We start from the raw sequence: 135,527 nt of genomic DNA on the forward strand, positions 1-135,527 counted from the left end.
AGAAAAGGTAAAGGATGTGTCGACCAAATTTTCACTCTTACGTTAATAACTGAGAAGTGCCTTAGTTGTCAAACACCTTTGGTCCTCAGTATTATAGAATATGAGCAAGCGTTCGATTCTGTTTGTAGAATAGCTTTAGCACAGGTCTTATCCTTGTATAGCATACCAGACAAATACAGTACAGTCATTAGTGCTATGTACGAGAATAACACTGCTGCTGCTAAGGTAGGGAATGAGGTAAGCAGCTGGTTTTGTATTAAATCAGGAGTTAAGTAGGGTTGTGTTCTATCTCCCTTTTTATGGACTTGAGACTCATGGAACATGAGACTAATCTTGTTTCTTGTTCATAATCATCAAGCTTTTGCTCAGCAGCTTTCATCCGTCCCTCAATAAATGAGCACTATTTTTTTTTTTTTAATGCTTTAAATAATTCGATAAAACAACGAATTTTGGCTCGAATTCAATAACAAATGCTCTGTAAATTTCACTAAAAATCGCCAAGCCTTGCGTTTTGAGGAGCACAGGAAAGGAAATGGGAGACCACGGAATCCAATGGGGAGGAAAAACTCTCCTGTTCTTAGAATATGCTGATGATTTAAGCATCCTAGATGAAAGGGTAAGCAATATGAATTAACTTTTTGAGATTTTACGAGTTCAGAGTCCTAGAACTCGTAAGTGAATCTGCCCACCCGATCAATCTTTTTGTTAACCAACGTTACCTTTTCGTCTTCACTTTTTCCTAGCCTTAGTGACGTAGTCTTCTTTTAACATTAATTTCAAAACCTGTTCTAGTACCCTGAACTCACAAAACCTCTAAAAGTTCATTCATTTTGCTCACACTTTCATCTGGGAAGCTTAAATCATAAGCATAATCCAAGTCTAGGAGACTTTTTCCTCCCCATTTGATTCCGTGGTCCCCAATTGCCTTTCCTATGCTCCTTAAGACAAAGACCATCGAAATGATCCATATAAAGAGGGATAGAACACAAGCCTTCTTAACTCCTGATTTAATACAAAACCAGCTGCTGACATCATTTCCTACCTTAACCGCAGCAGTATTATTCTCGTACATAGCACAAATCCCTTTAATGTTTTTGTATGATATACCATATAAGGAAAAGACCTTTGCTAAAGCTCTTCTATCAAAAGAATCGAACTCTTGCTCATAATCTATAAAACTGAGGACCAAAGGTGTTTGAAAACGAAGACACTTCTCAATCATTAACCTAAGAGTGCAAATTTGGTCGACACATCCTCAACTTTTTCTAAAACTACACTGTTCTTCTCTTTAAACTTTGTCTAAAGCATCTCTCGGTTTAAATAGTATCATACTACTAACTAATTTGCTACCTAAACACACCAGACCAATGCCTCAATAATTACGACACTCAGTCATGTCACCTTTCTTATACAGTGGTTTAATTAAGGTTTTCCTAAAATCATGAGGTACTTCCCCTTTTTCAAACATCATATTCGGAATCTTCAGTAGCTTATTTCTGACCTTAGAGCCACCATATTTAAGAAACTCATTTACCACACTATCAGCACCCGGAGCCTTATTATTTAGTCCTTTTAGTACTGTTGCTTATTCTTCCTCGCAAAACAGATCTTCCTTCACATCCAAGGTATCACAAACTTTTTCATTTTCATCTATATCTTTCCCTGCAACTCTATCTCGGTTTAGCACACTCTCAAAATGTTCCGCCCATCTCTCTTTAACTCTTTCCTCATTAATAATTATGGCCCCGTTCCTATCTTTAACTGGAAGAAGTCGCATTGGCTACTCCCTCTCAATTTATTAACATGCCAGTACAGTATTTGCTATTATGCCGTCTAGCTGCATCTTCTAGATCCTTGGCAATTTTATCCATGGCCTCCAGTTCACACCTCCTTAGTTCATATTTTAATGCTTTAATTATTCGACACTTATTTAATTCTTGTACAACCCCCTTCTCCTCTCTATTAAACATAAAGCTTTTTAATTAATATTCCTAGCTGCAGCCTTAACTTTCTTCCCTAAGACACCATCGGCAACTTTGCAAATTGTTTTTCTAAAATTATTCCATCCATCTTCCACATTGTCAAATTTTAAACTCTCAAGTTTAGCATTTAACTGCTCCCGAAAAGTTGACCTCAAATTCTTATTCTGGAGTCTATCAACATCCTAACTCTCCGGGAGGTAGTTACCCTTCTGAAATTTGAGTTTTAAATTAACCCTAGACACTACTAGATGGTGATCTTTCCTTCTAACATCAATTGCAGCACTCCTAATATCGTGTATTGATCTTGTCAGTCTTTGGTTTATTATAACATAATCAATAAGGTTTGCTGTCTTTCCATTACGTGAATACCATGTCAACTTATGGGTCATTTTATGACCAAACGCCGTATCGGTTATAACTAGACTGTTAGTCCAACGAAATTTCAAAAGTCTGTACTGTTTTCTTTTCCTACTCCAAATTTACATAGGCTAAGATACCCTCTATCCCTATTTTTACTGAACTGGGGATTAAAATCTTCTAGTAAAAATAGAAACTCCTGATAAGTCCAGTTCGAATCGTCGGAATTTGTCAGTCAAAATTTCGATATGATAGTCATTTTTTAGCGTTGTAACATTTCAAGTTCCAATTTTCATATTCTTAAAATCATTGAAATTGTTTTGCCCTCAGAAAAAGCAATTATCTCGGGTACCAGTGCAGGATGGAGATTAACATATCTTCTCAAGTCTAAGCCGAAGTGCTTAAATCGGCTTAGAACCGGACAGTAAGAGGTCCCTGGGAACTCCAGTATGAATGATGGCTTTGTCCAATCCGGCACTCATCTTGGTCACAACATGTTTTTCAGCACTTGGCGATGCTCTTCTATCAACAATAGTCGAAACCCTGCGCAGACAGTCGCTAGCCTATTACCTCCGACTCATTATATATTCATGCCTTCAAATAGTATGCTACTACGGGGAGGCAGCCTATAGTAGATACATTTCTAGGAAGAGGTGTTTCAGCTCGAAAACGCCCACAAAAACAGACCAATCCCAGAAGAATAATAAATTAATTAGAATCCCGTCCGAATGGTGTGTGGTTTACAAGGCTATAATTTCCTCGTGAGGTGTCACTCCTCAAGTGGGAAGAGTTGTCCGCAAGTTCCCCAGTCTTGCAGGTACCTCTAAGTGCTGCCTATGATAAGGGTGGTGCATAGATCGAAGATGAAATGAATAGACAAAGTACAGGGGTTTTTATGGCACTTGGTATTAACCAAGTGACATATAGCAGTCGCCAATTCTGTCGGTCTGTCGGTCCCGGTTTCGCTACTTTAGGCACTTCCAGGTAAGCTAGGACGATGAAATTTGGCAAGCGTATCAGGGACCGGACCAGATTAAATTAGAAATAGTCGTTTTCCCGATTTGAGTGGGGAGTGGGGGCCCGGTTAATTCGCAAAAAATAGAAAAAATGAAGTATTTTTAACTTATCAGCGGGTGATTGAATCTAAATGAAATTTGACGTTTGGAATGATATTGTGTCTCAGAGCTCTTAATTTAAATTCCGACTGGATCTGATGACATTGGGGGGAGTTGGAGGGGGAAAACCTAAAGTCCCGGTTTTGCTACTTTAGGCACTTCCAGGTAAGCTAGGACGATGAAATTTGGCAAGCGTATCAGGGACCGGACCAGATTAAATTAGAAATAGTCGTTTTCCCGATTTGACCATCTGGGGAGGGGGCAGTAGGGGCCGGTTAATTCGGAAAAAATAGAAAAAATGAAGTATTTTTAACTTATGAGCGGGTGATTGGATCTTAATGAAATTTGATGTTTGGAATGATATTATGTCTCAGAGCTCTTATTTTAAATCCCGACTGGGTCTGATGACATTGGGGGGAGTTGGTGGGGGGGAACCTAAAATCTTGGAAAACACTTACAGAGGAGGGATCGGGATGAAACTTGAAGGGAAAAAAAAGCGCAAGTCCCATATACATGATTGACATAATCGGAACTGATTTGCTCTCTTTGGGGTAGTTGGGGGGGGGAGTAATTCTTAAAAATTAGAAAAATGAGGTATTTTCAACTTACGAACGGGTGATCGGATCTCAATGAAATTTGATGTTTAGAAGGATATCGTGTCTTAGAGCTCTTATTTTAAATCCCGACCGGATCTGGTGAGGCGGGCGGGGAGTTGGGAGGGGGAAACATAAAACTTGGAAAGCACTTAGAGTGGAGGGATCGGGATGAAACATGGTGGGAAAAATAAACACAAGTCCTAGATAGATGATTGACATAAATGGAACGGAACCGCTCTCTTTTGGGTAGTTGGGGGGGGGGGGTATTTCTGAAAAAAAGAGGTATTTTTAACTTACGAACGGGTGATCGGATCTCAATGAAATTTGATATTTAGAAGGATATCGTGGCTCAGAGCTCTTATTTTAAACCCGACCGGACCTGGTGACATTGGGGGGGGGGGGTTGTTGGGAGGGAGAAACCTAAAAATTGGAAAACACTTAGAGTGGAGGGATCGGGATGAAACTTGGTGGAAAAAACACGAGTCCTAGATACATGATTGACATAACCAGAACGCATCCGCTCTCTTTGGGGTAGTTGGGGGGGGGGGGTAATTCTGAACAATTAGAAAAAATGAGGTATTTTTAACTTATGAACAGGTGATTGGATCTCCATGAAATTTGATTTTTAGAAGGATATCGTGTCTCAAAGTTTTTATTTTAAATCCTGGCCGGATCTGGTGACATGGGGGGAAGTTTGGGGTGGGGAAACCTAAAATGATGGGAAACGCATAGATTGGAGGGATTGGGATGAAACTTGGTTGGAAAAATAAGCAGAAGTCTTGCATACGTGATTTACATAATTGGAACGGATCCGCTCAATTGCGGGGGGGGGGATAATTCTGGAAAAATAAGAAAAATGACGTATTTTTAACTTATGAAGGATTGATCGGATCTTCATGAAACTTCATATTTAGAAGGACCTCGTAACTCCGATATCTTATTTTAAATCTCAACCGGATCAAGCTTAATTAGGGGGGAAGTTGGGGGGGGACCGGAAATCTTAGAAAATACTTAAAGCGGTGAGATCAGGCAGAAACTGGATGGGAAGAATAGAAAGCTGTCTAAGATACGTGACTGACATAACTGGACCGGATCTGCTCTCTTTGGTGGAATTGCGGGGGGGGGGGGTAATTTTGAAAAGTGAGGTATTTATAACTTACGAAAGGGTGCCCAGATCTTAATGAAATTTGATATTTAGAAGGATCTTGTGCTTTAAAGTTCTAATTTCAAGTTCTGACCAGATCCTGTGACATTCGGGGGAGTTGGAGGGGGGAACCAGAATTCTTGGAAAATATGAAAATTGGAGTATTTATATCTTACGAATAGATTATCGGATCGTAATGAAATTTGATTTTTAGCAGGAGTTCATGTCTCAGAGCTCTTATTTCAAATCCCGATCAGATCTTTTGACATTGTGGGGATTTGGAGGGGGAAATCTTGGAAAAACACTTGGAGTGTAGGAATCGGGATGAAGCTTGGTGGATAGAATAAACAAATGTCCTTGATACGTGATTGACAGAATTGTACTGGATTCGCTCTCTTTGGGGGAGTTGGGGGGAGGGGTTCAGTGATTTGGCGAGTTCGGTGCTTCTTGACGTGCTAGGGCGATGAAAATTGATAGGCGTGTCACGGAGCTTCACAATTTGACTTGTTAAAGTCGTTTTCCCAGATTCGACCATCTGGGGGCAAAAGGGAGACGGAAAATTAGAAAAAATTAGGTATTTATGACTTACGAGTGGGTGATCGGATCTTAATGAATTTTGATATTTAGAAGGACTTTGTGACTCAGAGCTCTTATTTTAAATCTTGACCAGCATTAAGCCTCTTATTTTCCTTTTTAAATCAATCTATTTTTCATAGAATTTTGTTAGAGCTCATACCATATGATCTCTTGGCTCTTAGCTCTTCTCGCCTCGTCACAAGTGCCATATGAGCTCTTAGCTCTTGTTTTATAGGTCAATAAAGTTTCAAAGAATAAGAAGATACGTCTGCAGACAAAGAGCAGATTGAAATCCCCAGATATGACGGTGTCTGTGACGGAGTCAGTAATGACGGACTGATGATATGTCTTTGAATTTTGATACGGAGTCAGTGATGACGGAGTGATGATATGTCTTTGAAGTTCGGATAAGGAGGAATTATTAAAGCTTTTCATAGAGAACTGTTTAAGGATAGCTTTAAACGCTCGCTTGGCTAACCATATATTACAACAAACTATATGAAAAATATAGTTCGATCCCTCTTTCTAAAAATATCACGAAACAAAAATGAATCCTAAGAAGGCCAATCCGTGCTTTACGGATGGATTATGAAAGATGACATTAGCTGTATTTTTTATCACCGTTCTTGAGGAAGGTATAATCGACCTTTTGCTCAAAATCTGTTTTTGATGGCCGGCACGGTCACCGTTGTGCTTATTTACGTTTTTGCTTGAGAGAAACTCCGACAGGTAATTTTAAACATCAATGGCGATTGGTGACAGAACGAAAATGGACAAGCCCGAGCCAGTCGTCCTAATATACTATACACAGTCCTAAGATACATATTATATGTCCTAAGGTACCTTCAAGATATTATACAGAATGTAAAATACAAGAAAAAAAAGGATTGATCCTTGACTTGTAAGGAGAGTTAAAGGTAGTTGATTGAATAGCCTGTATTCTAAACCTAACCTGTTCTGTAAAATTGATCTAAATTTTAGCACAAAAAGAGCATTAGAACATTGCATAATTAGCTTAATAATACATTCAGTATGCGAAGGTATTAGCTTTCCAATGCATTAAATTTGCGCGCAATAGATTCACTAAATCTCTTAATTAGTTTCTGAGCTCTCTTTGGTTGATTATTGACTCAATTTCTTTTGCTATCACCTTCAAGCGATTTCAATTCTAGGGGCACTGTCACTGGCTGAAATTAAAAAATCTCGTGCTGCTTTAGCTGTCCATACTTAGTTCCTGTTTTCACTGAAGAACGTCGAGTGGCTTCGCTAGCGTTCGCCGTACAAAAAAAAATAAGTATTTGAACGTCCAACGTTATAAATTCAATTGCTATCACTAAACGGCGCTCAAAATGCAACTATTCTTTCAAAGAATATGCTCTTTGGCCATCAAGGGCAAAAAAAAGTATGTTGTCTCTGCTTGGTGTCGGTAGATGTCAAAACATATTAAAGTAAGCTTGAAATTTAAGGGAGAGGTGAAGACTTAGACTTAGGTCCTCCCACGCCTGAGGGCGCATAAGGCAGCAACAGTGGTTCGCCACGACGACCTGTCCTGAGCCTTCGACCAAAGCTCCTCCATCGAAGACCTCGCCAGCTTCGCCTCCTTCTCTAACATCCTGCCAACTGTCATTTTGGGTCTCCCTGACTTGCGGAGGCCGGGAGGTATCCAACACCATATGCCATGAGGCAGCTTTCCATCACCCATTCGCACCATGTGCCCCCAATACATCCATCGTCGCTTTCTAATGGTATCAAGGATGGGGGTATGATTTGTTATGGTATAAATCTCATCATTTCTTATTCTCTCAGTCCAATGTATCTTTAAAATATATCTTAGGCAGTTATTATCGAATGCCCATAGTCGTTTTCCTAGTTGCGCAGTGATACTCCAAGTTTCACAACCATATGTAAGGACGGAGAGGACATTGCTATTATAAATTCTGAGTTTTAGCTTCTGGGAATATTTACTATTTCTCCAAACATTTATGAGACAATTGAAGGCAGAGCCAGCCAATGCTATTCGGCACAAAATTTCTCTTTCAGGATTGGCATCTTGCGTAAGAATGCTGCCTAGATATTTGAACTCTCTCACTACTTCAATTTCCTCATTGTTGACCAAAAGTCCCTCAGCTAAGTCAGGAATGACTGCATTTGATATTGATTTAGTCTTGTTAGCGTTTATGGAGAGTCCAACAGCATTTGCCACACGCTCAAGTTCATTTATATTGTGTTGTATATCTTCTGATTCGTGAGCGAAGAGTGCAAAATCGTCCGCAAAAACACCATACAAAAAAATAAAAACAAATATCGTCCTCATAAATAAAAAAATAAACTTTTGAATAGACATAGTTGGAAACTGAGTCTATGCATTGCATAACTATAATTTTTCAGAGCATTTAGTACTGATAATTAAGCAAAATTTTGTTTAATTACTTGGTACATGAATATTTTTGGAGTACTCGATCAAACATCGTTGGGAGCATGCACAAAATGTTCACCGGAATTTTGTTGACAAAAGGATTATTTTCAGTATATTGTTCTGGGCGGGTTCGATTTTCAATAAGTTCTTCAGATAAAATGTTCATTTTTCGTTCGCAAAATATTTGAATAAAGAAAACGTGACTAAATACTTTAGGCTGTCTGACAAATTTTAAAGTAAGTTAAACAAAATAATTAAAACAACTTGCGTTTTATTCTAAAACATTAAGAACAAATGATAGATTTGGTATAAATGCATGTGAAATCCACCACATAAGGAAAAATGTTGATAAAGCAATTCTTACTTCATGATATGCAAAATAACTCTAATTAACATATAATAATCATAAAAATAATCCAAGTTAACTTTCTTTAATGAACGCAGGGCCAAAAACACACTCTGAAAAGGTATTTCCAAGCTCATGTGTTAACCCTCTTGTGATTTCGTAGTCTTAGAAATTTGCCTATTTAAGGGTTCAGTGGTAGGCAGGAACAATAGTAGGCTGAAAAAGGCAAGACACTTTTATATGCCAAAAAACTTAACTTAGCAAAGCTTGATCTCCTGGTATTATAAATAAGGTAAAATTCTTCTTTAGCTACTTTTGACTACCTTGGAAAGGGGTTAGGTTATGAAAATGATACTTTTAGGAATGGGTCTATAGACTAAAGTAGCCTATGTGCCAAGAAGGTATTTTGAAGTAACTAACTCCACTCCTCCCCCCTCTATATTATGAAAATTATTGCACATTGCTACTTGTTTTTGCTCATATTTCATCCTATATTAGTATTATATGCCTAATCATAAATCAGTGCTTACCTTACACAATTTCAGCTTTTAACCTTGTTTAGGCTATTTAGAGTCTATTCCACATCCCTATTTCCATTTTATAGCCATCCCTTTAACTAATTACTACCTTGCTAATTTACTATCTAATTCAATTAGCCTATGGTATCAAATAAACCTGATTTGTGATGTCATATGAGATGTTCTTGGTCTTTTATTACTGCTTAAGGATAATTTGTTGGAGACACAGATGTCTCATTCTACACTGAAGTCTTTTAGTATAGAGCTTTTAAAAAAAGCTTCTCATTCTAATTAAACAGCCCTGTGTTTCAGCTGTTGCTATTAAAGAATTAGGACAAAAGTCAAAATTTAGCATAAAGAGCAGGATATTGAGGAAAGTAAACCCACCTTATATGCTTAATAATTTCTGTTTGTTTAACTTCTAATGTTGCTCCTTACTTTCAGATGAAAAAAACTTGTTTTATTATTTTTTCTTATTTACTTTCTGGTCATTTTTTAAATAGTGCTTGGAAATATTGGCTTGTGTTCCATGGAAAATTACCATTCCCATCAGAAGTTCCCTCCATAGATAGTTCATCCCACTTACCCCCTCCCCCTCCTGTCTTTGGGAATAATTATTTTTCAAGTAGTTTTATATTTATTGTAACAATTTACTACTGGCTAATACTAAAGAGTGAAGTATAACTTAGTAAGTCCATTTAAGGGCTGAATTTTACCTGAAGTTTACCTAGGTAGCAACTAGCACATTTGGACAGAGCTTCAAAAAGGACTTGGTGAGTTTTGTGTTTGTATTCTACCTATGTTAGCAATCTGGGGTGTATTTTCATCAAAATCATTGGGGGGGGGGAGTTTGAGCCAATTTTCCCAAATCAAGTGAAAATGACAGTAACAATTAAAAAATAAGCCATTTGGTACTATAAAGGTACTATTTAGTAAAACCATTATAGGGGTATTTTGTTGTACTTTAAAGGTACCTATGTACTAAAAAAACTTGTCTGTTTCTCTTGATGCTTGAATTATGCAGGTTTATCTTAGTTTTGATAGGATTTTGGAAGAAAATAAATTTCAGCCTGAGGGGCAAACTGGTGTCTAGGGGAGGGGGCAAATCAAAGTCCATGAGAGGAAGTTGCCCCCCTGCCCTATAGCAAATTATGCCTTTGAAATAAAGGAACCTTTAGGAAAGAAATTCTTAGGGGAAGAATTTAGAAAAGGATTTAGAGCATGAATTACCTCTAGCAAAGAGTTATGTCACAAGAAAAATGTCTTGAATTGCCCACTCCTCTTTCCCATCTCAAAGTATCCAAAGTTCTAGCAAAACTACTTTATATACATCTAAAGTACTTACGAGCTAGGGAAACAAAAACTTCAGAATCACATTAAGAAGAGAAATTATGTCATGGCAGATGTTGTTGAATTCTGCCTTCTCCCCTAACTAAAAAATTTTGAAAATTCTACTTTAGATACTTTTTAAATATTTCCAAAGCACTGAGAGACAGACCAGTAAAAAAAAAAAATCAGAATTGACTTGAAGAGGACAAATTCTGTTACAGGAAGATATTTTTGACTTCCCCCCTCTTCTCCAACTCAAAAATTTCTAAAATTCTAGTTTAGATACTTTAAGTATTTTTCTGAAGTGTTGAGAGATAGACCAGTATAAACATCAGAATCAACTTTAGAGGACAAATTATGTCAAGGGAAGATGTTTTTGAATTTCTCTGTCTCCTCTAACTCAAAAATTTCTAAAATTCTAGTTCAAACACTTTTTATCATGGTTGCAGCAGTAGCTGCAACCTAGTAAAGAGCAAATTTATCTCAAAATTTTGATTTTTGATTAACTGCCCTCCTTCCTTCTGGTTACTTACAAAGGGCAGTAGCAATTTTAATTTCTATTTGAATGAGCCATCAAACATCTGTTTTTGATGCTCTGGCAACCCTTTACCCTGGTACCCATACAAACAAGTGATTTTCCTTGTTGTTCAAGGTGGGAGACTAATTATCCTATGCAAGGTTTCTGACCATGATGATTCAAATGGTGCCATTCTTATTTTGATCTGACACCATTCTCTAGGAGTTTCAGGCTCTTTTTCATAATTAACATAAATTCATTTTTGCAATAGATTTATTTTTAAGACAAAGTGAAATAATAGTTACTATTCCTGAATCAGTGTCTGATGAAAATTTTTTCATTTGGCAATTTTTCTACTTTTGGCTACAATGGGCTGTGGTTTGCTATTTACTAGGTTGCAGCTACTGCTGCAATCCTGATAAAAATCTTTAAACTGGAATATTAGAAATTTTTGAGCTGGGGGACAGGAGAGAATTCAGAAATATCTTCCCATGGCATAATTTATCTTCTTAATTTGTTGCTGAAGTTTTTGTTTTTCTACCTCTGATTGCCCCTGATTGCTAATCTAGGTAGAATACAAACACACAACCCAATGCATCCTTTTTGAAGTTCTATCCAAATGTGCTAATTGCTTTCTAGGTGAATTTCAGGTAAAATTCAGCTTTTAAATGGACTTACTACTATTAAATTTTCTAAACAACTTAAAAAAATGATAAAATACTTACTTAAGTTATATCATTTCTAAAAGCATTTCTCTTTTCTTTACCCTAACCCTCCCCCCCTTATATGCAAGTATTTAGTCCAAATTATATGTTTCCCATGCACTTTTCTTTTTTCTTTTGTTAATGTTGATTCAATTTACAAGCAATAAGTTCAAAAAAGTGATGTATGACATTACATGGGAAATATATAAATTGTGCAATATATATGCCATTAAAGGGTTTTGGGGTTAAAGTAAAGTGAGACACTTTTAAGAATGATATAAGCAATTATTTTAAAGCTATTTTCAGAATTCTATAATGTTTCCTTCTCAACATCCTTGACTATACACTTGTATCAAACGAAGTAAATAGCCCATAATAGCAAAATCTCTCAAACCAGCTGGTAAAATGACTTGTCAGTTGGTAAAATCCATTGTCCCTCCCCCAAACATTTTGGACAGTAGTGCCTCTAAAGGTTGTAATGCAATAATGCTTATATAATATTCTTTATATTCAAAATATGCAATAATGTTCCTAGACTACAGTATTAAGTTTAACTAAAGTCTTTTCTATGACCTCTTTGGATGGAAGTATTATAATAAGAAAAGATTAGTACCCTACAATTCCCAATGCAACACTCTTTCCAAAAGCATAATAGCTGCTATCATGACAACTGTGCCTCCCCCCACTCCAGTAGGACCAGATTCAGTAATAATAAGTATATTTTTCAGTATATTTCAAGTTTTTCTGTTCCTTAACAAGGTGGAGTGTTTATACATCACTTACAATAATGCTCTGTGATGGATAAATATAGAGTCTGCTATAAGTTTTTGTGCTATTTTTTAGAGTAACATAACTCTTTTCTCTCATGAATAGATTAAGTATTTGTTATAAAATAATCAAGAAGAAAAAGTTATTATGTTGATAACTTCAAAGACCACACTGTCTTTCCATGACGAAAGTAAAACAGTTCAAAATAGGGATGAAACCTTTTTTACTGACAGTGAATAGATATAAAATTATTTGACTAGATATTTCGAACACATTTACAGTGTTCATCATCAGCAGTAAAACTAAAAGACATGAATAAAAATAAATACAATTTATACCTAATAAACTAATTAAATATAGTTTATTGCTCTTATTTTTTTCAGTGCAATAGCGGAAGCCAATCTCTTTGACCTTTTTGGTTTCGGTTCATCAGAGTTATTAATCTAATGATTAATAAAAAGCCAATCTCTTTGACCTTTTTGGTTCTGGTTCTTTAGATTTATCAATCTAATGATTAATAAAAAGCCAATTTCTTTGATCTTTTTGGTTCCGGTTCATTAGATTTATTAATCTAATGATTAATAAAAAGCCAGTCTCTTTGACCTTTTTGGTTCCAGTTCATTAGATTTATTAATCTAATGATTAATAAAAAGCCAATCACTTTGACCTTTTTGGTTCTGGTTCATTAGATTTATTAATCTAATGATTAATAAAAAGCCAATCTCTTTGACCTTTTTGGTTCCGGTTCATTAGATTTATTAATCTAATGATTAATAAAAAGCCAATCTCTTTGACCTTTTTGGTTCTGGTTCATTAGATTTATTAATCTAATGATTAATAAAAAGCCAATCTCTTTGACCTTTTTGGTTCCAGCTCATTAGATTTATTAATCTAATGATTAATAAAAAGCCAATCTCTTTGACCTTTTTGGTTCTGGTTCTTTAGATTTATTAATCTAATGATTAATAAAAAGCCAATCTCTTTGACCTTTTTGGTTCCAGCTCATTAGATTTATTAATCTAATGATTAATAAAAAGCCAATCTTTTTGACCTTTTTGGTTCCGGTTCATTAGATTTATTAATCTAATGATTAATAAAAGTCAATCTCTTTTACCTTTTTGGTTCCGGTTCATTAGATTTATTAATCTAATGATTAATAAAAAGCTAATCTCTTTGACCTTTTCGGTTCTGGTTCATTAGATTTATTAATCTAATGAACCGGAACCAAAAAGGTCAAAGAGATTGGCTTCCACTGTTACATTGGAAAAAATAAGAGCAATAAACTAAATGTAATTAGTTTATTAGGTATAAATTTTGTTTATTTTTATTCATGTCTTTTAGTTTTACTGCTGATGATGAACACTATATTTGTTCGAAATATCCAGTTAAATAATTTTATATCTATTCACTGTCAATAAAAAAAAGTTTCATCCCTATTTTTAACTGTTTTACTTTCGCTATTATGTTGGAAAATATAGTCTGTATGTATAGAGTCGAATGTATATTTGTCCATCAGGCAAGGTGGACATTACCCTTTAGGAATGAAATAAGTAAGTATTTGTAAATGTTTTAAGGTAGTTTTCTGAATTTTCCCATCATTTTTTTCTAACTAAGAACAAGGTGTCTTTTTATGTGTCTCTTCAAGAGCTGAAAATAAAATTTGAAGAGTAAGCAAATAGTATGTTTGGGAAGATAAAAGACACTTCAAGAGGTGTGCTCACCTTTTGCCTGGTAACAGAAAAAAAAAATCTGAGTTTACCTGTTAACCTGTTTTTTATTGTTTGAATTGTTACATTTCTTCATTACCCAGGCATTTTATTCTTTATGCACTTTATAGCATCATATTTGTCAATAAACGAGCCCAGTTTGACAAATATGTAGTTCAAACATGTCTATATGTAGTCTGAATGTCTATTCTTTAGACATAGAAACCCAGGTCATCTAGAACAGAAAAGTAAGAATATTACATACTTCCTCTTTTCCAAACTAGCAATCTTGTACAAAAATTAATGAAAATAAATTCCCTTTTAAGCCACAAAAACACACTGCCATAATAAATTAATATATCTCTTTGTGAGGAGGTGCTAGGCTTGCTCCACTGGTTTAACTTTTTTGTTTACCACAAAACACAATGCTATAATAAATTATTATATCTCTTTGTGAAGAGGTGATAGGCTTGCTCCTCTGGTTTACTAATGTTTTTAAAATTCACTTTACTTTGAAGGAGGGGCAAGAATAACTCCTCTAGTTCACTGATTTTCTTTTCACAGGTAAAGCCTCTGGACTAACTTCACAGAGTGGCTGGTACAGGTTGTCATAGAATTCTGTATGGGTCACGCCACTGGTGCTTGGTATGGGTATGGGCGTGTGAAATGCTTGGCTATAAACGTGATTAAGGGGTTGCTAAAGGTTTTCGTCTGGTATTCAAAGTGATGCCCAAAGTAGAATTGAATGGTATAACTCTTTTGCTATTTTAGTATCTCCTTCAGATGAGACAATAGAACAAAACGATGTCCAAAGTTGGCAAAGCAAATGTGCTTTCACTTTTACGCTCTCTGTTGTATGACTATAATTGTTGTGCCCTATATACACAGGGATTTAACCATTTTCAAATGAATTTTTGGGTGATACTCGCTAAACCATGGCCTCTGCTGTACCTGACAGTGGCAGAGGCCATTTTCATTAACCAGGGTTCCAATTCTTGTTTATTGTCGGTTATTTTATTGTTGTTTGTTTGTTGTCATTTTGTAACCAGACAAGCCTATAGATTACTCTGTTTTCTGTTTAAAATGAATAAAAGTAAATTATGTCTACTTTGGGGCAATATATTTTAGTGGTGACATTCAAAGTATAACCTTGATGTAGGTTACATTTTTTAAGTCCCAATTATCAGTCACCATGATCAGTCAAGTCCCAATTCAGTGCAAACAAACAACGAAATTCTAGTTGTGGACTGACTTGGTATTGCAACAAAATAAGTCCTGACGTGATATAAAAACTATCATAGTTCTGATTCAGTGCAAAAAAAAAAATGTGGTTCCGTATAGACACAAGGTTAATTCCTGACTTGTGCAAAATCAGGATAGTTCCAGTCAGCAGAATTTCAATATTGTCGGAGGAATGATCAAAGCCCTGGTTTCGTGTTCAAACAAGCCAGTGTCTGTTCAATCAAAAATGTCATATTTTAGATTTTTCTTCAGTTTCCATTAAACTTATATATAATTGCCTTATGCTTTCTGTCTCTTGTCGAATATTTTCATCTTTTTTTAACATTGGAAAAATCAGCTTTTTTCACACATTATCGCTTCTATATTTCATAAGATTATTGTACAGTTGCATCATGACATTTGTTAAAATTCAGGGTTTTAGAGTGCAAGCAGTAACTTGAATATAGGACTGTCAATGAAAGTCAAGTTTATTTTTAATAGATAGTTTACGGATTCTCGCACAGGAAAACTTTCCAATGCGTATGTTTTTACATTTGCACTGAACGATTATACGACTTACAGAAACTGCCCACTGTGACTATGAATTTGTCACAGAAATAACCCCAAAGGTGTCACTGAATATCCATTCAAAATCTAAAGGATATAAAACTACTGATTCACTTTCTGTAGCCTGTAAAATGATTCCCTGATGATATACAAATCTAAGGGTGTGGTATTTAACGCTTTTTTCAGTGGGTGGAAGGCTTTTCAACGTTTTTTTTCCTATGGAATAAGTGCACTCGTAAGTTGGTCAGAGACCTTAAATGAGTAGGAATCTTTCCATAGGCTACTATTGTTCGTTTTCTTGCCACCTCTATCACTTACTCTTCGTAATTCGATATATTTACGAGGTCAATCTTGACTTTTCTCGACAATTCCGCCATTTCACTAATAAGATTATATTTTAGAGCTGCTTTAACGAATGTCTTCTTTCACTATTTTCTGTACTGACCTTCAAACTTTGATCACCCCTTCGTCTATGGTACTCGCTACCGTCTTTTAAGCTCACTGGTTAGTCAGCTGGGTCCTTGATTCCAAAAATTCTATCATACTGGTCAGAAACGACATACAATTGGCATAGATTTTCTGGGACCTGACTAGAAATCTTCTCATTAACCTTCTTGAAAAATTTGATAATGTTTCATTCCTTGATGAAGTCATAGTCCTTAAAGGTGCCACAAAGTCCAGACTAAACGAAAGCTTCAGACCGAAATCAAAAATTGGCAAAAAGCCAGTGGCAAAGCTAGAATTTAGGCAAGACAACACTTCTGTCAAGTTTATCAGCTCAGACTTTTTTCCAGATTAATCTAAATCTGTCGGATTGAGCTTCAAATAATACAGGAGAATACTGGTGGAGCTCATGCTTAAGTACTTTTTTTTATCATGCCAGTTGTTGACCCTGTATTTTTACCAACATTCAGCAGATCTTTTTTAGCTGCTTTTAGTTCTTATGCAGGTTTGGCAAAAGTACGTTTCGCTTTTTGGGTAGATTTCAAACAACTCTCGATGGTTTGAACCTTGGTCATTAAGAAAGCACTAGAATTGCCTACTAGATTATTATCTACTGCATCCTTTAAGTTGGCGCCTTGCAGGAGCCTTGTCACAGGTAGCGTTGCAAACTTGAAAAAAAAACTGTAAACAAAACTCTTGAGATAGTTTTTTCTGATCTTTCAAGTCATATTTAAGGGTCAAGCCCCCCTCTGAGGTACATATTTCTGGGTATAATTGTAATCAGCGGGTTTGATATGACTAGAAACTGCTTTCAGATTGCATGAAAGGGATGTGTCATGGAGGTGTCTACTGGCGCCTGAAGTACAATATAAAGACAAAAAAAAATTCCCAAAATGTTCAGGAGGTTAATACCTCTTGTTACCGAGCTAACTGCAGTTAAAAAATATACAACAGGGATTCATGCGAATCTGGATTAGGAGATGGGAGAAATATGTTTCGAAAATTTATGAAGGGAGGCACAAAATGTATTTTCAAAATCTAAGGCGTGGGGGGTGGGGTCGAATCTCTTGCTATTTTCAGTTTCTTTGATGAAAATGCAATAAAAGTATTTTCCAATAAAATTTCCCATCAAAAGGTATTTTTCAAAATCAGGGAGGGGTTGGGTGGACGAAAATACCTTTTCCCCTCTCTCTCCTATTTGACGTCACTGATAATGATTATATTATATTTCACATTCCATATATTCCTTTATTCCTGTACCCCTATTGGAATATAACTATATTCCAAAGGTAGTATTTTAGTCCTAGGCATTTCTAAATTAAGATCTGTGTCCCAGGGTTAGACAAAGTGTGTTTATTTTTCTTCTTTTCAGGTTAACCCTAGCCCTAGTCATTTCTCTATAGCCCTAGGATCTTCTTTTAGGCCTAGGCATTTCCAAATTAAAATTTGTGTTCCATTTTCAGGTTCACACAAAGTATGTTTATTTTCTTCTTTTCAGATCAGCCCTAGTCGATTTCAAATTAAAATTTATGTTTTATTGTTTGGTTCAGACAAAGTATGTTAATTTTTCTTCTTTTCAGATGGACACATTCACAAGTTTCTGGCCGTTTGTCATTGGTACCCTTATTGTATGTAATTTGACATTGGTTTGTTGTGAATTTAGCCCCAAGGATGTAGTTTATGCTGTCAACTGCGGTGGGGACTATTTTAAGGATAGTCATGGGATTAATTATCAAAGTGATGAAAGCTCATCAGGAATTGCTTCAGACTTCGGAAAGCAGTTTCTAGTGTTTGGAAGGGTATCACAATCAGACTCAGTTCTGTATCAGACTGAGAAATATGATTCTGATACATTTGGCTATGATGTGCCTCTTGATGGTGATGGGGATTATGTTCTGGTTTTGAAGTTTAGTGAAGTTTATTTCAACTCTCCTGGAGCTAAGGTAAAAAGTAATTTTACTTAATTTTGACATGTTTTCAGCAAGAGTAGCAAGTTATACTTGGCAAGGGGTAAAATTTAAGACAGGGAATAAAGATTCAGGATTGGCACATAATTCCAAATTTTTAGCGGTGATAGAGTGCATGAATAATAAACACTAAAACCATGGTTTGTTTGCATTATATCGAGGGATTTATACGAATTCATACGGATTTATACGATTCATAGTCACACCTGCTGATAAAAAAGTCAAGTTTTATGAATGTCGTCATTTTTGTTGGTTTTAACATTCCACTTATATTTTATAATCGAAAAATCAAAATGAAAAGAAGTATTTTTTGAAAAGCTTTTATAAACAATAATTTCTTTCCAGCTATTCTCTGCTAATACAAGTTATGTACAAGTTTTTGTAGACCTTCTTCATAGAATGCTGTCGCCTTTATTGTCAGCCATGTGATAACGTTTTTTTTTTCAGTTCTTTATTGCCATAAAAGTGATGAGAAGGATGGCGATTCATTTTTATCGTAGATAGTCGAGGGGGATGAAATTTGAATTGCTTGTGATGCAATCGATGGAGCTTTGATGCCGTATGGCTCCATTGCCAAACGGCAATGGAGCCATGCTTTATTTGCAGCAAAAGCCAAACGCAAGCAAATCTTGGCGCCTCAAAGAGTCATGTGTGCAGTGTTTTGGGACATACATTTTACTGACTGACTTTTCTTTCGCAAATGCAAAACGATCAATAAAGAAGTTTTTTGTGAGACGCTTAAAAAGACTGCACCGAATACAGAACAAGGACCAAGGAATGCTCACAAAGAGTATGGGTTTCATTCATGATAATGCCCAGCCCATACTGCAAATGCAACCAAAGGATTCCTACAGCACTTTTGTTTGGACGAGATCTTTGCAAGACAAGATTTTGTTTCTGAAAAATGCCTATTTAAACCCAGAGTGGCCAAATCCGCACTTTAGAGTCAAAAATTACGCACATGACTTACTTTGACTTAGGGCTCCTGTTGCATGATATGTGGTGTAGGAGCGCAGCAACTTTCCTCCTCCAGGTGCACCGCTTCGCAGAAATGAGGGGGGTCTCACCAACAGCAATCTTGGTCTTCCACCTGGTCCGAGGTCTATTATTTGGTTATACATCTTCATCACCTAGAAACGTGGAGTGGTCTCCAAATGACATTGAGTCTTCAGACGACAGAGGTAGCTTTCGCGATTCGGCTGCCTAGTTCCGCGTCCACGGAGAGCCATTTATTTTTGTTTTTTAGTCAATTTATTTTAAGTCTGACTTTTGCAGCTTCTTCCCGCAGGATATTTACAGCATCTATCAGCTGTTGTATGGAATCAGTAGCGGGCGCAAGGTTGTCTGTAAAGTCTAAGTAGGTCAGGACTCGATCTCTAAATTAGAAACCAAAGGGCTATCGATCGGTTGTTCGTGTCATGACGGGCTCTATGACGCAATTAAATAATTCTGGGGTGACAGCGCACCCTTGTCGCACACGAGTTTGATGGTAAATGACGTGCTGCGCTTCCCATTCACTAGGATGCAGCTCACGGTTCCCTTGTATAGCTTTTCAAGGAGTAGACAAAATTTGGCTGGCAATGCGGGGGAGGGGGGCTATAAGCCATAGGGATTTATGGTTGGCCAAAATCAAAGGCAGCCTTAAAGTCCACAAAGGCTATATAAACTTTTCTACGGAATTCTTTTGTCTTTTCCACCAACTGTCACACTGTAAAAATCTGTTCAACAGCATACCTCTTGGGCATAAACCCGGCCTGTTGTAAAAGCGACACACAAAAACAAGCAAATATAACAATAGCCAGGAAAGATTATCAAATGGAAAGGTCCAAAACATTAGTCCAAGTCTCAGTTGCTGGGTCTTTTTTTTTTACAAGAACAAGTAACAACCTTGTCGCCCAAACTTACCGTAATGATGAAATAGTGAATGGCATCAAACAGTTCGTGTAACGAACTGTGGTAAGGAGCGACCCGGCTCAATAGTAACCGAAACTCCAATAGTAGTAACCGAAATAGTCATCAAAAGTTACGAGCCTGTGAAAATTTACCTCATTTTAGAAAATAGGGGGGAAAACCCCCTAAAAGTCATACAATCTCAACAAAAATCACACCATCAGATTCAGCGTATCAGAGAATCTTATTGTAGAAGTTTCAAGCTCCTATCTACAAAATGTGGAATTTCGCATTTTTTGCCAGAAGACAGATCACGGATGCGTGTTTATTTGTTTTTTGTGTTTTTTGTTTTGTTCTTTTTCCCAGGGGTGATCGTATCGACTGAGTGGTCCTAGAATGTTGCGAGAGGGCTCATTCTAACGGAAATTAAAAGTTTTAGTGCCCTTTTTAAGTGACAAAAATTGGAGGGCACCTAGGCCCCCTCCCACGCTCATTGTTTCCAAAACGAAAGTAAAACAGTTCGAAATAGGGATGATACCTTTTTATTGACAGTGAATAGATATAAAATTATTTAACTGGGTATTTCGAACACATATATAGTGTTCATCATCAGCAGTAAAACTAAAAGACATGAATAAAAATAAACAAAATTTATACCTAATAAACTAATTACACATAGTTTATTGCTCTTATTTTTTTCAATGCAACAGCGGAGGCAAATCTCTTTGACCTTTTCGGTTCCGGTTCATTAGAATTATCTGACATATTGCGTGGACAGAGGTCATAGCTCTTAGGTGAGGTGATATTTACTTTATTTGACCTCAGTAAATTATCATAAATTGAGTTCAATCCAAATTCACCTATATCTCTGTTTATGGAATTATTCTTGAATAGACTTTTTTTAATTTCGATTGTTTCCCTGAAAATTTGCCTTAAACCTTGGTCCCTAGAAATCAAAGAAACATTTTCAAACAAAATAAAATGATTTGGAAAATTAAAGATATGTTCCGAGAGGGAAGTTATAAGGTATTGAAAACTAGAAGAAAAACCACCTACAAGTAACTGGACAAGGGCATTGGAGAGGCGTTTTTGCAAAGGCCTAAAGGTCCGAGTCTGTTACTGGCGGGGACTCAAGGCTTGAGTTGCTGAGTAGAGAAAGCCCCATTGTAGTAGTGTTTTTATTGTATGATTTTGGCTAATCAGAATATTTGAGTATGTAATTGCAAGTACTGTGAAAATGATTAAGTATCGGTCGTTTGGATTTTAGGGTACAAGATTGGATTTTAGGGTCTAGAAATACTGAATGGTCTAAAGAATGGGTTTATGGATCTAAATGGGATCCAGTAATTGCTGCAAAGTAGTAAAGAGCAAACCACCGATTACAGGAACCGAATATCAAAGTGCGCGTTTTTGTGAATTTAAAATGTAAACGAACCGCTATTTCACACTGATTCAGGAATGGTGTCGATTATTATTGATAGACTAGTATCGATTATTATATTATAGCATTATAGCATAGTATAGTATCAAACAGTTCGTGGTAACGAACTGTAGTAAGGAGCGACCCGGCTCAATAGTAACCGAAACTCTAAAAAATGGAATTTTGATACCAATAGTTACATCAAAAGAATCGCATTTTAATGCTGATTTTAAATATATAAATTTCATCAAGATTAGTCTTACCCATCAAAAGTTACGAGCCTGAGAAAATTTGCCTCATTTTAGAAAATAGGGGGAACCACCCCTTAAGAGTCATACGATCTTAACGAAAATCACACCATCGGATTCAGCGTATCAGAGAAACCTATCGTAGAAGTTTCAAGCCCTTATCTACAAAAATGTGGAGTTTCGCATTTTTTGCCAGAAGACAAATCACGGATGCGTGTTTATTTGTTTTTTTTTTGTTTTTTTGTTTTTTTTGTTTGTTTTTTTCCCAGGGGTGATCGTATCGAATCAGTGGTCCTAGAATGTCGCGAAAGGGCCCATTCTAACTGAAATTAAAAGTTCTAGTGTCCTTTTTAAGTGACCAAAAAAATTGGAGGGCACCTAGGCCCCCTCCCACGCTCATTTTTTCCCCAAGGTCACCGGATCAAAATTCTGAGATAGCCATTTTATTCACCATAGTCGGAAAACCGAATAACTATGTCTTTGGGGACGACTTACTCCCCCGCAGTCCCCGTGGAAGGGGCTGCAAGTTACGAACTTTGACCTGTGTTTAAATATAGTAATGGTTACTGGGAAGTGTACAGACGTTTTCAGGGGGATTTTTTTTTGGTTTGGGGCGGGGGAGAGTTGAGGGGAGGGGTTACTTGGAAGGATTTTTCCATTGAGGACTTTCATGGGGGAAGAGACTTTCAATGGAGGGGGCGCAGAATTTTCTAGCATTATTAAAAAAAAAACAATGAAAAAATAAATATGAAAGTTTTTTCCTACTGAAAGTGAGGAGCAGCATTAAAACTGAAAACGAACAGGCATTATAACGCATATGAGGGGTTTACCTCCTCGTATTACCTTCGCTCTTTACGCTAAAGTATTTTTAGTAATTACAACTATTTTTTCTACGGCGTTTGTGATTCAGGGGTCATTCTTAAGGAATTGGGACAAAATTTAGGCTTTAGTGTAAAGAGCGAGGTATCGACGAGGGGTGAGCCCCCTCATATACGCAATAAAAACATAGGAATACAGAAATTCGCTACGTAAGTTAATTCGTAAGTTACGTATATTTTTTACTTATGAAAACGTTCGTAAAAAATTAAAAGTTATAGTTGCCTTTTTAAGTAATCAAAAAATTGGAGGGCAACTAGGCCTCCTCCCTCGCTCATTTTTTCTCAAAATCTTCTGATTAAAACTATGAAAAAGCCATTTAGCCAAAAAAAATTAATATGCAAATTCCTTTTAAATCAAAACATGCATTAATTCAAAAACCTCCAGAAATTAAACAAAAAACAAGTTTTTTTAAATGAAAGTAAGGAGCAACATTAAAACTTAAAACGAACATAAATTACTCCGTATATAAAAGGGGCTTTTCCTCCTCAGCGCCCCCCTCTTTACGCTAAAGTTTTTTTTACTGTTTTAAAAAGTAGAGTTAAGAGAAGGAGTCAAACTTTAGCGTAAAGAGCGGGGCGTTGAGGAGAAAAGCCCCTTTCATATACGGAGTAATTTCTGTTCGTTTTAAGTTTCAATATCGGTCCTTACTTTCATTTAAAAAAACTTGTTTTGTTTTGTTTAATATTATATATAGTTGTTTTATATTATATATAGTATTATATATTTAATATTATTATATCGATTGATTATTATTCATATTAAGATTTTACAGACTATCTGGTCTGTAGTAGGAATAAGTGTGAATAAAACTGGGGATATTTGGCTCCAAGAATTGTGTAATTCGCCTCACAAGTCAAATTCCCAGTTCAATAATCTAATTTTTTTCCATATTGCAAATTCTATAATATCAAAACGCAACTATTAAATTTTGCCTTTTTGGATTTAATTTGGTATCACGACAACCAAAGGCTCTCAATAATAAGCCATTAAATTGTTTCGAATCTCTAAAAGTACCACTTTCTGCAAAAGGCTCGTGACTGCAAAACTCTTAATCTGATGTTGTATTATGGGGTCACCTCAGGTTAATTGTATTTGGGTTTTTATGGCACTTGGTATTAACCAAGTGACATATAGCAATCGCCAATTCTGTCGGTTTGTCTGTCTGTCGGTCTGTTGGTCCCGGTTTTGCTACTTTAGGCACTTACATGTAAGCTAGGACGATGAAATTTGGCAAGCATATCAGGGACCAGATTAAATTAGAAATAGTCGTTTTCCCGATTTGACCATCTGGGGGGGGGGGGCTGGTTAATTCGCAATAAATAGAAAAAATGAAGTATTTTTAACTTATGAGCGGGTAATTGGATCTTAATGAAATTTGATTTTTAGAATGATATTGTGTCTCAAAGCTCTTATTTTAAATCCCGACCGGATCTGATGACATTGGGGGGAGTTGGAGGGGGGAAACCTAAAGTCCCGGTTTTGCTACTTTAGGCACTTCCAGGTAAGCTAGGACGATGAAATTTGGCAAGCATATCGGGGACCTGACCAGATTAAATTAGAAATAGTCGTTTTCCCCGATTTGACAATCTGGGGGGAGTGGGGGGCCGGTTAATTCGGAAAAATAGAAAAAAATGAAGTATTTTTAACTTATGAGTGGGTGATTGGATCTTAATGAAATTTGATGTTTGGAATGATATTGTGTCTCAGAGCTCTTATTTTAAATCCCGACCGGATCTGATGACATTAGGGGGAGTTCGAGGGGGAAAACCTAAAATCTTGGAAAACACTTAGAGTGGAGGGATCGGGATGAAACTTGGTGGGAAAAATAAGCACAAGTCCTAGATACGTGATTGACATAACCGCAACGGATCCGTTCTCTTTGGGGGAATTGGGGAGGGTTAAATCTGCACAAATTAGAAAAATGAGGTATTTTTAACTTACGAAGGAGTGATCGGATCTTAATGAAATTTGAAGTTTGGAAGTATATCGTGTCTCAGAGCTCTTATTTTTAATCCTGACTGGATCCGGTGACATTGGGGGGAATTGAGGGGGGACCTAAAATTTTGAAAACGCTTAGAGTGGAGGGATCTGGATGAAACTTGGTGGGAAAAATAAACACAAGTCCTAGATACGTGATTGACATAACCGGGACGGATCCGCTCTCTTTTGGGTAGTTGGGGGAGGGGTTAATTCTGAAAAATTAGAAAAAATGAGGTATTTTTAACTTACGAATGGGTTATCGGATCTCAATGAAATTTGATATTTAGAAGGATATCTTGTCTCAAAGCTCTGGTTTTAAATCCTGACTGGATCTGGTGACGTTGGGGGAAGTTTGGGGTGGGGGAACCTAAAATCACGGAAAACGCTTAGATTGGAGGGATCGGGATGAAACTTGGTGGGAAAAATAAGCAGAAGTCTTACATACGTGATTTATATAATTGGAACGGATCCGATCTATTGGGGGGGGGGGCTTAATTCTGAAAAATAAGAAAAAATGACGTATTTTTAACTTACGAAGGAGTGATCGGATCTTCATGAAACTTCATATTTAGAAGAACCTCGTAACTCACATCTCTTATTTGAAATCTCAACCGGATCAAGCGTAATTGGGGGGGGGGCAGTTGGAGGGGGACCGGAAATCTTAGAAAATACTTAAAGCGGTGAGATCAGGATGAAACTGGATGGGAAGAATAAAAACCTGTCTAAGATACGTGACTGACATAACCGGACCGGATCTGCTCTCTTTGGTGGAATTTGACGGGGGATAATTTTGAAAATTGAGGTATTTGTAACTTATGAAAGGGTGACCAGATCTTAATGAAATTTGATATTTAGAAGGATCTTGTGCTTTAAAGTTCTTATTTAAATTCCAACCAGATCCTGTGACGTTAAGGGGAGTTGGAGGGGGAAACCGGAATTCTTGGAAAACGTGAAAATTGGGATATTTTTATCTTACGAATAGATGATCGGATCTTAATGAAATTTGATTTTTAGAAAGAATTTATGTCTCAGAGCTCTTATTTCAAATCCCGACCAGATCGTTTGACATTGGGGGGAGTTGGAGGGGGAAATCTTGGAAAAACACTTGGAGTGTAGGAATCGGGATGAAGCTTGGTGGATAGAATAAACAAATGTCCTTGATACGTGATTGACAGAATCGTACTGGATTCGCTCTCTCTGGGGGAGTTGGGCGGAGGGGTTCAGTAATTTGGCGAGTTTGGTGCTTCTGGACGTGCTAGGACGATGAAAATTGATAGGCGTGTCAGGGAGCTGCACAACTTGACTTGATAAAGTCGTTTTCCCAGATTCGACCATCTGGGGGGCTAAAGGGAGAGGAAAAATTAGAAAAAATTAGGTATTTATAACTTACGAATGGGTGATCGGATCTTAATGAATTTTGATATTTAGAAGGACATCGTGACTCAGAGCTCTTATTTTAAATCCTGACCGGCATTAAGCCTCTTATTTTCCTTTTTAAATCATCTATTGATTCATAGAATTTTGTTAGAGCTCATACCATATGATCTCTTGGCTCTTAGCTCTCCTCGCCTCGTCACAAGTGCCATATGAGCTCTTAGCTCTTGTTTTCTCTTCAATTTCTTTAATAGGCTTTGAGGCTGCTAGCAAAGTCGCTAAGACGAAGAGGAAAGAACCAAACACTGTTTAGAGAACCAGGCTTCTTATTTTTTTTTCTTTTTTTTTGAGTGTGTAGAATGTGGACTGAGATTTTGCAGAGTTCAAATAGCAAGGAAATTAAATGATCAATAAACAATATAAGAGGCTATGATCAAGCATGTATAAATCTTGAATTTTAGGGGGAAGGAAAAGAACAATACCCAAAGCTTTTCTGCGCACATTCTCTGGTAGTAATTGTCATCTTTAAAAGTTTTTTTTTGCTTGATTGTATTCAAGGAATGTAGACAGAAAGTTTTTAACAACTTTTTGGTATATTTTTGTTTTAATTTCAGTGCAATTTTTTTCGTTTTCTTCTGCTTTGTTCTTGCCATAATGGTCATTTGTGGTCATTTTAAATTGTTGTTTATCATTTCTTATTAACCCTCTGCTTATTTTTGTTGTCCAGGTATTTGGTGTTTTACTCAACGATCGCCATAGAGTTATCTCGGATCTTGATATATATGAGAAGGTTGGCAAAGCAGTAGCCCATGAAGAGTATATACCCTTCAGCGTGCAAAATGGAAAAATGAATTTTAATGGCGAGTCATCTACAGTATATGATTCTTTCAGGTTGGATTTTTTGAAGGTAAAGATAATGGTGTCTTCTTTTAGCTTTAATAAATTACGGGGATTAGACTCCTCGTTTTCCATGGAGTAGAGACTTCCTTAAAAATTATTCAAAAGTTCTACAAGAATATGAAAAGTGAAATAATATCCTAGAATGTACTGCCTTTACATTTACTATTGAAACGAAATGAAAATATAGGAAACAAATTTAGTAAGACAGTGATTTTTTTTTGCAGCAATCATAATAAAAACCGGAATATTTTGGCTTCACATCCAGAAGCATTTATCAACGAGAAACATTTTTTTTTCTGGCGGGGAGGTGATGTAAGATAAGAAAAAATCAATCAGCAGGATAAATTTATTTACTTTGGCAGTATTATTAGTGAGAGGGCGTATGAGGCGATGGTATACGAAGTAGAATAGCCAAGACTCAGGGTTTTTTCACCATTGAAAAACTATTGGAAGAATATAAAGATAAGTCTGCGAATTACAAAATTGAATGCAACAGTAATGACAGCAATGAAGTATGGATCTGAGACGTGGGGGCTTTAAAAGTCTAAGGAATACAATAAGCTACACAGAAAGTATGGATTGTCCCTACTCTCTAGGGCTGTAATGACAGAAAGGTTAAGATAGCTAAGCAATAATTTACAGGTGGAAGATGACAGTAGGCCAAAGATTTGTATTTTGACAGACCATCTGAAACAAAACGAAAAGCAGGTCGTCCCCAAATCGGGCATAGACAAGGCACGAGGACGGATTCCAAGAAAATTGGAACTTCATGGGAGGAGGTAAAGATTGAAGCTTCAAGTAGATTGAAGTGGATATATGCTGTTTTGTTGGCCTCAAGCGTCTTCGTGCTGCAGTGAGATTGGACGGATTCCAAGAAAATTTGACCTTCATGGGAGGAGGTAAAGATTGAAGCTTCAAGTAGATTGAAGTGGATGTATGCTGTTTTGTTGGCCTCAAGCGTCTTCGTGCTGCAGTGAGATTGGACGGATTCCAAGAAAATTGGAACTTAATGGGAGGAGGTAAAGATTGAAGCTTCAAGTAGATTGAAGTGGATGTATGCTGTTTTGTTGGCCTCAAGCGTCTTCGTGCTGCAGTGAGATTGGACGGATTCCAAGAAAATTGGAACTTCATGGGAGGAGGTAAAGATTGAAGCTTCAAGTAGATTGAAGTGGATGTATGCTGTTTTGTTGGCCTCAAGCATCTTCGTGCTGCAGTGAGTTTTTTGTAGCAGTAGTTATCTGAGGCCATTATCTTTGGTTGACGCTCCCTTTCTCTGGCACATATTTCAAGTGTTCCCTCTAGCAGCGTCCGTTATAGGTATGGTAACGTCCAAAACTCCAGGGGCTACACAACTGCTACAAATCAACTCATACCAACTTTTTGGAGGAGGAAAGAAATATATTGTTATCTGTCAGGATTTAGATTTTCACTAGCTCGTAAGGATTTTTCTGGGGGATACTCTAGGGGAGCATTACTCGCTTTTGCCCCTCCTCCCCTTCTGATGCTAACGGGGACCAACAGTTTCTTAGGTAGATAATTTTTTTGAACGAGTTGAACCAAAGCCACTGTGGAGAAAATAGCGTATTTAAAATGCTTAAGCTGGAAATAAATAGTTTTTTCAATACAAATAACTTAGGAGAACAGGCAGAACAAATAAATATAAAGAATGAAAAAATGGTAGATTCATCGTTTACGTATGAGGTTATATCTTCAGAGTTTTGATAGAATTACATGTGCTTAAAAATTTCTACTAGCAGTACTTTCTTAAATAATTGCACTGATTTTCCAAAATATAGAAAACTCGTCGAAATTGAAAGAAAAAACGTGACAAAACGGAAAGCTATTATTTGAGTTTAAGAAAGCTCTAGGAGAATAAAATATTTTAGTTTTTATGACAAAAATTTAATTTGTTCCACATTTTTATTTCTTCCTCAGGATACATTTGGCTCTTTTCATATCGACTGTATAAAAGTCACTTTCTGTTTTAGGGAGAATTGGATAACCCGAAAATCAACGCTTTCTACTTATATAAAGGAGATATTAAAGGTATTGTAATTATTTCTTTGGTTATATTGATAATTGTGTTTGAGAAGGCCTTAGAAAAGCCCTATATAGAAAAATACATCACATAAAATGTTGAAAAGACTGTTATTGGAATTGTCATTGCTTGGGCAGCTCAGATCTTTGGCACTCTCAGGTTGCCTCTGGTAAACTTTCCTTCATATCTTCTTGCCTTGGAATTGTTTTTTCTAGATGATGAATTTCTCTTTTCTTGTTAACCTTCCAACCATCCTTTCCTTGTGAACCATCTGACCTTTTCCTTTTCAATCTTCCAACCATCCAACTTACTTTTTTCTCAACCTTCCTACCATCCGACCTTTCTTTTCTTGTTTACCTTCCAACCATCCACCCTTCCTTTCCTTGTCGATCAAATGACCTTTTTTTGTCAATCTTCCAACCATCCAACCTCCTTTTTTTCTTCCACCTTCCAACCATCTGACCTTCCTTTTCTTGTCTACCGTCCAACCATCCAACCTACTTTTACTCGCCGACCTTCAAACCATCCGACCTTCCTTTTCATGCCAACCTTTCAACCATCCAAGCCTCCTTTTCTTGTCAACTTTCCAACTGACTAGCCTTCCTTTTCTTGTAAACCTTCCAATAATCAGACCTTCTTTTTTTGCCATCTTTCCAACCACCTGACAATCCTTTTTTTGTCTACCTTCCAACCATACTACTTGTTTTATCAGGGCAATTTTCCAACCATCCGTCATTCCTTTCTTGTCAATCTACCAATCATCCAACTTTCCTATACTTCTTAACCTTTCAACCATCCAACTTTACTATTCTTACCATTTTTGCAACCTCCCAAAATTACTTTTCGTGACTGTGTCTTTGGAAAAGAAATAATTTCTTCGCGTCCTGCATCAAATTTCCGCAATTTTCCTTTTTTCCAAGCTTGCTGCTTACCTTGTTGGCTTGCTGTTGACTTCTTTGGCTTGTTGAAATTAAACAAAAAAAAACAAGTTTTTTTAAATGAAAGTAAAGAGCGACATTAAAAGTTAAAACGAACAGAAATTACTCCGTATATGAAAGGGGCTTTTCCTCCTCAGCGCCCCGCTCTTTACGCTAAAGTTTATCTTTCTCTTAACTCCACATTTTAGAACAGTAAAAAACTTTAGCGTAAAGAGCGGGGCGTTGAGGAGGAAAAGCCCCTTTCATATTTCCATGTTTAAGGACTAAAGTTCAAGCCAAGTTTTTGCAATTTAGGATTATGATAAGAAATTTTGATATACTTTCTTACATGCTACACGTGCTAATCGAGTTCAATGTGAGCATATCAACCTGATTAAGTTCCGTTTGATTCATAAAATGTACTAAATCTGCGATGTAGTTCATAAACGAAAATATTACATATATCCTTTTAATGATGCATGAAGGATATATCCTTGAGGGAACGAGATAACTCATAAGTTACTATGCCTAACTCCTTAGCGAGTTAATTTAACTATGGAACCGTTCTGGGAAGACGACTTCCACCAATTCTCCGTTGGGCATGCTCAGTTCATAAAATGGAAGGATGTACAGTCAATACGTTGGTAATCTATTTGGGTAAGGAACTTTTTCAAAAGGTCAAACAAATGTCTCATCAAGCTGATTTTTGCCTTAAGAAAGATTGTTAACTGATGATCTGGATTGTGCAAAGCTTACAGAAAAGATACCGTGCCATGGGGATACAGTAAAAAAAGTTAGTTATAATTGCGAATGAATCGAGTTAATGAGACATATTTTTGTTAATATCTTAGAACGAGGTATTGAGCTCCAAATACTACTCCTTCAGCTAACTAGTCTCTGCACATCTAGGAATCGGGATATTTTTCAGCTCAAATGGCATTATCCTGTCAATTGGCATAATTAAAATCTCAGTTAAATCTCAAAATACATACTATGCTTATCGGTAACGCAACTTCCTCATGAAATAATTTACTGTGGTGAATTTTTTCTTTCGCTGACAATATTTTCGTCTACGCAGACTGGTTAATTAGTTAGTATTTAAAAAATCCACTATTGAGAGGAGACATTGGGCTGGCTTACCAATAAATTTTAACCGTTGGATGCGATATGGTTATAAGGTTGAATTTTCCTTGATTTGATTGGGAGGATAGTTTTGCCGGGCCACCGGAGTCCCCAATTGGTTGAAACCCAGTGGGACGTTCTTCTCTTTTCAATGTTCACAGAAAAAATCCCTTTTAGATCAGTTCTTATTGTGAAAAAGTTGTGCCAGCTTAGTCCGTCAAAGAGACAAGCTTTCTTGAGTTTGTTTTAATTCGGATGGCAGTTCTTTCCTGATTTTAAGGCTAGTCTTAGTTTAATTAGCTTGTCTAAGAGATAAACTATTAAATGTGTTCTAAATTAGAAAAAAATGGCATTTCGTCTCGAAACAAGCAAGGTAGTTAAGTACCTGACAAAACGGAGTTTCAAACTTTGACCGAGCTAGACCTGGCACGCGGCAGGCTTCTATGTATGGTTTCTCATCGTTACTTGTCTTCTAGTTACAGACGTGAGCCTCTTCTCCTCGCGTTTGGATTTAAATTCCCGCACGGATTATGAATCATTCTCTTTAAGACTAATTCTCCTAATCGTTTGAATTTGGAGTTTCAGCTGAAATAAGATCGTCAATTATAATCGGATTATGGATTCGATCCTGTGGACTCATGATCAATAGCTAATGCATATGTGGTAATCCACGTTTTTCAAATTCAATCTTATGCACATATGCTGCTACGTTCCCAAATATCTATCCTTTATCAATATCATTGATTATATTGTCAAATTTTAGTTTTGCAATCCAAGCAATGAGATCTGGACAATCTTGAGGGGACTGTTCTATAATAGAGTTATCGTCAGTTTTAATGCTTGCTTCTTCTTTAAATTTAGGCCAATCAGGATTGCAAGTCACAATAATAAAGAAATCTGGGGGTCCGAGGCGACGAGCAATAGCCAAGGCGTCTTCAAAATGTTCAGTAAAGTAGCGTGTAGATCCGACGAATGATAACGTTAGTAATACTTTTTAACCAACGAATGCATCCTGTTTGGAGGCTTTTCTGGTTAAGTTTTTCTGGTTTGGAGACCTGTTTGGGGGCTTATATATATATATATATATATATATATATATATATATATATATATATATATATATATATATACTACTACTACTACTACTACTAATAACTCACTGCAGCACCAAGCCGCCTGAGGCCAACACAGCTACGCACGCTCCTCCTCCAACCTAATCTATTTAAAGCCTCCCTCTTTACACCCTCCCAGGAAGTTCCCATTTCCTTTAAATCCTTATTTATGACATCCTCCCAACCCAGACAAGGACGACCTGCTTTCCGTGTAGCCCCAGACGGTTGGCCAAAGAGGACAATCTTCGGTAATCTGTCATCCTTCATCCGTAGAACGTGGCCTAGCCATCTCAACCTTTCTTTCATTATAGCCCCAGAAAGCGGGATTGAACCACACTTTTCGTACAACCTACTGTTTGAAATACGGTCAGTCAGCCGGGTACCCAGAACAAGCCGTAGGCAATTTCTCTGGAAAACATCTAGTAAATTTTCATCTGCTTTTCGGAGTGTCCATGCTTCAGAGCCATATTTGACCACTGTCATCACTGTAGCTTCTAATATTCTAATCTTGGTTTGTAGGCTTATCTTTCTATTCTTCCAAACTTTTTTTTAACTGTGAAAAAACACCCTGAGCTTTAGCTATTCTACTTTTAACATCTTCACTGCTCCCACCATCTTTACTAATAATGCTACCAAGGTAACTGAAGCTCCCAACCTGATCAATCTTTTCGTTACCTAAGGTCATCTGTTCATCTTCACTTATTCCTAACCTTAGTGACTTAGTCTTCTTAACATTAATTTTCAAGCCTATTTTAGCACCCTGAACTCGTAAAACCTCTAAAAATTCATTCATTTTGCTCACACTTTCATCTAATATGCTTAAATCATCAGCATAATCTAAGTCCAGGAGCGTTCTTCCTCCCCATTTGATTCCATGGTCTCCAATTGCCTTTCCTGTGCTCCTTAAGACGAAGTCCATCAAAATGATCCATATAAAGGGGGATAGAACACAACCCTGCTTAACTCCTGATTTAATACAAAACCAGTTGCTAACCTCATTTCCTACCTTAACCGCAGCAGTATTATTCTCGTACATAGCGCAAATCACTTTAATGTATTTTTCTGGTATACCATATAACGATAAGACCTTTGTTAACGCTGTTCTATCAACAGAATCGAAAGCTTGCTCATAATCGATAAAACTAAGGACCAAAGGTGTTTGACAACGAAGGGACTTCTCAATTATTAACCTAAGAGTGAAAACATGGTCGACACATCCTCTACCTTTTCTAAAACCGCATTGTTCTTCCCTTAAAACTTTATCTACAGCATGTCTCAGTCTAAAAAGTATCATATTACTCAGTAATTTGCTACCTACAGAGACCAGACTAATGCCTCGATAATTCCGACATTCACTCTTGTCACCTTTCTTATACAGTGGTTTAATTAAGGTTTTCCTAAAATCATTGGGTACTTCCCCTTTTTCAAAAATCATGTTCATAATCTTCAGTAGCTTATTCCTAACCTCAGAGCCACCATATTTAAGGAACTCATTAATCATACTATCAGCACCTGGGGCCTTATTATTTTTTAATCCTTCTAGTACTGTCGCTAATTCTTCCTCACTAAACAAATCTTCCTTCACATCCAAGGTATCACAAACTTTTTCATTTTCATCTATATCTTTTCCTGCAACTGTATCTCGGTTTAGCACATTCTCAAAATGTTCCACCCATCTTTCTTTAACTTTTTCCTTATCACTAATTGTGACCCCAATTCTATCTTTAACTGGGACTAGTCCGGATCGGCTATATATATATATATATATATATATATATATATATATATATATATATATATATATATATATATATATATATATTGATTTTTCTTTGGCCTTCCACATTATTCAAAATCCAGACCGTGTAAGCAAATCCCCACATTCTTTTAGGAAGGCAATTGATATTAAAAAACATCCATAAATGGAGACCTTGCTCTAAATAGAGATACTAGAGATATTCCTATAAACCCAATTTACAATAATTTAAAACTAAAGGATTCAAATAGCATTTTTCTTCAGTTAAAACTAAAATCATCTGACTACACTTTTAATGAAAATTAGGTCAATAGACAAGCCAAGTCAATCACTAAGCAGAGAATTCTTGCCTAATCTAGTTAATGAATAGTCTTCCATTTATTCTGGCTTGGTTTTTTGGTTTGTTTGGTTCAGTCTTTCTTCTGCTTAGTTAGAGCTAAATCACATGATTACTTTTCCTTCTTTTTTTTTAGCATTGAAGACGGCTGGGTGGAAGTCCCTGATGAAATATCTACCTCTATCATTTTCGCTCTTATTTTGTCCGCTGGCTGACATTATCCTGATTTTTCTCAGCTATTTAATTGTACTATTTTCTTTCTTTTTTGTCATAGGTTAATCCTGGTTGTAGCCCTTTCTGTCTTTCACAGTTCACACAAATAATGCAATCTTATTTCAACTAATATTTCACCATTTTAAAATTATAATTACCAGTACTATAATACCCTTTATCGCTGTCATAGCAAGAGGCCTAAATCAGATAGACGTTCTTTTGAACCAGGGGACACAGCCATTCACAAAAACAAAATTATACTCAATCCTTTTTCTGCAAGCCTCTTCGCCCTTTTGTTTTCTAAAAATTGCAGGTTTTCGTAAAATATCTAAGATACCGATAAAATACGTAAAACACCAGTAAAATAGGTAAAATACGTGCATTACGTAATTTATGTAAAATAGAAAAAATACCCATTTTACGGGGGTCTTTAAAATTACGGTTAAGTACGTAATTTGCCCAATTTTACCTTGATCAATTTTTTGTAGAGTTACAACTCTACAAGTGTGTTATATATATTTCAGCATTTTGTTGTAGGAGTTTCCAATCCCCTGTTTATCTATGGCATTAACATTCCAGATGTTCCTCGTTTGCCTCCACTGTCATCAGCGGTCAAATCAGAACAGTTCAACGAAGAACAAGAAGAAGAAGACGAGCCAATTGTCCCTAGAGATAAAATTCTAAGTGGTCCAAAGGCAGAAGATCCATATATAAATGACGAGACATCGCTGGTGTTACCCGTGCTAGTTGCTATTGGTTGCGCGGTCCCAATAACTTTATGCTTATGGAAACTAGGTTAAACCTTATAATTTTAGTGGGACGCTTTTAGACTGCTCCTTGTTTTTTAATTTTGTTTTATCAGAGGTATATAAATGACGACATATATAAATGACGAGACATCGCTGGTGTTGCCCGTGCTAGTTGCTATTGGTTGCGCGGTCCCAATAACTTTATGCTTATGGAAACTAGGTTAAACCTTATAATTTTAGTGGGACGCTTTTAGGCTGCTCCTTGTTTTTTAATTTTGTTTTATCAGAGGTATATAAATGACGAGACATCGCTGGTGTTGCCCGTGCTAGTTGCTATTGGTTGCGCGGTCCCAATAACTTTATGCTTATAAAAACTAGGTTAAACCTTATAATTTTAGTGGGACGCTTTTAGACTGTTCCTTGTTTTTTAATTTTGTTTTATCGGAGATATGGATTAACTATTAAATCGGTATTTCACCTGTTAAAATATTGATGAAAAACATTAATCTTATTATGTTTTGAACGCGCAGAAAAAGTTCAAAATAAAAAACGTGAATTCGACGCTGAGATTTTGTCACAGTAGACTTCAAAGAAGGTAGCGCACACTTGGATCCAAATTCAATGGCAGTACCTTGAATTACTATCTCTGTTTCTGACAAAATGACATTGAGAAACTCAAGATAATTTAGATTCTCCTGGGTAGAATTGTGGATCTTTTTTCTACTATCTTAATCCTAGTGAACTTAAGGTCTATAACTTAAGGTACTTCTAAGAACTGATGTCAATGTTTAAGTCATGGGTCACAAAGAAAAGATGCACAAATAGCACATAGCTTTCTGTATATGATATTCTGAGGTATTTAGTTCCATTTGAGTGGCTATTAAGGTCACTTGAGGTTCAATATTGAGATCTCACTCTTTTACTTTTGACAAACTATTTCTAAGGTAATAACAGTTGAAAGGAATATGAAGACAGGAACGGGAAGTGGTCAAATGGATCTTTCCTTGTTGAAAAAAAGGGAAGAGAAATCGTATGTAGTGTGACAGAATTAACTTCTGTTTGTGAAGTAACTTGTAAGCAAAGCGTTTGTGAAGTAGCGCTAGGCTTTGAAATTGATTGCCAGATTCTAGATTTTTATATTCTAAATACCCTTCTCTTTCATTCTAAGCCCCACTTTTAGAGACTGTTCCACAATTCTTGTACACCATTGTTCCAGATATAATAGATTTTTAAGTAAAATATTTTTAAGTAACCTTAGTTGGTGGAACTTATGCAAAATAGTGTTACAAACTTGTGCATTTAGGCAATCTTGAGTTTTGCTTTAAACCTTAGTATACAGATGCTAAATTTTAGATTCAATGAAAAACATTTCTTTTGTATTAAGATTATCCGTTTGTAGATCATTGTAGATTTTGGCTGTTGAGTTTAATTTCAGACGCCTTAGGAAACCGCTTTTCTGCCCCGCCGTTTTAAGACCTTGTAAATGACCAAAATTTTTGTTTAAATTAGCAAATTATTCAAGTAAAAGGCATTTACTTGAACTCTGGATAATGTTTTGAAATGAGACTTCTGGAAGAGACTAGCCTTAATCAGCTATGTGACTGATCACATTTCCCAACGAAATTATTTTTACTTTGTACTGATTGAATTTCTCAGCGATAAAAGGTTTACTTAATAAACAATAACCTACATTCCGTTTTTGAGATACTGGTGAATTTTGAATGTTTTATATTAATTAACATGAATAAAAGTGAAAATACCGCTTGATCAATCTTCTAGTGCTGTTTCAGGATATACTATCCGCTTTAAGTGCAAACTCCATTTTGAGTCCCCAATGGATAAATACTTGCATATATCAATAACAAAGGGGTATTGCTTCATTTAACTCGTCCCATTTGATGGACACCATTTTTAAGAATAGGACAACTACTTTCTCCCATGGATTTATTAGCATTTGCTCTAAAATAACACCGAACAAAAGTGTCGCGCTATTGAAAAATATAATTTGAATACATAGGCTAGATTTGGTTATGCTTATCTATCAGAGGAAACAGTGGTAAAATGAGGCAATATGCTCTTGAGAATACTACTACTACTAATAACTCACTGCAGCATCAAGCCGCCTGAGGCCAAAACATCTATGCACACTCCTCCTCCATCCTAATCTATTCATGGCCTCCCTCTTAACTCCCTCCCAGGAAGTTCCCATTTTCTTTAAATCCTTATTTATGACATCCTCCCAACCGAGACGAGGACGACCTGCTTTCCGTGTAGCCCCAGACGGTTGGCCAAAAAGGACAAAGGCTCTTAGGAATGAATAGGTAATTATTTATTATCGTGTTTAGGTAGTTTTCAGCATATGTGGTAACACCTCTCTAATAAAGAACACGGCATCACTTTAATATACTAAGTGCACTAAAAATTAAATCTGATTCTTTAAATCGGATAAGTGGAAATTTGACAACCGTATAGTCCTAAAAAAAAATTAGAGAACCTGGGAACTCAAATTTTTATGAACAAGACCTTCTTGTGCAGTTTTACACGATTTTAACACTTAGCGGGCCCTAAGCTTAGAAATAAGCCGTGCGTGTTATAATCAGGAGATAATGACCACAAAAAAAGGAGTCGAGTTTGAAACTAAGCAATGTTTGGGAAAAATCAGCAGAAAATTAGCGAAAGAAATACTCACGGAGCTCTAGAACTGTAACCTCCATGATTGCTGTACAAAAAGACAAACACAGGTATTAAGTGGTAGTAAACTGGGTAAAAAGAAACAGGGAATAAATAATCATAATTGTGTAAAAAGATAACCCTAACATCTTTTATAAATAGGAATTGAAAAGAAATGCATTTCATCTTTGAACATTTAAAAATCTAAGCTCTACACTAATATGTTTATTGGTAAAATTCTCTTAGATCAACACTTTAAATTATTAACTAACTTACCTAGGACGACAGGAACATATTTTTAAGAAAGACTAACTAGGATATTCTGTTTTGTTATATTAATTCATAAGTTTATTCTGGACATGTCATTAGAATCTTGCTTCCTTTTAATTCTGAAATTATCGCTTGTCTTTCTTAATTTTGACATATTTTCACTAGCCTACGTCTGATCAATTGTGAACGGTTGTGACAGCCCATTGATGGCTGTGATTCTCGACTGTAAGTTTTGGGTAAATTGGGCGGTACAGTCTTTCGGCTTTTGTGTAAGACACGAAAGCTTTCTGATTCTTTTTTTCACGATTCCATGTGCAACAAGGAAAAACTTTACACAATGAAAAAAAAATCTTAACAACCAGAAGAAAATTTGTAGAAAATCAGGGTTTCAGGTATGAATAGACCCAATGTAAGATGGAGCCAGGGGAGAAAATTTCCATTCCGAGGTCCTTGGTACTTTAGGGTTCTTTTTAAGCGCTCAAAATAAAACTCCTGCCGTACGTGATTAGTATATTCGGAAAGAGCATGGAAAGACATAACGAATGATGGGTTCACCTTGATTTTTAGCTGAGTAATCTAAAACATTCAAAATAAATCCGCATATTAATTATGGTCTGGAAACGTTTATATTTCTTTAAAAGGTATTGCGAAAGATTTTTAGTCCAGAATCTGAGCGGTGGATTTTGTGTCGCAAGTAAGGTATTATAGAAACTCTTATCGTCTACTTTGAGACAACGTTGTTTCGGAAAACTTTATAGTCTTATTACCATCCCAAATGTCTATCATCCATGATATGTTAATTTATATTTTTTTAGTTTTGAATGTGACGCACAATGAATGAATCGTCGTTCCTGTTGTATTGGTTGACTAGGTTTGAAAAACCACCACAATTGGGCTGTTCAGAAGCCAAAACGGTTGGTCACTATTTACTTTTCTATGTCTAAATTTGGCATTAATCCAGTTTGTTCACTCTTATTTTCCCATTTTAACTCTGAGGAACTTTAGATTGTTCCAGAACTTCAAAATTAACCTGGGAGTTAGGAGTGGAAAATCCTTCGAATCAAGAAAGCTCTTTCGACCTGGTTAGTAAATGGGAGGGATATGAGCGGTAGATCTGACAAGGGTTCGTTGATATGTAACATGTTAAGGAACTTACGTGTATGGAAGGGCATCTCAAGATAGTGAAAAGGAAAGAGAAGCAGTAAAAGTCAATTATTCCCATAAAATGGCTATAAAAATGTCGGATATACAGCTAAAAAAATGTGACAAAATGATTTAAGTACTTATCAGTCTTTTGTATTCTTCTGATCTTGCCATGGATCATTTGCATCTGTCTTCAGCACGGCAATGTTGTCAACACTACTGATAACTAGCAATTAAGTTTAAAATGTTCCAACCAATACTTGATTAGGTAGGTGCTCCTATACTCCTGTTCGAGTTCGGAAAAGTTGTGCAGGATTAAATTAGAAACGCATTCATATGAATTGTGTTTCTGAGGTTTTGCCAGCCTTGAATTGGTTTTACGTCTTTTACGTTTTTCACGTTTGATTTGATTTTACGTCTGTGATTTATTTTGTGTCGGTATTCTGTGTGGATTTAATATTTCTGTTTTTTAAAGCCTTTTAAGTTGATTAATAATTGTTTCTAATGCGTTATAGGCCAAAATTTTGTGGTGTTTTAAGTGTTGTTCCGATTTTGTATTGTTTTGTTCTTATAAATATAAAAAAAGACTCTGGGAGTCTGATGTTTCATTCAAAATTATCTGTTTCAGTTAAAGTGTTAAAAGTCAAGTAACCGACTTTTCCAAACATAATTTTTTATTAACAAACAGGCTCTAGAGTTTTATTGTCGAATAATCAGTGTCAAATGAATGCTGGTAAAAAAAAAATTCAAGTTAAAAATCAAGTTCTAATTCGTTAATCTAATGGTTACTTTTTCTGCTTTCTAATTAATGATTAACAAGGTAAAGAATAGCGGCTTTTCTGAAGTAGACATACTTGAACAAAAAGAGAGACACTTTTAGATTACTAACTTTCTGTGCATCTTATAATTGTGGTCGCGTTTTTGACAATTTATCCCCGACCCCCCTTTAATGATCTCATACAGTGTTAGGCTGTATAAAACAATAACCAAAATAATGATGGAATTCATATTTTATTATATGCAGCAATTATCAATAAACTATATTGCCTTGTTTTTTCCTATTTTACCTGTTTTAAAATTAATTTTCATTAATTATTATGTTGTTTTTTGTTGTTGTTTTTCACATAGCCCAAGGTTATATGAGACCATTATAGGTGAGCAAGGGATGAATTGTCTAAAACGTGGACAAAATCAAAAAAATTTAAATAAAATTAGCAATCTAAAAGTGTCTCTCTTTTTGTTCTAGCATGTCCCTTTCTGAAGAGCTGCTATTCTAGACGATCTTAGACAATGGTAGCTAACAAGTTTCGGTTAGATTGTGGAACGGAAATGTCAGCCAATAATTCTTAGAAATGCACTAATTGAATGGAAAATTAAAAAACAAAATATTCATGGTTAAAAACTGAAATCTTACCTTGAGTTTCATGGTAAAACTAATACATCTAAATTTAAATTTATGCTCAAGCGCATCTAAATAAATAGGAATTAAATGTTCTTCATTTAGCGTGAAATTAGTTTTTCAAGCTAATAGATTCTCTTCTCGCCACCTAACATATCAATACTGAGGGGCTAGACCCAGAAATTCCGATCAAACATATTTTCTCAGCGATTGGATGAAATCCATCAGGTGTCTCGAGCTTGAATTCACATCCAAGGCCATCTATAAAGGGATCTTTTGTTGGGACCCCAGTTTTAGCTTGCAAATGTTGACCCTGTCTCAAAAAGACAAGGATGTAAGCAAGCAGGTATGGTGGTGAGAATCATGGGTGCATACAGGGTCACCACATCACTTAGTAAAACTCATTATTTAATGACAAAGTGCATTTGCACGTCATGGAAAGGCAGTATGGTCTTCGAAAATACCTGTTTCGTAATCTCACCGTACGGGAAAAGTTTACTGTCAACCTTAAATGATAGATGATAGAATAAGCTTCTGCGGAGCTCGCGAGAATTCAAACTAGTAAGAAACGTGCTTGCAAGAGTAAATATTTTGCATATCAGCCTAGTGCCTGAACGAGATTAATTTTCAACCATTAATAAAGTAAAGGTGCACAGACACAGCAAAGCTGAATGAATTGTATACTGGAATGGAAGAAATGATTAGTTTCAGGCTATCCTATCTTGCTTCTTTTGGGGAGTCTCTCTCCCCTTTAAACTCAGTGGCAATTCTTGTCACATTAAAATATAGTGCACTAAACATGTAATAATCATAGCCACAGTCGCCGTCATACAAATTTATACTCAATGAACAAAAACTATTAATTAAAAAACGACACTCGAAATAACATAAACAGAGTTAAACTAACACTCAAATATTTAAACTTTTACCCTTCTGAAGAAAAAATAATAATAAATCATTAGCAAATAGAAAGATTAACAAATTAAAGAAATTCACGGGAGCCATTGGCGCGAAAGGAGGATTTCATGATTCCATGAATGTGTCAAAATATTGACTCCAAACTTAAAACGTGATTCATCTCGGCTTGCCGAACGAGTTGCAAGGGAAAACTATTTTAAAAGAAAGCAATAAAGGACTTTGAGGGACTGAAAAAATTACCATAAGAGCTTAGTATTGGATCCTTTATCGGAAAGTCTTTCTGATCTGAAGTCAGGTCGTAATGCCAAACGGACAAGCATATTCAAGCAGTGGTCGGATAAACGTAAGGGAAATACGCGACAGGAAGGGGGTGTCAGGACACTATGACGAGTAAGGAGCTTTAAAAATAGAATATGTTTCCCCCACTTCAGGTCATCTCTGAGGTATATTCCTCGAAGTTGATGTCCTTGACGGTGCAACCTGAAACATTCTGCGGAGTAAGAGATGAGTTGTCCCTTGGGAACCAAAAAGTTAATACGAGTGATTTTTCGCAACCATTTTGTCCTCCTCCGCTTGGCGTGACAAACCTGACATGATTCTATCTGCCTTGCTTGGAACATTTGTTTCAAACCAGCGCCAACACGATAAATCATCAACGAACTTCAAGCGATACACCTCATCATTGGTCAACTCATTTACCGTAACCAAAATAAGCAAAGAGTATAAAATTGTCCCCTGAGGAGCTCCACAGTAGATTAGCTGGGGGTCAGAACTATTCTTATCAAATATGTATCAAGATTAAAATTTTCCAGTAGCTTGCAGATAAGGGTTATTGAAGATCAAGTTGAATTATCTTGTCAAGTCAATATAAACGAGATTACAAATCTTTTATTTCTTAGTGTAGCCTAGCCTGTTTCCCAGTCCCATTAGGCAGCCCATATGTAACCTTTATTGAATGAGGTAAATGAAAAAACGTGGATAGCTTCTTTTCTCACACTCTGTTACTTGTTCATTACTTTTTTTTGGCAATTCGAAAAATAAAAGGGTTGCTGCAGTCGAAGCAAGGCTTGTCAAATTTCTGGTTGAACATGATCTACTCTATCCACTCTCCGACTTTTTGCTGAAGCTTGTGAAAAGTACGCCAGGTTCAAACATGCTGTGCCGTGTCAGTTCGAGAAGCACAAAAGCAAGCACCATTGCTGAACAGGCATATATTTTCATGAAAAGCTTCGTAACAGCCTGAAAACTGACCCTTTTCCTACTGTATATTGACAAGACAACAGATTCACCTGAAGCAAACAACTCTGGTCGTGTCAGTTTCTGAGATGTCATAATGGATTTACAGGTAGATTTACTTGCACTGGCAAAGGGTAATGATCGATTAGCATCTAGTATTTCAGTCATTTGGTGGGAGTGATGGATGATGTTAAAAAGACGGGTGTTTCCTTACAGAACAAGATCAGAGGGTTGTACATCAATGCTATGATGGGAATAAATCACTTAGTGAAGAAGCTTGTTGAAGAAAACTATCCATGGGTTACATGAGTGAAATTTACCCACCATTTATGCGCCTTTGTTGCAAGTCATATTTGTAAACAAATTCTAAAAGTCTGGGAGTTTATTCAAAAATGACCGCAATCATTCTTGACGAAGCGCAAAATGACAAGATACATGTAGGAAAGAATTTTTAAGCCTTCACTCAGACAGAACAACATAGATTCCTCGCTTTGGCTCCCACCTGTCGGTTTTTATTTGAAAACTGCAAGCTGTATTCTCGAGTGATAGGATACTCATACGTTGAATTGGGAGTTTTTGTTCTTAAAGATCCCTCACATGTTAACATCAACCAAGTTTTAGATTGTTTTCACTTCTGTACTAAGATCTATGACTCCCTCCATTTTCTGTCCCTAAGTTCTAGTTACGAGCCAATAGTCCCAATTCTTCAACAATTATTTGATTACTATGACTCTGATATTTGAAATAAGGTGAAGATGGAGTATGAATGACAGTTGGGACGAGGCATGGCTTGAGTTTATTCGACCACTGACAGAAGACAGAACCCAATGGAAGCATTTGGTCCAGCAGCTTCTTGATGCCGAGTTAGACTGAATAGCCTGTGTCTCTTTTAAGTAGCTAAGGAATGACAATCCATGTAAAGTGTAACTTTATCTGAGTTTTGAGTCTTTAAATACTGAACGTCTTTGACATTGTGGTAGATCGTTTCAATATCTTTAATTTGAAACCTCAAGCTGGCGGAGTAATGTCTCAAAATTCATGCAATACTATTTTCATTGTTAATGTCAAATGTCATTTCTGATCACCTTTTTGTTTTTTAAAGTCAAAACTGACGTGCAATATCATCTTAGTTCAAATTCTTTTGTTGACATTAAAAACGGAACACGGTCTGAAACGTCAGCTATAAGGTAGTTGGAGCCGTGACAAGGGGGAGTTAGACCTGGGATTTGTCCAACATATCCTTAAAATGAAGGCTAAAGCAACCTCAAATGAGTGCATTGCTATAAATCAAAATATTTTGTATAGTAAGGCCAATTTAGGTCTTGACGAGTATGATACACTGTCTGATACCAAGTGACCTTTATCTATCAATATGAATGATTTTCTATTAGCGTTTGTATTACATTTAATGCGATGATTACCATTAAAATTGACTACAAATCCAGTAGATGTACATGGAGTGAGATGCAATGTTTTCAAGCTCTCATGTCTCACGTCTCCAAACAACAATTTTCAACGTTTGTTCTGGATCCGTACATTACTCATTTTAACTGAAGATGTATCGGTCATAGAATTAAGCTTTGGGAAAGGAGGGGTATGCTTCAAGAAAAAAGTTGCATAAATTTATGTCTTGAACACTTGTGAATGTACACAAACGTGTTGCTACCTTCTTTTCTTTGGGGCGATGGAAAGAGTGAAAATATGCTGACAAATCAAAATCTAAAACATGCTGATGATTTTTTTAAAGCAAATAAACAATGTATCTCGAAACAGCGAAATTTGTACAAAGGTATCATTGCAAATTATGGTATTCTATTCATTTACTTTTTTGATAAATATCTTAAGAAAGTAAGTTATGCAAAAGTACTTCTGTGGTGCAAACTAGGATCTAGATTTAAAAAAAAAAATGCGAAAAATCAGTATATGGGTCGGGAACACCATTTGAAAAAAAACTTTTAAATCCAGCATTCTCATCTTTTGGAGTGGGTTAAACAGTATATTTTCTTGAAAAAATGTGGAGGAAAACTGAGAGTGTAAACTGGTACATTTGACCCTCGACCGGTAATTCAGAGGATCAGAAACTAGAAAAATGGAAAAAATAACAACAGTATGCATAGCATTTCTTGATATATGTCGGATTGGACGAGAGTGCCGGAAAAAGCTATTAATTTATGGAGGACTATTTTTCCCTTTCATATAGGGGAGAATATGGGAGATGTTACAATTTCTTGTTCTTATTTGTCTTTCTTTTGCAAATTCCAGTGTAAACCCTTGTTTGTAAGAAAACTTATAAGAAAATTTGATTTAAAAGAGAAAATTCGTTGAAACTAGTGGTTACGTATTAATTTTGACACACTGAGCCTCGATCCACTGTTATTGAATCCAACCCTCCTGATAATAATACATATTAATTTACTACAAATTATACCACGATTTAGTAGAAAGGACACAATATTGCAAAATATCACTTTTTCACTCGACCAATACAACTTTTTGGTACCTTTCAATTGACAACATTGGCTCTAATACATCCATTAAACCTAAAAAGAAGAAGAATGAACCAAAGTCAAATAGAAGAGGCAAATTACCTGTATTTCAGGACACACGCTTCGATTATCTTTAATTGAATTAGATTGAATCTAAAAATGTTTCACTTCAAATCCAAAAATGAAGAAATCTCAGAAATAGATCACCCATTAAGTGACTTGCTTGAAGAACATAAGACTCCAGGTAGAATTTATTCTGGCTCAATAAAAAGGGTAATGGCTTAATATTATAGTAATCTAGGGCTACAGGACAGACTTCACATGGGAAAAAACAGGTACTTATGTGGTTGGCATCTTCTGAATGAAATATGTTAAACAAATAGCCTAAAAGTAGTAGAATAGCCTACTGTTCAATTCCTTACTTCCAAATATCTTGGTTGCTTTTCTGACAATGGACCCTCCCCCTGATGGTCTCAGATATAGTCCTAGGTAGCCTATCTTTAAAAAGAACTGAAAGAAAGCATTGACATCCTGGTAAATATTTTGATGTTCATATCATTGACCTACAAATAAATTGAACATACTAGCCTACTAGACAGTGTTGTGCCAAGTACTTCTTATTTAAGTACAAGTACTAAGTACTCAGATAATTTTTTACTTAAGTACAAGTATTAAGTACTTCTCTAAAAATCTGCTTAGGTAATAAGTTCTTTTGAAAAAGCAGCCTACTTGCAATACTTAAGTTATCAAGTATTTCAATTTTACTTCAGTATTTCAGTACTCAAATACTAATTTTTTACTTACAGTAAATAACATGCAAAACACTTCTTTAAAATCCATATCCTTTCCAAGTAGACAAGATAAGCAAGATTATGACAAGAAATCAGCTACTTTTCAGAAAAACCACAGTTTTCATGAAAAAAAAAAAAATCAACTGGTTTCACAAAAAATCAAATTTTACTTCAGTTAATATAGGCTACAAAAAGAAAAGAATTTACAAAGAACATTCATTACAGCTTCATCATAACATAACTTAATTCCTTATTTGCTCCTTTCAACAGCAGAAGCTTTTCAAACATACCATCTCCAAGCATGTTTCTTTTTGAAGTAAAAATTCCACCACCTACCAAAAAAAGTTGCTCTGCAGGTACAGACAAAGAAATGATACAATTGTACTTCCTGAAAACTTTCATTACCCTTGGGTACACTTTGAGCACAGATAGTTCCTTTCACCTCTCATTCAAATATGACGAAACCTCCACCTTCACAAAATTGGTTTCATGGCCATGGTTGTCAGAATTATCATGAGTAATTTCTTCATTACTAAGATCAAAGTATTCATCTCCAGACAAAAAGCTACCTTTATTAGCCTTGTAAGTAGGCTACTTCTGAAATCTTTGACCTTTTTTGCTTTGTCCACCAAGAGTTCAACTTTTACATCCTTCTGGTTATCAGGCAACCACTTCAATTTGAAGAAAGGATGACACTCCATGGCAATAACATAGTCTCCTGCATGAAGAACTCTCTCATCCAGGATTGTGGAGAATCTTTTTTGAGACCCACAAGCAGAGCATATACCAAAGGCTGGCTGACTTTAACCAAATCTTTTAGCTTTTTGAGCTTCCTTTCAAGCAATTTGATTCTAGGATAAATAGCACCAAAATAGCATTTTTCCTCCCCCTGAAGAATTTCTAATGCCACTGCTACTGGCTCCATAATTTTCATGTATTCTTCAAGAATTTCAACATCATGAGAAGTTAGCCTTGGTTTTTCAAAGCATCACATACATTGCAAGCTTTCCAATTTTGTGACAATCCATCAAACATTTGACACTGTCTTACTTCAAGTTCCACCTGGTTACCACAGGCCATATAAGCTGTTTGTCATATACATCTTTCACAACATCAGCAGCTTTTGAACTCTTATTCATGGCATAGGTACTGCCTCTTATATGCAATATCACTGAGGGCTTTATCTACATCAGTGGATACAAGCACGTTACATGTAGGGCTGACACACCTGAAGTGTGGAGGAAGTTGGAAATACTCAGGGTTCAAGTCATCACTGACTTGAACATCTTCATCAGAAACCATTGGATATAGCCCTGAATGTCTTACTAAAGTTAGAGGCATTATCAGTCAAACACCTCATACCTTTTTATTAACTGCAGTTTTGTACCTGGCAAATGTCCCATTCAGTTGTTCAGCAATTCTGTCATAAATTTGTGAGCCCTTGAACCAGGAACAAGCTAGGGCATAAGATTTCCATTTCAAATCCTTGTTGAGCAAGTGTGCAGTCATTCCAGAGTAGTTTTTGTTGTTGGCAGACCAAATGTCTGTTGTCAACAATATGTAGTTTGTGAGACTCTTTGCTACTTGATTTCTTTTTGTTCTTACTGTTCTTGTTCAGCTCAGCAAACTTCTGGCAAACAGAAGGAGGGGCAAACTCACCTTAAGATGTTTGTGGAAATTTGTTGTTGCATCCATGTGACCCTTCAGAATTTTGTTTGGGCAGTTTTTGCATGTGGCAGATACTGCACCATTCTTCTGAATTTCCCCATTTATAACAAAAAACTTTCCATTCAATACATATGCTAGTTCCACCATAATAGCATCCTTTTTTGAAATTTTTGTGCTGGGCCAGGAGCTGCTGTTCTCAAAGACTAAAATCCATTCATCCATTAATATATAGGCAGTTCAGTTTGTTGCATGGCCCTGCATCATGTCAGTATAATTTTTCTGTGCTATGAAGAAAGTACTTGAGTACTTAAGTACCCTTAAGTACTTCAATTTTACTTAATTATAAGTATTAAGTACTTTAAATTTTTTTACTTAAGCAGAGCACAAGTACTGAAATTTTTTACTCAAGTAATTACTTAAGTACTTTTATTGTTACAGGGTGGTTTGTAAAATAATAAGTTTGGAGTGAGAAGTTTACTTAAGGGGGATTTTACCTTGAGGTGTTTGGGACTTTTCTAAGTCTTAATATCTTAATGCGCAGGTGAGATATGGGAGCTAAATTACTAATAGAATAAGAAGGTTTTGTATATAATCCCTAGTAACCTGGGAGACAGAACCATCTCAATGATGTTTGAGGTCTGCTGAGACGAATATAGATTCCCTTGGGACCGTACCTGAAAACTAGAGGAACTGTACCTGATACCCTAATACATAGACAGAAGATGATTAAATACAATAAGGTTTATTTACTTACAACATACAACTTTGGACAAAATGGCTCCAATGACTTATAGCATGAAAAGGTGCACATGAACACTAGCACTTGACTATTATAAAGCTCTCCTGCAACTGACCACTCGCTCCTTGCATTGGGCTGATATATCCAACGTGATTTCTAAAACCAGATCTCCCCGGACAGGCTTGGTGACCTGTGGTGGTTGACCTCCGCTACTATTGGTATTATCCAATCATGTGATTAGTCCCGCACCCAGAAGTTATTTCCATGGCAAGGATTTCCTTTCTGATTTTGAGTCAAAAGAACCCAGAGTTCAGAATAACCAGTTAGTTAACTTGTTAAGTAACATTTAACTTGTCTAAATGCACGTAGTCCAACTGCATTGGACTACGCAGACTGCTAAATTTAGCAACTGCTAAATTCTAAATGATTTTATTCAAACCTTTTTCTAATTGAAATTTACTAAAGGGGTATGACTGAGAAATTTAGTCCTGAACTTAAGAGTTTCTAGAAGATTATGGATGAGAGATTTGGTCCTATATTTGAGGATTTCTAAGAGGGTGTGAATGAGGGATTTGGCCCTGAATTTTATAGAGGGAGGGGGCTGGTCTATATGTTACAATCTGGTTCAAAATTGAAAGTTTCTAGTGTCCTTTTTAAGATTAAAAAGTGATTGGAGTGCAACCAGCTTCAACCCATGCCATGTTTTTAGATGTCTTCTACTCAAACATACTCAATCAAAATTTTCAGATTGCTATTTAGTTCAAAATAGTCTAGAGTTTAAATATGTATGCCTGTTAGGATGAAATGACCCCTACTGGTCCTGGGGTAAAGGCTGTAAGTTATGCAAGTTTCTTATTGTTTACATGTAGAGTTCATTTTTTAGGAAAGGGGGTTGATCCTGTATCTCCAAAAAGGCTTAGGCTATTAAAGTGAAACTTCTAGGAAATGTTCAGGGGGACGTTGGGCAGAATCAAAGCACAATAGGTGACTGCTGGTTGTCAAAAAGGCATATTAGTAATACCACAGGAATGGCTGAGGGTATTAAGTTAAAGCTTTCAGGGTATATTGAGGGGGGTGTTGAAAAGTAATTATAGGCAACCAGAACCCCCCACTGTCCTTTTTAAAGCCCCTCACCATTAATTTTGATTAAAATTTGACATAGCCATTTTTCAGAATAATCAAATTTCCCAGCAACTATCCTTCTGAGTATTACTTGAACTCCCACAGTCCTGAGGACAAGTATTGTAAATTATACAAGTTGCCAATGTTTACATATAGGGCATATTATTGCACAAGGTGGGAATGTTTGATCCTAGATGGGTCAAAAAAGGCTAAGGATATTGAGGTGAAACTCATGGAATATTAAGGGGTGTGCTGAACTAAATCAAAATGTGCTGTATGCATTGAGGTTGTCAAAATGGTGTATGTAATATTACTAAAATGGCAAGGGTATTGAGTAAAAATTTTCAGGGAATGATGGGGGAATATTGAAATAGTTTAAGAGACAATATTTGTCTCTAGGTTGTCAAAAGGATATATATGAAATACTTCAAGAGCCTAGGGCGCTTTTGTTCAGGACTATAGAATGGCAGTAAACGTTTGTGTTTTTGTTCTAAAACATCAGTTTTTGAGAGCAATGCATTACAATCAGAAAAGGGATATTGTAAAATGGATAGTTGATTTTTCAGAATTGGAATTATGGATCCATTTACTTGAAAAAAAAACAATCAATCTGCTTGCGGAACTTATGTCCCCTGACATAAAACCTTCTTCTGTCCCATGGGCTATGATCTGACAAATTGGTAGACTGACTTGTGTTTCAGTCTTCAGTTATGTAACATTTCATGGGAATACAGCTGACCAATAGGTCTTTAGTATGACAGTGTGTTTGTACTTGATCACATCAGTTTACTGTTTAAACTTCCACAACCATTTTAGAAAAGTCGTTTCCATTAAAAAGGTATTGTGAGCAATCAAACCCCATTTGTTATGCCGAGTTCTGAGATAAGATAAGATAATATTTATTTTCAAAAGACTATCACAAGCTCTATAGAGCTGAATTCGCTTTATATATCAGTAAAGGCTAAGAAAAAAAAATTCAAAACAGTACATTAAGTCAAACAATTACAATTAAAAAGAAATTAAAAAAGCAAAATCATCAAACATAAAGGACAAATCAGTAAACTTAACAATTAAATTACTAAAACATTGCAGTAAATCAATAAAAGAAAAACGGCAATAGAGGAAAAGGGGAATTTGGCAAGTACATAATCACGACTTATTATTAAGGTGTTCCAGAATAAAGGGTATAAAACTTTTACGAAACCCCTCTGTAACAGCATGGATTGGAGAGTAAGTTGGGATTGCTAAGGAGGCTGACCGGGGACTCGGAGTCTAATGGGATTGTGAAAATCAGGGAGTAAGTCCTCAGTACGGGGATTGGAAATGACTGATTTAGCAAAAAGCAGCCAAATTTTTTCCCTCCTTTCTTTTAAGGTGGTAATGCGTGCAGCTTTAAGGAGGAAGGAGTATGGAGTTTTGCCTTCTTTGTAAATGATCCTGAGCGAACGCTTTTGGACTGACTTGATTTTGTCACTAAGTTCATTTGAAAGTTGCGAATGCCAGACCGGACATGCATATTCCAATAACGGCCTGATAAAGGATAAGTAAACATGGAGGGAATGTATCTTAGGACAATTAAATTTGTTTAGCAGCTTAAAAATGGAAAGTTTCCTCTTTATTTTCATCCAGAGGAAACTTTGTTCTACGTCTGTTTGAAGGATGTCAAAAATACAGCTGAAAATCAATGTCTTTATCCAATTACATATCTTCTCTAAGTTGCTTACTCTTACTGCAAGTGTATGGGTACTGTATAAACTTCTCAACATGTTTTATTTAGTTATGGCACACATCTAGCAGGTAAAAAGAATCTGAAACGAAAGTGCCGTAATTAAAACTCTCAGAAAGATTCTGTGACATCATAACTCAGAACCTTAAACACTATGGATTTGTGATGAAGATACTGAATAGGAACAATAGCTGCTACTCTGTTTTTATTTCCTGACCAACAGTAGCTCTGACCATATGGAATAAATTCAGCACTAACTCCCTTGTATATAAATCCTATTTGTTTTGCCTCATAATTTTTAGGTAAAGAAAAAGAAGAAGCTCCATTCCAAGCCAGCTTCAATCAGTCAAAGTTACAAGCAAAATCAAGTAGAAAAATATATTGAGACACAGGGCTTTCTTTATATTGCAATATCATTGGTAGCTCTGACCATATGAAATAAATTCATATGGTGGCCAAATGTCAGATTTAGCCACCATATAATGGCCCTTGCAAAACAATAGTGAAAGCCCCATATATAACATGATCAGAAAAGTTTTGCCACATACAATAGTATGCTGAAAGATCATGCATATTATGTTTTGGTCGCACATAGGTCAATGCAATTAATGCAATGTTCTTCTGATGTCTCCTCATGTCAGTAAAACTAAAGTTTGTGCTTTGGTTGATTTTGTTTATATTGCAAGATCATTGGTAGCTTTCCAGAGGTCATTCTGCATAGCTGTTCTGCAACCATGCCAGGACAAGAAAAGAAAGAATTCTTTTCTTCTACAATCTACAATCTTTCTTCTAAAAGAAAGAATTCCTTCTACAATTGAATCATAGATATATAGAACAGCCTAAGTAAGAGGATGGTGGGATCTACAGTAATCATCAACTTCAAATTAAATCTCAACAAGAACTGGGCAACAAGGCCGTGGCTTACTCAATGGGATGCAGAAGATGTCCCGCATCCCATCATCACTAACTGACATACATTGGATTTATCCTTATTGCTAACAAGTGAAAAAGCTAATTTAAAAGTAATCTTTTATAGCTTTGATTGATTGAAGTTTGCTCAGGGAAAGAGGGCATCAGAAAAATCTTGGGGAGCCCAGGGCCCCCCTCCCTTGATCCGCTGCTGCCTCTTTGGACAAGATTTGCAAGGAACCAATAGTAGCCTAGATGGCTCCACTGGTTCAGTTTGCAATTGCAGAATCGTTGTTGCACCATTTCTTGCTACCTTGTAAGCACACCAGGATTTATATTCCTTAGCTGACAAATAATCTCTTTAAATTTATGTATCCAAAGTTTTGTACTTGCCATTAAAGTCAGCAGATAGAGGCACCATGTAGAAATCTTACTGGGGATGTGGTTTATCAATTGTTGTCAATACCTTCCTCAAATGAGCTGATGGCTCCTAACTGGATGGTTAACACAGAGGGACTGCTCCAAACAGGACAGCATCGGTAGCAAGGAGGTTTGGTAGCTCTTTCTTCTAACATCATTGGAGATCAAGATTCTCGACATTCAGGGATTGAGGGGTAAACATAGGACTCAAAGTGTTGGAGTTGAACAGCCTTTTTCTCATTATCAGATCACCCCTTTTCCTACTATTTATGCAAGTTCCTAACTCCTAAGTTCCTAGCAAGTTCCTGAAAATTATTGGCAGTCTTCATATTGTGTTTTGGAAGACTGGGGCAAACTTAGTAGCACTCTACTGGGCCCTCTAGAGCTTTGTTGTCCATCTTATATTGAAGAAGTGCAGGAGTTATACCAGACTCTAGGTAGAGACAGACCAGGACCCTCTAAAGCATAATTACCACTCACAGTTTTCCTGTTACCAATCTGAAGTTGATAAGCCCAATTGCTTGGTTGAATTTTGAAACAATACCCCAAGTTTGGTTGTGAAGTTCAAGATCTTTGTCAACAATCAACCGGAATTCGGTTTCTTTGCTCACTGCCCCCAGCTATTTGTCTCAAATATAGTGGGATTGATGAGAATTATTGAGTCCCAAGAACAAAATTTTGCATTTGAAGTTAAATTGGTAAGACTGTGTAGCAGATGAATTTGAGAGTTTGTTAAAGCCCATCTGATGTTAGCTACTTCTTCATCTGTGCTAGCAGGTCCCATGAGTTTGCAATTGTCAGCATAAGGTGTGAATGATTAATTTAGTAGAAATGAACAGTCCTTAATGTAGGTGGTGAACAAGGTAAGCTTCACAAGGATACATATGGGACAAACAATACTCTCCCTCTTGTTATTCATCATTACCTGTTGGGAACTTTAAGGGGGCTAACAACTTTCAGAAATGATGTACATCTGGTTATGCATATCAAGCATGGCGTTACTGTGCCAAACACTGTAGTGTCTGTGCCACATGTGGCGAACCTGTACCATTCATGGTTGAACTATGTTATGCATGGCAGAGCTGTTTGGAACAAGGCTCTGAGACATACAGCAGGTGGCAGAAAATGGGCAACCCCTTGGGGAATGTTTTTGCTAAATCACTATAATTTAATCAGTCTCCTGATCACTTATTGGGTAGGATTTTGGTTTGAGTAATAGGAATGAATGATCAACTTTGCAGATAGCTTTAGCCTGATCAAGTACAGTGATGTTAACTGATTTACCCATTTTAAAAGTAGTTGTTATCTGATTATAAGAATGAATAAGGTTGGTATCAATTACTGTGCTTCTAGAGAAAAAAAAAACTGTGTCAGTTATTGCTGAGTTCTTTCTTGTTTCTTACAGATGCTTCAGGATGGCATGATCAGTAATGCTCTCCATAACCCTACAAGTAACTAGACTAGTGCTAATAAGTCTAGAATTTCTGGAGTTAACTCGTTATCTTTTTTTCCAAAAGATGGGTGTGATATTGGCTGTTTTTCAGTGTTCAGGAACAGATTTTTTGTACAGGTATCTGTTGAAAATTTGTCCCATAAGAGAAGATTTTTGTTGGGTAGTTTCTTTATTTCAGGAGCTGAGGGTGAATACTGCCAGTCATAGCAGCTCTATTTGTGTATTACATAAAAAAACTAGTTTTTTTTAACTGAAAGTAAGGAGCAACATTAAAACTTAAAACGAACAGAAATTACTCGGTATATGAAATGGGTTGTCCCCTCCACAATCCCTCGCTCTTTACGCTAAAGTTTGACTCTTCGCCACAATTCTACTTTTTAAAACAATTAAAATAGTCCTAATGATTCCCGAGGATATTTTTCCAAGACAAGGGAGGTTATAGGTATAGTTTTAAAGTTCTGGTCTGTGAAGAGGGATTTTTTTCAATTGTTGTTGTCTGAGAAAAAAAAAATAGAATTATTTTGCCCAAATTTTTCAAAGGGGTTTTAGGGGTTAGGTCTGGAAGCAAGGGGCCCCATTTTTCTCTGTGTACCTATACATTAGTATTTGTATGTGTATTTTTTATTTAACAAATTATTTACTTATGCGAGTAGTTTGACAACAGTGATAGAAATCGAGAAGAAAAACAAAGGTGGGAAGCATTGCATTGGAAAGAAAATACGGCCAAAAAGTCACATGTTTCAATGCATTTGTGCATGTTTGGTCCAATCATTAATGTTTTTTAGTCTAATCTTATGAATATTTTCTTTTTAAAATACATGCTGGATTCAACAAATAAATCATTTCTTTCTCTAGAGCGTGAGTACATGAGTACACTTACTCTGAAATCTCGAGTACTCCCCAGTCCTTCTTAATAAAGATCTGTAATCGTTTTTTTTCAGAGCCTGACTATGAGGATTGGGATTCAGTTGGATCTAGTTCAATTCCAAACTCACCAATAAGGACAAGATTTAGTGACAGGTTTAGAATACGGAAGAAAAGTTCAGATGCTTCAAATGAAAGCCAAGAACAGAAAACTGGACTTCTTGTGGACATAAAAGGAAAGATCGTTAAAAGAGTTGAAGACAAAATTACTGAATATAAATCTGATAAGTGGATTAAAAGTTTATCTTCTAAAAACGTGAGGGACTTACCCGACCTTTCCAGTCATGAGAACTTGTCATCAGAATCAATAGAGCAAATGAGTATTGAAGAAAATCCAGACATTTCTTATCAAGAATCAAATAGTAGCCCTAAGGAATCTTATTTAAGCTCTATAAGAGAAAAAGTGGCTCAGTTACCTAGTTTAGAAGACCTTAAGAAACGTAGATTGAAAATTGGTCCTTCAGCTATTCAAGGACTACTAGCAGACGATCCGGAAACGGATCTACCAGAGGTAGAGACTGGCCTTGAAGCTGATGAAAAAGATGACAAGAAAGAAGAAGTAGAGTTTAAAGATGCAGTGGAGGAGGAAGTTTCTGATGACTGGGTTCAAGTGCCTGGTCACTCAGTGCCAGTTTCAACTCCCCTTAATGTGCCTGAAGAGACTGAAAATGTGGCTTTGCGAAATTTTGTTGGTAAAGTAGCAGAGTATCTCCATACTGTTCATGATGGTTCTAAATCATATTATCTATTTTTTATTGCTGTTTTTAGTTTTATTTTGGTGCTTCCTCCTTTTTTATCTGGTCTAATTGCTGGCTCATTGGTATCAGTGATCATTCTTTTTAATTATGAGCCAAACAGGAGTAAGAATATAAAATTTGAGGCTGTGAAAGAACCATTTACTCCGATTTTAGAATATAGGGAAGAAGAAGGGTGTGAAGATTGGTTTTTTGAACTACGTGGTGAATATGATTCTAGTTTGTTTAGAAGTGGGATGTTGAATCCAGTCTATGTGAAGCTGAGAAATTCTTCCTTAACTCTGCTGGTTCCTAAACCTAGTTTCAAGTTGAAGAGAATACAGGAGTATGGAGAAGATTTAAAGGCTCCTTCCTTTATACAGAGGAGGAGTTTTAATATGAAGGCAAGTATAATATCCATTGCTGTGTTACCCAATAGGCTAGTAAAGACTGCAGTCTTGGAGATTTGGAGGTTTGAAAGCTCCTCTTTGTTTACATAGAACGAGTTTTAATATTTAGGCAAGTATAATGTCCATTGCTGTATTACCCAATAGGCTAGTAAATGCTGGAGTCTTGGAGCTCCCAAGTTTGAGGAGCCTATTAATAATTTCTTAATCCAATGTATTTAATCATGAAGTGGATTAAATGTTAAAATGTTGTGCAGCCTAATAATTGATTTTATTTAAAATAAAGCCCACCTTAAGAAAAAATCACAAGATGGTGTTGGTCCCTGGTTTGATGTTTAGCCTAAAATTTGAGTTCCTTATATATTTTTCCAATATTTGATAGAATTGCCAATAGTCTATCTAAAGGGACCAAAAAATCCATTAGCCTATATGACCCAAATAATAACCTGGTCCTGATGATATATAATTTTTTATGTTTTTAATATTGGTCCTTTTATTAAACATTCCTTTGACAGAGAAATAACCAGAATCCTATAGCGTATATAATTTTTCACTTTTGCATCTTTTTTTATGTTTTTGTCTAATAATGTGTGCAAATAAGTTCAATCATTGGAAGGATAAGGGAGTGTTAGATAATTTTCTTAGGTAGATGCTATAAAACAAAAAGTCTTGTTTCAGGCCACAATTCTTAAGAGGGTTCCTTTGTTTTCAATTTGAACGTAAGATGGAAATTCCAACCCCTTTTGAATTCTTCTTCTCTGAAAAATGTGGCATTTAAATGGATACAAATTTGAATATAAAATTTCTCAGCCATATAAATATTTCTTTGTACACTTACATGAACAGATCTCCTAGGGTCTTTTAAGGTCCTGAAAATGTTTCAACACTTGCATTGTTTGAATGTGTAAAATTGCTCCGAGAAAGGGCCAGCTAATAAATGCCATGAACAGATCTACACTTACATGAACAGATCTCCTAGGGTCTTTTAAGGTCTTGAAAATATTTCAACACCTCTAGTGTTTGCATGTATAAAATTGCTCCGAGAAAACGTCAGCTATTAAATATCATGGCCTTGAGTAGCCATAAAAAATAATCTTACTTTAATGTCGTTTTATATCATATGGTTTTATACCTAAAATTTACCAATCTTTAAATTTAAGAATGTAATAGACCGTTCTTTGATATTTTTTTTTGCCATTAACTCAGTGTTGTAGTTGTCAACCAATCAAAATTTTAAAAAAGGTATTTTTCAAGAAAAATTTCGTCCTAAAAAACGAAAAAAAAACTAAACTGATAACCTACTCCTTAAAGATGGTGTCAAAATACGCTATGTTTTTGAACATCAACATTGTTCTGTATTTCCTGACACCCAGTCAATGTTGCTAGTTTGTAAACATAGGAGATGTAAGGTGCAAGGAGTCATAGATGGGCCATGGTGTACTTTGGTCTTCCAGTGATATAGGTAAAATCTGTGTAACATTCTTGTTCAAACAGAGTGCAGCATGTCTGCCTTTGTGCTGAAGTATTTCTCCATAAGAATTTGGTCCTAAAAAAAGAAGAGAAAGAAGATAACCTGCTCCTTAAAAATGGTCTCAAAATACGCTATGTTCTCAAAACTAACGTTGGTGTCTATTTCAGTCAATCTCTTGGTAGTTTTAAATGTAGGGGATGGGAGGGGCAAGGAGTCATGGGTGCTGTTTGGTCTTCCAGTGACAGATAAAAAAAAGTCTTGTATAATTCTTGTTCAAACAGTGTGCAACATGCCTACCTTTGTGCTGAAGGCTGGTGGTGAGCAGGACGGCAATGGAGGGCCACTCGTCCGCTTTAATTGTCTAATCATACCATTTATAAATCCTTGCCTAAATCCTGTTCGAACTAGGTGCAGCTCGTCTACCTTTTTGGTGGCAAGGGGTTGATGGGAAGTTCAAGTTATTTTGGAGGGTTCGCGACCCCACATTAGTGCCTCCAACTTTATAGACAGAAGATTATTACGAGATTCCCTTTCACCCACTTTAGCTTTCCAATCATTCAGATTCAAAAACCGTGCCTCATCTTTAAAAATAATAAAAGTCTTAAAAAAAAGACATAACATGTCTCCCTCTTTCCCCAAAAGTTGAGACGAAAGGGAACTGATGACGGGGTGTTAATCGTCCTCTTTATGCCTTTAAGCTGTTTTTTGGACAAATCAGGTTGTAGCTCAGATAGTTTCCCAGTTCTTAACAGAGCGGCGGCTAACGCCTTAAATGTTTTTACAGTGGCGTACCCCATGAACGAGGTTTTTAACGAGAGAACTGAAGTGTTAACCATTTTCTCAATGAGTTCCTGATCAAAGTTAAAAGAATATTGTGTCTCTATTAGTTCCAAAGTTTGTATTGCCTTCGGCCAACTTCTTAGTATCATAATTAAGAAAATAGCAAAGAGTCCCAATTCTTTAATCAATGAAACAAATATTTGCGTAGGACGCAAATGTGATACAATTCCTCTTCTTCAATACCAAAAACTGAAAGTAAAACAGCAAATAGAATTGAAAGCTATATTTGACAATGGCTTGAAAAGAAGATGGCATCACGTTCGGACCAGTGAAAAACATTCTTTTTTAGATGTCAATTTTTTTTCTATCTATTTTGCTAAGAAACTATTCTAGCAGTGGGGCCAGGGAACCCATGACCATCTTAAGCTCTTTCATAATGGAATCTTGAGACTAATGAGTTTTGACTTCAAGAAGTGAAAGCTTGGCTGAACAACTTTGAACAGTCCTCTTTGACATGACTTTAACTTATACACTATAGGCTCTGGTTCAAAGACAAGCAAAAATTATAATTTGGCCCTTGTGGAGAATCAGCAACTATTACTATATGCATATCGAAATTAATAATCCGGCTTGGGGTATACAATTACTGTAGGAACTGCAGAAGTTAGACCCTTACCATTTTCTCGAAATAAACTCGAATCGGCTGCATAAAAAAGAAAATCAGCAAAATATCAGAAACAAAAGAGAGAAGAAGTTGCTCTTCTTGCTTGCAGATGATTCAGCAATTAGTTTGAAGGCGGGAAATGAAGAAGGCTTACAACTCTCTCTAGGAACTGTTGCTCCTAGTGCAAGCTCTTGGTTTAGTGTTAGTTGATTAATCCCTAAAGCTGAGGAAGTAAGAATTTATTGTTTTTGCGAGAAGTATTTTTTTTATTTCCTAGATTCGTGAAGACAGGTAAAATGAAATGTCTGACTTGCCGCTAATCTTTTACGTCGCTTCATCACGAAGTTTTAGACGACTATTGAACCTTCCATTGAAGGAGTCGACAGAGAAAGTTCTGGGGATGACGTCCTCAGGAAGATAGTTTCAAATTGAAGTGTATCTTTGAAGAAAGCTGTTCTTCAAGTACTCTGTTCTTGGTGTATCAGCCTTAAGATAAATGGATTGAGTTGTGTGCCTTCGTGTCTGGCTCGTCGGTTGGACATTGGGGTTAAAATACGGGAAACTACTAGAGAAGGAGGTGAATCTATGTACTTGTAGAAATCAGCCATCACCGCTACATAAATCTCTTACTGAAAGACTGAAGAGAGTCATGGGGAACGACTGAACCTTCCCTGTTAGCCCTATTTTGGATCTTTATTTCAAAACGTTGGGACTTCTTCTTTAAAGAGTGGATATTATTAGATGTTTAAGTATGATTACGTTGATTCTGTGTCATTTTCAACGCATAATTATAAACTCAGATCAACAGTGTCCAGGAATCATGGTTGTTTACAATAGTTTAAAAGTTTTAAATTTCCCCATCAAATTGTGGAAATTTATATTTTTCATTAATTGATTGTTATTAAAGCGTTGCCCAAGTGTTTGTATGTTTATTTTCCCTTCAAATCTGCGAGGGCTGTAAATTATCCAGAATAAATTAAATAAGGATTTTAGACCATGTTATAGCTCATCCTAGGAAGACAGAAAAATTGTCTAAAACAAAAACATCTTTTGTATTTCTGGATTTTCTTGATCTAAGACAAATTTTCCATTCTAATGATTAAATAGCGACGAAGACCACACTGCCTTTCCATCACAAACACCAAAAACAAAAAGAACAATAGGGAATTTCTCAAGACAATGAGAAATTTCCTATTATTTTTCTTGTTTTTGGTATTCTAATGATTTAAATTGATTATCCCATTTGCCAAGAATCAGAGAGTGAGATTAAGTAAAAGATATCAATCTGTTCTCATTCCGAATAAATACAAGTTATCTTGGTTAGTTTAGTAAATCACCATCGCTGCTCACTTTAAAAGATTCAAAAAGGTTGTTTTTTCCATTTGCTGCAGTAGCGGGCTGTTCTAAAATTTTGTATGTTTTTGCTGATTGTCATCCCTATCTTATTCCTTTTGTTTTTTTTTTCTTTTTGAGAAGTCAGCTATGGTCAGAACCCCAGGAAAATTTGTACCTTATTTTCATATTTTACGTCACCTTCTCCCCTTGCATGGCCGATTAACGCTACGTTGACAAAGGCGATGCAGAGGCAATCTAACTGCCTATAGGCAATTGGCTCATGCATCCAAAGCGAACTGCTGTTTTGTTTCAAATACGTTATTAGATAAGTTTTACGATGAGATGTTCCGCTTTAAATTTGATGTTTTGGGTGATAACTCGATTAAACGAAATATTTTTGTTTTCACTTTCTGTAGTTGTTATAACGATTTTGATATCTACCATCATTTTGTTGCTCAAAATAATTAACTTCGCTTTGCCAAAGTTCAATAACAAAAATTGTAATTAAAGAGTATTTTGCACAATTTTTTCTCCTAACATTGAATAATATAAAAACAAGCTTTGATGACATAAATGCTTACCATAAAAATTTAGAATTGAAATTACACGGATGCAGCTTCCGGATGAAGAAAAGTAAACTACTGGCTATTTTCAGCTATTCAAAAACAGCGGCATTTCAATGTTTTCCCTTGAGAATCGTTTTTGCCTTTTCGTGATTAAACAAAAAAGCAGGTTTTTTCAACTGAAAGTAAGGATCAGAATTAAAAATTAAACGAACAGAAATTATTACTATATGGGAGGCACCCCTCCATTATAGCTCGCTCTTCACGCTAACGTTATTTGTAATGTTCAAAAAGCTATCTTATTCTAATTTAACGAACCTTGTGTTTCACTTTTATTTGTAAGGGATTGGGATACAAAGTCATACTTTAGCGAAGTATTTAACAGGGGGCATCACCCACATCCCACCACTGAAAATTGCCCCAGAGAAAATTTGCCTCCCGAAAAATGTCTGTTTACTTCCCAAAACAAATGCTATGGGGACGAAATAGGCAATAGGCTTTTTATTTTTGAATTAAATAAAAAAAACAAGTGTTTTAACTGAGAGTAAGGAACGACACAAAGCTTGCTATCCTCAGGATATGAGTTTCTGATACTCCTAATAAGTCCAGTTTGAATCCTCTCAATTCGTCAGTCATAAAGTCGATACGATAGTTATTTTTTAACGTCAAAGAATTCCAACTTCAAATTTTCATGTTCTTTAAATCATTGAAATTATTCTGGCCTCAGGAAAAGCGATGGTCCCGGATACCAATGCTGAACGGGGACCAACACGTCTTTTCAAGTCTACACTAAAGTGCTTAAGCCGGCTTAGAACTGGACGGTAAGAAGTCCCTTGGACCTACAGTATGAAGAGAGGTTTTCCGCAATACTGAGCCTATTCTTTGTTACAACGTGGTTTTTAACACTTGGCGATGCTCTTCTATCAACAAGAGTCAAATCCTGCACCAACAGTCTCAAGCCTATCACCTCTTTTTCATTATTTATCCATGCATACAAATATTATGCTACTACGGGGAGGCAACCCATAGCAGATAAATCAGCTAGGAAGAAATGTTTCAGCCTGAAAACGCCCATCAAAACAGACCAGGCCCTGAAGAACTTTCCATTAATCTGAATTCTGTGTTGATGATGTGTTGTTTATTTCAATATAGTAACCCACTTATTAAATTAAATAGAAAACAAGTTTTTCAGCTAAAAGTAAGGACCTACATGAAAACTTTAAATAAACGAAATTTTTCACTATATGAGGGGGCTTCCCCCTCTTAACCCCTCTCTCTTATGCTATAGTTGACTTTTTTCCAATTCCTTGATAAAAACTTAATAAACGCTACGGCCGTTTAATTAGAATAAAAAGTTTTGTCAAAGCAATAGAGACGTTAGTTTAATGAGCAAGGGACTTAGGAGGGTGCATCCCCACTCATGTATGGGCTAATTTTTTTCTTTTTCAATGTTGATCTGTACTTTAAGTTGAAGAGACTTATTTTTTTAAATTTTAATTTCTGTTTGTTTATCAGATCATGCCGGGAAATCCGGCTCCGTCAAGATGGACTTAGGCAGCATTGCCTCTCCCCACTCTGCAACCACCGACACTCTTTCATAACAGATGATTGCAAATAAAAAAAAAATATTATTTTTATTAAACGTCCATTGTGTTTCAGGAAGATAAAAAAATAACGCTAGTTTTTTCAATAAATAATTCGCGTCAAACGAGGCATGTTCAATACCGATAAAAACCAGGAAAGAACAGAAACGTCTAACAATAAGAAAAAAGGAGTTGTGACTAATCAAGTGAAGAAGAAAAGGTGAAAATCAAAATTGTTCGTCATTAAAACTAACAATAATTAAAATCTAACCTGCATTTGGCTGGACTCTTATTACCTGGATGGGATTGGAGTAGCTTAAATACATTTGGTTTGCTTTTTTTGTGTGGGAGGGGGGTCAATTGTTTTTGATTTTCCTTTTAAGAAATGTTGTTTCTAGTTTTTTTTATATCTTCTTGCATTATTCTTGTTGTTCCATTCTTCTGGTTTCGTATTTCTTTTATTTTTATTCTTTTGTTGTACTAATATAAATGAATAAACAAATCTTAAAACGAGTACAGCTTAAATTGAATATGCAAATCAAGCTTAGAACGGACACAAATATTTTACTATTGTAGCATAAATGAAACCCAAAACGAACAGAAACTAAATAAACAATCATAGCAAACAAACATACAACATGTAATTATATATTTGGATCAATAAACCTTAAAACGAATAAAGCTTTAATTAAATATGCGAATGAAGATTGAAGCAAACAAAAATCAATTCAAAGAAGAATATGGGTACTGCCTCCTTCCCTAACTGTAAAAGTCTAAAACCTACTTGGTCATTGGCGCTTTGCTGAAAATGGTGCTTTATTTCAAACATTTTCTTATTACAACACTATTATTACAACGTATTACAACACTCTTATTACAACGTACTTATTACAACAATGAAAATAAAAAAGGAAATTACAGTAAAATCAAATTTTGATTTGATGGGCTTTTCATCAGTTGATATCATTATATATCAAATATTTAGTTTAACCTTATTTCTTCCCAAGACCATTCACGACAAATTTAGTTTCACTACAAACAAGAACTTAGCCACTGCCTCTTTTCCTAACTTTAAAAATCTAAACCTACTTTGTCATTGGCGCTTCACTGAAAGTAAATTATATTACAAATATTCTATTTTCCAATTATTACAGCATTGAAATGAAGATACTTATTACACTATTTAACTTTTACTTGTTCAATTTTATTTATTATAAAAAAGTTTTTAATTTGTTTTATTCAATTAGAATCAAACCTTTAGCCTCCTTGTAGTATATTAAACGCTGAATGCATATTAAATACGTTCAATACCTTGTGGCAATTAAATGTTTCTCCTTGTACTATAAAAATATTACATTCAGATGCATACTGGTACAGACATATTTTTGTTTTTGTTGTTGCTTGTTTCTTATGTTGAAGAAGACACATCGAGTTTATCTGTCTTCTTTGTTCCAATTTGATTTCTATAAATTCTGCTATGTCAATTCAAATAAAATTCAAGTTCATATTTATCTGATTCTTTTATTTAATTTTATATTCGTTTTTAATGAACCTGACTCTTTCCATGTGAATCTACATTTAACTCTTTCCTTATTACTAATTGTGGTCCCGTTCCTGCTTTAACGGGTTCTAGTCCAGATTGACTGTTTCCTCTCAGACTTTTAATATGCCGGCACAATATTTTATTACTATTCCTTCTGGCTACGTCTTCCAGATCTTCAGTAATTTTATCCATGGCCTCCTCTTCACACCTCCTTAATTCATATTTTAATCCTTTCTCCACTTTCCTTACATTCCTCTTATTTTCATATGCTATCAATCAAATATTTCTTTTCCATTCCCCTCTTCCTCTCTACTAAAATCAAATCATTTTCACTAATATTCCTAGCTACGTTTCTAACTTTCCTCCATCTGCAACTTCCTCAAATTATTCCATCTATCTTTCACATTGTCAAATTTTAGACCCTCAAATTTAGTATTCAACTGCTCCTGGAATGTTTCTCTCAAATTCTTATACTGGAGTGTACCAAGGTCATGGTACATGACCTTCCTGTCACTTACAGGAAGGTAGTCACTCTTCCTAAATTTATGCTTTAGATTTGCCCTAGTCTTTAATAGATGGTGATCTTTATTTTTAACATCAGTAACAGCACTCCTACCCAACCTAGTATCTTGTATCGTCCCTGCCAGCCTTCAATTTATAGTAACATAGTGAATAAGGTTAGCCGTCTTACCATCATGTGAATACCATGCTAACTTATCGGTCATTTTTATCGGTAACATAATGAATAAGGTTAGCCGTCTTACCATCATGCGAATACCATGCTAATTTATCGGCCATTTTTACGTCCAGGCACTACATTGGTTATAATCAGATTGTTATGCCTACAAAATTGCAGCAGTCAATAACCGCTATTATTTTCTTTGCCTATACTGAATTTACCTAGGCTAGGATTCCTGCCATCCCTTTTTCTACTGACCTGGCCATTTAAATCCCATAGTAAAAACACTATAGACTCTTTCTCCCTGGGTCCCTGTCTATATGTTCCTGTAGCTGTAAATACAATTTATCTGAGTCACTACTATCTCCATCAATCGGCTCTAAAGGGACATGTACTACTATGACTGATACCCTGCCCTTTTTAATAGTAAAATGAGCAGCTAGCTTTTTTTTTTATTAATGTCTTCCCAACCTAAAAAATACTTGGCAGATTCCTTTTTCAATATCAGCCCTACTCCCTGCCTATACACCCCATCCTTCATGTCTGAGTATATAAATTGTATATTGCTCGAGTAAATAAATTGTATATCACCCAATTTCATGTTTACTATCGCAGGGACATTTATTTCTGAAACCCCCACTAAGTCCAGTTCAAAGAGTCTGAATTTTGTCAGTCAAAATGTCAGTACGATAGTTGTTTTTTACGTCGTAACATTCCAAATTACAATTTTCATATTATTCAAGTCATTGAAATAATTATTTCAAGTCATCTGAGGAAAATTAATGGTCCCAGAACCAATACAGGGTATAAGGTTATACCATTTACATAAAAAATGATTTTGTTTTTAGTCAGTTTTCTATATTTTTTTAAGGCTGCTTGCAATTTTGATTACAAATTAGAATTTATGGAAAGATGTGTTGAGATTTTGCTTGTTTTCATCAAAATGTACGCAATGTGCTTATTCCTTTCTTCTTTTTCTTCTCTGAAAAATGCCAAACTGACAAACAACTTTGGTCTGGTTTCTTGAAGTAAGGAATCAATTTTAGAATCGAAGTAAAAACAGGCTTTATTTAATCAATCTCACAATTTATCATTTTCTTAATTTCAGGATGCTTACGTTACCTTACTGCCTAAAAACTTGTCAGGTTTGCGAGTATGGAATAAGCGCTATCCTATTAGTATAACTTTTCCTGACCGTCAAACCGAAACACAAACGGAAGTGCAACCAGACCCTGGAGAATTTGAACTGATCGAGCAAGATTGCTGCGAAGAAAAGAATCTTATATTATTTGCCCGGACAGATAGAACTAAAGACCGTTGGTGAGTCTTGGCATCTAAAGTCATTGGTATATAGGGTTGTCACTTATTATATTAGCAAATGATGTTTTGTTCTCATTAAACTGGAATCATCTTTAAAGTTTGTTTTTCCATTTTATTCTATGTGTTGAATATTTGTCATGTATAACAAAGTTATTTGCTTTCAGCTGGCTTGCAGGAACCATATCACATGTTTCCTTGAACCATATTGAGAATCTTTGTTTTTAGTCTAACGATACTAACAGGCATCATACCAAAGTCAGGCCTAACAAAATCAGAATGTCTTCAGAAATTCTTTTATGAATTTGGCTAGAACCATCCTTTTTTTGCATCAAGTTATTATATAATTTATTTTTAATTTTTGTTAAAAATTTTTATTAATTTTTTAGTTTATATTAATAATATAAACAAGTTATAAGTTATTATAGAATTTGGCATCAAGTTATTATATAATCAAATTATCATAAATACCACCAGTTTTAGCGATATTTGGCTATCCATACTAACCAACAAAAAGGAAAAGTTAGAAATACAATTTTAGACTAAAATATAGGCAAGCAAATTAATGATAATTCATTTTGATTGTTGCATATTATTTTATGAGAACATTATTGGTATACCTGGAACACAGTGTATACCTGAATTTAATCTGCATTTAGTGTAGACTTGGTAAAAGCAATATGTCCCTCGTGTATTCTTAATTGTTCTGTTTTTTTCCGGTTTTTGGGGTGGATAAAAATGGAAATTAGGGGAAGCTCATTTGAACACAAACCGAAAGTTCCTTTGCCCTCTTATGGGTCAAAAACCTATCAAAGGATAACCAACTATGCATTGAGCTCACCTTGTGCTCCCGCACGCCCCTGCACTGCCAAATACCTTTTGATCAAAATTTCAGAGGATTTTATAAAAATGTTCAAAAAGCGTTCCTTCGGAAGTGACATTATCTGTGCATCCCATGGGAAAGGTTACACATTATGTAAATAGCCTTATAAAAAGGGGATTCATATATACATTTTAGCAGAAAGGGGATTATAAATTATCTTGTTGATATTAAGCACTTCAAGAATTTTTTACCTATGTAATCAGATGTTCCTGTAGCGTGAGAACCCCCCTCCCAGGCTTACGTCTTCGTATCAGTGCACAAAAAAATAAGGATAAAAGTAAATATGTAACTGAGTTGAATAAAAAAGGCCCATGAACAAATTAGTTTACATATAATATCATATTAGTTAGATTTGTTTAGAAATTAGTTTTAACAGTTTACATATCTGTTTCGATATCCCAAAGATTAATCATTAAAAAAATTAGTTTGGTAAAAATAAATTATACCTAATAAAAATCAGGTATAAAAGTATTATATATCATTAAATACTTAGGTGGATTCCCGTCTGAAATTGATCCATCTAAATACATTATTGGTACATTTTACAAACATTTATCTTGTGGTAACTTTAACCTTTCCTAAATGAGCTGTTGATTTAGAGATAAGATCAATTGCTCATCTAAGTTTGAAGAGTCTTTTTCAACAAAGATAAGTATAGCATTGTGAATTTTATTTGGAATTTTCCATGCTGGAGTAGCCTTCTTTGTCCCTCTCCTGCTCTAAGTTATTAAAGTATAACAGTTCAAAATAGGGATGAAACCTTTTAATTGACAGTGAACAGATATAGAAATTTTTAACCGGATATTTCGAACACATGTACATGTATGTTCATCATCAGCAGTAAAACTTTTTACTGCTTTTTTTTCAGCAGTTTTACTGCCAATGATGAACACTGTATATGTGTTCGAAATATCCAGTTAAAAATTTTTATATCTGTTCACTGTCAATTAAAAGGTTTCATCCCTATTTTGAACTGTTATAAGAGCTCATTTATTAAGAAAATATTTATTAAGGCTAATTAAGGTTTATTAATATTAACTAAGGTTAATAATTTATGTAAAATAATTTTGTAAATATTATGTAATTATGTAACCAATTATGTAAATAATATTAATTAAGGCAAAATAATTTATTAATATTAAATAAGGTTAATATTTATTTAGGTTGCCTTCCATTCGAGCTTAGCTCCCTTTTGGCTCTGTTTGAATATTTTTTTGTGTTTATTTTGTGTGTTAGCCAAAATATTGAATCTTCGTAAAAAGTATTTGAATGGAGCGCGCTTCCTTAAAATGTGTCTAATTTGGATTGTACTTCTTTGTTCCTCAGTGCTACGTACTGCTTCATTGATTTTCTGCTCAGAGGTAAAATGGATTTGCTCAGCGTGTACATTTCACGTAACTGAAATAAATTTGAAAAACAAAATCAAAGGTAGAATTTTCGACATGTGATTTAAAAGTCACATGCATTTATTGCACTGAACTTAACAATACTAAAGCTTTTTAGTTTTTTTCTATTAATTATTACGCTTTATTATTACATTTGTTAACGTAATTTAGTGTTAAAGTTCTTTCTAATTCTAGGCTTCGCCTATTAATTGCGGCAGCCAAAAACCAGAGTTCAATTGATGAATGTGAGGGTGATCAAAAATTGAACTTCACAGAATATATGACGCATATCCTATCTACTAAGGTAGGGTGTTTTTCATTTTATGATTATTCTCCTGAAACTTTTTTTCATTTCAATAACTGTCCTGTGGTCCAATTCCTGTTGGGGGTTCAATACACCCCAGCCGAAAAAATACCCATACGAAAAAATACCTTTATAGGTCCCATTTTCATGGAATGAATTTTTGGACTGACCTTGAGGGATATTTCCCCAAACTCGTTATATTTTGGGCGCGCTTATTGTCATTTTGATATCTATAGACCGGGAGATAAATTTTTAAGGCCTCCAACCCTAGGAGAAATTTTGGGAACAACTCGCTACTTGCATGAAATATTCATCAATTTTCCCAACAAAATGCGCTTTCTAAGCATCAGTATTTAACCTGACGGTGAACTTAACTTTACAAATTCCTGTTAGAACTGTTTAGTATTTAATTTTACGTTACTCCGTACATATTTGGGATGCGTCCAAGTGCGGCTATCTCGATTTCTTGGTAATTTTGCAGCATTTTGTGAACTTATCTGAAAATTCCAGGTGACAATTTTCCATAGTGGAGATAAAGGTGTTATCACAGAATATTCAGACTGGTAAGATTGATAAATAATTTATTACATCGAAAAAAAAATGTATTGCCATCTAGTGATTATGTGTCCTACCATCTAGTGATTATGTCCTGCCTTCTAGTAGTATCTGATGAACATTGTTGCCAATTTGTTGATCATCAAAGAAATGGAATGTGTTTATTTTTTATGGTTGCAGCAAGTCGTAGTGATTGACCCTTGCTCCAATACACCGGAAATTTAAAAGAATGCGTCAACTATTAACCATCTTAAATTTAAAAGCTAAAAACAAATGGATCTTATTCTCGAAAAAGAGCTTTAAAATTCTTGAAAATAGTTGCAGATCGATATAAAAAGTTTAGCGGCATCACCAACTAATATAGTTGGAATCACCATAGCAGAAATCTTTTAACCAAAGGTTATAAGCCCTCTGTCTTCTCGTCAGTGTTAACATGCAACTGAAAAATCGCAGAGAGATAAAAAAGGGCTCTTTTGAAATATAATGCTATCATATTTCTACTTATAAGTTCACTTTAATGTGAAAATTTGGCTATAATTCCATGGGTGAGGTTCAGCTCTATCCATCTACCGAATTAAATTTTGAAATTTGGGCGTACTGTGCTTTCTAAATTAAAAATACGTTGAAATATAGTTGAAAGTCATTGAAAAAGGATAGTTTTCCTATTTTTAAGCAAGTTTAGATCCTTGTCTAAGTTTAAGTGAGGTAATTATTCTGGCTCTTTGAATGAATATATCTGAGACTAATGAATCCATTGATATAAGCATCTTGTCGTTTTGATACAGCTGCAGGCTGGTCGCAAAGTCGCTTGGTTTAGGGTGGACATATACCAAGGCCTTATCCAGGGAAGGAGGTTAGGGGTTCGGAATCCTCCCATCCGTGAAATATATGTCTGACTAGTAATAACGTAACAAACGAACTTTTGATGTGTTTGTTGCATTTTTGTTGTTGTAAACCCCTCCCCCAAAAATCCTTTTGCTACCTCCCCCCCCCGAATAAAAACTGGATATGGTCCTGACATATACCTTAATAGTACTTAAGTAAACTGCAAACTATTCACCACAAAAAAATTTTAATGTTATTTCCGGTCTATATCTGTAAGAAGTACACCATTAGGATCACTATGATTAGGATCATTAGGAACACTACTAAGGTTTAAGGTCTTAAAACCTTAATCGGAGGTTTCGTTTCCCCGATTTCGCAAAAAAAACGGTGCTATGTGACAAAATGTTGCAAGCTTGATGTGCGTCATACTTCATGATTTTATCCTAGTAACTAGTTAATGATTTATCATTACCTAGTCGGAACTATTGTTGCAATAGTTTCAACATAACTACTGCCCTTAGTAGCCAAAAACTAACGAAATGTGTTTTTGGACGAATTTTCATGTGTAAAATGATCGCTGTTTGTCACTAATTCAGTAATAGTAACTAACTACTATTTATGTTAAATGTAGAAGTAAAAAGTAATGATGGTGAAATTAGTAATTAGGTGAAAGTTATTGTTTGGCTGCTCAAAATCTTTACATCAGTGACGACAAGCCAGTAGCCGACGATCTCTCAGCAGCTAAAAAACTGAAAATGGGAAGACCCCTGGTATAGACTGTATTTCAGCGGAAATGATCAAGTCCAGCGGGAGAACTACCTTGGCCATGCTCCCCAAAGAATGGAGGACAGGAACTGTAGGGAAACTATTCAAGAAAGGAGATGTAAAAGAATGTGCAACTACAGAGGCATCAATCTTCTGTCAAACCTGGCGAAGTTCTTCTCAACTATAATACTAGGAAGACTCCAAACTGCCCTTGATCCCCATTTGCTTGGACAACAGCATGGATTCTGGCCAAAACAAGCCTGTTGCGACATGATCTTTACTCTACGCATGATACTGGATGAATCAACGGATGGAGACAATGCTTGTCCAACTCTTCGTCGACTTCAAGAAAATGTTTGATTCAGTAGGTTGTCAAACCTGTGGAGAGTCTTACAGCTCTATAGCGTTCTTGAGAAGCTAGTAATTTTAGTAGTTGCCATGTACAAAGAGACAGAATACTGTTTTAAAAGCTCTAATGACAACACGTGCTACTTTCAAGTCATGAAAGGTGTAAACAGCAAGGCTGCTTCCTGTTATACCTCTTCTCTTGAACGTAGTTCTAGACTACATCTTTAGACAGATAAATGGACATGGGCTCTGAATTGCAGGAAAGCTTCTCCAAGACATCAACTTCGACGACAGCTGACTAGTTAGGGTTACACATCAACGCTCCTAAGACTAAGGCTATGTCAATCAGCAGTTCACCCGTAGGAATCCAACTAGGAGGTGAAGATAACGAACAGATGACTAACTTCAAGCACTAAGGAAGGATAGTAACTTTAATTGGCAACTCTAGAAAAGAACTAAGCACCAGAATAGCTCTAGTTAATGCAGCGTTTCATAGACTTCTAGCAGTCAGGAAATCAACTTTATACTCTAAGAATCCGGAACTCGGGCTGTTTCTGGTCAATTTTTTGTCTATCCTGAGTTACTTTATGGAATACTTAAAGTTAACTGCTGAACACGAGAAACACATTTCTGCCTTTCAGAATAATTGTCTCTGCGGATCCTAAGGATCAGTTGGAGAAATCATTTCCGCAACGGTGAGATTCATACTCGCACAAGATAATCAGACTTCCCCTCTTTTGCGAGAGAACGAAAATCGCAATACCTTGGACGCATCCTCCCTATTGCAGACCATAGACTTTCAAAAGTCTCCTCAACTGGCAACAGGAAGGCACCTATCCCTGAGTACCTATCATCGAACGTGACAGAAAAGCTATCCAGGCCAGTCTTATCCCAGAGTTTGAGGACATTTATGCAGCGGCCTATTTGGGAGATTGGAGGCTACTCATCGACACCTTGTATGTCTCTAAAAGCACTGGATAAACTTAGGTCTAAGGTAAAGTATTATCTGACGGAAGGGTTTTGTTCCTGACAGAAATTTGGCAAAGTGTCTAACTTTCGAAGTTGGTCGTTTAGAAACGAATGTCAACTGTTATCTTAGACATGTCACTTTTGTAGGAGGGATGTCAAGACTAGGGAAAACCCTGGTTTACCCTGGTTTCAGGAAATTATTTTATCTCTAGTACCTGTTTTTTGCCATTGGAGACTTCAGTAGCATAAAATAATTTGAATCAATAACATGGAAAATTTGAAGAGCCCAGGACAGTGAAAATCAAATGTTTAAATTGGTTTAGTGGGAAGTGTAATTTCTTTTTTACTTTCCTTATTTCCTTATTTCTTTTTTCCTTTTCTTTATCGGTAAAGGAGACATAACGAGTTGCCTCTCTTTCTCCCTTGTATAAAATTATACATAGTGTTTTTGTTCAGTAATGTCAAGTTCAAGAAACTTGAACATCGTATACATATTAAACTATATGTAGGAAAAATCGGGATTTTAATTTCTAAGGGAAAAGGCCTCCATGTACATAATGGAGTTTTTGATATTGGTGGGTACTAAATTCAGAAAAAAGAGTGTGGGTGCACAAAACATCAAACAGCTTAAGAAGGAATGTGTTTCCTTTGAAGTTGTAGTTGTCTTTGAGAATCAGTGGATTATTAGGGTTGGAATTTTTATGGAAAAGTGTTATCAAACTTAACTTTTTAGTTTAGCTTATTTATTTAATAGCTCAATGTGAAGAAACTGACAAAAAATTGTCAAAAACTAGGGCTGGCATGTATGAATAGAACTAAAATATGCCGTGGGGGTTAAGTTTTTACTTTGATGTCTTTCGTACTTTAAGTGTACGAAACATTAAACTTGCAGCCATTTATTCTATAACAGTAAGGTGAACGGAAAATTGGTGATCTTAAAGTTCAAATAATCTTTGGTGTATACTTTGAAAATAACGATAAATTTAATGTAACTGTAAAATGCCATCGCAGAACAGGATCCGGAACTTTTTTTAGTATTTTATGGCAATGACATCTGGAATTAGTGTAACTATCATACTGTATTTAATATAGTTTTTACACCTTCCACATCTGTACTTAATGCAATTTCTATACCTAAGGGAGGGAGCAAGTGTCTCTTCACCCTCTCCTTCTCCCTCTCCGCAAATCGTCAATGTGGTCTGATTTATATGACATGCATCTTTTTTACAGAAAGTTCTCTTAAATTTGGCGTTTTATACCAACGATGTCAGATTTCTCACAGTAAATTCCCATTTGTTTAATAATTAAGATGGAAACTTCTTAATGTTCCTAATATGCTAAATCCTTGCCATTGATACTGTCCAAGAAAAAAAAAATGACAAGCACCAAAAGTAGCTAGGCTTTGAAAGTGCTTTTCTGAATGCCCTTTTGTAAGCTAATCACGTACTTTAAGCGTTTATTTCCTTTTCTTTTTCCTCTTTTCCCTCCTCTTCTTTTCTTCCCTTCTTCAAGAATAGTAGGAAATGCAATATTTCACTTTTCACCAGATGACCCATGTTTTTGTTAAAGAAAGTTAAATGTGGTGATTATACATAAAAGTTTGCTGCTTAATTACACCAGTTCATAAAGTTGGAGGCATTAAAATGGGCCCGTGGACTCTTCAACATTCCCAGCTCTTTTCACCGAAAGGTAGGCCTGTTGCACCTATTTCAAACTGGATTTACGCCACGATATACAGAGGGTAGGACTAGCCAATCAAAGTGGGTTAGGGGTCCTCCATTGACGTCCCACCCAGCACCGAGGTACGCTTGTTGCGCTTCGTTTCATTCAAAAACACTCAAGAGCTGTTTTACTGACCAAATTGTGGTTTTGTTAAGGCTGGGATAAAATCGTTGCACTTGATGTCATGATTTTATAGATTCGCTATTTTTTTGTAGTGACTTGTCGAAAGATTGTGATTTTTTTGCCTCCTTGAAAGATGGTGATTGTTAAGATTTTTCGTGGTGAAAAATCGTCCCGCTTTATCTCTTGATTCCACAGGCTTAATTTTTAGTAGTGGCTAATCAAAAGATCGTGATCTTCTTGCCACGCCGAAAGGTTGCGATTTTCCCGTAAAGAAATATTTTTCAAGGGGAAAAATCGTGGTTTTCCATATTGCCATTATGCAGAGTAACGTCTTAGGAATTATCGGTTGAAAGTATTGTGAGCGGGGTGTCCCTCTATATCTTTATCCCACACATCTGACCATAAATAAAGGCTTCCAAAGAAATCCTTTGAAAAATTTACGCTAATTCTCACTGAAAGCCATCCAATTAAATTAATTCACTTGATAAATATCATGTGTGATAAAAGCGAGTTTGCAAAACCAGAATTTATTTGCCTTCCCTTGTGATACTACTACTACTACTACTACTACTAATAACTCACTGCAGCACCAAGCCGCCTGAGGCCAACACAGCTACGCACGCTCCTCCTCCAACCTAATCTATTTAAAGCCTCCCTCTTTACACCCTCCCAGGAAGTTCCCATTTCCTTTAAATCCTTATTTATGACATCCTCCCAACCCAGACAAGGACGACCTGCTTTCCGTGTAGCCCCAGACGGTTGGCCAAAAAGGACAATCTTCGGTAATCTGTCATCCTTCATCCGTAGAACGTGGCCTAGCCATCTCAACCTTTCTTTCATTATAGCCCCAGAAAGCGGGATTGAACCACACTTTTCGTACAACCTACTGTTTGAAATACGGTCAGTCAGCCGGGTACCCAGAACAATCCGTAGGCAATTTCTCTGGAAAACATCTAGTAAATTTTCATCTGCTTTTCGGAGTGTCCATGCTTCAGAGCCATATTTGACCACTGTCATCACTGTAGCTTCCAATATTCTAATCTTGGTTTGTAGGCTTATCTTTCTATTCTTCCAAACTTTTTTTAACTGTGAAGCCTCAGAAATTTTGCTGACCTCAAAGAAAAAGAATAAGTACAACTTTTCAATCTGATAAACTTACTTTTTATGCTTAAGGACGCTCAACTTAAATCAAACGAAGAAATTCCACCGTGGCTATTTTTTTAGTAACATCTTTATATTGTTTTTTCGTGAACTTCGATTTTTTGTGATTTTTGTCTGAATTGTGATAAAAAATGTCTTTTAATCTGGTCTACATTTACTTTTTATGTTTAAGAACGCTCAAGTTAAATCACAAAAACAAGAAATCACACCGTGGCTGATTTTTCGGCAACATCTTTATGGTCTTTTTTTCATGAAATTTGAATTTTTGAATTCTCAAAAAAAGAAATTTAACCGCTTTTCATTTTTCCCTTTGTTCATTCTGTTTATTAACTTAGTGTTTTTTTCGTGAACTTCGATTTTTTGTGATCTTTATCTGAATTTGTGATAGAACATGTCTTTCAAAATTTGATGTTTGGAAGGATATCTTGTCTCAGAGCTCCTATTTTAAATCCCGACCGGATCTGGTGACATTGGGGGGATTTAGGAGGGGGAAAACCTAAAATCTTGGAAAACACTTAGAGTGGAGGGATCGGGATGAAACTTGGTGGGCAAAATAAGCACAAGTCCTAGATACATGATTGACATAACTGGAACAGATCCGCTCTCTTTGGGGTAGTTGGGGGGGGGGGGGTTAATTCTGAAAAATTAGAAAAAATGAGGAATTTTTAACTTACGAACGGGTGATCGAATCTCAATTAAATTTGATATTTAGAAGGATACCGTGTCTCAAAGCTCTTATTTTAAATCCCGACCTGATCTGGTGACATTGTGGGGAGTTTGGGGGGCCTAAAATCATGGAAAACGCTTAGAGTGGAGGAATGGGGATGAAACTTGATGGGAAGAATAAGCACAAGTTCTAGATACATGATTGACATAATTGGAACGAATTCGTTCTCTTTGGAGGAGCTGGGAGGGTGTTAATTTGGAAAAATTAGAAAAATTGAGGTATTTTTAACTTAAGAACGGGTGCCCGGATCTTAATGAAATTTGATATTTAGAAGGAATTTATGTCTCAAAGCTCTTATTTCGAATGCCGAACAGATCTTTTGACATTGGGGGGAGTTGGAGGGGGAAATAGGAAATCTTGGAAAACACTTAGAGTGGAGGAATTGGGATGAAGCTTGGTGGATAGAATAAGCCAATGTCGTAGATACGTGATTGATGTAACCGTATTGGATTCGCTCTCTTTGGGGGAGTTGGGGGGAGGGGTTCAGTGCTTTGGCGAGTTTGGTGCTTCTGGACTTGCTAGGACGATGAAAATTGGTGGGCGTGCCAGGGAGCTGCACAAATTGATTTAATAAAGTCGTTTTTCCAGATTCGACCATCTGGGGGGCTAAAGAGAGAGGAAAAATTAGAAAAAATCGAGGTATTTATAACTTACGAGTGGGTGATTGGATCTTAATGAATTTTGATATTTAGAAGGACATCGTGACTCAGAGCTCTTATTTTAAATCTCGACCGGCATTAAGCCTCTGATTTTCCTTTTAAATTAATCTATTTATTCTTAGAATTTGGTTAGAGCTCATATCATATGAGCTCTTGGCTCTTGGCTCTTTTTGCCTCGTCACAAGTGCCATATGAGCTCTTAGCTCTTGTTATGTTTAAGAACTCTCAAGTTAAATCACAAAAAGAAGAAATTACACCGTGGCTGATTTTTTAACAACATCTTTATGGTATTTTTTTCATGAAATTTGAATTTTCGAATTCGCAAAAAACGGAAGAAATTTAACTGCTTTTCAATTTTCCCTTTGTTCATTCTGTTTAGTAACTTAGTTTTTCGTTTTTTAGGTCAAGGCAGAGGATTTAGAATGCGGACAAGATCCGTTATTATGGTTTAATGCATTCAAAGGAAGAATTCTGTATGATTTTCTTACAACCGAAAGGTGGAAAGAATATGTTAAAAAGAAGATGGAGAAAAAGCTGTTAAGGATAAAGGTAATTAATTCTCTTTGATTTTTGAACAGAACTTGTCGAATGGAAAGAAGCTGTGTGAAGACTTAACCCCAAACCACCCTCCCATTCACCACGAAGATGATGCTAATAATATAGTCTGCGGAAGGTAAATTTCGCAAATTTATGATAATACGTGATATACCTACAAAGTTATTACGGTTTTTTAGTAATTTTTTTTTTAAATCTTAGAGTATATGTAACCATTCATTCAATAGAATTGGATAAAAGTGTAAGTATTTTTCAACCTTTTGGATTTGGATTAGTTGACTATATCTTATTGAAACAAACCTTGGCTATTCATTTATTTTTAGGTTAAAATTATAAATACAAATGTTCACTTATACATACATTTAGGCTCAAATACATTTAAATTTAGGAGCAACAGTAGGTTCATGCAGAAAAAAAAAAGAGTGATAAGGAATATCAAGTAGGCGCTGACTTCCGCCCCCTGATCTACATCTCTAAACGTCAAGCGTGCTGCACAGTGTTGCCGCCCTTAGCGATGTCCCAAAATGTTTAGATAATTTCTTAGACTCCATTGCTTTTCCGTTTAAAATTAAAGAAAAAAATTCTCCCATTGGAAAATTCGTCCAAATTTATGATAATACGCAAAATATCTAAAAAGTTTGTACGGTTTTTTAGTAATATTTTTTTTTATCTTAGAGCTTATATTTTCATTCTAAATAAAATAGATAAAAGTGTGCGTATTTGTCAACCTTTTAGATTTGGATTACTTGACTATATCTGATTGAAAAAAACCTTTTCTTTTCATTTATTTTTGGTTAAAATTAGAATACAAATGTGCATTTATACATACATTTAGGCTCAAATACATTTATATTTAGGAGCAACACCAGGTTCATGCAAAAAAAAAAAAAAAAAAAAATACAGTGATAAGGAATATCAAGGAGGCGCTGACTTTCGCCACCTGATCTGCATCTCTAAACGTCACGTGTGCTGCACAGTGTTGCCACGCTGGGTGGGGTTCAAAAATGCTTAGATAACTTCTTAGACCCCACTGCTTTTCCATTTAAGATTTAAGATAGAAAAGCGTGTTCAATTAATCAAGTAGTGAACAAAACGTACTAAAAACAAAACACAACCTAAAACATTAATTAAAATATTTCTGAATTATTTCAGCTCCACATCCGGGAGTCTTTATCGACAGGAAAAAAAAGAAGAGAAAACAGAAATAAATTCAAATCATAAAGAACAGCAACACAACAAGAAAAAGAGAAAAAAGACAAAACAAATAAATAAAACTCACATTCTAAACAATTCCTGAACTGCAAAAACTGTAATTGTCTGCCTAATCACCGACAACTTTATGTAACTAATGCAACAGATATTTCCTCTCTTTAAAGTCAGATTGGCAAATGAAATCTATTAAGAATAAAAACTAGTTTTTAAGTTATAATAACTATCTGTTATACTAGTGACATATGGTTGTTGGTGATTAGGTAGACAATTACACTTTTTGCAGTTCTGGAATTGTTTAGAGTGTGAGTTCAATTTATTTGTTTTGTCTTTTTTCTTGTTATGGTTTTCTCTAACGATTTAATTTTTTTCTCCCCCCTCCCTGATAAAGACTCCCGGAGGTGAAGTTAAATGGAAAATTTTTAGTTAATGTTTTTGTTGTTTTGTTTTTAGTACGTTTTGTTCACTGCTTGGTTAATTAAACACGTTTTTTTCTCTTAAACTTTAAATGCTTGGCACAGTTCTGCCATGTTTCGTACCCGCTCCCTGGTGTACATGATTTTTAGAGAGAGAGTGACCCCTCGGGAAAAGTCCTTGAATTGTATCAGCAAAGTTAAAGTTGCCATATATGCAGACAAGATTTGCCTAGTTGTTTGATAAAAGTTGAGTTTGCCACCTGTTGTAGATGGTTTTGTAGAGAGGGCGACCTTCCTGGCATTGTGCTTGAATTGTATCACTAAAATTTAAGTTGCCAAATATACAGACAAAATTTGCCTAGTTGCTTAGTAAAAGTTAAGTTTGCCACCTGGTGTAGATGATTTTTTTGAGAGGGCGACTTTCCTGGCAATGTCCTTAAATTGTATCAATAAAGCTATAATTACCAATAATGCAGAAAAGTTGCCGAGTTGCTTGGTAAAGTTAAAGTTTGTCAACCGAATAAATTTCTTGACAAAACAAACAAAGTTGATTTTTTTTTTGCTTAAAATGAGACTGAATCAGTTGCCTAATTTGAGGCTGAATCTCCGTGACAATGGTACCTTGTCACCTTGCCTAGACAAAAGATTTGACCATTTCCTTTGCTTGACTAAATTAGAATACGTGTGTAAGGTTGAAGATAAATAACGGTAAATTCGGACAGAAAATGTAATTTTACTACCGTTGAGCCAGTATCTCTGACTGGTAACGGTAAAAAAAATGATACCCTCAGTTTTATACACAATGTTATTGGTCAAAAGTGGATCTTCGTTGGTGGTTTGTTTCAAGCCTCATTATTTTCAAACTGAGTAATTCTTTCTTGAAATCGATTAAACCGACTTAAAAGATAAGAAAAAATATTTCTTGGAAAGCGGGCAAGGAAGTTTCTGGAAACTTTGTGTTATTGAAAGTTTTATATAAAATCTTATGCCAGGAGCTAATTCTCATATTTTATTTTAGGGGCTATTTTATTTTAGACGTTTTAGGTGGAGATTAAAAAAGAATAATTTAAAAAGATTAAAAATAATTAAATAAAAAAAATAAAGAAGTTAACAGAAATTAATTTAAAAAAGGTTAAAATAAATACCGTAATTTTTACAAGTTTTATTTTACTAGCTTTTATTTGTTTAATTTATTTTTATTGAAACTTATTGAAATTTGAAAATTACATATTTTATTTTGAATTATTTGTTTATTTTATCTATTTATTGATAAACATAACTATATAAATAGTTCTATTTGTGAATATAATTATTTATTTATTTCAATTATTCAAAATTCGAAATTTCATTTTGTTTGAAATTTATTTAGTAAAATGAAATATATTTTAAGTAATAAATTTATTATGTGCTATAATTATTATGTTAACTATTTTATGTCAATTATCTCAATAAAATTTGTACTCTCTACACCCGTACTCTCTGCACCCGTCTGGTTTGGGGGTCCAAGTATGACCTCTGTCAGTTGGAGTTGTGATTACGGTAGGTACAAAAATACAAAAATCTGATGCTAGGAGCTTTGGTCGAGTATTATCAATTTGCACGTTTTATTCTATATTTTATTAATGAACTTTTTAGATTATACTTTATAACTTTATAGATATATTATAGATTATACGATATAACTTTATAGATATATTATATTTAATTTTAGATTGGTATTTTAGAGGCAGATTCAAAATGATTACTGATAGTTTTTGCAAATTTTATTTTACCAGCTTTGATTTATTTGAATTGAAATTTAACGAAGTTTACTGAAATTTGAAGTTGATTTATTTCAGTTCGAAATATTTATTTTATCTTTATCTATTTACAAATAGAATAATTCCATATATTTTCGGGGAAATTAGCAGCCTGGGATATTTTGGCCGAAAAAAACGATCTAGATAGGTCAGAAGTTTGATAAAATTTATTAAAAGTTTTAATTTTACGAAAAAGAATTATGAAAGTGACGTCATTTTTATAATCATCATTATTGCAATGACGTTGTTTGACTTGTCACACTAGGTGGAAAAATTGAAGATTTTCATGTATGGAGAAGTTTATATTCAATTGCTTAAAAAGCAATTGACAAAGAATTACGACAATTTAAATACCTTAAAAAAACAAAAAGTTTGGAGCTTACTAGAAATCATTGTTGGAAATTGGACTTGCTGTAATAATCAAATATCTTTGAATAACTCAGTATGAAAAGACATTAAATTGCGTAAAGAGCAAAAAACTAGTAATTGCAAAAATATTTGTATATATATTCTAACAAGGGATTACAACAACTCAGACCTTAAAAAAAGAAAAACCAAAAGTTTGAAGTTCAGTAGATATCGTTGTTAAAAAAACATCATTACCGAATTTCTTTTCTTTTAAGCATAAGCAATGTCCTAAGACATGAAAAAAAGTTGAAAATTTTTTTTAGTTCAGTTAAGAATCGCTAAAGTTATTATATAAACTGTTAAAATATTTACGGTGCCTGAGCAATAATTTTAATGTTTTAATTCAAACTAAAAATGCCTGAAAATTTTAAAATTATTTTGTTTTTGTTAGCCAAAATCCACTCGCGACGTGAGTAAGCTTACAGGTTTGAACGTAACCAGTTATATAATGTCAGTAGGGAGGCCCAAAAAATTGCAATTTGCAATTATTACAAACGATGATTCGATTTTTTGACAAGAAATTACAACAATTCAAAAACCTTAAAAAAGAAAACCAAAAGTTTGAAAAGAGGGCGAATACCCACGCCGCTGCCGGAGATCGAATTTCGGGGTTGTTACTTGCAACCGTTGGGTAGGCAACATAAAATTTAACAGGACCTTACAAGAAACCAAATTGGTACAAGATTGGTTATGTTATTTTTATAATTTAACACGTATGATTTAGAACAAGAGTTGACAGTTGATCGTGGTATTCTTAGGAATTTCTTTTTTTTATTAATTGAAATTAATTAAAAAATGAATAATATTATTACAATTGAAATTCATTAAAAAATGAGTCAATAAATGAATAATAACTTAATTCCTTTAGATTTAAAGTAGAAACTGAGCATTAAAATGAACTAAAATTGTAGTTTTCAACCACATACGATGTTTTCATATATCTATTTAAAATTAATAACGAATAAGACCTTAAATTTATGAGTACTAAATTTATCAACATTTTTTGTTAGAACCGATCAACTAACGAATTGATATCGACGTAAGAAATAACCCATGCACATTTTAGACTGACATAGTTGGTCAGTTTATTTACTTTTTCTTCACCATCCGTTAAAACAAAATTAATTGTCAAGGCGCCATGGCTTAGTTGGTTAAAGCGCCTGCCTAGTAAGCAGGAGATCATGGGTTCGAATCCCATTGGTGCCTTTTTTTTCTGATGGCTGAATCTAGTCTTTTGTCTGACGGTCCTGAAATTTTTGATTGTTGTTTAAAAAAAAATGATAGTGTGCTTTCTGACTCTTGTGCCCAGATAGAATAGATAGAAGGTGTAAAATGTTTTCATTTTGATGTCAAACGCACAACTTAGAATTCATTTTGGACATCATTAGGACATAATTTTGATGTCCTTCGTAGTTTAAACATACAGCATGGTATTGCGAATTTAAAAGCAGCAGAGAGTAAGCCTTTTAGGAATAAGCGCCAAACAAAAATATTGCTCAATTTTTGATTTAACTCGCTATTCAAAATTTGCAAAAATTAGAATAGAAAATTTCAAAAACGATAGAAATTTTATGTTATTCCAGCATATGATTTGCAGTTTTCCTTAATGCATTTGGTTCTCTGTGTTGATACGCCTTCATCTGTTTCTTAAAATAGTTTTAAAATATCATTTTTTTAAAGATAAATTCTATTGTATCTATCCTTATTTTCTCATTTCGTGTTGTTATTGTTTTCGCAACATGCCCTCGCAGCCTTAGCTTTGTTTGTGCTGATCAAATTTTACTAATTAATTAACTAGTTCTTACTAATTGTTAATTTTTAATAATCTATATTACTGCAATGACTACTACTACTTTCTCTTAACTTTTTTTTTAGTTTCCACAGTTCATGAGTGACGTAAAAGTATCGGACATAAACCTTGGAAAAAATATTCCTGTGATTTTGTCTTGCAGTGATCCAATATTTAATAAAGAAACTGGCATTTGGATTGACTTTGATATCGAATATGAAGGTGGATTTCAAATGGCAATTGAAACCAAATTAAACATGCTTAAAGTAAGTTGTTCATTTCAGCTAATTAAAGTAAGGTAAGTTTAACGTAAGTCCTCTCCTCTGATTTCTGAAGAAATATCCAAAAAATGTAATTATCAGAAAGTAAAATGTAAAAATGAACAAAATGTAAAAATTTTGTATAATACAAAAAATGTATTATAAGACAAAAAAATTGTTAGTTTTTAATTTCAAACCGTCAGTGCCACTTACTGTATCTTAGCTTTGGCATTAACACAACAGGAACCACTACGTTGCTCTGTTTATTTTGTCACCCGTAGAATTATTTTCAGGTGTGGGGAGGGGGCTATTAAAATTTTCGATTAACCTATTTGAAAAAAAGTTTTCAGCTAGTATGCACTTTTGGCCATAATAAGTGTTTCGTGAAGCTGCTTTCTGATCTCGTCAGTAATAGAAAGGTACCTGGAGAAGTACTATTACTACTAATAATTCACTGCAACACCAAGCCGGTTAAGGCCAACATAGCTACGCACGCTCCTCCGGCTCAATCTATTCCAAACTTCTCTCATTACATCATCCCAGGAAGTTCCCCCTTTAATCTTTGTTTACGAAATCCTCCCACCCTATTTGGAGATGACCTATTTTTTTTGGACTTAGACGATTGGCCGATTAGGAAAATTTTTGGCAATCTTTTATCCTTCATCTGCAGAACGTGTCCTTGCCGTCAACCTTTATCTCATTATAGCCGTAGAGAAGGAACAGTCTTGAGTCAATTTTCTTTACGATTAGCGGCAAGAAACAGACATATTGACCACAACATTTTGGTGCAATGAACTCTTTTGTAAGTCTTATGAAAGTTGGCCGAGATTGATGTTAGCAACTTTAAAAATCTCGATGGAGAAGATCACGGAAGTTTTTCAATCTCAATGGAGAAGTTTTTTTTTTTAATTCGAGTCAATTCGAGTGACTTATTGTTATTTGGAAAGAATTTAAGTAAAGCATCTCATTTGCACTGCTCATTATGAAGTCCGAAGATATTTTGCGGGGGGTGCGGTGGGGAGGGGGGTAAGCCTCAAGAAAATTGTCCTTTAAGGTAGCCCGTATTTTGATTAAAAAAAAATACACCGTAATACATCAAAAATAACTTCATACAGCTCGAAAAAGGTATAATAAATAGTAAACCAGCTTCAGAGTTGGTAACCTTGCACCTAACTATTGATGTTTGGGATGCCTCTCCCCAAGATATTTAATTCTTTTAAACAGCTCTTGAAAGCTTAAATTTAAGCTATATCTTCATAACTAAAGAAAAGTGACGGTTTGGCTCTATAAAATCGAACAGTTTTCCCCAGAAATACTCCAAAGCCAATCCTAAAAGAACATTTTTGACTAGCATGTCACATTTTTCTTATCTAAATGAACTGATCGGTAATGCATCGAAGCCTTGTTGCTAAATTTACTTTTTTAAGATCAAGATGTAATTTTTGAATTATAGTCTGGCAGCATGGACCTTATTCATTTAAATATTGAACCATAATTTTTGGTCCGTCGCTCATAACTCCCCCGCCATAAAGGGTTCAACACAGGCAGCAGCTTCCACTGTAGTGCCATCTATGGATCTCACTGTACAATTATATGGAAATCCATTTGATTACTACTTTTTGAATAGTCTTGTTCAAGCCCTTCTCCATTTGATGTTCTCTGTAAATCCACAAGGTCTATTCTTTTAAGCTCATCAGTCGCTTTTGATCAATTTCTAAGAGCGTTGCCAATGATGCAACGTCTTATAGCATTTTTTCTCACAATTTGCTGAACTAGAATGGTAATTCTGGTCTTCAAATCAAAAATTTGGGTTTGTACCAAGAGTTTAACCTGGTCACAAATTTTATTTTTTAATTTATATTATTATTATTTATATTATTATTATTTATATTTATTTTTTAATCGTGGAAAGAGAATTCAATTTGAAGCTTTATTTCTCCTACAAAACTTTTAATTTTACCAACTTACGTAGTACTATGTATGAAAGGTTGAAATGACTAAGGCTATGGCTATTAAAGCCAAGACTACTGCCATCCCAATCCATGAAAGTGCCACAACCTTTAGCTAAAAGCCGCTGAATTATTAAGGACTTATTAAAAAAACAACGGGGAAAAAATCGAAGTGTGTCCGCTTTTGGAAGTCATATGCAGAGGTGGCGCGTGCCAAGCGTGGCGGAAGTGTGTCAGGCGTGGCGGAACTGCACAGTACACGGAACGTTCTGAGATGTATATCAGGTGGCAGAAAGTGGTCGTCGCGAGAAAAACTTAAAGAAGCATTTGGTGAGGAATATGCTCCTTCTCGATAATCCATGAGCAATGTCACCAAGCCCGCGATAAGTTGTATATAGTATGTGGTATGTGATATGTGTGCAACCATTAGTGGCAAATTATTTGGTATGATTGATTCGCAAATATGTATTAACTGCGAGACAAGAGGTTAGCAAAATAAGAAAAAATAGTAATTCAGTTTAGTTCACTTTTATTTGTAACCATAAAAAATATCCAACTAAACTGCCAGTACGTGCCCCGAGAAAGGTGCAAAAAGCACTTGCGATTTGGCCAATATATAACTAACTTACTAACTATTAATCACTAAAGAAAAATCTTTCAAATACTTTTTCAACTTACTTTTAGTTAAGTTTAGATAAGTTGTAACTGGTATGTGGTATGTGATATGTGTGCGATCATTAGTGGCAAATTAGTTGGTATGATTGGTTCGCAAATACATATTAACTGCGAGACAAGAGGTCTGCAAAATAAGAAAAAATGTTAATCCAGTTTAGTTCACTTTTACTTGCAACCAAAAAAAAAGAAATCCAACTAAACTGCCGGTACGTGGCACAAGAAAAGTGCGAAAAGCACTTACGATTGGGCCAATATACAACTAACTTACTAACTATTAATCACTAAAGAAAAATCTTTCAAATACTTGTTCAACTTACTTTTAAACAATCCCACATGCTCACAGCATGAATGCTCTTCAGAATAGAGCTCCACACACTAGGCTCTAAAAATCTAATAGGGAAACCGGTCCTGGCTCCACTTCTATGTGGCGACAAAAGCCCTAGCATGACACGTTTCATAATGTTAAGAAGAGCTATTGTCACTTAAATCATCACGAAAAAATCTCTATACTTGGATGATTTCAGCATTGATATTATTGTATCTTGATATTATTATATCTGACTCCATGAAGTTCTGACTTGATATTATTATATCTGGCTGAACGCATCGTTACTCACTGCGTTTTAAAAGCCTATGCGTGTGGGCGAGTTTTATTTTTCAGAGAAAGGGTGGGGATTCTTAGCAGATTTTAAATTTGTAACTCGTGACTTAACGCTTATTTTTCGATCGACTCCATCCGGGTTACTCCACTATGGAGTCACTTTTATCAACTTCTATAGGTTTCATCTGACCTAGTTTATTGGTCAAAAGTAGAACGTAGGTGAGCCCAAGTCTTGAAGAAATTTCATTTGGCCAGGCCATCAAGTATTATCTTAAATGAGATCTTGTGAGATTAAAAAAGCTTAAAAAAAAGGAAGCTTAAAGAAATTTTTTTTAAAGCTTAAAAAAACACATCCTACATCGGAAAATCTCAAGCTTATATACACTCTATCAACCTTAAATAAGTAAGCGTAAAAAACGCTCTAAATGAGTTTTTGTCATAACAGAAATCTTTGTTCGAAAGCTGGCTTAAAAAACGGCCATATTGAATACACATGACCATTTTCTGCTTAAAAAACGCCAGATGTGTTGGCACATATCGGTGGCCTTAAATAAATTTCGTCTATTCAAAAGCTAAAACCGTATTGACATCATGGTCGTAGCGGTAGCTCCAACTTAGTAAATGAGAGAGAGAGAGGACACTTTTATTATACATATCATCAATATACAAAAAAAAACCACATCAGCCACTTTAGAAAGTCAGAGACTTGTTAGTAGTGGCTGATAAACATTAATGAGCACCAATACCAACAACATTAACAAAAAAAAAAAAAAAAAAAAAAAAAAAAAAAAAAAAAAAAAAAAAAAAAAAAAAAAAAAAAAAAAAAAAAAAAAAAAAAAAAAAAAAAAATGAAACCAAAAAATTGGGAACAAGAAAACAACATGAAAACAAAGAATAAGAAAAAAAAAAAAAAAAAAAAAAAAAAAACAACAACAACACTTAAAAAAACAAATCAATAAGCCATCCAATTTAAATTATTTATTTATTTTAATAAAATAACTTATAATGCAAGGCGTTGACGTATTATGTATAATAGCTATTGACTGGTTTTATTATAATGACCATTGCTATTAACATTTTATGACGTTATTTTACTTTTCATCTTTAGCTATATTCACTTGACTTTGGGAATCGTTATGATGGTCTATAAATACGCTTGTATGTGGAATAGGTTTGGGGGTTAGCAGAATGTTTAGAGTAATACCTGAATATAAATTAAGGTTGCTACTGGCAGTCTTAAATCCAGCAATGTCGGAAGCCCAGAAAAGCCTGGCTGGTCCCAAGGACTCAGTTTAGAGGATATATGACCCAAGGATGTACCTAATGCATCAATGTTGTTGATTGAGACAATGCAACATTGCAACAATGTTGTTGATTGGGAGTTGAAAGGTCCCCACCTATATTTTTTGTCTTCCCCCCTCTAGATTTTGGAAAACACTTCTTTGGCGAATATTTTCAAAGTATTTTCGTTGAAAAAATTTGAAAAATGACAAATTTCCTCTCCTAGATTTGAAAAAATACATATCCCCCCCCCCCCTAAATTTTCACGAGTTTACGCCACTGATTAGCATGGAGAAAATGTTACGCATTTTATTTTATTCTTTCTTGTTTTTGTTAAATTTTTCATTTAGTATCATGTATTTAAGCAACATTTTATACATTTTTTAATTGATATATATAAAAAAATATAGTTAAAATTTTACATTATCATTAATGGCTGGTTACAGCTGATCTCAAGGATTCGGAATAAGAGTTGTCAAGGCTTCTCCATAATCTTTGTTTTTTTTATTCTTCTTCTTCTTTACGAATAAAATGCTATCTGTATAACAGTTTTGCATTCTTTTTTATGTATACTTACTTCTTTAGCTATATTCACCTGACTTTGGGAATCGTTATGATGGTCTATAAATACGCTTGTATATGGAATAGCTTTGGGGGTAAGCAGAATGTTTAGAGTAATAACTGAATATAAATTAAGGTTGCTATTGGCAGTCTTAAATCCGGAACTGTCGGAAGCCCATAAAAGCCTGGCTGGTCCCAAGAATTCAGTTTAGAGGATATATGACCCAAGGATGTACCTAATGCATCAATGTTGTTGATTGGGAGTTGAAAAGTCCCCACCTATATTTTTTGTCTTCCCCCCTCTAGATTTTGGAAAACACTTCTTTGGGGGATATTTTCAAAGTATTTTCGTTGAAAAAATTTTGAAAAATGACAAATTTCCTCTCCTAGATTTAAAAAAATACATATCCCCCCCCCCTAAATTTTCACGAATTTACGCCACTGATTAGCATGGAGAGAATGTTACGCATTTTTAATTTATTCTTTCTTGTTTTCGTTAAATATGTCATTTAGTATCATGTATTTATGCAGCGTTTTATACATTTTCTAATTGTTATAAAAAAAAGTTAACATTTTACATTATACCTAATGGCTTTCACTCTCACTAGACTAAAATATAGGTTACAGCTGATCTCAAGGATTCGGAATAAGAGTTGTCAAGGCTTCTTCATAATTTTTTTTTTTTTTTTGTTCTTCTTCTTCTTTACGAATAAAATGCTTTCTGTGTAACAGTTTTGCACTCTTTTTTATGTATGAATTGATACGTTACATAATATTGTTGTTTCAGATAGCTGAAAATGAATGCGAAATGCTAGAATTGAAAAAGCGGCAATCAAAGGAAATGAAATGAATAAATGTTAAGAAATGAATGTCTCGTTTTTACAGGCAGCTGAAAAAGAATGTGAAATGTCAGAAATGAATAAGCGTCCAGAGTCATTTTCTGATTCTGGATCAGATGATGAAGAGTTTTGTGACTTGGAGGGAGACACTCAACGTATTCTTGAGGCGGCTGGTGAGGACACGAGAACTTCCAAAATTGGTTCTGTATTTGATAAGATTACCCAGTCGCGGTATTTTCAACAGGTAAATAAACTTGCTTAGTTCAGCAGTGGCGTCAGTTTAGGGGGGGATGGGGGTGTTGATGTGTCTTTTGATTTTTTTTTTTTTTTAGAGGATATTTTCATTGAAAAATGTTGTTTTTTTTTAATTGAAAAAATTAAAAAACGACGAGTCTGCCCTTTTCTAGATTTTGAAAAGTATATCCCCCACCCTAAATTTTCATGAATTTATACATGTATCTGTATATACCATATGTGGGTCAGACTAAGAGCTTTTTCAAAAACCTTCGTGTGGCGGGATTGGTTTAGGCTAATGAACTGCAGGAGTGTCAATCCCTGAAAGATATAAAATAAGTACAGAGGACTATTTTTCGGCATACTGCAAGGGTCATCAAGAGCCAGGACTAAGTCCTAGGATTAATTTCATCGTGCATTACTGTTCTCCCTCCATCACGTCCAGATTTGTTATAATATGGTACCAGCGTAGATGATTTGACAGGTCTTGGTACTGGCTCTGTGCATTGTCAGCGAAGTACTTCATGGACCATTTCCCCAGTTCTCTTTTGGAATTAGATTTTCGAGTTAAATAATATATAATAAGATTTCTGCTCCGAATCTCTTTTGATTTTCCTTTTTTCTAATCAGTGTATAAAAAGAGGAATGAAAAATTCTAAAATAGATAATGTTTCCTTTACAAATTAAATAAATATAAAAACTTGTTTTGTAAACTTTATCCCACAAAAGGTTGACAGATGTAATACGTAAGACTATAAATTAACGAACTTTTCAACTACAATTTATGAAAAATACTACTTTTACTTCCGGTAACTTTACGTCAGTGGAAAAAGCCTCTCATTAATTGAAAGTGATTTTATTCGATCATTTTTAACCAATCAATGGCCGTTTCACAATCCTTCTGATTTGAATTTGGCACTTCTGGTACAGTTTCTAGTATTCCCAACGAATGTACATGGGCACTGGCAGAGGCGCCATTTGGGTGAAATCTTGGGGTGGGCATGAACTCCATCTGACCCCCCCCCCCCCCGATCCACTTCGTGTCACGTAAGAAAAAAAGCGGGTTTTGGCAGCACATCGATCGAATATTCTAAGTAAAAACGCATTTCCAGCACCCGTGTGTTGCTTGGAAATGTACTGTAACCGAATGTGGAACTCAGCCACACTGACCTCTAAGATTTATTATAACAACGAAGATTACAATCAGCGAGGTTAAGTGATTTAAACTGAAAGTGGAAAATTCAACCAGACTACAGGCTGGCCTTCCTCAGCGAGAAACTTTCTTATTTAAGTAAACAATACGTCGGTGAAAGTAATCTTCATTGTTATGCTGAGGGTTGTAACCAAAATCTCGGTTTTCCTTCAGCAGAAATCTTTCAGATCGAATATATTTACAAAAAGGAAAAACATAACAAGAGAAAAAAAATATTGCAACACTCAAGGTAACAAGGGGAACCGCCGAGGTTTCATCTTTGCAATATCGTTAACAAGCTGGTCGTAGTCCAAATTTTTATTAAATCCTTCTCTGCAAATATCAAAAGGAGGTGACTGAGACGATCATCTCCTGTTGTGGACCGAAGGTAGTCTTTCACTATTTCTAGGCTAGGAAACAAACGCTCATTGCTTGCTGTTGTCACAGGAAATGCGGCAGCAATACGAAGTACTTTAATTACTTCTGAGTAAGCCACTGGTAAGCAGGGTAATGCCTGAAGATGGTCGATAATGTCTAAGAAGTTGTCCAGCTTTTTCTCTTCACCGAGCAAAAAACGCTTGGCAATACCAGCTTGAGATACGAGAAGATTATCGTCGATATCCAGCTCGTCGTAAAGAGCAGAGAAACGCTTGAGTATCTTTGTCCATAAACTTGGTCGAGCTTGGATCCAAGGCTTCGAGTGTGCTCAGCACTGGCAAGCTATCTGTCAAATTCGGCTTGTAGATGGTCGAAAGTCACGAAGTACGCTCGCTTCATTTCATCCGCCAAAGTTGTAGTCCGATTGCAAGATTCGATGATGTTCTTTCCTAGCGTTGAAGCTGTCACAAATTGTTTCAGAAGCTTAGCGATCTTTTGAGTTATTCGAGGTCGTCCTTTCTGACCAACAGAGGAGAGTCTAGTCACGGCTTCATTCACAGCAGGTACTTCAATTTCGAGCTCTGTCGCAAGCTCTTTAGCCTTCTCGAAAAGTGATACGAATGAAGCATCTGAACGCAGGTCAGTGAGTTCGCTTCTTGTGGCCTGAATCATGGTGCGCGATCGGGAAATAACCAATTCGACGGCATGGAGCTGCTGAGACAGCGAGTTCGTCACTCACATAGTTGTTTCTATGTAGTGCGATTGGAAAATAAAAAGGAACGATTCCATCTTCTTCTGGAGCCCAGCTGCCTCTGCCCGTGCTTCGCCGTCGGCTCCCTTGCTTACAGCAGACAGTACAGCTAAAATGCATTCATATCAGAGTCTAATCTTCGATATAGATCGATACCAGTGAGACCATAATGTGGTAGCACTTCTTTCCAGCTCCCGAACTGGCAGTTTGGCAGCTTTCTGGGCCTCAATAAATAGCTGGTGCCGAGTGTTGCTGTTGAAAATGAATGTGTATAGAGTCTAGACAAATGAGAGAAAAGTACCAACAGTGCCGACAGATTCAACGTAGCTCGCAATGACCAGATTTAGCTTATGTGCATGGCAATGAATGTAGATTGCCTTTGGCGATTTCAACCTCAAAGGAGCTTGAACACCGAAGAATGGTCCGCTCATTACGCTTGCTCCGTCGTAGCACTTGTGCGACACAGTAGTTCCAATCGAGTCCAATTCTTGTCACTGTGTCATGAATGAAATTTGCTAGACTTTCAGCATCCAGGCTGTTCATGTGATAGCATCCGATCGGTCTTTCTTTTACTTTTCCTTCGTCGAAGCACCTAAGAAGAATGGCGAGCTGCTCTTTCTTCGAGTTGTCCTTCGTTTCGTCGACCAGAACAGCAAAGTATTTGGCACTTTTTGATTCTTGCACTATCGTGCGCTGAAGCCTGGAACCAATCACCGAAACAAGATCGTTCTGGTATTCATGGGATGTTTAGTGACCGTACCGTCTCTGCAGCTTGTAGAAGAGCATAGGAGAGTATTCTGCGAGAAGATTGAACGTCTCGACGAAATTTCCCTTGTTTGCCGAGGATTCTGTTTCGCCGTGCCCCCTAAAGGCAGTGCCGAGTTGCCCCAATAGAGCTGTTACTTTTAATTAGGCTTTTACGGGCTCTTTGTTCTCCTTGATTTCCTTGTTTCTGTCTTTCATTAAAACAGACGCGATTGGTTGCATCTCTATGGTTTTTATGGCTTTAAACTTCGTCCATGAAACTGCACTGTCTTTGTGGTGGTCACTTCTAGTATGCTGTTCGAGAAAATTAGTGATGTCTTTCCATCTTGTCACGCCGACGTCTATGGAACGTTTAGACTCGTACCTCTGACCCTTTAAGAGAAGACGTGCCGCCAAAGTGTCTGCAGCAGAAGCAGTAAACAGAATCATCCTGGACGGAGTACTCCAGCCACGGGTGCTTTTCTTAATATGAAGCATTGAATGACAGTTTTGGCTTGCCGTCTGCTGTCACTTGCGCAGGGTATTGTACTAGTTTTGGTTGGGATGGTTGATTGAAAGAGGACGAAGAAATGTCCGTAGGGCCACTGAACTGTCGATGCTCTTCATCTTGAGGCGTATCTCGCCAAAACTGAGGCTCCGACAGACCTCCGACAGGCGTAGTGGCTCCTCGGGGTGTCTTGTTTCCTGTTTGCTTGATCTGAGGGACCGTCACTTCATTCGAAGAAGACGAAATGTCGGCGATGGTTTGTTCATATGCTGAATTGTACACCTGAAAGAAAGTCTGCACATTAGTTTGACTTCTAACCAGTGTAACGCCCCTACTAGTTTAGCCTTCCCTTTTTCAAATCCATTTTCGTGGATTTGTTGTAGCTTTAGTCACGTCCTAATCACGTTATAGGCTTATTTGTGTTCTTGCAGCGGCATTCTAGTATAGCTCGAAGGTTGCTTCTCGACGCTGATTGCTTGATATTCATAATTCAGAAACTGAAAATGTTGCGGAAGCAACTCTTTTCGGATATGTCTATGTGGTGTATTGATAATCTGACCCGCTAAACAAATTCAGAATGTTGGCCCAAGTGGCAAAACGTGTGTCGTGACTACAGCAAGTTGAACCCGGCTCTAATCTAGACTAGAGCAGATACTATCATTAGTCAGGACAATTATCACTACTCAGATAATTCCTTGTTCAAGTCAGAGAAAATCTCTCGTTACTAGTTTAGACCACAAGCCAGCCAACTTAGGCAAATTTGAATCCCAATTTATTGATTTCTGTAACTAATTGCCATCAAACTAGAGCCTCTAGTCTAAAAAATATATATTTGACGTAGTTCTATAATTCTTCATAGGGTGTACTACTCAATGCGGTTTTCTTTGCCACTTATTAGTACAGGATATTCCAATTCGACTCTTTGAACTAAATGGAAGAAGGCAGGAGTTTGCGAACTATGTTGCTCATAAATGACAAAAAAAAAAAAACACGGAAAATCCTTTTCCATGCAAATTCAGTTCTTTCACTCCGCGAAACTGTTAGTGGCACAGAAAACTGAAACCCAAAAGAACAGAAACACAAATTTACACTTACTTGCTGAACTAGCTCACATGATGACGGTTTCTGTTAATCCATTTACTCACAGAAGACTGATTTTCTGCCTCTTTCTACTTCTTCAAGGCTGCCAATTTTCGCTTTTGAGCTCCTGACAAACTCATGATAACAAACAAATAATATGTTGAATCGACAAGATCACAAACAATTCTGTCACTCAAATTCCAATCCTTGCCCGACCCAGTTTGCACTAGGATACTGACTTTATACTAACTAATGCGAATGTATATTAATACCTTAAGGCTTAATGGTTAATAGCAAAGAGCGTAGTTACCCTAAGGGTCGTCACGTAATTACACTCTTTGGTTATTAGATTAATGGTTAGTAGACGTGCAGTAATTTTAAACCAATTGGACAGAATGGATCATGTTGGACATAGTGGATTATTATGGCCGGCAAAGGCCCCTTTGTGGTGAAAGCTTGGGCCCCCTGAAAAATCTGGAATGGACATTTGCCCACCCCTGCCCCCCCCTAAATGGCGCCCCTGGGCACTGGTCCAAAATAGTGATACTTACGGTTTTCATTTGTTTCGATTATGTTTTGGTTTTTAGTTCATTAGCATTCTATCAAAGAGGTTTCTTAGTGAGTAATATTTATGATCACTTTATTATAATAATAAGGATAAACATATGATAATGAAAACAAAGGATTTTGAAGAGTAAAAACATAAAGCGCTTATTTTTTTTACAGCAAGAAATGGAGTATTTTTTTTTATTAATAATTTTTAAAATGATTGATTTTTGTTCAATATATTTTATTTAAATTGATAATTTTGAATAATTCCTGAATTAGCTATAAATAACAATTTTTTTTCGCAAACCAGTTTTTTAAAGCGTTTTTCATTTTTGGTCGCTATGTTCCATAGTAACCAAAAAACATAACCATGATTATGATGACTTTATTAATTTTTACATTAATCTATAGTGAAAGCATCCGTTTTAGCGTAAAATGTTACACTTAATGTATATTTTGGTTTTTAGTTCATCAGCATTCTATCAAAAAGGTTTTTGAGTGATAACATTTATGATCAGTTTATTAAAACGAGTATCAAAAGTTATCATTAGACTGCGTGTCTAAACCTTGTGTCTTTATTTATGCTCCCCCCCCCCCCCTTTTCGCTCAAAACCTACTGATTTTTCTCTCCTGTCAGCTCTTCATTCTCTTTACTCTTAATTTTCAATGCGTTTGGATTTATAGCATCCTATTGCTTTGAATGGGTATTAAATAGAGAATAAGACATATCATCTACTTTTATTTCAGGCTTCTGAGCATAAATATGTCAGAAAAGCGTTAGAGGGCATGTCTGGTTTGCGTCTAATGCTGCAAGTGGAAGTTCTAAGCTTGAAAGGAAAGATGGTGATAAATATACCTCCACCACCGGCTGATAGAATATGGTAAAGTTTTCTTTTTTTCAAACGTAAGGTTTTTTGAGTGAGCTTGGTTTTCTAAGGGTGTGTGAAGTGGAGGTCATGGATAAAATTGGTGAAGATTTGGAAGATCCAGCCATACGCCATAATAGTAAAGTATTGTACTGGCGTCTTAAAAAAATGAGAGGGAATAGACGACTGGCACTTGTCCCAGTTAAAGATAGGAACGGAACGTGGCCACTATTAATGATAAAGAGATAGTTAAAGATAGATGGTTTTCTAAGCTTGAAAGGAAAGATGGTGATACCTCCACCACCGGCTGATAGAATATGGTGAAGCTTTCTTTTTTTTTCAGACACAAGGTTTTTGAGTGAGTAATATTTATGATTAATTTATTAAAACGAGTATGCAAAATTATCATTGGACTGCGTGTCTAAAACATCAGGACGTCCGAAGTTTCAATTTTTTTTTTTATACAATTGACCCTTTCATATGTTAAATTTTTTTTATATAATCTGCCTGTTTTTGCTTTTAATTAAACTTGTGCTTTTGCACCCCCCCCCCCCCTCCCCCCTGTGTTTTTTCGTGTTTTCGAATATATTTCGAAAGAAAATAACCTTACAAAATCCCAAAAGTTCAGATCAGTTCACACATATGAATGTAGGTATATCTCTAATTATTCTGTGAGACGGGTGTGTGTGGTATTTATGCAATAAAATTTCAAAATTAATAACACGCCTTCTTAATTTCAGCATTAGAAATTATTTTTTAATACTTGGGTGTACTTTTATGCTGTAAAAACAATTATCCCTGTTTCTTTCATACCGTAGAATACAAACATTTATTGAATAGGGACGAAGATTTAAAAGAGTATAGTGTAAAAAGAGATAGTAAATAATGTATAGTGTGATAGCGTAATACAGCGTAATACGTATATGTAATAGTGTAATATAGCGTTAATAGTGTAAAAAGAGATAGTATTTCTCCCTTTTAAGCCTTGATAGAAGAAAAGAACTTGAGACTTTTCCATCTTTTACAAACACAAACAATCAAAAGGTGGAAAAATATCAGAATATACAAGGGTAATAGATAAAGCTGATGACTTTTTGCGAATTCAGGCAACATGTATAAATATTTCTTAGACTTGAGCAAAACATGGGTTATTACTTTTGGCTCTATTTTTTTTTTTTTTTTTTTTTTTTTAATAATTCCCGATTTCTGTTGTTTTTTTATGCTTGAAAGTACAGCTTGAAAAACTGCGTTTTGACGTTTCGCACAATTCGTCGTATACAAAGTTTGCGCTTACGGATTGTGATTTAATCCATATTTCACACATAACTTCATATATATTGATCATTGATCAATATATATATGATCAATATATATATATGATCATTGTTGACCGCAAACATTTATGTTTAGATCATTCTTTCTCAACACCCAGTTTTAATTTACAACAGATATGGGCCTATTCATGAGTTAGAAACTTCGCGAGTCGCTGGCTATTATCAGCAAATATCCTCAAAACCTAATTTTATGTATTTTCTTCTTTTATAACTATTTAATTAACACCAGCCTTATACGGGAGAGCCTTTGCGACCTTGTTCCCAAAGAATCTCAAAGTGTTTACAATTACCTAAGTCTAACCATATATTTATACCATTTTACATTTTTCAAATGCTGCCCCCACCCAACCATACAAGTCTTACTTCCATGCTTGGCTGCAGCCTAGACTTTCCAAGGTTGAAATACCTGTTACTGGATTTTTTTTATGAATAGAAAAACAATCTTTTAACACTGATCCACTATGTATTTACATGTTTTTTAAATACATTTGGAACCCTGAAAGTATGGACTTTTTTTTAGTAAGAGGCTATCTTTGTAGCACTGTGCTAGGAATATTAAGTCTTATCTTCATAGGTGGATCAAAGGTCCTATCGTTATAAACTACATCAAATATCTAGTGAAGCATTTGCTTACTTCTTGTGATGCTAAGAAACTATTCATACCAGAGAAGCATGATGCTCATCTTCACCCAAATGTGATTAACTATGCCTAAAAGCTTGGTTTTTTACTGCTGACAATGCCATCCCATGCCAGTCATTGTATGCAACCATTGAATATTTCTGTCTCTGACTAAGCCAACTGTCAGTACAACCAATCCATGGATATGTCAGGGATCGGCCGGAGTCACTTTTTTCACTTGTTGTCACTTTTTTGAGGACGTGTCACTTTTTCACTGAACTTGTCACTAAAGACACTTTTTGTTCATGTCTCAAGATTTTTTTTCAACAATTTAGTGAGCTAACAGGATGTTCAAAATTAAAGTTCCTAGAAAAGGTAAGTTCATTCCTGATAAATAATCCTCCCATATTTGCTTCTAGTACTCCGTTCACTGAGCCTCCACCATAAGCAGCATCAAATTTCCGTTTCGTTTACTCTGTTCTGGCCCTTCCAACGTCTCAGCTACTGTTGATTTCAATAGTTATTACCAACAAATCATCCATACTCTGAAAGTTGCTGAATTGAAAGCGGTTCCTACAAGACGTGCCAAAATTGGGACAGAGAAACAGGTGTGGTCTGAAACCATTGAAATCCAGTCGGTAAAACAACATTAAAAAACGTGGCTGAACATTTGAATTGCTTGCGTTAGACCGCTACGTGGGACTGTTTTCGAGATGAAATGGAGCGCAAAACGCAAATGCAAAGCTGAAATAAAGAGGTGCCAAATTATTGGGTAACAGTTCACTGGAAATAAGAAATCGTGGATAAGTCTAATCAGACCAGACCGTTATCCATCTAGTACTTCTCTGACACTGCATGATCGGTACTCTTACTTTACTTCCATGTATGGAGATGAGAATCTTACTATAACCTATCAGTATGAAACGGAAGTTTCCAGCTGGCTTGCACGTTTCTCAGGACAGCATTTTGTCGTTCCCATTTCCCTTGAGAAGATTATGTTAGCTGTCAGAAAAGATTGGAGAATGGCATCTATGATATTTCCAGAGTTTTTGCAGCTGAGTTTACTTGTTTGCTGTAAATGGGATAAGGCCATTGTATTGCTTTGAGATTATTTTCACATTGATTTATACCCTCTAATGATAGATTTATAGTTAAATTTATTTGAGAGATTTTCTCTAGTCCCTAGAATAGGTCTTTCCCTCTGGTTATTTTTATTAGCACCATCTTTTCTTTCAAGTAGACTGGCTCGTCATCTATATTGCCAAAGTCATATAACGCCATCTTTGTTCCATTTATTAAGGTGCTGATTTTTTCTCTGAACAAGCAGATGAGGGGAAGGAACCCGCCGGAAGTGCCGTACTGTACCCGCCGGTATTCAGTTACCCGTAAATTGCGGGGAATAGATGAGGGGGTCCTTACGTTTCCCTTGTTCCTGGGTGATTTCAGTAACATGAGTATTCATTCAGCCCTCGGCGCGCGCACTTGAAATAGACATTTTTGGATTATTATTAACCTGCCCTAGAGGTAGCGTCTTTTGCTTGCTAGCGAACTCATAGCGGAATAGTCAAACAGCAGTATACACGAGCTTTCTGAGAAATGACTGGTGATCCATGTCCCAGATGTAAGAAAAACGTTACGAGAGCTCAAGGCGGAACTCAATGCCGTACCTGCACGAAGCGGTTCCATTTCTCCTGTGCATCTGTCATCTACGGCAAAGAAGCTACTGAAAAATTACTGGGGAAGTGGCAATGTCTTCGATGCAAAGAAGTAACTTACACACCAAAAGCTGCGACAGTCGGAACTCCAAACAGCCAAAGACAGCACAGTTAAGGCTCCATTGCTGTATCTACTGCTTCAACGCAGTCTTCAGACAACAATGAACCCTCGATCATTGGTGAAAGTCCTTTGGTTCATGAAACCCCTACCATACAATCGCGTAGCGAACCTTGCAGTTATTGTCACACCCAGACTGAAGCCAGCACATCATTTTGCTGTTTCTTCTCTAGTGAGCGGGAGCATGCCCCCTGCCGTGTAATAAACCCTATATTGTCCTCTCGATGAAACTTCATGACCCAAAATCAATCTTGTTTCGATACGAACGTTCTTCCTGCTCCAAGCGGAATTTAGCCCATCTGCAGCTACAAGTTAGGATAATGACAGATCGCACCAAAACCGTCAATCCAAATGAACAGGGACGATTAACTCCAAGTTCTGGCGATGAAGCACTGTATTCCCATGTGGCACAAAATGGAGCAGCCGGTCTTGGTGCAAGTATACCCACTGCAGTCTACGCAACCAACCCAATCGAAACGCTTCTATTAGCTGAAAAGGAGAAGCGATTGCGGGAAGAAAAGCGACGTAACTTGGTCATAGCGGGAATTCCTGAGTCTGATAATCTTAATGGAATAGAGTCACAAGTAATCATTGAATTTTGCCGAAAGAACAGCTTAGGAGCCACCGTAGAAATCGAGGACTTTATTGAGACTTGGCGACTAGGAAGAACAAGAGAAAATGACAAACCAAGAAAGCTCCTTGTAAAGCTCCGAGATAACCTTTAATGTGACAATTCGAGAAGTAACAAGCCCTCAACGCTCCACGCCTTTCCACATAAGGACGGAAGAGAGAATACAGGTCACTGTAAATGATCTAAGCCACTGAAGGAGGCGGTCGTTATCCCCATCCCGAAAGTCATGAACCCCAAAGAACTGGACTATCTGCGACCAATTTCTCTAACTCCGTTATTATCAAAAGTTTATGAAACTTTCTTAAACAAATGACTACTACAGGAACTCAGCGAAATAATAGACCCCCGACACTACGACCTCCAACAGGGGTTTAGTACAAGCCACTATCTTGTAATTTTTGAAACAATGGTAGCCCACCTTGAAACTAATGAGGCATTTGTTGAACTTCTACAAGCAGATGTCAGGAATGCTTTTGATGAATTGCATTGAAGTTTTTCACCCTTTTTTAATCAAGATAGTTGAAAGTTTCCTATCTGAACGAAAACAGAAGACCAAATACAATAACGAGCTGTCAAACACAACGACCCTAACATGTGGCATACCTCAGGGAACTAAGCTAGGCCCTACGTTATTCTTGTTACTTTGCAACATGATAGCTACGTGGCACAAAGATCGCGCAAAGTTTGCAGACGACTTAACAATGATAGTACTACAGAAACCGAACGAAATCCTAGACCTACAGGAAATGGTAACAAAACTGGAGCGAGATTTTTCAGCAAAAAAAACTCACCATAAATAAAACGAAATCAGAAATAATGAGGATTTCATTTTTAAAGCATAGGGTACCAGATTTACCTGAAGTGGGTATACCAGTGGTCCGGAGAATGAGAATTCTGGGTGTCATTTTTAACGATAGATTGATATGGGACGACCATATAAATCATTTAATTTCCCAAATTATCCCTCTACTATGGTATTTGGCAAAAATTACGCCGGTTTAATCTAAACAAAGATGCAATGCTTACTTACTACAAAACTCACATGAGACCAATTCTAGAATTTGCCTACCCAGTCTGGCACGCTGGTCTAAAAAAAATCAAAGTAACAAACTTGAGGGAATACAAAAGCGTGCATTGCGAGTGATTTTGGGGGATACACTGTTACCTTATCAAGAATGTCTTGTTCTGTCAGGTCTAACAACGCTTGAAACAAGGAGGCACGAACTTCTATTGGGCCTCGGACATGGCCTTCTATCACAGAAGCATCGCGATATCCTACCACCGAATATTACACAAAACAAGCACGACACCCGGCAACACAACAAGCTACTGCCAAACAACCCCGGATCAACACAGCGATACAGGAAATCATTCCGGAAATATTTCACCACTCATTTTGATTTATATTTTTATATATTGCGGTTATTTTTTTTGATATTACGTAATAAACTATTTGTCGTTGTTGTCAAGTGCTTGAGGTGTTTTATTATGTGACCGTCGCTGTTTATCCCATTCTTTGCTTTGGAAAGTACTTTTCTGACAGCTAACATGATCTTGTCATGGGAAATGGGAACAACGAAATGCTGTCCTGAGAAACTTGCAAGCCAGCTGGAATCTTCCGTTTCATACTGATTGGCTCCAGGGTTCAGAAAGCTCCTCTCAAAGACCTAATCGATTCAACTAAAAGATTCAGTATTTCATTTAAGTAAAATTCCCTAAATTTTTTGTCCAGGACGGGTATATAAACGTGTTTAAGTAACTGTATCGGTTCGGGATTGAAGTGTGGTTCAATCCTGCCTTCTAGGGCTATAATGAGAGAAATGTTGAGATGGCTAGGGCACGTTCTACGGCTGAAGGATGACAGATTGCCAAAGATTTTCCTTTTCGTCTAGGGCTAAACGGATAGCAGGTCGTCCGCGGTTGGGGTGGGAGGATGTCATAAAAGAAGATCTGAGTCAAATGGGAACTTCCTGGGAGGGTGTAAAGAGGGAAGCCTTGAAATGATTGGGATTTAGGAGGAGTGTGCTTAGCTTTGTTGGCCTCAAGTGGCTTGTTGCTGTCGTGAGTTTTGTTAGTAGTAGTAGTAGTATTTGCTGTTTCGATATGCCAGCTGTCTACCTCAATAGCACTGAATGACGGACAGAATGGTTGGTATATAAAATTCTTCCCAATTTTTAACTTAACATTTGTGTCACGCATTTAATTAAGATGTATTTAATTATACCGTGTATTTATATATTATTGTCTCGTTTTTATTCGTTCATTGCTTCATTAATGCATTTTTGTTTTATATTTATGAAGAGACATTCTTCATCAGTTGATTTAATTAAGTTAGTTTATTTATTCAGATATTCACTAATATCATTAATTGTCTAGACTTTGGATGAATTTAACCGATTATTTTTTTGAGCTTCAAAATAAATTGGAGGGGAGGGGCCAATTTTCTCATTAATGAAGTTAAAATTCTAGTTAAAATTTAAGGTATGGTTTTCGCACTCCACCCGAGTTCAACTTACGGGCTGTTCCAAAAGCTGGAGAAAGAAGCTTCACAATGGGAATTGTCACCGATTGGATTGAAAAGCAGCTGATCAAAGAATTTGAGGTTGATATTTTCTTTCTTTTTTCTACTTTCTTCGACTTCTCTGTTTTCAATTTATTTGAACACCTCCAACTCTTAACAGAACTTGAGCGATATCTTTTTTATACGATATTTTCTACGAGTTTGTTTTTCCTATGAATTTAGTGTGTAGTTTTCAAATGAACTTTCAGTGACAGAATTAAATGACAGGTAAATTTGAATTTGGATCGAAATGTGGAAAACAGAAAATATTTGGTTTCTGGTTGTATATTTTTTAATATTAAAAAATAACTAATATTAAAATATGAGCATTTAATTAAATAAAATTCATTAAAAAACTTAAAATAAAAAGATAAAAAATATAAAATTAAAGAGAAATCAAATAATATTAAAGTTAATATTAAATTTTAGCTTTCATAACATAAACAACTCCTCCACCAAATTAAGTTCACCTAACATGCAAGAATTTTGCTTATAATTTAGTTGACCAAATATAGTTAATATACGTTATGTTTCATTTACAATACGATGATTAGGGATTGAAAAACAGTTGGTCAGAGAATTTGATATTGAGTTTTTTCTTTCTTTCACCACTTAAGTAGTATCCAATCTCTGCTTTTGAGCGCCCAGGTATACTACTCTTTTCTTCGTTAATGGCTTAAATTCATGAAGAAGGCTTAACGGCGATTTCCTCAATGCTGTCATCTACATAATCAAAGTCATAGATGACGTTATTTTTAACTACAGTCATGGATGGTCACATAATTTCTTTTATAATAGCACAGTTTTAGCTTCTAAGCAGTTTATCATTGATTTTGTAAAATTTTTGTCTGATGTATGAATGGAGCGTGAGACCTGTGATTTCCTATGGTAAAAGAACGACACGTTACTCGACTGAACCAACCAGTCATTGATTGTAACGTTTTTCAAAGTATCTTCTGTTTTGTTACGTTTCACCTTAAAAGTTTTTTTCAAAGTGTCTTCTGTTTTGTTACGTTTCACCTTAAAAGCTTTTTTTCAAAGTGTCTTCTGTTTTGTTATTTTCACCTTGAAAGTTCTGGTGAACTATTATTTCTGGTGCATAGAAATAATAAGCATTGCATAGAAATCCACATAAATCCATAAAAATCAGGGTCAACCCCCTAGAAATCCAGACCAAACCAAAGACATCAAGACAAAACTGTAGAAATCAAGACCGGCCCATAGAAATCCTGAAAGATTCCATAGAAATCAACCAATACATAGAAATCGGGATGAATTCATAGAAAGCACAAGCAATCCATAAAAATCCACATAAGTTCATAAAAATCAGGGTCAAACCTAAAAATCCAGACCAAACCAAAGACATCAAGACAAAACTTTAGAAATCATGACCGGTCCATAAAATCCAGAAAAATCTCATAGAAATCCAGACGAATTCATGAAAATCAGGGTAAGCTCTAGAGATACAGACCAAACCATAAAATCAAGAGCAAACTGTAGAAATCAAGACCAAACTGTAGAAATCATGGCCGTCTTCTAAAATATCATGACCAATAGAAATCCCGCTGAAGTCATAAAAATCCTTACCAATACATAGAAATCCGGAAGAATTCTTTGAAATCACAAGCAATGCATAGAAATCCACACAAATTCATAAAAATCAGGGTTAACCCTAAAGATCCAGACCAAACCCGAGACATAAAGTCAAAACTGTAAAAAACCTGACTGGTCCATATAAATCCCATAGAAATCAATAACAACGCATAGAAATTCAGGGGAATTCATAGAAATCGTAACCAATGTATCGCAGTCCAGATGAATTCATAAAATTCAAGAATTCTTAGAAATCATAATCAATGCATAAAAATCCACACAAATTCATAAAAATCAGAGTAACTTAAAAATCCAGATCAAACCAAAGACATCAAGGCAAAACTGTAGAAGTCATGGCCGGCTCATAGAAATCCAGAAAAATTCCATAGAAATCATAACAAATGTATAGAAATTCAGGGGAATTCATAGAAATCGTAAACAGTGCACAGAAATTACGACGAATTCATATAAATCAGGGCCAGCCCTAAAAATCCAAGCCAAACCATAGAAATCTAGACCAAACCATAAAATCAAGACCAGTCTAAAGAAATCATGGCCAACCTCTAAAAACTCATGACCAATGCATAGAAATCCCGACGAATTCATAAAAATCAAGACCAAACTGTATAAATTAAGATCATCCTCTTAAAACTTTGACAAACTCATAAAAATCAAGACCAAACTGTAGAAATTATTACCAATCTCTAAAAAATCAAGACCAACAACCTTGCGACTACTACTGGGTTTGGCTCCATCCCTTGATAATATAATAATAAATTGGGCCAGCAATATTGCTTAAACATTGAAGGCTGTTTGATTAACTCACTGGGTATCAAGAAATTTGTTTGTTCGAATCTTTATGGACGAGTAGCATTGTAGATTTTACCGAATTAGTTTCTGCTTATTTTTTTTCAAAGTTCAACGTGGCAACAATGGCGGTACTTTGCGCGCTGTTTGTAATATTTGTAGAGCCAATAAAAGCATAGGAATTTCCTGTTTTCAGTTATTAATAGCCATAAGGAGGAGCCATGGAGTAAAAGACAGAATATAAATCTCTGTTTGGCTAAAACTGTCACTTGTTACCGAATAATGTCTGTTAATCAGCTAAAATGCTTGTTTTTCTTTCAGAGGATATTTGTTTACCCCAACATGGATGAGCAGTATATACTTCTAATGGACGCTAGTCGTCTCTACTGAGACTATCTATAGAGACTCTATAGTCATCTCTATTGAGACGTCTCTACTTCAATATATGTGATAAATTAGGGTTTTGTAAAGTAGAAGTTAGCGGTAATTGTCTCTAGCTGGGTATCTATATTTTATACTGCGGATGAAGAGATGTCCTTTGTGTTTGTATATAACTTACGGTGGAAGTTTGTTTATAGCTACTTCTTGATCAGAGATTGGCAAAGTACGGCTTTGGGCCATATTTGGCCCTCAGAACATATCTTGTGACCCGCAGACAAATATCTGTTGCAGGTTAAGAGCTGAAGTCACTTTTTTCGATTGGAATTTTCGGATTGTTTCTTTCGTAACTTTCGTAACGTTTCTGCTCAACCGGAATTACAGAATAAAATATTTTAAGCTTTATGTTAAAAAGGTTTGTAACAGTACAAGACCGTATCAAGGGGTTTAAGGGGTACCCCTCTCCATCCCGAAATATTTTTCTGACTCGTAAAAACGTCACAAAAGTGCATTTAAGCAACTTTTGATCCGATTTTTAGGTTTTTTACGAACCCTCTACGAAAGAAGAACCCCTCCCCCCCAGAACAAAGGTTTTGGATATGCCCCTGTCACAGTAATTGATCTCTGAAAAAATTGTTTGCCAACTACTGTTCTAAATGTATATTTTATATTCTAGTTATGTATTTGAGCTGTAGATTGTAATTTCTGTCGAGTTAGAATGAAAATTTCAGTTGTTCCTTTTTTTCTGTGCTAAATGCTAGTCCCATATTCGTTTAGGTCTGTAATATATCTATAAATTTAGTGTGGTGGGGACTAAGACACAAGTTTGCTCGGAGGGCAGGGGCTCTTTTGTATTTTTGTTACGTACTTTTCATTTGCGTTTCTACGAATGTGTCAGTTTCCAATACCATCATAATTACAGAAATTCACACTTCAAAGTTGCATATTGAAATATTTGACAAGAATCAAAATCGACCAATCAAATTAATAAAATAAGAATTCTTCTGCATTATTGAGACAAGAGCACAGCTTGAGCACATTGAGCATTTTTTTTTTGTTCAATTAACACAGTTTGAGACACTAGACTACTAAGGGGAGGCCCGCGAACTCCATCCTTTATGTACATTCTTGCATATAACCGTCGGCAATGTGTGTGGGGGGTGGGGAATTGATTTAACCTCGGATTTTCTCGTAAATTCCTAACGGCCCTTTAACAATGGGATTTTAGTAATTACTGGCATTTAGCTAGCGCTAATTTCAGCCAGTCATGCTTTTTTTTTCTTCCATCATTTCTATTTAATTAATTGATCAATGTTTAATTTAATTATTGATTAACTAACTAATTGAGCTATCAGGCAAGCGACCCACGTTTAATCACACATTTAAACTCTCAATCTAAAGTATTCTGCTGGCCTTTCCTATGAGAATCGGTCATCCAACGGTTTTCGGCAATTATCTCAGAAACAGCAAAATTTAGGAAATTACCTAGTTTCGCACTGAAGGTATGTGATTATTATAACTGATTTTTGTACTCATTGGAGTTTTGACTCTTTAATCCTTATTAATTGTGTTTAATAAATTAAAAGTATATTTAATCAATTATTTTTCTAAAAATATAATTAGGTTTTTTGACGAAAATCATTCTTTCTTTTTTTTATAAAATATTCTCATGATTGTATAATGCCAGTCAATCACCTCGAGATACCTTTAAATATGTAAAAAAAAATAATTGACGAATTGGTCCCTGACATGATTAAACAGTAATCTTTTTATGCCTACTTCTTGTTTTGTATATCCTAGGGTTATAAAAAGGACTGGTCTCAGATGTTGGCTGGTCCTTACGGTGTAGGTTAGAATTCTGGAGCACATTGGTTATGTTTCTGTAGTTACTCGAAAACGTTTATATAGGCTCAAAAAACGTTTATATAGGCCTACATACACGTTTTTTAGTATCTACAGAAACATAGCCTAAATTCTTTCGAACACATTTGTGAGCCTATATTATATAGGCCCACAAATTACGTTGCAATTTCGAGCTTTTTTTGCAAAATTAGTCAACAGACTGTTGGAACATGACGGGATGAATTTTTGAATAAAAGTCATCGCGGCTCTATCTCCAAGACGGTGATGATATGACTATTTTATGAATTTTAAGCACTTAATTACAGAGGAGGTATAATTTACAATGATTTCTTTGAAAAAAAACTGATGGGGGATATAATCCTCATCTTGTTATCGGCTCAGTATTATAAAAACACATACTAATACTGCTATTAACAACTCCCTGCTACATCAAGATGGCTCAGACCAACAGAGATACGCATACTTTTTCTCCACCACACACTATTCGAAGCTTCCGTCTTTACTCCTTCCCAGCAAGTTCAATTTTCTTTCAATCCTTTTTTGCTACCACTTCCCAGCTCACTAGGAGATCGTTTGCCCATAAATGGATGACTTTAAAGGACGTTTTCGGGTATCTATCATCCTTCATCCGCAAAACTAGTCTAGTTGTCCCCTAAACGTCTCACTCTAGAAAAAAAAAAGTGTGAAAGATTCTCCTAGTTCTCCATTTTTCAATCTGTTTGGTTTTAAACCCTTTCCACCCTAAAGTATAAAAGAGATAATGTCACCTGGTCCCCTCACGACCCCCTTATATTAAATAAGAGCTTTAGCGAATTCTGTGTTTTATCGGATTTTTTTACTCTTCATATTTTTTTCTCCACATTTATTGGTACCTGTCCTTTGAAAAGAAAAAGTATACTTGGGAATTAGAAAAGTATATGTTTTTCTATTCCTTTTTTAAGTGTTAAAGTCGTGTTATCCACCGCATTTGTCGAATGTTGTATATTTTCCTGTTTCTAATAAAACGATGGTTATGTTAATGCGCATTTTAGAAACCTCTGAGGATATAGGCATTGAAACATTCTTGGTTGTTGCAGAATCATATAACAACACAATTAAAACAAAAATATGACAACTGGGGAGAAGCTGGAAAAGAAGATTCTTGGCATCAATGACAGTCATATGAAATAATCATGATTTTCAACGAATCCGTACAGCTTAAGTAAAAGGCATGGAAAAAAGTATTAGGTTATGATGCGCGAAAATGAAGCGTAAGCGAGATCTGCGGTTAGAAGACATATGACAACCAGTATAAGAACGAATACATCGAATCATAAAAAAAAATGCTGTTGAAAGAGGAACAACAGTGAGAATCACAACGAGTCGCAGAAGAAAACAAATCCTATAAAATGAATGATTCTTTGATCCTTAAACAGGAAAAAGAAATAGAATTCACGCCATAATTCCATTTCTATTACTTATTTGACACCTCTTGACATAAAAAATAGAATAATGAATACATATATATATATATATATATACCGGAAGCCCGGTGGCTTCGCCGCCGGTCCACGGCAGTCGGTACGCGGCAGGCTTTTATATATGGATTCTCATTGTCGCTTGTCTTCTAAGCGCATGCAGCGACAATTTGCTGTCATATAGCGGGCTTCTCAAAGACATCTGATTATTAAAGCGAGTTCGATTTTTAACAAGGATATCTACTAAGCTTAAAATTTTGTGTTTCCTTTTCTAAGGTTTTGGAATTGTTGTAATCCCTTTTTAAAATTAAATTAAAAAAAAACAATTTTTTTAAATGAAAGTAAGGAGCGACATTAAAACTTAAAACGAACAGAAATTACTCCGTATATGGAAGGGGCTTTTCCTTCTCAACGCCCCGCTCTTTACGCTAAAGTTTGACACTTTCTCTTAACTCTACATTTTAAAACAGTAAAAAACTTTAGCGTAAAGAGCGGGGCGTTGAGAAGGAAAAGCCCCTTTCATATACGGAGTAATTTCTGTTCGTTTTAAGTTTTAATGTCGCTCCTTACTTTCATTTAAAAACTTGTTTTTTTATTTAATTTCTGAACGTTTTTGAATCAATGCATGTTTTGATTTTGGCTCCCCACAGAGGAATAATTAAAACGAAATTTGTATATTTATTTTTTTTGGCTAAATGACTTTCTCATAATTTTGGTCGAATGATTTTGAGAAAAAAAGAGCGGGGGAGGAAGCTTAGTTGCCCTCCGATTTTCGGTTAATTAAAAAGGCAACTAGAACTTTTAATTTTATACGAATCTTTTTATAAGTAAAAGATATATGTAACTTATAAATTAGCTTACGTAAAGAACTTTTGTATTCTCATGTTTTTATTACATATATGATGGGGTTCGCCCCCTCGTCAGTACCTCGCTCTTTACACTAAAGCTTAAATTTTGTCCCAATTCATTAAGAATGACCCCTGAATCACAAAAGCCGCAGAATAAATAGTTGAAATTACTAAAAATACTTTGGCGTAAAGAGCGAGGTATTAGGAGGAGGTGAGCCCCTCATATGGGTAATAATTTCTGTTCGTTTTTAAATTTTAATGCTGCTGCTTACTTCCAGCTGAAAAAAAAAACTTGTTCATATTTATTTTTTCATTGTTTTTTTTAAGTAATGCTAGTAAATCCTGCGCTCCCTTCATGGAAATTTTCTTCCCCCATGACAAATTCCTCGATGGAAAGTTCCCCCATCATATCCCCCTCTTCTCAACCTTCCCTGCCTCCAACCAAAAAATCCTCCTGAAAACGCCTGTACACTTCCCAATAACCATTACTATATGTAAGCACTGGTCAAAGTTTTGAACTTGTAACCCCTCCCACGGGGACTATGGGGGAGTAAGTCGTCCCCAAAGACATAGTTATAAGGTTTTTCGACTACGCTGAATAAAATGGCTCTCTCAGAATTTTGATCCGTTGACTTTGGGAAAATAATTAGCGTGGGAGGGGGCCTAGGTGCCCTCCAATTTTTTTGGTCACTTAAAAAGGGCACTAGAACTTTTCATTTCCGTTATATTGAGCCCCCTTGCAACATTCTAGGACAACTGGGTCGATACGATCACCCCTGGGGGAAAAAACAAATAAACAAGCATCCGTGATCTGCCTTCTGGCAAAAAATATAAAATTCCACATTTTGTAGATAGGAGCTTGAAACTTCTACAGTAGGGTTCTCTGATACGCTGAATCTGATCTGTGATTTTCGTTAAGATTCTATGACTTTTAGGGGCTGTTTCCCCCTATTTTCTAAAATAACGCAAATTTTCTCAGGCTCATAACTTTTGATGAGTAAGACTAAACTTGATGAAACTTATATATTTAAAATCAGCATTAAAATGCGATTATTTTGATGTAGCTATTGGTACCAAAATTCCATTTTTAGAGTTTTGGTTACTATTGAGCCGGGTCGCTCCTTACTACAGTTCGTTACCCCGAACTATTTGATTTATACGAATATTTTCGCAATTATCAACCACTGTGCCCCGGCACTTGACACGCGGCAGGCTTCTATATACATAGATTCTTGCTTTCGCTTTTCTTATAAACACAGGCAATTTGCTGCCTTTTCATACTGGGTCTTTTCAAAGATTAAATAAAAAAAAAACAAGTTTTTTTAGCTGAAAGTAAGGAGCGATATTAAAACCTAAAACGAACAGAAATTATTCCGTATAGTAAGGGGGTTGTCCCCTCCTCAGCACCTCACTCTTTACGCTAAAATTTGACTCTTCGTCACAACTCTACTTTTTAAAACCACAAAATAAACTTTAGCGTAAAGAGCGAGGTGTTGAGGAGGGGACAACCCCTTTACTATATGGAAAATTTCTGTTCGTTTTAAGTTTTAATGTCGCTCCTTACTTTCAGTTAAAAAAAACTTGTTTTTTTTATTTAATTTCTAAACGTTTTGAATTAATGCATGTTTTTATTTTGACTCTCCGCACATAAATAATAAAAACTAAATTTGCATATTGATTTTGTTTGGCTAAATGGCTTAATTTTTTGATTACTTAAAAAGGCAACTAGAACTTATAATTTTTTACGAACGTTTTCATTAGTAAAAAATATACGTAACTTACGAATTGACTTACGTAGCGAACTTCTATATTCGCACGTTTCTGTTACGTATATGAGGGGGTTCACCCCTTCGTCAATACCTCGCTCTTTACATTAAAGCTTAAATTTTGTCCCGACTCCTTAAGAATGACCCCTGAATCACAAAAGCCGTAGAATAAATAGTTGAAATTACTAAAATACTTTAGCGTAAAGACCAAGGTATTACGAGGAGGTGAACCCCTTATATGCGTAATAATTTCTGTTCGTTTTAAGTTTTAATGCTGCTCCCTACTTTCAGTTGAAAAACTTTTCATATTTATTTTTCATTATTTTTTTTAATAATGCTAGAAAATCCTGCGCCCCTTTCATTGAAATTTTCTTCCCCCATTACAAATTCCTCCATGGAAAAATCCTCCCAAGTAACCCCCCTTCAACTTCCCCCCTCAAAGCAAAAAAAAAATCCCTTTGAAAACGTCTGTACACTTCCCAATAACCATTACTGTATGTAAACACTAGTCGAAGTTTGTAACTTGCAGCACTCCCACGGGGACCGTGGGGGAGTGAGTCGGCCCCAAAGACATAGTTAATAAGTTTTTCGACTATGTTGAATAAAACGGCTATCTCAGAATTTTGATCCGGTGACTTTGGGGGGGGGAATGAGCGTGGGAGGGGGCCTGGGTGCCCTCCAATTTTTTTGGTCACTTGAAAAGGTCACTAGAACTTTTAATTTCCATTAGAATGAGCCCTCTCGCGACATTCTAGGACCACTGAGTCGATACGATCACACCTAAAAAAAAACAAATAAACACGCATCCGTGATCGGTCTTCTGGTAAAAAAAATGCAAAATTCCACATTTTTGTAGATAGGAGCTTGAAACTTCTACGTCAGGGTTTTCTGATACGCTGAATCTGATTGTGTGATTTTCGTTAAGATTATATGGCTTTTAGGGGGTCTCCCCCCTATTTTTTAAAATAAGGCAAATTTTCTCAGGCTCGTTACTTTTGATGGATAAGACTAAACTTGATGAAACTTATATATTTAAAATCAGCAATAAAATGCGATTCTTTTGATGTAACAATTGGTATCAAACTTCCATTTTTTAGAGTTTCGGTTACTGCTGAGCCGGGTCGCTCCTTACTACAGTTCGTTACCACGAACTGTTTGATATTTGATTATCAAAGTAAGTCCGATTTCTAACAACAGTATCTAATAACTGTCAAACTTTGTGTGTGTTTTTTTAAGGTTTTTGAATTGTTTTAATCTCCTGTTATTTATTTATTTAAGAATTAACGACGCTTTTTGACTACTATGGTCCCTGCGTCGGCCCTGCAGTGTATTTCTGCAGCGTGATTCGATCTCTGGGTCCCGTATTACCAAGCTAAGGTCAAATCCACTGCGCCACCACAGGACAATCTCCTGTTTAAATTTATACAAACATTTTTGCAATTACATACCACCAGGACCCGGCACTTGACACGCGGCAGGCTTCTATATATAGATTCTCATTGTAGCTTGTCTTGTAAACGCAGGCAATTTGCTGCCTTTTCACACTGAGTCTCTTCAAAGATATTTGATTATTAAAGCAAGTCCGATTTCTAAAAACGATATCGAATAACCTTCAAACTTTTGGTTTTTTTTTAAGGTTTTTGAATTGTTACAATCCTTTGTTAAAATATATACAAATATTTTTGCAACTATTTGTTTTTGCTCTTTACGTAACTTAATGGCTATTTTTTTAACCGTCAAAACGGGGATTATCATTGGAATTATCATTTGGAATAATTGCAAAATTTGTTTTTTGGGCCTTCCTACTGAAATTATAACTGGTTACGTTCAAACCTGTAAGCTTAAAAAAGGTTTTAATTTTTTAAGGTTTATGAATTGTTGTAATCTCTTGTAAAAATAGAGAATTATCATTTGGAATAATTGCAAAATTTGTTTTTTGGGCCTTCCTACTGAAATTATAACTAGTTACGTTCAAACCTGTAAGCTTAAAAAAGGTTTTCATTTTTTAAGGTTTATGAATTGTTGTAATCTCTTGTAAAAATAGAGAATTATCATTTGGAATAATTGCGAAATTTGTTTTTGGACCTTCCTACTGAAATTCTAACTGGTTACGTTCAAACCTGAAAGCTTAAAAAAGGTTTTCATTTTTTAAGGTTTATGAATTGTTGTAATCTCTTGTAAAAATAGAGAATTATCATTTGGAATAATTGCAAAATTTGTTTTTTGGGCCTTCCTACTGAAATTATAACTGGTTACGTTCAAACCTGTAAGCTTAAAAAAGGTTTTCATTTCTTAAGGTTTATGAATTGTTGTAATCCCTTGTTAAAATATATACAAATATTTTTGCAATTACCAGCTTTTCTCTCTTTACGAAGTTTAATGTCTTTTCATACTACGGAATTTTCGTTTTTTGGGTCTTCCTAAAGGGATTATTTAGCTAGATACGTTCAAACCTGCAGTCCTTATTCACGTATCAAGTTGTTTTTCAGTTGGAGGAACAAGACAAACATTCAGACCAAAAACAAGATTTTTGGTATTTTCTGAGGGAATGAGGGAGGGATGAGTAGGCTAGAGCAACCGGACTATGAACATTGTATCGATTGAAGGGGCCAAAATATTCTGTCTCTGGTTCTCACAGATGCAAACATTACTTTTTTTTTCTTATGCTTTTCCTACGTTCTTCGCATGTTTTTTCTTGTCTTCCAGGAGTCTTTTATGCTAGGATAGTGCTATTACTGCAACCACTAACGACAATTAAAATGTAAACTGTTTTATTTATCTACTCAATTGGATATATATAAGGAAAATTCGGGAATTCAATTTTTGATGAAATAGGCTTATATGCAGTCTTAGGTAGTTGGAGACGTCAATTTTACGAAAAACGTGGATGAAAAATCACCAGAAATAAGCTAAAAACATACAAAACTTAAACAGCCCAAGAAGAAATAGCTTTTCTTTGAACCTGCATTTGTTTATAGGAACCGTTGGATTGTCATTTTTAGAATTTTTAAATGAAAAATATTGCCAAATTTGACTAATAAGTTTCGCTTATTTATTTTCACGGTTCAAAGTGACAACGCTAGATGTGATACTAATCTAAAAACTTCATAATTTTGAAACAACCAGAAGAAATATATCTGAAAATCGAGGCTTTCAGGTATAGACCTAAGATGGGCCCAGGAAAAAAACCTTTTATTCTAATGTCGCTTCGATGAAAAATATCTAAAAACAGAAAGTTTTGTTTATAGTCTACTTAAAAAGAAGAAGAAACAAAACATCGAAAATAAGCTTTGGTCTAAATTCCATGTCTTCTCTCTTTGCTCCTTAACAAAGAAGTTTATTTGTCTTAAATTAAATAATTATTTAGTTGAATAATTAACTTTAAATTGCTTTAAGAAATAACTAGTTCAGTCTCACTGAAAATTATTTATTTTCAAAGTAGTGTTGCAAGAGAAATGTTTACCAGTAGACAGTTTCTTTAAAAACCCATTTTTTTTTAATTTTAGCTAGTTTGGGCCGTGCTTTGCTCTTAATAAGGCTGTTGCTACCGCTGTAGCCGTGGCAATGACGAATTTTATGTTTTAAAAAGTCTACCCTGTTTTGACTCACGACTGGGCGATCATATAAGTTCATGTAAGTTTATTGTTGCAAATTCACAAACAATAAATGTAAATAGCGACGAAGGACACACTACCTTTCCATATCAAACAAAAACAACTTAGAAACAATAGGGAAATGTTTTCCGAGACAGTGGAATTCAATCCAAATATCCATTGAATCGAATTTCATTGTCTTGGAAAAAAAAAATCCTATTGTTTCTAAGTTTTTTTTTAATAAATTAATTAAACAGCACTTTTGCGCTGGAGAAAACCTATGAGGGTTTGCGGTCGCGCAGAAGTCCACTATTTAGCCTACCTATTAACTCGACTATTTACTTAAGATCAAGTTGAAACTTCTGGTAAAACTTTTTATTAGGGGGGAGGGGAAGGGAGTGACGGAAATATGAATTTTTTGCTGAGGGAAGGTCGAAAAACTTTTCTGTGGATTTCACATGGGTCCATTTCATGGTTTCACATGTTTTTTCCTTCTTAATGCATGCCGCATCTTACGTTTGAAAAAAATCTATTTACTGGGTGAAGATAGATAATTATTTTATTTTATAATTTGGTAAATTTTGCTGTAATTAGTTAATCGAGAAAGAGTGTTACTGCCCTTTTTTTTGTTAATGGCTGATATTCAGAGGACTACAGCTATCCATCATCTGGTTCTTGAGCCTTTCAAGGTTGTTTTTGTGTATATATATAAATTAATAATTAGTAGTAAAATTTAAAGCAACAAATTAGTGTACCAAATGAAAAAAAAATGAAAAAAACGGATTTATAGTCTATATATAAAACTAAATAAAATACTGAACATCAGTTTTCAATGATGTTCAATGTCTTCTCTCTATTTTCATTAGCTACAAAGCTTATGTTAGAAAATGCGTACAGTTAAATTAAATAGTAAATTAAATCTTAAATTTATTTATTATACAACAAAAATTATTCGTTAAAAATGTAAATAGTAAGTACATTCATTCGCTTTCATCATCAAGGAGTTCTGGGGAGCAGTAGAATTCAACGAATCCAGTTTTGTCATTCTCCTGTTGTATCATAAATTGTAAACACAAAATGCCTCGCTCGTCAATACGTAAGGATGTCCTCTTTGAGATCCCTAGAGGCTTCAACGCCAACTTCAACATATCCTGGTGGTAGCTAAAAGAGATGTTTGGGATTGTTCTGTATTCAAAACAGAAAACCTATGGCGTAAATCGGAGGACGGTATGTCCCCCCTACCTTTACCCTTCCCCCGTCAAGTTTTAAACAACATCTTTTTATAAATATTTTCATTGAAAAATAATTTTTTATCAATTTTCGTAGGAAAAATTGAAAAAAAAACTACAAATTTGCTCCCCTCCCTACATTCTCATGAATTGACGCCACCGCAGACAATAGTACTTACTCAATCAATAATATACACATCGTCTCAATAATAACATATTGATATAAATACGATCCCATAACGATATAGTAACATATCAACATAATAACATACCGATAATAACATCAATCAATAATATACATATCGGCTGCTTTATTTTGAAGTATATTTGAGTTTTAGGGGTCCTCGCTAAGGTCCATCGATTTTCCTTTAGATTTAAACCCGTGTAGGTAGTTTTCTAATTCCGATATCCTTTGGGAACCTTTAAATATAAAAGACGAGGTGATTACTTTGTCGATTTCTCTGAGTACCAAAATCAATAATCGGCATTCCCGTTTTTAGATGCTCGTGAATTTCTTGGGTTGCAAACTACTACCCCGACTTTAGATCTAAAGAGGCCAATCCGAACATGAAAGAACAGATTTTAATTTTATCGAGGACACTTGAATGTCGAGAATCTTGATTACGTTGTACAAAAGATGACAGATCCTTACCGAAGAACCGACTTTAGTCGGTTTAGTCTGAGTTTTGTTTTAAAGCACGAATCGTTCTATTTTCCCTAATTAAACTCTTTCAGACAAAACGATATATGAAAACTCGAATAGAGAATAATAATAATAAAATAAATAAACAAAAAAGGAAACATATGAATGTGGTAAAACCAAGTATGATTAAACTAATATACGATGAAAATTTATGCTAGGCAGATTGAAAAATGTCAAAAAAAGACAGCAAAAAATAGAAAACTATGATAATGTTACATAAGAGGTGAAATATAACCAACATAAGAACTGATTAAAATAAAACTACAAAAGAGGTCCTATTTATTTCAGGGAGGATATTAAGGCTTGTGAAGCTGCTGCATGAAAAAAGTAGGAAACTCCTTCAATACCTTTCAGTAACTGTACGGATCGACGAGTATATTTGGAGATCTAAGCGGGGTAAAAGGGGTCTAGCACGGATAAAATGTTGTCAATTCATCAAAGTGAGATGTTTTTAAGAGGAGTTTAAGCCGTTTGTTTCATTTTTGTACTTTAGCAATATTTACGAGCATTGTGGGATTAATTTTTATTCCTTTTCTTACTGAGATGTTGAGTTTTGGGTTGAGCTTTCCATTTTGTTCTTTTTTTCTAACTCCATTTTTACATATTTTTTTTGTGTTAGGAAGCCGGGAGAACTGGTAGATGAAGGTCAAGAGGGGATGAGGAGTTATCTGGAATGAGAGGGAGAGGGGTAATGGGTGGGGTAATCAGGAAGTGCTAAGGAATTGAAAATTTGATAGCAAAAGCACATAATAACTATTATTAAGATGCCTAGGTAAGGCCAGGTTGTTTCAGCTTTTTCCGTATTGAGAAGTGCATAGTTACCTTGCATCCACTTTTTCTTGGTAAGAAAACATCTCAACGTATTCGGTGTTGGCTTGAATATCAGTCTAAAAAAAGAAAAAAAGGCTCAAAAATGTCGAAAATTGATGGTAAGATACAAAACATTTGTTCTAGCAAGGGTTGAAAAAAATATTTTTTAGTCAGCGGAGGGGAGTGCAAAGCAATATGTTTGGAGTGGAAGAGGGGAGGCCAACTCCGTAAAAAGAAAAAAGAGACAAATTAGAATGAAAAGGAATCATAGAACGCATCCTAAAAATATCTATTTAACAGGAGGAACACAAAACTGAAGACAAGCCCTCTCCCCCCCCCCCTAATATACATACTAAAATCAATCAAGTGCTTTGATGTTAAGAAACTGGAAAATTTCTAAATTTTGAATTAGGCATCTGACAGATTCAAATGTATTTTAAAACCCTTGAACATTTTAAGAAGGTATTTTTGCAATTCAAAGCTGTTACTACGGCTTACCTTAGGACGAGAACAAAAATTATAACGAGCAAGAAAAACCCGGTAAAATCCGGCATAATAATAAAAATATCAATAATATCTTTAACTCAATTAATTTAATGAACTGATTATTAATAGATTATATAATAGGTAATACGAATATTAATTTTTGTCCGAGAGGGCGAGGGTTCGAATTCTAGTGTACCCAATTATTTGGTTTGGGACGGGGGTCAGTGGCGTGACTCTGTAAGCTCAGCCAGAGTCGATGCAGCTCTAAATGGGTACCTGGAGAGATCTGGGAAAGGTAAACAGGAAGGGTATGGAAAAGCACAGGATGTATGGAATGGCAATATGGAAAAGCAGGTATGGAGAACCTGGCTGGCCCTCACCCCCATTCCAATTCCTGGCTGAAGGGCCTTGAGACGGAGATCAGCACCGCCGGTTCGGACCTTAAGGGTCTAGTGCCGCATTCTTTACCTTACCTTTAATTCTCGATTTAGATACTTATTTTTGCTAATTATTATTCAATTATTAACTAAATAACTGATTAAATAGAATGAATGTTATAACTTAAGGATGTAGAGGCAATGGGTTTTGAAGACCTGAGCTTTGACCTATGTGAGTCTTCCTAACAACAAACAGGAGAAAATAACAAAGTATTGCAGAAAATGCGCCGTCCGAATATCATACAATGGCTGTTCAAACTTTCTCAATTAAGAGCATTAATTAAGAACTGAGGGGAGGTACGATTGTGCGTGGAGAAAAATTATCTAGATACCGGGACGGCAAATAGAGTAATATTTTTCAATAACTAACAATTTGAGCAATAAGTAACTACCATAATGGGTCGATATAAAATAAAAAATGTTACAACAAAAGTCAAGAAATAGCTAACATTCGACAAAGAAATTTGACAAGATTTTACTAGTAAACATTTGACGACTGACATTTCTTTTGATCGAAGAGAGGTGTAAAGTAACAAGATAAAAAGATCATACAACTGGGGAAAAGAGGCAAATAAAGGGAAGAAACCTAAGGAGAACAACCAATCTTCCCTAATAACAATAAAGACCTCCTTCTTTTTCTCTTTGCCCTCTTTTTTCATTTTACTTTCTCTTTTTTTTCAAATACACACCTTTTCAAACTAAATACGCTTGTAGGCACGTAAATAGACATCTTGCAGGAGAGGGAGGGGCGATAAAAGAAGTTTCAAGTAGAACATCCTCTCTCAGTAAACAATCAAGAGAGATAAAACTCTACAAAAAGAAAACTTCAAACGAGACGACGGCTTGTTATTCTACTGGCCGTCGTCTCGTTTGAAGTTTTCTTTTTGTAGAGTTTTATCTCTCTTGATTGTTTATTGTCATGTCTGGCCAGTTCGGCTTAAGAACTTTCAATCCTCTCTCAGGAAACCCCCCCCCCCCTCGCAAAAATTCCTGGCTGAGAAATTCCCCCGAAAAATTCACCTCTTGACACCCACCCCTCCAAAAATTTTCCCTTTTAACTGATTCGTTAAGCAAAGCTTTCCACCACATTTTGGTACAACCTGTGATCTCCCGCAACTCCCATTAGTAACTAATCTGAGTGTTGGTGGATCAACTAAAATTTCAATTTTGATTTTGTCAGCAGTCGAATCTAACTCGGAGAATGCCTCCTTGAGAACTTCAGATTTTAGTATCATCTTGCCAGTTGAGTCGCTCAGATCAAAATGGAAGTCCACTGGTTCGTCTGGTTCTAAAGTCTTGATTTTGCAGTCAGTCGAAACAACAGGCTCTTCAACCCTGAAAAGTACACTTAGTACAAAGTACGCTAAAAACTAGTATTTTGGATAAATTATTATTTTACCTGAATATAGTAGGATAATAGTCAACATCCAACCGAGCTCCTTTCCCGGGAGAGTTCACATTAAACTAAGGAGTATAAACAGAGTTTTGAAACTAGGGTATAAAAGTCTGATTGACCAGTGACCCTGACCCGAAACATTCTTCCGGTTCCACCTTTAAACTTAACTATTTCAATATTAAATTTCGAATTTAAAATATTATTTTTAATTCAATTTAATTTTTAATTCAAATTATTTACATTAAAATTAGGAGTTTTAAATACTAAATTTAAATAATAAACTTACCAATCATTTTCTAAATATTTTCTAAATAGGCTGAATATAAGTGTTAAAACCTAACCGAACCTGACAGAAATCCATAATAAAAATATATTTACCCACAATATTTTTAAATAAAGTTTAAACTAATTTTAAATTAAATCTAAAATTGTTAAGTTAATATCCAATTAGAAAGTTTAAATACTAAAGCTAAAAATTCAATATTAAATTTGGCTACTAAACCTCGATATATTTTACAAATATGCATGCTACAAACACGCATACAACTACAATAGGACGTAAGCAGGACGATACTTTTAGCCACCTGGCAACCCATCCCACCTTCTAAGAAAATGTCAACATTTTTTTAACGACTGCTCGCACAACTTATTGTTTTCTCATTATTAATAAACTTAAATTTTAACATTTTCAATTTTTCACATTTAGAACCCACCAACCCCAAATATCCTCCTGTCTTCTTGCATCAGCTTCTAATATACTTAGGTCCCTTTGAGGGACCTTTTTTGCCTTAAAACCACCCAAAAATTCCTCTCATTTTCTGTAAAAATACGGTAAAACGTAAGGAAATTGGAACAACAAGGCAAAAATACACCTCTTTTAGCATAAGCGTAGTTAATTAAGTTTGCAACAGATTTTTTTTTTTTCAGATCTGTCCAGCCCGCGTCTGCTCCATGGCACGCAAGCGAATAAAAGTCATGAGCCGGGTCTCGCAACATTCAAGCAATGCTGAATTTCTATCATTGTATTGCGGAGCAACTATTCTTGAAGTTTGAGTTGGTTTATGATCAGCAATCTGTAGCTGCTGATGTAGCAGAGGGTAAAAAATGGAACACAATAACGAATAATACAGAATACAGAAGTATAGATCCAAAATTCTAAGGTCAAAAATTTCTTTCAGATTTCAAGGAAATGATTCTAGAAAAGGGGAGGAAGGAATACCAAATTTCGTTTTTTTTTTCTTGTTAAACTGAAGAATTTGAAGGTCTTCTGGAACTTGTAACAATAAAGTTTGGACCCAGAACTAGGAAAATATGAATGAAATCTGATTCAGTTTAACAATACATACTTCTTTGTTATAATGTCTGAGCCCCACAACTAACACCAATCTAAAATGTATCACTTAATGATTTTTAAGACCTTATCAACAACGGCAAGAAACTTATATCAATAAAAATAAATTTCATCTAGTCAAGTTATCTAAAATGTAGGTTATTGGTGAATCATTTGCAGAATTTTGATTATTTAACGCATACCAAAAATTCAGAGACCTACTGAATTTCTCAATAAATTTCTTTTCTCAGTAAAAATTGACTGGTTTATTCCGCAAGAGCAAATTATGAGCAAATTATCCTGTATTCTATTTATAGAAAAATTTCAGTTTATATATTTTTCATCTCAATTGCCTCTCCAAAAGATTACAGTAGGCTATTTACAATAGATATTAAAATTGTCTATTCAAAAAAAACTGAATGATCAGGGTTTTCAAAAATATGGAGATCCAAAGAAGAATCATAGTTGTCATTTTTTTTTGCAAACCTCAGGGTCTTATCTATTGAAGTCTTGTTTTCATACAATCGTTCCCCCAGTTGTTGATGGGTCCTACCAATGTAAGACTTCTCATATGAACACGGGACTCTGTTGACACCACTACCCAGTATAGGGTCGGTTTGATCCTTTCCCGAGTTAAAAAAATATTCAAACTTTTGTTCAGTTTTAAAAGAAACAGAGATTATGTGTTTTTTTTCTTCCAAGATTGTCACTGAGTTTCGAGGTGCATGGTATTGTGGTGAAAGTTTTGTTTTCGATTGCCGGAGTAACTGAATCAATGAGGACACGCTCCCAAATTTCCTCTTTTACCTTTTTAATCGTCTATCTATGATATTTTCAATAAGGTTGATTGGGTAGCCATTGAAAATAGAATATCTTTAACATAATTGAATTCAGGTTTTACACGATTATATGAACAGATTTTTAGAACTCTGTCTACTAAAGAGATCTATAATTTGAAGAAACGAACTTTCGATGGGTTTTTGAATGTTTTTGGTGACCCATCCCCCCCAAAAAAAATTCTAGCTACGGCCCTGTCTACCTACACAAACTTAAGACAAAACGTAAACAATTTGGTATGCCTCTTGAAGAAACGGCCACTTACGGTAAGTTTAGCAGAAATATGACGTTGAGAAGCTTCATCAGATTAAAGAAGGGTCCGACGCATTCCCCCCCCCCCCATGGAAAATTCTTCGCGCCTTTAAAATTAAGCAGCCAAGTGGGAACTAAGAAAAATAAAAAATAAATAAAAGAAGGGATCCTCGGATATTCTACCTATATTCCAAAGTAAATTGCAGAATGTATGGCTTAGAATGTCCTATAAGATTTATTTTTATATGTATTTTTTTTTGTATTCTTCTTTCCGTGCTTTTGGGGGCTGAGTTATCATAGCAGGGTAAGATAAAGGTCGCGATAAAACATGACAAAGGAGACGTAAATACACCACGCCTCTGTCACGCCTGTCTTTCTGAGAAGAGTGACCAAGAACTTAAAACAAACCGGAAATTCTAAATGCAAAAATAAAATAATAGTTAAAAAAAATATCTAATTATACTGTACATTCTAAACAAGCAAAAGAAAATAAAAACAACACAAAACTTTAATTAATTAATTACTTAAAACTCACATTATCTTATTCAATCAAATTTATTGCAACATCTTAAGCTATTATGACACTTTGAATTGTACGAGAATCCCTTGCTTTTACAACTACATTTATCTGTGGAACACTTCCTATGATAATTACACCATGAATAGTTTTACCCCTCCCCCACTTCTCGAACTAGCTGCTGCTACTTCTCTTGGCAACATTTTTTGAAAAGAATCCTTATATGTGGAAGGTAACTTTCATTTACAAGTTACCAACTGATTAGGTGTGTAAAGCTGGTTGAAGTTAAAATTTCTTTACCAGCTTCAAAAAGTTTGTCTTCTATTCCAATAAAGGCCAAAACGTTCTGGATCTACGTACGATACGCTATCCTACCAAAGTACAGGAAACTAAAAAAAAACCTATGTCGTTTTAAAATTAAAAAAAAATATTGAATTGAAATAGAATTCGAGCCTATTTATTCGAGCCTATGGTCAGTGGATAGGCAATTATGATTTCCCAGAAGTTGACTGAGATTCAAGCATCCACGAAAAGACTAAAAGATTCAGTGACATTCTGTACTCCAAATACACCGAAATCTTCCCCACCAAGTCAGTTATCATTAGTGAGTTTTATAAGCCATGGATTACCCCCGCCATAAAGAAACTCATCCGTGAGAGATGCCGCCTATATTCTATCGGTGATGTAGTAAACGCAAAGAAACTACGAAATTACACCGTCACTGTAATGCGGAAGGCCAAACTTCAATATGGCCGTTTATCAGTGTCACCTATGCGCGTCAGTAATCCAAAGAAATGGCATCAGTCTGTTCGAAAAATGTCGGGAAAATCCACTACCTCTAGTGTGAGAATATTGGACGATAGTGGAAAACTTCTCACTGCGACAGATGTGAACTCCTTCTTCACTGAAATCTGCACAACCCACCCTCCACCCACCGAGTCCCAAAAATCCGATCTCTTGTACGGCTGCTCAGAAGAGGAAGTTATTGAAGTCACTGAAGAAGACGTCTTCAAAGAATTAATGAAAATTAATCCCAACAGTGCATCCTATCCTTCGGAACTTCCTGTAAAACTTGTTCGTGAATACGCCCCCTTTATTGCCAAGCCATTATCCATGTTGATTAACCTGTGTTTCATGCTTGGTACTTTCCCAGATATTTGGAAAAAGGCATATATCCGGGTTATTCCGAAGTCAAGCCCCCCTAAAGCATGTGATGAATTGCGTCCTATCTCGATAACCCCCTGCCTGGCTAAAATTACGGAAGCATTTGTACTCCGTCGATTGCTCGACCAAATCAGTTCTTCTATCGATAAGTACCAGTATGGTGGACTCCAGGAGTGCAGTACTACAATTTATCTAGTGCGTATGTATGATTGTATACTTACATGGCTGGATAAAGGTAATCGGTTCCTGGATCTAGGTGCAATAGACTTCCAAAAAGCTTTTGATTTCATTAACCACCTGATTGCTGGCCAAAATTTGAAGAAAATGGGTGCGAAAAAGCGCGTGCTATCCGTGATTATGGATTTCTTATCTAATAGGAAACAGCGTGTTTATGCCCTGTTTGAGGGGGATTCTGACTCCGATTGGACAGGTATAACATGTGGAGCTCCGCAGGGCACAAAGTTGGCTGCCATTGTATTTATAGCCGTGATCAACTACCTACTAGTCGAATATGAGGATCATTACAAGTTTATAGACGATATCTCTTTTCTATTGAAATACTTAGTTGAAAACGGGATTGTTAAGAAAGAGTTCAGTGACGATTTCTTCGATGCGTTTATTGCCGAGTGCAATGTCTCTAAATTGATCATTAACACGAATAAGTCAAAGGTCTTACGCTTTAATCCGTTGAAGTGCACATTCAGCCAACCGTATGTTCCGTTTCCGATTGTTGACTCAATAAAGATTTTGGTAGTTACTTTTTCAAGTGATTGTTCTTTTGGCTTGCACGTTGAAAATGTTGTTAAAAACGCAAATGTATGTCTGCAGTCTTTGAGTACAATGCGTAGATTTGGATGTGATGTCCAGTGCCTATTGCTAGCTTATCTTACATTCGTCCGTCTAGTTCTGGAATATGCAAGCCCACTATGGGGGCCTGCAGCACTGCGTACTGTATACCTCATCCAAGAACTTGAGTCGGTGCAAAAGCAAGCCGTGTTCATTATTATTGGCGATCGACAACTATCTTATGGTGAAGCGCTTGTTAAACTCGACCTCCCCACGTTGGCCCAAAGATACAAGCAGATTATCCTGAGGTTTGGGAAGTTTCTTCTCTCTAAACCCCAGCATCGAGACATCTTACCACCTACTGCACCGCCCAATAACCGTACGCGTCACCAAAATAAACTGGTTCCAGTAGCTTCACGCACGAACCGCCACGCAAATTCGTTTGTACCTTTTTTTTACGGATTTGCTAAACAAAGCCGAGTGATATTTTCTTCTTTTTTTTGTGTTAATTTGTTATTTAGTATAGTGAAGCAACGCAAATTAGCTGTTAGCTACGATGTTGTTTAAATAAACCTATCTCTCTCTCTCTCTCGCTCTCTCATAGAATAAAAAAATTAATAGTTTGAAAAATCAATAAAAACAATGAAAATACAATTAAATATATTTAAAATAAAAATTACAAAATTTCAGATAAATAAATAATTAGACTAAAATTAAAAACTACCAGCAGTACTGGCACTGCTGCATGACCTGGTAGAACCCGGAGAAATAAAAGTATCTTAATTACTTACGATAGACATAATGGAGCCCCATATTGTTCATAAGTCATTACCATACGAGGTCTAGAATCTTGCAGAAGTTTCCCTTCAGAAAAAAGTTCAAGGCACTCAATCAAAACGTTTAATTGTAGACGAAATTTGACAGGGTTGCCATCTGTATTCAAACGATATTCCTAAAAATACGGAATAGAAAGAAGACAGATCATGGATGCATGTTTGTTTTTTTATTTTTTTATGTTTTGTTTTTTGTTTATTATTATTTTTTTTATGAGACATAGAAGTGGATCTTTTAGTGTTTCTAAAAACGTATATGGAATAATATGGTCTCTTTCCAAAAGTATGCACACCAGATACCACACATGGTGGAAGCGTGGTATGTTTGGAGTGTGTCATGGTGAAATTTTTTTGTCAAAACTTTGGGGTCTCTAAAAATATTTGATGAATATTATTTCAGAAAGTCTATAAGAAATTCAAAATAAAAATAAAAATTGATTATTATCATCTTTGTTGCACAAACTGTCATAGAGTGGAGGCACAGACAAAAATACAGCACAGTGGTGCCATTGCACACTGCAATAGCAGGGGCAGTGTAGGTACCAAGAGATTTTAAAATCATGGAAGCTAAGTGACAGAAGAAGAAAAAAAGGTATAGCATTTAGCTCTAACTGAACAACAGAAATTCAATTTCATACTAGTTGGTGAACAAGCAATACAAACCTCAAAAACTTCAAGGGGTAAGAAGGCATTCAGCTGCACTGATTTTGCATCTTCAGAAGTGACTTTCAAGCCTTGACTGGAAAAACAAAACAGGGCAACAGGCTAGAATTGAAAAAGGGGATCTTAGAAAACATAAAAAAATAGGCTCAGAACTAGAAAGTGGCTTTGAGCCCCTAAGGTTAAATGGAGAGGATAGCATAAAAACAAACCATTTGATCAACATTCTCAATTTTTAACAATAGAGCAGTACCCTCCTAAAAAATCTGTTAAAATCTGCATGGGAAAACACAATACAAAATACCCCTCCATCTCTAAGAAGAGCCCATAAATAGTGACTAAAATCCACTCCTGATAATATTTCCAACCTGTTTCTTTGATTATTAATGAAATTATTTCTGCAGATTGAAATTCCCATTATTAGTAAATCTTGTTACAAAATTTTATATCCCATATATCTAAATTTTATTAATATTTTATATTTTAATTATTATTGTTAGTAATTAGATTTTATTACCTCTGTAGAAAAGAAAGGTAACAAGCAAAACTGGTTTCCAGTCCATCATACTTGACTCTATTTGCTCCAAACTCTAAAAGACTGTTTAGCTGGAAGGTTGAAAGTAAACATAATCCTAAACAGTGCCATTCAAAGGGGGAAGTGGGTCAACCAGGCAACAGTCCAAGGTACTTCAGATGAGAGTGGGCATGGCCAGATGGCTGCCCATGTTGATTAAATTTTTTTACTTTGATTTGAGTTGGGAGGGGGCACTGTAATTAATTTTCCCTGGGCACCACTACCACTAGGAATGGCTCTGCTCCAGGACTTTAACCTTGGGTAATTAGGAAACTTACATTCTATTTCCACCACCCACTATATTGTTCCTCTTATGTATAAAATTCATAATAATGTTAAAAGAAGATATATAATGTCTGACTGAATCTTATAACAGTTGATTTACACAAAGCTTTTAGACCTAACCATATGCAGTAAATTAGTAGAAAAACTTTTGAATTAACTTTATGTTGACCCCTAATTTATCATAACAGTTACATCTTTCCTTTACATTAGAGAACAATTATTTAAGCATTTGAATGTTATTCACCTCTCAATTTACAATTGTTAGCCAAAAGTAACTGTGTTAGGAACCCTTCAAGTGACACATTGCATTTCATTAGGAAACATTACCAGATATTTATCTTTAAATATCTAATTATTTTTGTCATGATGGACATTCTTTTGTCAAACTTTTGGGGTTTCTAAAAATGTTTGATGAATAATGTTTCAGAAAATCTATAACAAATTCAAAATATTTTTTTATTATTATCATCATCTTTGTTGCACTAACTATGATACAACAGAGACACAGAAGAAAATGCAGCAGAGTGACAAAAGAAGGAAAAAAGGTATAGCCTTTATCACTAACTGAACAAAAGAAATTCAATTTTACACTACTTGGTGAACAAGCAATAAGGACAGATAAGACATTACAAACCTCAAAAACCTCAAGAGGTAAGAAGGCATTCTACTGCACTGACTTTGCATCTTCAGAAGTGACTTTTCAAGCCTTGACCAGAAAAACAAAACAGGGCAACAGGCTAGAATTGAATTATTAGAAATAATTACTTATCTTATTCCTAAGAGAGTATTGCTTTACTTTACCTCTCCCTCTCCATGATGAATGGAGCTGGATCTAGGGGAAGAGGACAGATCCCCAGGAGGAAAAACAACTAAATGTCAATATTTATGGACAAATTTATAATATTTACAATATTGATGGTATGACAGGGGGCAGCAACAGCTAAATTTGCCCTACCCCCCAAACAAAATTTAACTCTGGCTCTGATAATTCAAAGTAGTATCATTGGATTCCTTATTTTATGCTCTTTCTAAAAATTGCAACTGCTTTCTGACAATGCACCCACCCTTTTTCCAATATGTCTAAACTTAAACATTGAAAAAACAATAGGTTTTTGAAGACTGGGTAAATTTTCAAATTAACTCATTAATGAGATAGCTAAGAAATATACTGACCTTTAGAGCCAGAATTTCAACCTGGATCTAAATATTACATTCACTGTTTGAAATTAGTTTTAACCCCACCTCCTCTTAATTTACCAATTTTAGCCTACCCTGAGTTGTATACATGAAGTGGATTCTCCATAAGTCTTTCTTTTCCTTATATTATATTCAACAGTTTTTTCAAAACAGGCGTAATGAAAAATCCATCATGCATATACAATTCAGGCTAAGCCTATATATTTCAACATCAAGGGGAAGAAGTTCAGAGTTCATTTCCAATGCAAACGTATGTTATATTTGGATTCAAGATGATATTTTGATTCAAAAGGTAGCCTATGTCTATTTCATAGATATCTCATTACTGTGCTGATTAAAAATTTACCTAAGATTTTAGACTTGGATAGTCAGCCAACTACAACTAGCTAAGTTACTCAAGCAGCCAATTTAAACCTAGCACATTCACTATTTTCAAGATGAGAAGCCTGTTGTCTATGTTTAAAAAATATAAATGTTAATGGAGATATTGGTTCAAGGTAAGGTACAGTCAGAGCACTGTGGGTCTTACTTTATCTGAGTTCTAGGCCTACCCTAGGTAACCTTGGCCCTATTCTTTTTAGATTGCATTTAGACTGTTTCTTTTATAACTTCTTTTAAAATGCTACACAACAAAATTGAGTAACGGGAGCAAACAATGCCTAAGGAGAAAAATCTGTGAAGCCTACCTCCTTTAACTGCACAGATTTCAATACTGCAGAGAAAAATTTAATGCAATCAACTTGAGAAAAAACTTCAAAGTTGGCCGAGCTAGATCTCCTGCCCATATTATTAACGAAAAAGATTATGTTAGCAGATTATGTCACTAATGATTTTTTATAACCAATCAAGGAAAATTCTTCAGCATGCAAAAACATTCAAAATTCAAAATTTTTTGAATCATGACTGCCATTAAATTATATACCAGAACGGTAGTAAACCGAATCGCGTGAATTCCTAGTTACAGTACTAGTTTTTTGTAGCTATATCTACTAATTTGTTATATTTAGTGATTTGCAGTCGTTGATTAATGCTTGCTTAAAAACAACGACCATGATAATCAAAACTTGACGCAAAAAATAAGACGCAAGAAGCAATATGCCATTTCCAATCAAATCTTCCTAAAATTACTAACAAAATTGTCTTCTTGGAATAGTCACGAATTGTCTTCTTCGTGGGCTCTTTAAATTTAAAGAAAAGGAAAGAGTTACCCTGGCAATCATGAAGAAAGTCAAATTATGTTTCAAAATTGAAAGGAACAGAACATTTTACCAAAATAATTTCTAATACCACACTCGGTACTATGACAAAGCAAAAATAAACATAAAGAAGAGAGAAACAGGGAAAATACGAGCCAGTGAAAAACCTAAACTGCAATGCAAATATTCCGGTCAAGACCTCCGCTTGACCATCCTCAGTGCACAATATTAAAAAAATATACTGATAAAAATCTAAAGATAATATATAAAAACAAACCTTAAAAAAACACAAAAACTAAAACATGAAGACCCTCTCAAAGTAATGTTGAAAGGATAACTATGAAAAAGTACAATACTTACAACACTTAAGGGCAATTCAATTTTTCAATTTATACAGAGCATTTTAAAAGACAATCTCTTGCCAGGTGAAACATTATAACAGATTCTTTTAGCAAGCAAGGTATTATTTTGTTAGTTTATATAAAAAAGAATCAGAATTAATTAGTTTATTATAAATGGGGCTTAAATAGGTTTCTCTAGTGTCACTATTCAGAGCTTGATGAATATACTTTTTTTTTATCTCAGCTCTCGCCCTGAAAACTTGCATGACACCTTTAACGGGTTCAATAATGGAGGTGTTGTCAAATAAAATGTACTTATAAACCTAAAAATTCAGACCCTAGTGACAAGTTCATCCGTCAAGCACGAAATAGCTGGGAATTTCACAAACCGAAAGACTCATTGATCCACAAATGTACAAAATATTTTATCGTAAAGGATGCTCGGCTCCTCATAAGGCATGTTTTCTCAAGTTCGTAACTTTTGATGGGCTAGAATAAACTTGATGAAAATTATTTAATTAAAATTAGATGTTAACAGAAAAAGATCTGTTGACATTAATCTCCATGAATCGTACGATCGCCTGACCAAGTTGCTTGAAATTTGGGTGCCTAGTGACATGATTCTGCTTGACTTTTCAAAAGCTTTTGACAAAGTCTTTCACAAGCGACTTGCAATTAAATTACGTGCAGTCAAGCTCGAACAGAAATCCCTGCTCTTGATCCTTGATTTTCTTTAATTTTGATCTTAATCAGTGCAGTTATTTGGTGATTCTGATAATACTATTCTTTCTTCCTCTATGTATATTCTGAGTGGAGTTCCTCAGGGAAGTGTTTAGGTCCAACACTATATAATATCTTCATCTATGATGCTCCTTCCATGACCAGGCAAAAAATCAACTGTTTATGCAGACGACCTGAAGCTTATTGGACCAGCCTTGTCCTGTGAAAATCATGGCCTGCTATAAAATAATTTTCAACAGCTGGGTCAATGAGCTGAGGGCTGGCTTCTTGAATTCAATGTTGCCAAGTGTCATATCATTTCTTTGGAAAACTGGATCCTTGCCGCTCTTATTTTTTCTTAGGCCACCCGCTCTCCTCTGTAAATAGTGAGCAAGATCGTCGTGTCACTATTGAGAATGAACTAAAATTCAACGCTCATGCTAAGAGGTCTGCTGATAGGGCTAGCTCACCTATGGGGCTGATTATTTGTACCATTTCCACTCTTACCTTTAAAGTGATCAGTCTTCTATATAAGGGACTTGTGCTTCATAAGCTTGAAATTGGAATGTCCCTTGCCACTATTTACTTTAAAAAAGACGTGAAAGCACTTGAAGATGTGCAGAGACATGCCACTATAGTGATATATGGCATGTGGGAGCTATCCTATCCTGTAAGACTATCAAAGCTGAATCTTCCTATATTTGCTTACAGAATAAATGGTTAGGATGCCATTTTAGCTTGCAAGTTATTGAGCGCTAATACTCTCCCAGTATTATTCCCTACTGTTGGTACCAGCTCAAGAACTAGAGGTTGTCACCTGAAACTTGTCGAGCATTCTATAATATCTAAAGCCCGCCTTCAAATCCTTTCATCAAGCATCGTCAACAGTTGGGACAAACTATTGAATGAAACAGTTACTATTGAATCGGTTGATGTTTTCAAACAAAGGCTGGAGGCCTGGTCCTCCAGAGAGTGCATACACAACTCAATGGATATCCTACTGATCTTGGAACAGCATTTGGTCACTAAATAACTTCAAATCAAGTCCTAATTTTGGAGCCTTACAATTGCTCCTAACTGCGATTTAAGGTAATTTATAGTGTTGATCTTTGGGTTCAGAGCGTATTTATGGGGGGCTCTTCAACAAGTTTTGCCAGAGTTGTGTGATTGAACACAGGCTCAGAAATCTACGAACACGGGTATTCAACATTATTATCGACACAATAACTTTCTAGTTTTATGAGGAATGTAGGGTGCCCTAAAAACAATTTGCACTGCCTATGTTGCTTTAATGTTACTTTTATTTCATAAGCCACTTTGTATAAGAAGAATGGTCTTAGAAAATTTGTAGTGAGATAACTTGATTGGAAATTGAATGCTCCAGTGTTATTTTTAAAGGTCAAAAGGGATCCAAGGGCACAAAGTATCCTCTCATACCCTTTTCAGCTCCCCCACCACACAATACATTCAATTAAATTGTTAGGTAACTGTTTTTCTTTGCAACAGTCGAAAGATCCAAAAGCTATACTCCAGGAATGAAATGACTATAAACTATACCAGCTGTTCAATGTCTATGAATGCACTTTATTACTGATAGGGGGAACACTTGGTTCTGGGTATCCAACAAGACTAAGAGATGAGATATAATTTTCAGGGAATACCGAGGGGGTTGATGATTTGAGTAAAAAAATACTACGTACGTCCAGGTTCTCATAAATATTTATACGAAGTGTGCTGCTACAGTTAAATTCCCGCTCAGAGTCCCGTATTACCAAGCTGTGGTTCAATCCAATACTCTATACACGCAAATTTATCTACTTTCTTTTCTCCAAAGATTTCCATTCCATTTTATGATGTTCCTTATTATTTTCAATAATAAGTTCCTTATTATTTATAATAAATGTTCCTTCCATTTTCAATTTGACTTCCAACTACAATCAGGAATCATTTTATGAATCATGTATCATCACTCTCGACACCAGAAGCATTTTGGCAGGAGCATTAAGTCAAGTAATGCCAAGTTTACACGCATAGGATTTTGGAAAAATCCTTTAAGGATTTGGTCATAATGGCCAAATACTTAAGCCGTTTCCTTAAAGGACGAAAGGATTTTTATCTTGAAATTATTTCAAGATCTGAGCAAAATCCTTATAAGTAATAAGCTAAAGCTTTAATGTTTTGTCTAATGCATACGCTTTTTTAAGAAGAAATAGTTTTAAATCACCTTTGGGTAGGTTAGTTGTAATCTTCAGTAACTCTAAAAAGGTAAGTTTTGTTGGGTGCTTCACTTTTTTCTGCCTGGGCATTGTTTTAGAGTTTGGACATATTCCTTTACGAGCCATGGGGAAAAATTTCAGTGTAGGGACTTCTTTGTGCCTAGGAAATTAGCTAGTTGAGTTTGCTGAATCCAATTATCAGAAACAAATTTAGTTTCTATAATGCTTATATTTAGTTTCGTAAATGCAATATTGAATTTTATTCCAAGGCTAGGCTACTATGTATACCCTTTTCTTATTTTCAGGGCTTAAAGATTGTATTAATGATAGAATTGTACTTAGGCCTATCTTAGGTTAATCCTGACCAAATATTTTTTCTTAATTTTGAGTTTCTGTTCATGTTCACATTTGCTTTGATTCTCAAAATGCAATTTCTACAGATCAATGTATATGGAGAACATACACACACACACACATATATATATTCATATATAAATATATAAATATATATATATATATATATATATATATATATATATATATATATATATATATATATATATATATATATATATATATATATATATATATATATTATATATATATAGGCTATATATATATATATATATATATATATATATATATATATATTCTCAAGAGGTTCTATGCTCAACCTTTATCCATTTTGATATTAAACCATAAACCTATATGAAAATTTATGAGTGTTTTGTCTAATCATTCAGAAGTCTAGTTTAAGAACAAATGCTGTATAATATTGGTTAATAGCCTAGCTTTATTTTACATTTGAATCTGGCATAAAATTGACTGAAGTTATGGCACAACAAGGAAAGAGGCTCATTGCTCTTACCTAGTAAGAGATTCAGTGTGTTTCAAACAAATAAAATTGCATTCATTATCCTGCTTTGACTTATTATATATATCCTGTTTTTGCATCAGATTCAGAGTATTTATTTCACAGCTACCAGTGTTATTTTAAATCCCGACCAGATCTGGTGACATTAGGGGGGATATGGGAGGGGGAAACCTAAAATCTTGGAAAACACTTAGAGTGGAGGGATTGGGATGAAACTTGGTGGGAAAAATAAGCACAAGTCCTAGATACATGATTGAAATAATCAGAACGGATCCTCTCTCTTTGGGGTGGCTGGGGGGGGTAATTCTGAAAAATTAAAAAAATGAGGTATTTTTAACTTACAAATGGGCAATTGGATCTCAATGAAATTTGATATTTAGAAGGATATGGTGTCTTAGAGCTCTTATTTTAAATCCCAACCAGATTTGGTGACATTGGGGGGGAAAGTTGGGAGGGGGAAACCTAAAACTTGGAAAAAACTTTGAGTGGAGGGATCAGGATGAAACTTGGTGAGAATATGAAGCACGAGTCCTAGATACATGATTGACATACTGGAACACATCCGCTCATTTTGGGGAAGTTGGGGGGGGGTAATTCTGAAAGATTAGAAAAAATGAGGTATTTTTAACTTACAAACAGGTGATTGGATCTCAATGAAATTTGATATTTAGAAGGATATCATGTCTCAAAGCTCTTATTTTAAACCTATTTTTTAGTCTTGCTGATTCATGGACATCCCAGTATTATTTTGACTACTTGGTCTATGCATTAAATTCCCCTATAGTTTGTTGCAAAATTATCAGAAGAGCTGTTCCATAATCTTATCAAGTATGTTTTTTGATGTTCCCTTGTTACCAAATTATTTGTCATATCATAACAAAATTAATTTGTTTTTCATTTTGTTTGTTATGTTTCAATAAGAAAAATTTAGCTTGAAATTATTTCAAGTTCTGAGCAAAATCCTTACAAGTAATAAGCTAAAGCCTTAAAGTTTTTTCTAATGCATACGCTTTTTTAAGAAGAAATAGTTGTAAATCGCCTTTGGATAGGTTGGTTGTAATCATCAGTAACTCTAAAAAGGTTAGCTTAGTTGGGTGCTTCACTTTTTTTCTGCTAGGGCATTGTTTTAGAGTTTGGACATATTCCTTTACGAGCCCTGGGGTAAAATTTCATTGTAAGGACTTCTTTGTGCCTAGGAAAGTAGCTAGTTTAGTTTGCTGAATCCAATTATCAGAAACAAATTTAGTTTCTAAAATGCAATCTTGAATTTTATTCCCAAACTAGGCTACTTTGTATACCCTTTTCTTATTTTCAGGGCTTGAAGATTGCATTAATGATAGAACTGTACTTAGGTCTATCTTAGGTTAATTTTGACCATTCAAGAAGTTTAGGAACTTCTTTGTACCTTTGAACATAGCCTAATTGAGTTTTGTGAATCCAATTATCAGAAATAAATCCTGTTTCTAAAATGTAATCTTGAATATTTTTCCCCCTACTGTTTATATCTTTTCTTATCAGGCTACTGTTTATATCCTTTTCTTATTCCCAGGGCTTGAAGGTTGCATTAATGAGATTTATTATTCCTATATCAAACTAAAAAAAAGAAAAACATCATGCAAGATTTATATTACCATATCAAACAGGCTTGGCATCTAAACCACACTATATTTTCAGTTGGAGAAAATTCTACTTTAGCTGCTTTTGATTATCTTGGAAAGAGGTTAGATTAGGAAAATGAAACTTTCAGGGATATGTCTACAGGCTAAAGTATGTCCCAGAAAGGTATTGCAAAGTACCTATCTCAACTCCATCTCCCTATAGAGGGTCCTAAAATTTGCCTACATGACATGTCTATATCTTTTGAAACTTTGAAAAAACAACATATTACCATAATTTTCAGTTTTTTTTTCTCTGGCCTTAGTTCTTAAATTACAATTCCTGTTATTGATTAGAACTTTAAGTTGTAACACTGGGTTTTTCTAACTTGAGAAACAATATTTTATGCCACCTTCTATAAGATAAATATATAGCTGATATTCCTTAATCTCAGTTAATTTTGTTTTGATTAATTTCATTAATGTCACTTGCTTTCTGTTAAAGATATATCTATTTTTTTAATCAAGCTTCTTCTTTTGTAAAAATTGGGAAGGAATGCCTTGCCCTTTAATTCATAG

General features: G+C 35.4%; 3 protein-coding genes and 1 non-coding gene across 4 annotated transcripts; 3 read left to right on the top strand and 1 right to left on the bottom strand.

The window, feature by feature from the left end:
• Window positions 1–8,354: 8,354 nt before the first annotated feature.
• Window positions 8,355–39,909, top strand: LOC136025909 (malectin-like). The gene is made up of 5 exons (XM_065701972.1): window positions 8,355–8,422; window positions 17,887–18,249; window positions 26,792–26,971; window positions 28,953–29,010; window positions 35,039–39,909. The coding sequence occupies exons 2-5, from the start codon at window positions 17,887–17,889 to the stop codon at window positions 35,257–35,259; spliced, it is 822 nt and encodes a 273-aa protein (XP_065558044.1). The 5' UTR covers window positions 8,355–8,422; the 3' UTR covers window positions 35,260–39,909.
• A 5,474-nt stretch (window positions 39,910–45,383) lies between these two features.
• LOC136025910 (testis-expressed protein 2-like) lies at window positions 45,384–107,865 on the top strand. The gene is made up of 10 exons (XM_065701974.1): window positions 45,384–45,574; window positions 55,100–56,220; window positions 65,950–66,161; window positions 68,622–68,730; window positions 76,987–77,133; window positions 82,847–83,026; window positions 88,973–89,170; window positions 95,110–95,243; window positions 102,127–102,247; window positions 104,927–107,865. Exons 1-10 carry the CDS (start codon window positions 45,490–45,492, stop codon window positions 104,993–104,995), a joined length of 2,376 nt encoding a protein of 791 aa, XP_065558046.1. The 5' UTR covers window positions 45,384–45,489; the 3' UTR covers window positions 104,996–107,865.
• Window positions 82,104–82,177, top strand: Trnat-agu (transfer RNA threonine (anticodon AGU)). The gene has a single exon. It is a non-coding gene; the product is annotated as a tRNA-Thr (tRNA).
• A 7,559-nt stretch (window positions 107,866–115,424) lies between the features above and the next one.
• On the bottom strand, window positions 115,425–128,916 carry LOC136025911 (cell cycle checkpoint protein RAD1-like). Its single transcript, XM_065701975.1, has 6 exons — window positions 128,693–128,916; window positions 125,954–126,055; window positions 125,249–125,409; window positions 119,276–119,510; window positions 117,265–117,329; window positions 115,425–115,671 (listed from the first exon to the last, which is right to left on the bottom strand). The coding sequence occupies exons 1-6, from the start codon at window positions 128,789–128,791 to the stop codon at window positions 115,491–115,493; spliced, it is 843 nt and encodes a 280-aa protein (XP_065558047.1). The 5' UTR covers window positions 128,792–128,916; the 3' UTR covers window positions 115,425–115,490.
• Between the last annotated feature and the right edge of the window lie 6,611 nt (window positions 128,917–135,527).

This window comes from Artemia franciscana, chromosome 4 (assembly GCF_032884065.1).
Source record: "Artemia franciscana chromosome 4, ASM3288406v1, whole genome shotgun sequence".
NCBI lineage: Eukaryota > Metazoa > Arthropoda > Branchiopoda > Anostraca > Artemiidae > Artemia > Artemia franciscana.

Excerpts from the sequence above, each read along its gene's own strand:
- LOC136025909 (XM_065701972.1), top strand. The coding sequence starts at position 17,887 with ATGGACACATTCACAAGTTTCTGGCCGTTTGTCATTGGTACCCTTATT. Across the intron at positions 18,250-26,791 it reads TCAACTCTCCTGGAGCTAAG|GTATTTGGTGTTTTACTCAA; the intron begins GTAAAAAGTAAT and ends TTTGTTGTCCAG. Across the intron at positions 26,972-28,952 it reads TCAGGTTGGATTTTTTGAAG|GGAGAATTGGATAACCCGAA; the intron begins GTAAAGATAATG and ends TTTCTGTTTTAG.
- LOC136025910 (XM_065701974.1), top strand. The coding sequence starts at position 45,490 with ATGTTTCACTTCAAATCCAAAAATGAAGAAATCTCAGAAATAGATCAC. Across the intron at positions 56,221-65,949 it reads GGAGGAGTTTTAATATGAAG|GATGCTTACGTTACCTTACT; the intron begins GCAAGTATAATA and ends TCTTAATTTCAG. Across the intron at positions 83,027-88,972 it reads CCAAATTAAACATGCTTAAA|GCAGCTGAAAAAGAATGTGA; the intron begins GTAAGTTGTTCA and ends TCGTTTTTACAG.
- LOC136025911 (XM_065701975.1), bottom strand. The coding sequence starts at position 128,791 with ATGGGCAGGAGATCTAGCTCGGCCAACTTTGAAGTTTTTTCTCAAGTT. Across the intron at positions 119,511-125,248 it reads GGGGCTCCATTATGTCTATC|GGTTGAAGAGCCTGTTGTTT; the intron begins GTAAGTAATTAA and ends TGTACTTTTCAG. Across the intron at positions 117,330-119,275 it reads GGAGTTGCGGGAGATCACAG|ACTGATATTCAAGCCAACAC; the intron begins GTTGTACCAAAA and ends TTCTTTTTTTAG.